This window comes from Sphaeramia orbicularis, chromosome 21 (genome assembly GCF_902148855.1).
Source record: "Sphaeramia orbicularis chromosome 21, fSphaOr1.1, whole genome shotgun sequence".
Taxonomy (NCBI): Eukaryota; Metazoa; Chordata; class Actinopteri; order Kurtiformes; family Apogonidae; genus Sphaeramia; species Sphaeramia orbicularis.
In genome coordinates this window covers 55,472,418-55,616,596 of record NC_043977.1, presented here as the reverse complement: position 1 = coordinate 55,616,596, position 144,179 = coordinate 55,472,418, and the positions used below count along the sequence as shown (strand labels likewise).

Genomic DNA, 144,179 nt, shown 5'->3' with positions numbered 1-144,179 from the left:
CAGGGTCCCACTGGCACCAGTGGTGGCTGCTCGTCTTTCAGACAAGGGAAGCACATTGTCGGCTTACATCAAAAAAAAAAAAAAAAAAAATTGTCAAGTTATTTAAACATAAATTCGGCCCTCCGTTCCTTTTTAAGTAAACGCTCAGTGACCTTATCGTACCAGTAGGCGTCTTTTCCAGGACTGGACCAGTGTCCTCTGAATGTCCAGCAGAGCTGGGCTGCTCAGACGGCCTTGGCCCAGTGTGTTGTGGGTGTCAGACTTCAGCCTTTTTAAACTACAGATGCTCCTTTCACTGCGACTTAAACGACAGTATGATTGATTTAACTACCTACAAAACAATATTAAACTTGAACAAGAAATGATTAAATTATGGAACTGAAACAAGAAAACGCTGAAATTATGTTAAATTGAAACAAGGAAGTACAATGAGTGTGTTTTATTTACAGTGCAAGAAATGAACGAGTAATTTCGAAGTGGTTTCTCTCTCCATTTCACAGCAGGATGCGCGGCGGTATTAAACTGAACTGTGTCAGTGAAGGAGTAGATCTGAAAACAGCTGTCAATCAAACGGGGTTCAGCCTTTCCACTGATCCTCCAATCAGCACGTGATATTCTGGCGTCCAGCCCGGCCGAGCTCCGCCCACAGCTCCATTCACCCCCAGAGACGCCCGGCGTCAGGGGGCGGGACAATATCGTGGCATTTATCCAATTACTGTCCAGTTTTGGAGCAATGAAAAAACCTGTTCCACTCAGTCCCATTGAAGCCCAGAGACGCCCGCAGTCTACGGACAAATGCACTGAGCAGAGATGGAGGAGAAAACAGACACGGGAATGGAGGAGAAGTGAACAACATCCAGTCTGATTTGTGATAAAGCTGATTTGAACGAACTCGTCTATGAGATGAACGTGTTCTAACACATTTGGAGTCAATGAAATGTCAACACAACCGAACAGATTTAACCATTTAATTTTCGTAATTTTAGGGGAAGCTGAGCTTCCACTGCAGTCTATGAGAAACCACCACTGGTTGGCACAGGCATTAAAGGTCCCGTATTTTGCTATTTTTCAGTCACGTCATATAGGTCTCAGAAGCCCAAAAACATAGTATTTAAGTTTGTTCGCCCCAAAATCATCCTTTTTTCGGAGTTTCAGCGGTCGAAAAAGTCCCTCTCACTGCCCTCCTCAGAACAGTCTGTTTCTGGGCCTGCTTCCGGGTATGCAAATGAACGCATCTGTCCACGCCCACTCCCCCTCCCCTCTCTGGGAGAGGACGCGGCTTACGCTAGTGGTACTACGCGCTAATGTTGACGGTGAAGCCATCATACACATGTCTCAGACAGAACGTCTTTCCAAACACTGGCTTTCTTTGCCTTGAGGCGTGACTGAGCCCCGACGGAAAACGGCGGTGTTGTGTCGGGTTCGTGGACCTGACACGGAAAGACGCCTGCCGCCACTAATGCAGGCAGCTACTAACAAGCTTGATGCTAACTATACTGATGCTAACCACAAAAGGCCCGTGTTCACAGTAGTTCTGTTGAATGTCTCTTCATATTATCAGCTCTTGCATGTTAACGGGGACGCAAACGTTAGCAGCAGTAACCGAGCTATGTTAGCTGCCATGCTAACGTTAGACGTACACATCAACAACCACCAGCTTATACGTAATGTAGGGTTATGCAGTAAAGATACAAAAACATGATAAGAACTTCCATCTCCCACACTTGTACTTGGGTCACGAAGTGTTGGTACTACGTCCTTCTTGATTCGGAGTCTTTGTGCTAAGCCGGAGCTGTATGGGCCCATGTTCGAAAAACACTCGTCCGTGAAATGCCGGGCACACACATACAAGCGTTTGGGAATGTTGTTTGGTCCATGAGCATCACAGACAGAATCCAGACACTTTTTACGGAGAGGCTCGGAAGTGGGGAGCAAAAATAAACTATGGTGTTGGTGTGTGCAGCCAACAACACCACAACCTGCGTGTCTCGCCTTCGCCATGTTTGTTGTCCAAGAGGTACTTCACCAGGGCGGGGCTCGCTTTGCCAGGGTGGGGCTTACCTTTTCATGCAGGGTGGGGGCACAGTCAGGGGGAGGAGTTAAATCCGCTTATGTCGTCACAAGCGGACCCAACTCAAACTCGGCCGTTTGAGCATTTTCACAAACTGTGGTGTAGCAAGGCAGGGAGGAAACAGACAGTTTTCACATTCCAACCTCATAATGTGGCTACTGCAACACACACTACTGTAAGAAAACTGTCACAAAGTGAGATTTACATAATACGGGACCTTTAAATATGGGAACTGGGTGGTTCTGCAAATCTGCCATGAGGTCGCATTATCAGTGTCCACACTGAAAACCACGGACATGAACCCACAGCACACACTATACACAAGAGACACAAGCACCCACGCACGCACACACACACACAGACACACACACACACACACACACACACACACACACACACACACACACAGGGGAAGAAAATGGCCAGGAAAACATTTGCCTGTGAGTATTTTTACATTCAGTTGTTGTAGGAATGAATACTAAAATATCTCTGATGTAATCCTTGTTATTGGATAAAGGGACATTGTAAATCTTAAATTAATTTGTAAATGCTAATCATTAGCATGTCTATGGAATTTTCCATTCAAGTTAGCCTCGAGCTAGCCATTTAATTTCTATTCTTTTATAATGCTATGTAAATGTACTAAGGCAACATAACTGAGACATGTTCTGTATGTTTTTTTTTTTTTTTTTTTTGCAGTTTTACAGTGAGACTTAACCTCCTAAGACCCAGGAAATTTCAGCAAAGTACAAGCTTTTTTTTTTTTTTTTTTTTTTTTTAAATAAGTGCCTATACTGGAAACACCATGATGCAACAGTTTTTTCAGATGCAGTTTTTAAATTTTTTATGGAATGTCCTTTGTGGTGGACAGTTTTCTTTTTTTTGTATAAAGTTGTGAAACCCTTGTCCACAAATGTGGACAGAAAACCCAGAGCTGGATCTGAGGAGGTCATGTAAAGCTTTGGAGAGAAGTTTGATGTCCAGTTTTTCTTGGGAAATCTGTTATTGATCTGCCAAGCTAGCTGCACACACACACACACACACACTTTGATTTTTAATCAAAATCATAATCAGCCACAACACTTCAATTACATCTAGTTTGTTCATCATATCATCATATATATATATATATATATATATATATATATATATATATATATATATATGTATATATATGTAGGAAAATACCTGATTTTCACTGAATAAATGCAATATACAAAGAATAATATTATAATGAATACGTGATGAATCAGTTAGAAAGGTTAAAATAAATAAATAAATTTAAAAAATCACTTTGGAGCAGCCACAAAAGTAGCACTGGGGCTTTATGGGTTCATTCTTTCAAAGTCTTACTACATACCGTATAGTTTATTATGAGAATAAACCATAGACAAGTCCTCAACTGGCTCCATGATTCTTGTTTTCCTCAGCCCCTCCCCAGACTTTGACCTGTTCCCTTGCCCCCCTGTTGCTGCAGGGTGAACATGACCAATTTGATGCCAAAGGCCTGTGTTCCAACCAAGGTTATTATCATTAACGAAAACTAACGAAATGACAAAAACTAGAATTGTAAAAACATTTTTGTTAACTGAAATAAATAAATAAAAACTATAATTAAAAGAAAAAAACAATAACTAACTGAAACTGTATTGTGTGTTTACAAAACTAACTAAAACGTATAAAAATTATGGATAAAATTCCCTTTATTTTCGTCTTTGTCAATGTCGGATTGATACGAAAGCGATTTATTTCGCTCTAGCAATTTTAGCTAGCAGCACCAAATGACACTTCACAGTCCGTCACTTGTGTTCACTTGTGGTTTCCAGTCGTCTTCTGGTCCCCACTCTACCTGGAAACATGGAGACTAAAGTTGGGAGAAAGCAGCAGAGTCCTGTCTGGGATTTATTTGAATACGACAGAGAAGAAGAGAAAAAGATATAAATAAAAACTAAAACTAAACTAAAACTAAGCATTTACAAAAAAAAAGAAAACTAATAAAAACTAGCAAACCTGCTCTAATAACTAATTAAAACGAACTAAATTCGAGAAAAAAAGTCAAAACTAAATAAAACTAAACTATAATGAAAAATCCCAAACTATTATAACCTTGGTTCCAACATCCTGTCTGTTTTAATGGAGTCCATTTCAGAGGTGGAGTCAGTGTTTGTGTCCGTGGTCTGAACTCATACCTCTCATGCCTGTGTCAGTGGGCGCCCTACGCTCCTCAGCGTCTGTCATCATTCTCTCTGAACTATTCTGTGCTTGTTTTAGTTGTGGAAATATTCTGCAGCTACCACTGTTTTCCTTGGACCACACCTACCACTGATACTTTCATGATGGTTGTGTATTTATGTGTCGTCTCCGCTCTCAGGCTGTGAACACAAACTGCTGTGTTTGTCTCTCTCTCTATGGCTCCCCTGGTCAAAAAACATAGGAACATTCTGAAATGAACTGAAAGAGTCATTACTTTTTAACATTGTTGTAGGCCTAAAACTATTCTAACCTTGTCTATCTGCAAAATGTGCAGGCTATACACAGAATTAAATATTTATTTGACAACATATAAACCAAAATGTATTATTCTCTTACCAAATTCAATACAAGATGTTCAGTTTGCATTTGTTCGCAGTTTGTAAGTAAGCCACTATACATGAAAGTTGAGCTTTTTCCCCCATTACACAACGTAATTATGTTTTGGGAATAGTGTCCATCATTAAATTGGACAAAGCTACAGGGAACCACTTGAAAAGGGCCAGAGCCAAATTTACTTTGTTTGTGTGTTTATTTGTCAGTTGAGCTGAAATGATTTGAGATTAGCTTCTACATTTCTGAGCTAATAACTGTCTCTGCTGCCAATACCCAAAATAACAGACTCCAAACTGATCTCATATGTGGTCGACCTTAGTTTTTTTTTTTTCCACTCACTCCCAAGTCCAATGCTTCTGTTCCTCTAACAGTGCACAACACTATTTCCCATTAGCCTAGAACAGGGGTCGACAACCTTTACAGCCTAAAGAGCCATTTTTGTCTCGCAAAAAAGAAAGAAATCTGACCAGAGCCATGAAAAAAAAAGGACATTTTACCATGAGGTGGCTGCTCTGCTGTAGCCTACTTTGGATTAGTTTGCTTTTTAACTTCATATTTCCAATGCAATAATGCAATGTCTGGTACATTTCTGAAATTATACAACCACAAGAAAGAAAACATTCAAGATTTGTACCATTTTTTAAATGATGGACACTATTTCTAAAACAATTATGTTGTGCAATGGAGAAAAAGCACAACTTTCATGTATAGTGGCTTACTTACTAACTACAAACAAATGCAAATTCAGCATCTTGTATTGAATTTGGGAAGAAAATAATCCATTTTGTTTTTTATGCTGTGAAAAAAGGATTTTATTCCATGTAAAGCTGATGCATTTCTGCAGATGGACAAAGTTAGAATAGATTTAGACCAATAACAATGTTAAAAAGTAATGGCTCATTCAGTTCATTTCAAAATGTTCCTTATGTTTTTTGACCAAAGGAGCCATAGACAGATGCTGAAGAGCCATATGTGGCCCTGGAGCCACAGGCTGCAGACCCCTGGCCTAGAAATACCATGAGTTAACATGACAAATGTCCAGCTCCACAGCATCACACAGAAAAAAAAACGTGACGCAAGAAATGTTCAATCACACAAATGCTTAAAAAATACACATATGTCCATGTATTGTGATTACAATCACCAGAGTTCTCCTCTAACGTGTATATTGAACATATGTATGTTGAAAATCTAAGCGTCTCATAGAAATTCTGTGGTTTTACAAGTGGGTTCTCAAGTACCCACTGTCATCAGCCATATTCCAAAACCCTCTTGACATTTTACCACAAAGCATGAACACTTCATCTCTCCACCATTTACAATTCCACTGCTCCAACTGAAAAAAAAAAACCCCAACACAAATATATTGCTTTTTTTCAATTTTTTTTCCTAACACACTGACATTTTCTCAGTTTATCCCAGAGTGTTGCTCAAATCCTTGTCTTCTAGAAAATGCCACAATGGCTGTAACACGTTCGCCTTTGTTAACTCTCTTTCTGCTTAAACTTTAGGTGTTTAAGTGAAGTTCAGCCTGGTATATTATTTTAGAACACTAGTGAGAATGTATGTCCTACCAGCTGTCTTTGGTTTCAGTTTTCTTGTAAAAATACATGATTTAAACACACCACTCATGTAAAAAAAAAAAAAAAAATTGTTATTTCATCCCACCTAAAATTAAAAGTAAACAAATGAACACTCAACAGCCATGTTGGAGACTTTGCAATCACATGGATCCAGATCACACACATATGTTTTTGGAAATGCTCAAATATCCAGCCCTTCTGGGGGAAGGTTCACTCAGCTCTCTGCGATGTGTTGGGATATGCAATCCCAAATTCTTGTACCTCGGACATTTAGAAGAATCAGTGCATAAAGAAGACAGATATCTTGTCAAGATCCTCCTGGTGGCCGGGAAGAAGGCCATAACAAAGAACTGGCTGAAGACTGATGCTCCGTCTTATAAACAATGGCTTTCAATCATAGATGATAAACTTGTCACGGAACATCTTACATATAAACTGAAGTTAAAAGAAAATCTCTTTATGAAAAACTGGGGAAAATGGCTGACATTCAGAGACAAATGTGTCTATTAAGGGACCTTAAATGTTCTGACACCAACACCATCTGTTCTTTTCACTTGTTTGTTTTTCTGTTCTTCTGTTATTTTCCTGCTCCTCAGCCTGAGGAGATTGTATTGTACTATTAAAAACTGAGAAATAAAATTTGATTAAAAAAAAAAAACATGATTTGTTTTTCCTGCCTTTTGACCAGTTTTCTTACCTGACGAGTAGAACTATGGGGACTTTCAAAGAGCCCAACTGTATAACCATGCCTGTGGGCTCTGTTCCACACCAGTTAAATTTAAGACGGATTATTATTGTAATAATTAAGTAAGGATTAAATAATATTCATTCACAGACTTCCTTGAACTGAAACAGTCAAGTTTCCAAGAATGAGATGAGACAGAAGGAAGTGTGGTGGCAACTGTACAAGTTAGAAGATTTTATTAAATATTTAATGCTAAATATGTAAACTAATAATATCTTAACCCTTAAAGACCCACAACTATTTCTGTCACAACTTCCAAATGATTTATTTGTCTTACCCAAGTGATTTATCACCATTTATTATAAAAGTCTCCTCTGAATTTGGCATTATTCATTGATAATCAGGTATTTTCCTGTATTTAATTCATAGATCATGTAGATGTTCATTGAAGCTCAGAGTAAATTCAAAGGGTATTTGATCAAATCAGAAAAAAAATAAAGAAAACGTGACTGTTTTAACAAAATAGATAATTAAAGGAACATAAAAACAAGTGTTTAGAATCAACTCTATGGGTTTTACTGGTGAATCCATGTTGTAGATGATGGCAGTGTTTCCATGGTAGCTATGGAGCCTCTGAACGTCCAAATAGGTCATATCGGATGACCATGAAAAGACGACAAACTGCATTTTACACCAATTATTTATATGGATTGATAGCATTAGTGGATCAACAGGTATTACACATTTTAGATCAGTAGATGGTTTTAGTTGACAGTGGATGTTTGGGTCTTTATGGGTTAAAAAGGACAGTTTGACTGAAGTGTATTTGTGAATTTAGGTGGAATAACTTCACAGTGATTTATTAGGGGTTAGTCAGTGACCTGGTAGCGTGGAGATCTGTCCAAAAAAATAATACAACGGTCTTTTGAGGTAAAATCACAATCCCTGAATCACAATTTTCTCACCTCTGATTTTTTAAAATCTAACCTTTATTTAACTAGGTAAGTTAGTTGATTCTCATAAAGTGTAGTTAAGCGATAACAACCAATCTATAACAAGTATGTCAGTTGTTTTCTCTGCTTTCTGAAAGCTGAGGCTGTGGGCAGTGGCTTTTTGTTGTGACCACAATCTCTGCACTTTTGCATCATTTGAATCAACAGAATCACAATGTTTTGTCAACTAGGTGACACCTTCACATTTGCACATTTATTATAAGGCCCTGTTGTCTGTACTGGAGTACACAGCTTTTAATCATCATACCAAGTGACTAGGGCCGGGTAAAAAAAAAAATAAAAAAAAATAAATCAATTTAGTCGATTTTGGATCGATTTGTTTTTAATTTTACAAAATCAATTAATGGTGGATGAGATTGATTTCTCAGAGCAGAACCGTGAGTAAAACCGCCGATGCGGAAGCACGGCCGGCTCTGTCTTGCGAGCTCCTCATGGACGGTTCTGGCGCAGGAGGAATGCAGAGGAAGGGTGGGGAAAACCCCTCCACCGGAGGTCCTCCTGGCCTCAAACTTGAACCTGCAGTGCAGAGGAACTGGGCAGCAGAGGCAGGTCGTGGAAGCCAGTCGTTCTAGAACTATTAACTTGGATCACCTGTGGCTGAGGGCGGAGTTAGAGGAATAGTAAAGTGGAAATCATGAAGCTCCGCCCACCCTCCCCCTCCAGTGAGTTTCTTGTACCAAGGGCCCAACATGATTCTGTTTCAGAGGGGGCAAACTGGTGTCAGTGCCCCAGGGTGATAGTAATGTGCCTTAAGGCTGGAAGCACCAAGTATAAAACAGAATAAAGATGAAACAGCAGTCTGTTCTGATCCACTGTAGAAACATGGACATGTTTGTGTCCTGTTCATTATTTCAGAACAGATTATTCTATTTACTGCTGAAATGTCACTTATTTCTTATTGGAACGATTAGAGGGCTAAACAGAGCAAGGAGGATTGTGAGGGATCTGTCACATCCAGGGAACAGACATTTCAATCTCCTGCCCTCTGGAAGGAGATACAGATCCCTACGGAGCCAGACAAACAGACTGAAGAACACCTTTTATCCATGGGCTGTCCGGCTCCTAAATGCATAATCTCCCCTCCTCCTGGGCATGTGCAATAACAATAGCAGTTTTAATTGTGTAATAATAGTTTTTATATATTTATTCTTCTTATTCTTCTTTTAACTGTATTTATTGTCTTTTATGCCTTTGAAATTCTTATATGTTTACACTTTATTTTTGCACTGTGGGTGGGAAGTACCACTCCAATTTCATTGTTTGCTTTTTGCACAATGACAATAAAGGCTATTCTATTCTATTCTATTCTATTCTATTCTATTCTATTCTATTCTATTCTATTCTATTCCTTTCTAATATCAGTATTGATTCTGTGTTGCATGGCTGCAGAAGTCAAATACTCAAGTTACAGCTCAAAATTGTACTTTGGTATCACTAAATGAATCTGAATCAATCAATGAATCCTGAATCTAATCGAATCGCAATTAATCGATTCAGAGCCTTACGAATCGAAATCGAATTGATTAAGGAAATTGGCCATGATACTCCAGCCCTACATGTCACTGAGCGTCAGCCGTCTCCTGCTGTGGATGGAGCACACAAAAACCAGGCACCACACACACATACAGGCGCGCACACACACTCACGTCAAACATTCTCTCCCCATCCATGTCTGTATTCATTCATTAGTTTTCGCCACTCACTCTCTTCCCCTTCCTAGCATTAGCGCACCCGAGGGTGCACACTTGGGAGCTTTTTCAGGTAATTTCATATATATTTACACCAGTTTTCAATCTCTTACCTGTGTCAGTACTGAAGCGGCATTCTGCCATGTACCGCCCTCGACATTTGAGTTAAAAGAACGGAGGGCCACTTCCAGGTTAGTAATATAGAGAAAATCTTGCGGGATTTTGCATCATGTGATGTACAATAATGTATTGTTTTTGGTTTTCTCTGCTTTTATCCCAAGTAATAATGTATTTGGGTTTGGTAATTGATAAGAAAATCAGCTGAAATATTAAGTGTTGAATGGTTATTCCTGGAGTGAATAACTGTAAAAAAGCACTGTTAAAAATAAGTTTTTATAAAAAAAGTCTTTAATTAATGAGCCCAGTAGGAGGGGCTTAGTGTTTAAAAGAAGGCTGCTGAAGCCCTGGAGGTCAGTGTTGGCTGGGTTTCATAGCTGGCAACTGTGCCCTTCGATTGTTCAACTTCTGCCAAGTGAATTATTGAAGAACTCTGCGCTAATGTGTTTTTTCCTGTTTTGTAAATAGTGGGGGTTTTTTTGTTTTGTTTTCCCATTTTTTTTTACTACACTTTGTATATATATTGCACTGCACTTGTGGGAGGCCGACGGCAGATAAATCACCACCTTTTTTTTGCACCTTCAACTATGCTTGTGGGTGTTATTTTTGAGCAGTTTGGAAAAGAACCCCATGACATACCAGGTCACAAGACAAGCTGGTTGTAACCACTCCTCACGCTGACACTGAACTGGGGAGGAGGGGTTTCTGGTATTTACACCGTATGACTGGAATTACTTGACACTATTATTCAGCTAAGACATTTTAAAGCTCTACTGACCTCTACTTTTATTTAAAACAACACCTGCAACTGTTTTAAACAGATTTTGCTAAATCTCTGTGTATGCATGCATTATTGCTGCTCTGTTTAACTGAGCAATTTTGGAATGTGTCTGTAAATATACAGTCAGGTCCATTAGTATTGGGACAGTAACGCAAACTTTGTAAGTTTACTTCTGTACACAACCGCAGTAAAGGTTTGAAATGAGCCAAGAGTTAAGTTGTGATTGACGTGTGGACTTTCAGCTTCAGTTTAAGGGGTTTAACAAAAATGTTGCATTAAATGCAGCCTCAAGGGGTGGCACAAGCCAGTGTAATCACTGAGCTGGTCAAGCCCAGATAAATGCAGAGGGTTGTGTCAGGAAGGCCATCCAACGTAAAACTTTTGCCAAAACAACCATGCGAATCACAACAAAGAACCTCACACCGGATCAGCTGAGGCCAGGGTTTAACAACGGCCGCCATCGGTGCTGTTGACCTACAGGGTACTGGTGGAAATTGGACGACTGTTGGTCAAAGAAGGAGAGGAGGAAGGAGAAAAGGAAGGAAAGACAGAAGGCGTGTCAGTAGAAAGAGAAGAGGCAAAGCCAGACACCAGAACTGAGAGTAGGGACTTTGAATGTTGGCACTATGACAGGAAAAACTAGAGGTGGTTCACATGACGCAGAGGAGGAAGGTAGATGTACTAAAATCTGCATAAGCATGCAAGATTTCAAAAAATATTCCAAGGCACGAAGATGGTGAAGCTTCGTTTGTCATTTTCTCACTTGTGCACAATAAAAGAAGGCCTGGTTGACAACCAATCCATTCTCCACGAATTTCTTTGTCGTTTACGCCTCCACGACAGGACAACAGATGCAGTACTTGTATTGAGGACACTGATGGAGAAGTACAGAAGGTCAGAAGGAGTTGCACTGTATCTAGATCTTGAGAAAGCATATGACAGGGTCAAGGTTATTATCGTTTAAGAAAACTAACGAAATGACGAAAACTAGAACTGTAAAAACATTTTTGTTAACTGAAATAAAAACTATATTTAAAAGGAAAAAACGATGATTAACTGAAACTGTATTGTGTGCTTATAAAACTAACTAAAATGTATAAAAATTATGGATAAAATTCCCTTTGTTTTCGTCTTTGTCAATGTCGGATTGATAGGAAACCGATTTATTTCCCTCGAGCAATTTTAGCTGCTGGCACCATATGATATTTAACAGTCCATCACTTGTGTTCACTTGTGGTTTCCAGTCGTCTTCTGGTCCCCACTCTACCTGGAAACATGGAGACTAAAGTTGGGAGAAAGCAGCAGAGTCCTGTCTGGGATTTATTTGAATACAACGGAGAAGAAGAGAAAAGATATGACAAAACTAAAACTAAACTAAAACTAAGCATTTAGAAAATAACAAAAACTAATAAAAACTACCAAACCTGCTCTAAAAACGAATTAAAACTAACTGAATTAGAGAAAAAAAAGTCAAAACTAAATAAAACTAAACTATAATGAAAAATTCAAAACTATTATACAGGATGCCCAGAGAGGAGCTGTGGTTTTGTATGAGGAAGTCTGGACTGGCAGAGAAGTATGTTAGAGTAGTACAGGACATGTAAGAGAGCTGTAAGACAGTGGTGAAGGAGACTGTAGGTGTGACAGAGGAGTTCAAGGTGGAGGTGGGAGTGCATCAGGGGTCAGCTCTGAGCCTCTTCTTGTTTGCTATGGTGATGGACAGACTGACAGATGAGGTTAGACAGGATTCTCCATGGACTATGATGTTTTCAGATGACACTGTGATCTGTGGCAAGAGCAGGTGGAGGAAAACCTAGAGATGGAGGTTTGGTCTGGAAAGGAGAGGGATGAAAATCAGCCGCAGCAAGACAGAATACATGTGCATATACAAAAGGGACCAAAGTGGAACAGTGAAATTACAGCCCAGCCAGCATGTCCATGTGGGCCCCAGAGGGGTTACAATTGGGCTGCATATAAAGATCCCATGTGGGTTTGTACGTAGTTTCCATGGTGACCCCACATGTGTTTGACCATATCAGAATCAGAATCAGAATCTCTTTATTGTCATTGTACCAAGTACAATGAAACTGAGGTAAAGCTCTCCAGTTCAGTGCAAGAGTTTACAGACAGACAATAAATATCAGTAAAACAACAACAAATATCAGTAAAAGGCACACTTATTTACATTAAACAATAAAAAGTATTGCAAACTAAGATATTTGTAAACCATAGAATTTAAGTAGTTCAAATAACATGAGAAGTAGTGCAAGTGACATGAAAGATAAATATCGTGGGATGAAATAGTGTGAAGAATAAATAATATGAGAATCAGGTCTCTGATTCTGATTCTGATAAGGGCAAACACATGTGGGGTCACCATGGAAACTGCTGACGAACCCACATGGAACCTTTCTGGAGCCCACATGGACATGCTGGCTGGGAGGGAGTAGAGATAAAGAAGGTGGAAGATTTGAGGTAACTAGGGTCAACAGTCCAGAGCAAGGGTTAGTTTGGAAAAGAGGTGAAGAAGCATGTGTGAGCAGGTTGGAATGGGCGGAGGAAAGTGTCAGGTGTGTTGTGTGATAAAAGAGTGTCAGCAAGAATCAAAAGAAAGGTGGACAAGACAGTGGTGTTAGAGACAGTGGCACTGTCAGTGGCGTGCAGTGAAAGTGAAACTAAAGACGCTTTACTAATTCCTCTATTGTCACATTTCCACTACGTGGAACCGGTTCGACTCGGCCCGTCTCCCGTTGTTGTGCACCTCATTTCCTTTCCCCTACCTTCGGAAACTTGTATTTGAGGGGGTACGACATTTGCTCCCTGCACCAGAACCAGAACTGGGCCCAGATGACGGCCTGGTGTTCACTCTGCCGCTACATTCACAAGCGCCGCTAAGTAGCGTATCAAATACGTGACATTCCTGTAAATGAATCCCATGCTGTGGACAAATGTTTGAGCAGATTGGAGGGATTTCACCCTTTAGAAGACATGGAAGCTTTGACAGTGTTCCAGCGGACCTGGTGTCGTCTGTTTAGACCGTTTCTGCTTCAACGCCATGTTGGCTACGTTCTGACCAAAACAATGCAGCGTACGTGTGACATCATCACGCATGCGCAACGAAGGCAGAATCGATAAGCGGAATCGTTAAGCAGGCAGACAAATGATACCAAGGAATCGGGCTACTGGGATCCGGTTCTCAAAAAGAACCGGTTCTCGATTCCCATCTCTATGTACAGAGGAGGGACAGTGGATATATTGGTAGAAGGATGCTGCCTGGGCAGGAGGTCTAGAGGAAGACCCAAAACCAGATTTATGGATGTAGTGACAGAGGACATGAAGGTAGTTGGTTTGAGAGAAGAGGATGCAGAGGACTGGATTAAATGGAAGATGATGATTTGCTGTGGCGACCCCTGAAGGGAACAGCCAAATGGAAAAGAAGAGCAAAAATTTTTGCATAAGCCATTTGGAGGCTCAAAAGTAACTGGACAAACTAAGATGGTTAGAAATATGACGTAGCTACAAACCCACAAGTTTGTGCAACACTGTAAATAACTGTAGTTATACAGATAAACAGGTCATTTAAAGGGAATATTAAACAAATAGTATAAAAGTTCTGACAGTGCTGTTATTTATTTTATGACATGATCTTTACAGTCTTTGTGAAAAGTAGATTATATGACAAATTAAAATGAGTCACAATCCAAGATCATTGTTTTCCCCCATCTAAACTATAAAAGTGTAAGCCTTTGCCTGCACCTGTCACTTTAAGACAGTGTTAAATATCTAATAGGAAGTGAGGGTTGACTTTGATTCTAGATTCGATGAGGAGATTGCTGATATATGCCTGCCTAATAGTTGCATTAGACCTGTAATATCTACCCCAAATAACACACACAACAACAGAATGTCAATTTTAAAGGATTGTATATTGAAACTAGTAAAGATCCTTCATGTGGCAGTATCTCAAAAAGGTAAGTAAATTAAAATGAATACTGCGTTAACAGACTACAGTACCTATACTATTAATTCACAGTTGGATTCACAATATTCAGGTTTTTTTAAGTACCTTTGTTGAACCACAATTGGATAATTTTAATCAAAAAGAAAACTGAGATCTAAGGTATGAAAAAGGAAAAGTTCAAATGAATAGGAAAAAATGAAAATAAAAGCAAGAAAAAATAAAATAAAATGAAGAGAGTGGACTCAGAAAGTCCTACCATCCTCATCCACAGTGAATGTCCAAGGTGAGTATGGCGATGGGGGAGAATATGGAGATGCAGGCGTGGAATGGCTCCTTTCCTGAAGATGAGTAGCAACCAGGATGAAGATGCAGATGGATGACAGCAGAACATGGTAGAGGAACCGAGGACTGAGGACCCAGTCAAAGGACTCCAAACAAAAAAACCAGCCTACACAGCCATGCAAATAATTATTCATTTAGTCCATAATAACGGTGCATTTTGATTTAAATGTGATTTAAATAAAGTTACTACTTTCCAGTGTCCATTTAAACATGAATTCTCAATAAACATCCTACTCACAGTTAAGGGTAAAATGATTCCTCGAGTTATTCAAGTACCTCGATTACAAAAAATGATGGAGGAATTTTCTCTGCCTCGAGGAATCGCTTAGTACCGCATTTCGCATGGACTAATGTGACAATGCGCTTATGTTATTCACACAAAGGAAGATGACGGAGGATGCGGAAGTGTTCAGATGAAGCAGTGGGAAGATGGAGGTGGCGAGTGAGTACAGCAATGATGATGAAAGACAAAAAAAACAATAAAAAGAGAAAATGTCGAAAGTGTGGAAGCATTTCAGACTGAACAGTAAGGTGAACATTGTGTCATGTATCCATTGTAACACGGCCTTTCCATAAAACAACAGCACATCTGTGATGTAACATCTCCTTATAGACCCCCAGAATGGAGCGGAGGACCCCAGACAAAAATAAAATTAACGTAGCGCGAATCCATGAGATTAACGTCAGTGTACCTTACTAACATAATGTTAGCCCTGCGGAGGGCTAGGTTTCGTTAATTATGGAACTGTCGAATGTGTGGATAGTTTATTATGATTGTGACAAGCACAGATTTAGGCAGTGAGCCTTGCACCCAGGATTTGCACGGTTCATTTCCCAAAAGCACGGCCAAAACGGTGCACGGGTTGGTGAAAGCTTTCTCTTACCTTGTCACGGCCGAATTTTTGTAAAATCCATCAACTTTTAGCAAAAATGGAGCGAATCATCAATTAACTAGACGTGTGTTTGTGTGTGGGGTTATAGGTTATGAGACAGACAGATAAGGTAGTGATGGTGGGGGGGGCGTTCCCTTGATTCTCCTGAATATAGCAGAAATGTGTAAAACTGTTCATGCATGGACTCATCCCAAGTTCCTGTTCAAAAGTTCTCGTTTCTTATATGCCACAACACATTCCTGTTCTGTCTAAACTGTAAATTCTGAAACTTAGAACTGCCAAACTTCAGTTGCACATCAAAAAGGTAATATTCATGCCTTTTTTAAAATTTATTTATTAATGTGTTATATTTTTGATACTTACTTGAAATACTGAGTTGAAAGTAATTACCTTTTTGTTTATTTTTATTTGTATTTGCAATTGCCTCTGGAAATGTTTCTAGTCAAGAAAATACATTTTGTTGCGTATACACAATATGAATGTTACAAATAAAACTGTTAATTATCAAAAAAAAAAAAAAAGGAAACCAATTGGTCCTTCATTATTAAGTGAAAAAACCCATGGCGAGGCAGCTTTTCAGCAGTATGCTCCTCACCTTTGGAACAGCCTGAAGGGAACCTCAGGGCCGCAGAGAATGTAGAAATTTTTAAAACCAGGCTCAAGACCCATCTTTTTAATTTGGCTTTTAACTAATGCCTCTGTTTTATCCACTCAAAGGTTTTATAGTTATATTAAATATATATATCTTAAGATTCTTTTAACCAGTGCTTCTGTTTTATCATTTTAATGTTTAATATTTGTATTATTTTCATATATGTCTTAAATTTAGCTTCTTTTAATCAATTCTTTTATATCTTTTTAATGTTTCTTATTCTCTGGTGTTTCATCAGAGGGAGCCCTCCATGCCGGGGGGCAGCTGCGGACTCCGGGGGCTGTGGCGCCTTCTCTCACTGGGTCCGCTCCTTTCTGGTGGGTGGGGGTCCCAGTTGGCCCTCTCCCACTGGTTGGGATGCGGCGCTGTGTTGCTGGTGCCTGGTCGCCGGGGTCGGCGGCTGCATCCTGGTGCGGATGGCTCCCTGAGACAGCGCCTCCTCTTTTACTTTTACATTTTTGTTCTGGTCTACCCATGCTCAGTCAGTCTTTTTACGTATGTGTGAGCTTGTGGGTTTGCATATATGTGTGTGTGTGTGCGGGTGAGTGGGTGGGTGTGGGTGGGGGGCGGTACTGATTTTTAAACTGATATGTAAAGCACTTTGTGCTACAGTTTTTAATGTATGAAAAGTGCTATATAAATAAAGATTATTATTATTATTATTATTAAAAAATGGGGAAGAGCTGTTGTGCAATTGATTGTATTTTCAGGTTCTTACAGCAGTGGGAGCTATCGTTTTACAGACACCCAAAGACAAAGAAAAGAGAAGGAGATGGATCCACAAATCCAGGAAACCAAACCTAGATCTGTGGATCCTGTTTGGTGTCAGCTAACATTCATTTATGCTGAATTTTTGGGTCCAATCAGACCTGAAACGACCTGTTGTTTTGGTTAATGTTCCTTCTTAGTGCAGCTCTTGGTTTCATGATCAGATCTTTCCTGGTTTTTGTCTTCATTTTGTGATTGTGAACCTTGTGCTCCTACATGATTAGTAAACTAACTGAAACTGAGGCCAACCTAGTTTTACAAATACGGGGAACTGGAGAATAAAGCTACGACGGAGTATTAGGACCACAGAAGAAAAGAAAAACACTTGTCACTACGAGAAAAAAGTCAGAAAATATCGATATAAAACCCATAATTTTATGAGAATAAAGTTGAATACAAAAAGAATCACAATGTTATGAGAATGAAGTCGTAGTTATAAAGAAACTCATAATTTAACAAAAATGTCGTTCGTTTATGAGATTAAAGTCGTCATATTCTGACAATAAAGCCATAATATTACAAAAATAATGTCGTAATTTAAAAACAGGTGGGAAAAATCTGCTAATTTCCCAGAATCCACTTGTGTCCTGCTGGTCCACAGCAGTAGTATCTGTGTTGGATAAAGGACTGGATCTGAACTAGACTCAGTAAATCTGCTCAGTCCCAGTAGATCATGCATATATTCACTGGGGTCAGTCCACGGTCTACTGGAAATGACCTTTGGATCAGCTGGTTCTGGACCCTAGTTTTGGAGCCTTTGGATCAGCTGGTTCTGGGCCCTAGTTTTGGACTCTTTGGATCAGCTGGTTCTGGGCCCTAGTTTTGGACCCTTTGGATCAGCTGGTTCTGGACCCTAGTTTTGGAGCCTTTGGATCAGCTGGTTCTGGTCCTAGTTTTGGAGCCTTTGGATCAGCTGGTTCTGGTCCTAGTTTTGGAGCCTTTGGATCAGCTGGTTCTGGGCTCTAGTTTTGGACCCTTTGGATCAGCTGGTTCTGGTCCTAGTTTTGGAGCCTTTGGATCAGCTGGTTCTGGTCCTAGTTTTGGAGCCTTTGGATCAGCTGGTTCTGGGCCCTAGTTTTGGAGCCTTTGGATCAGCTGGTTCTGGGCCCTAGTTTTGGACCCTTTGGATCAGCTGGTTCTGGACCCTAGTTTTGGAGCCTTTGGATCAGCTGGTTCTGGTCCTAGTTTTGGAGCCTTTGGATCAGCTGGTTCTGGTCCTAGTTTTGGAGCCTTTGGATCAGCTGGTTCTGGGCTCTAGTTTTGGACCCTTTGGATCAGCTGGTTCTGGTCCTAGTTTTGGAGCCTTTGGATCAGCTGGTTCTGGTCCTAGTTTTGGAGCCTTTGGATCAGCTGGTTCTGGGCCCTAGTTTTGGAGCCTTTGGATCAGCTGGTTCTGGGCCCTAGTTTTGGACCCTTTGGATCAGCTGGTTCTGGTCCTAGTTTTGGACCCTGGTTGTCAGTCCTGATGAAACCATGTATATTAGTTTCAGGTCCAAATAGCGCAGATCCCCTCCCCCCTGGATCAGGTCTGGATCCTCCATTTGTGTCCACATGTCAGTGTTCATGGACCACTTGTTCTTTGGTAGCTCGTACAGATCCATGTCCAGTCCAACTGTCCTTCATTTAATTTCAGATTGCACATGTTCCCTTTTCTCTGGCTGTGTTTACTGCTATACTCCGTCATGTTGAGCAGGTTGGTTTAAGACACTCAGTCTGACTTAGAGGGGCGTGGCCTGGGTGGGGGCGGGGAGTGACGTATGTGCATACCCTCTATTAGAGGGACAGTAACACATATACAGTTTGTGATTTCACTTAAGTTTAGGAGAAGATGTTTTTACTTCTTCCTTTTCATAAAAAACAGTTATAAATTTAAATTGAAAAAAAAACAAACAAACAAAACATTTAGAAAACAAACACATAATACACAGCTACATTTTCAGAGCAGATTAGAAATAACCTGGGGTTTAACTAACCCTGGTTACAAAGGCTTACTTTTTTTATGTAGTATGGTATACACTGCACAAGAACACCTGTTATGGTCCAACACCATGAGCAAAGACATAACAATTATATATGATTCAGCAATTATTGTGGGTCCTAGCAGTTGGCTTTAAAGTGAGATAATTCCAAAGTCTTCTATAAATATCTGCTAATTGTGGGGTCTTGTTTCAAGTCAAACTTCACAGCTGAGTCTTTTCCTTCACCACTCCTCGATCTGTTTCCAAAGCAGCGAAGTATCAAAGCCTTACAAACTCGATAAAAGCAAAAAAAACTCACTTCAATGTGTTTTAATGTGTTCAGTGTGGTTCAACACATTAAAGTCAACTTAGGAGACTCACAGTTGCGAAGCACTGTTTTGGAGCTACCTTTAAAAAGTCATTAGCAGATAAAATGTGTGTAACAAGGCACAGCAGGCAGCCACCATCAGCGTCAGCTGATATATTTGTTAACGCAAGTGCAATCTATGGCACGCTCCATTTTATTTGGCATTTTATTCTCCAGCGCTGCTCCCCCCTGCAACCACATCTTTTATTCATGAAGTCACATTTTCATCCCCATTATAATAAATGTCAGCAATCTATGGAGCGACATGTTTTTCAGTGATTGTTATTACTCAACGTTTCCTGATGTTGTGTTGAAAATTGCCGTCTCACTCAGCCTCTCCTCATGTTGTCTTCTGTTTTTTTGTTGCAGTAACACTTCCATAGGACACACGGTGCTGCTGCCACTCCACTCACTACCTGGACACTATTCTGGGCATGAATGCCAATGTTCACCAGCAAAGGCCAAACTGAGACACTGCTCCTGTGTGACTGCATCTTGGTTACAATAACAAATGCAACTGGACTGGACGTACACCAAGGATTATTAATTCTGTGTGTTTGTTTGGAGTTGGGTGCTAGTGCTTGTAATCAAAGCCTCCTGATCTGAGGCCAAGTCTGTGGGGTATCAAGACTAAGCTTTTCAAATAGTTACAGAAGAATATGACTGATGTGGTAGAACATGACAAAACATTGAAATAATAATTTCTTGTGTAGTTTCCTTTGAGGGAATTAATAGTTAAACTAGTAGAGATGTGTCCAACATCCTTTGTGTTACTGAGCTACAGAAATGGTGCTAGGCTTAGCCTGGGCTAAACATACAGTATACGAGGGGTGACTGAAAAGTTTTGAGCCTAACATGGAAAGGATTAAGATATGAAGACCAAATTTGGTCCATGAAATCTTTCACATATCTTAATCCTATCCACTAAATTTCTTTGTCATTTAGGAGTTTTTAGGAGTTATAATAGACATTAAATTGTCATGGAAAGCCCATGTCAGACACATAAAAACAAAAATCTCCAAAAGCCTTTCAATCATAAATAAAGTGAAAACATACCTTGATGAAATTGCACTCCATACTTTCTACTGCTCCTTGGTCCTCCTGTACTCCACATATTGTGTTGAAGCATGGGGAAACAGTTACCAATGCACCATTAATCCATTAGTCATATTACAGAAACCAGCAGTACGGATCATACATAAGGTTGGATTTGTAGAACACACTCATAATCTGTTTATTCAGTCAAAACTATTAAAAATCCATGATCTTGTAAAATATTATACAGCAATAATCTTATTTAAAGCATTCAACAAATTACTACCAAGTAATATACAAAAAAAACCTTCACAATTCGGGAGAGTACTCATAATTTGAGAGGTTTGGGAGATTTCGTATTACCCAAATTTGGAACCACTCGTAAACGCTTTTGTGTGTCTGTATGTGGAGTGAAACTTTAGAACAGTCTGGACATCCAAACACAAGCAACGCCAAAATACCCACCGATTTAAACTGTTCTATAAACATATGGTCTGGTCCCAGTGTAAAGATGGAGGGTCTGAATACTGATGTTCCATAAATACTCTGTCTTAAATGTTAATGTGTGTTTGTTGTTCCTCATCTAGTTGGTCTGTGTTGTCTGTTACCATCTGCTGTTGTTCTGACCATCGCTGGGATGTGCTGCCCTTTACCATTAGTGCTGTTGTAGTTTTTTGTTTTTTTTCTGACCATTGTTGGTCTGTAATTATTGCTGTTCTTTACCACTTGTGGTATTGTAGTTTTTTGTTTTTACCATTGTTGGTATGTAATTATTATCATGTAAGTTGACGGTTAACTGTTACCATGGTAACACCACCAGGAATGTACTTTGTTTCTAATTTTTTTTTCACACACATTTTAGTTATGCAATGTACATTCTGTCAAATGAGTTCATTCTAATTTGGTTTAGGCCTATTTTGTTCTATTTTGTTCATTATTCTGGCTCAAAGTCAAAGGACAGGAGTGAGGATTTAAAAGTTATTATGTTCAGTTATTTGAAGATGAGAATGTGGGTGGGATTAAATAAATTTTTCTTCTTCCCACTCCTTTTCAAGGATAAATGAATGATTTTTTTTTTCTTTAATTCTGAATTTACATGTATTCCGTGAATGCTTGAAATAAACAAACAAATCACAGTCATACCAAACTTTTCCCCCGTTTTCCAGGTCCCTGAACTTTCTGTATCAAGTGTTTCCTGAAAAATGGACAAACTTGACTATCAGGCTGTCATCAAGTACATGTACGACCTTTACCTTCTTTGGGGTTGCTGACATGGGATGTTTCCACGGTGTAGACTGCTCCTTGGTCTCAGGCTGATAGTGATGGACCCCAGTCTCATCCATAGTCACAAATCAGCCCCATACTCAAGTCTGTCCATTTTTCAGGAAACACTTGAGACAGAAAGTTCAGGGACCTGGAAAACAGGGAAAAAGATTGGTATGACCAAGAAATTTAGTGGATAGGATTAGGATATGTGAAAGATTTCATGGACCAAATTTGGTCTTCAATACTTAATCTTTTCCATGTTAGGCTCAAAACTTTTCAGTCGCCCGTCGTGTCTGTTTGATCTGCAACTTGTAATTAACACTCATAATTTATTTATTATGAGGCCTATTTAGTATGTACAGCCACACATGCTGTAATATTTCGTTGGACGCATTTTCCTCTGATTACAACATGTGTTTGCTGTGACATTGTTTCAATAAGCTTTTTGCACAACATTGATTCCCCTTGTCTTTTGGACACATGGCGTCACTGAGCCTGGACCTGACCAGCTGAACCAACCTCAGATCATAACACTGGTCCCACAGGCTTGTACTGTAGGTACTAGGCATTATGGGAAATCCCTTCATTCACCTCTCGTCACCCTCACACACCCAGAGGCAGAGCCTGGAATGAAGCTCTACATGTAACTGATATGTCTTTGGGTGGGTTTTGGTACAGAGGCAGACTGATCATATTACTTAGTTTTATATTTACCTTTCTTGATGAGCAAATAAAAGTTTGACAGAGCCCCGCCCACGGCCACAGGTGTTTAATTTCAAAGTATTTAGTTTGTGGTTATGGATTTATTACAGTAGAACTGACTGATAACTCCATTAAAAAGATGTAGATCAGTTGTTCCAACCTTTTTTGGCTCGTGACCCCATTTTAACATCACAAACTTCTGGCGACCCCAGACATTCAAAACAGAGACTTTTTTTTTTTTTTTTGCTAAAATTAATTTGTTTTTGATTATGTAATAGTTTGCTATACTATGTTGCAAATAAACATTAATTTTAGACAACATTTAGTCTATATAATGTATATTATTATGGACGGAGGCAGTAAATCCAGGTGTAGATTACTGCACAAAGGGAGAATTGGATTTTACCCGGTCTGGATATGTACAGTCAGTCCAGCTGTGATTTACAAGACTGACAATTAATACTGAACAAACAAGAACTCAAACTATGAATTATGAAAGAGCTGCAGCATCTGAAACCGACCAAGATTATTATCATTAACGAAAACTAACGAAATGACGTAAACTAGAATTGAAAAACATTTTCGTTAACTGAAATAAATGAAAACTATAATTAAAAGAAAAAAAAAAACCTATAACTGAAACTGTATTGTGTCCTTATAAAACTAACTAAAACGTATAAAAAATTATGGATAAAATTACTTTCGTTTTCGTCTTTGTCAATGTTGGATAGATATGAAATCGATTTATTTCCCTCAAGCAATTTTATCTGCTGGCACCATATGATAATTAGCGGTCCGTCACTTCTCGTAACTTGTTGTTTAGAGTCAGCTTTTCGTCCCCACTCTACCTGGAAACAGGGAGACTAAAGTTGGAAGAAAGCAGCAGAGTCCTGTCTGGGATTTATTTGAATACGACAGAGAAGAAGAGAAAACATATAAAGAAAGAAACTAAACTAAAACAAAGCATTTAGAAAATAACGGAAACTCCTAAAAACTGGCAAACCTGTTCTAAAAACGAATTAAAACTAACTGAATTGGAGGGAAAAAAAAGTCAAAACTAAATAAAACTCAACTATAATGAAAAATCCAAAACTATTTTAACCTTGAAACCGACCACAATGAACATGTGACAGATAAACAGAACCCCAGTGCTGCAGTTTCAGACTCACAGTTTGTCATGTCTTTTATGGATTGGGATTGTCTCTGTCAACTCACCCTATATTTTTATTAGTACTTTTAAAAAATGTATTTATTTTTTATCAATTACTAGAAATTTCGAATGAACCCATTTGAATTCCAGGCGACCCCATGTGGGGTCCCAACCCCAAGGCTGAAAAACACTGATGTAGATCCTTGAAAAATCTCATTTTATTTTAGAAATCAGGGTTTTGGTTGTGTAACCCTTGTGCTTATTTTTAATCTGCGTTGTGTAGTTTCTCTGTTGTGTCCCACAGGATGGAAGAAGGAGGCGGTGCAGGTCTCACTTATGGTGGATTTATTCTGAACATACAGAAATACAGTTTGTGATGGGTCAGTCACAGCTGGTAGCGCTGCTCGGACTCCGCTATAAAAGAGTTAGCATAATTAGCTTTAGCTTAGCACATTACAAACGTTGCTGAAATGTATAATCCAGAAATATCAACTACAATAAATTTACTTCAAAGTGATCACTATACCATATTATATATACCAGGGGTGTCAAACATGCAGCTCAGGGGCCAAATGCGGCCCACCAAAGGGTCCAATCCGGCCCATGGGATGAATCAGCAAAAATTACACTTAAAATATAAATAATAAATGATGTCATCGTCGTTTTTGTTCGGGTTCCACATACAGACCAATGTGATCTCAACTAAAATAATAGCATAATAACCTACAAATAACTTTTCTTAGTTTAAGGTGAAAAACATAATATTACATTACATCTATAAATAAGTAATGACAACTCCAAATTTTTCTCTTTTTTTTTTAGCGTAAAAAATTACATTGAATGATGAAAAGATTAACATTTACAAACTATCCTTTAACAATAAAATGTGAAAAACCTGAAATTTTGAAAGTGAAATTTTAATCATTAATTATTCTTCCTGTTATTAAATAATTTGTGCCTTTGTAGATCCAATCTGTAATATGCATGTATAAATGGTAAGTTGAGGTGTAATATTGTTAAAATTGCACTTATTTTTCTCAAGAAATTTTAGTTTTTTTTTTCAGGTTGTTCACATCATTTTTGTTTGGATAGTTTGCAAATGTACATATTTTTATAATTTAATTTTGACTGCACTAAAACAAAGAGAAAAATTTGGAGTCGTCATTATTTACAGGTTATTATGTTATTGTTTTACTGGTCTGGCCCACTGGAGATCAAACTGGGCTGAATGTGGCCCCTGAACTAAAATGAGTTTGACACCCCTGATATATGTGGAAATAACTCTTCTCCAATTACAACTGGAACTTCTGATTGATAAACTTTGTTCACGTGGAGGACCGAGCATGTACACCTACCCTGAGCATCCCTCATCGGCTGACTAACTTCCGTTTCCGCCAGCCAGAAGGAGGAGCCCCTGAATGACCATCCATACAACTGATATGTGGAGGGCCTGTGGAAGCAGAGCTCTGTTACAGCTGCACTGGAAACAGAAGTTTTACATCAAATGTTCATTGGCGGTTGTGCTCTTGGACAGTACTACAGCACTAACAGATACTGTCAAACCATGTTAGCACATAAATATCCAAACCGTGCCTCTCATATTTATTTGTAATACTTGTGTAATTCTATAAAACACAGGGCCAAAATGTAGTAATAAGAACTGACCTGCAGGTTTATGACCATAAAGCTCTGCAGTATCAATAATACAGTGGAAGTCGACTCAGGCCTGGCACAAGCACAGATGAGCGAAAAGTTGGATGTGCACTCATTTCAGTGCTGGCAGCCCTGGGTCTATTCCCAAACCAATACACCCCCTCTTGGCCCACATCCCAGTTCAGCTGGAGTGGCACTTTGCCGTCAGCAGAGTTTCACATTTTACACTTCATGCATCCCACCCCCACCGAACAAAAGCATAACAGGGATATACGCATAGCATGCATACAAAGAAGTGTGTGCAGTACAACGCAAAGATACTGAGACGCAGACTCACACAAACACAGACGATCAATACCCTGCCCCCAGGTCTCCACTGGCTTTGGTAAGTATCCCTGCCAGCCTTAAATTTTTAATTGGCCTCCATTAAAATGTCCCATGCAACATTAATTAAGAGGGAAACAAATAAATAATGAATATTTTGGTTGTTTTTCAAGAGATCCTTAATGAACAAATAAGTCCTTCTTATTAGTTTGTCTGTCTTTGACACAGTGAGACTTCGGTGAAGTTGTGGGATCCAACATCCTTCCACTACATCTGACCGCTGAACCAGCTCCACTCCGTGTTCTGTGGACAACGTGATGTCAGGATTCACATAAATATACACGTCACTTTTAATTGACATGGGCACACTTTACAATTAGGGTCCCTTAATTAACATGAGTTAGTACTTTATTAAGCATTAATTAACTGTTTAATACTATATTAATCATTATTGTGTATTAGTTAGCATTAGGTAACAGTCTTAGTTAATGTATTATTAAAGCTCTACCGTATGATGTGGCATTTTTACACTTTTCTTTTGTCATCTTAAAATGCTCCTAATAAGCGTGTGTCGAACTGAAATGTAAAAGAAATCCACCAGGTACTGAAACTCAAAAATGTTTAATTCTCATATATTGCTCATATTTCTGCTAAAATTCTGACCAATCATTTTATTTGGTCCGAATGAAATAATTGCCCAAAACTACAGAAACTCCGTTTGGACAAAACCAATCTGTACACCTACCCTGTTTGCCCCTTATTTCTTCTGGTTATTGTCAGTTATACTTTTTATTCTGGTGGCTAACTTGGTTAGTGTATCTGTACACTCTTCTGTATATCGGTGCATGTGTACATTTCTCCCTATGTCATGCTCTTACAAAAGAATTTAAGTATAAAAATAAAGTATGTCTAAGTAAATTTAAATGTTGTTAATAAAGGTTTTGTTTTTAGCTTACCGGCCGACAGGCTGTAAGCTATTGTTGTCATGCGGCGTCTGTCGGCGTTGTCTGTCGTCCGTTACAAAAATTTCAATCGTCTTCTTCTCCGAAGCTACAATCCTGATTGACTTCAAACTTGGTCTACAGCTTCTGTATGATGATGTCAGCAAAAGTTAGTGAAATTATTTGGATCTGGATCTGATTCTGGATTTGGTGCCACTTTGAAAAATGTCCCCATTATCAGAGATAGGAAGTGGATGGATGCAATAACTCAGTAAATATAAATGATATCCAGTGTAAATGTCTCCAGTCCAGCCCTGATGGGGAGATGACCCAAACATAATGTCCACATGCTGATCAGGATCTTCTTCTGGATCCGGGAACTTACGGAAAATTTCACATGGGCTCTTATGGAGAAAACATTTCAATCATCTTCTTCTCCCAAACTCCAGTTCTGATTGACTTCAGACTTGGTATACAGCTTCTGTATGATGATGTCAACACAAGGGATTCAAATTATTTCGATCCGGATCTGATTCTGGATTTGGTGCAACTTTGAAAAATTTTCCCATTATAACAGATAGGAAGTGGATTGATCCAATAAATCAGTATCAATGATATGAAGTTGGAATTTGAATTTTTTTTACAGTTCTGATTGGAATATGACCAAAACATGGGCTATTTCTGTAATAGAATAAATACACAGAACTGGGGGAGAATTAAATGGCATCTGGATACATTTCCCAAAGCTTTAATTTGGCCGGTAAGATACAGGACCGATGGTCCAATTTTTTCTTATCTCACTTAGTTTCAGCTATCTAATGATTGTATTTGGTCACATCACTGATTTGTATTTTTTATTATTTTTTTCCTTTTTTTTTTTTTTCTTCTGTTCTTTTATTTTTCTTTCAGAAGTCCACATCACAACAGTCACACCACATACACATCTTACACACTCCACCACACACAGAACATTTACACAACCAGGATAGGACATGGATTTTTTGACTGACTGACATGTGTTTTTTTTGTATATTACATGCCCTATATCTTAACCCCACCTCCCCCCACATTATGATGATGTAATGTAAATACTGTATAATACTGTACTTAAATCTTTTTGTCACTTGGTGTCGCTTCAGTAAAGGTTAAAAAATTAAAAAAAAAAAAAAAAAAAAAAAAAAAAAAAAGAAAGAAAACTAATTCTCCAAGAAGTAGACTTTTTTCTTAGAGTTATTCAAGTGGAAGCACTAACATTAGGTGGCGGTCCAATCATAGACTGTATGTAAATGAGATTCTCATGCACTTTTTCCAGTAGGAGGTCTGAAGTCTGAGTTCCCATCCCAGAAACCCATCAGAGAATTCTGTTCCATGAGGTTTACTAGTACTCTGACCTGTTCATATAATGTAACTACATTAAACAGCGTTTGCATTAATTTGATATTTGATTAAATGATCTAACAGCTCACCTGATAATTAGGCTAGATAACATAAAATAGTTTGCTTATATATTGAAGTTGATAATGCTGTTATTGAACAGTGCTAGCTAGCATTGCAGTCTGTGTGAGTTAACTGGCTACAGTAGGGGTGTCAGACATACGACCGTCCTGCCAAAGGCTCCAGTCCAACCAGTGGTGATTTCTCTCAGACTGCAGTGGAAGCTCAGCTTCCCCTAAAATTACAAAAATTAAATGGTTAAATATGTACGGTTGTGTTGACATTTCATTGACTCCAAATGTGTTAGAACACGTTCATCTCACAGACGAGTTCGTTCAGAATCAGCTTTATCACAAATCAACGGACGCGATGTTGTTCACTTCTCCTCCATTCCCGTGTCTGTGTTTTCTCCTCCATCTCTGCTCAGTGCATTTGTCCGTAGACTGTGTCCGTCTCTGGGCTTCAATGGGACTGAGTGGAACAGGTTTTTTCATTGCTTCAAAACTGGATGGTAATTGGATAAATGCCACGATGTTGTCCTGCCCCCTGACGCCGGGCGTCTCTGGGGGTGAATGGAGCTGTGGGCGGAGCTCGGCCGGGCTGGACGCCAGAATCCCACGTGCTGATTGGAGGATCAGTGGAAAGGCTGAATCCCGTTTGATTGACAGCTGTTTTCAGATCTCCTCCTTCACTGACACAGTTCAGGTTAATACCGTCGCACATTCTGCTGTGAAATGGAGAGAAAAACCACTACCAAATTACTGGTTCATTTCTTGCACTGTAAATAAAACACACTCATTGTACTTCCTTGTTTCAATTTAACATAATTTCAGCGTTTTCTTGTTTCAGTTACATAATTTAATCATTTCTTGTTCGAGTTTAATATTGTTTTGTAGATAGTTAAATCAATCAGACTGTCGGCTAGGTCGGAGTGAAAGGAGCATCTGTAGTTTAAAAAGGCTGAAGTCTGACACCCACAACACACTGGGCCAAGGCCGTCTGAGCAGCCCAGCTCTGCTGGACATTCAGAGGACACTGGTCCAGTCCTGGAAAAGACGCCTACTGGTACGATAAGGTCACTGAGCGTTTACTTAAAAAGGAACGGAGGGCCGAATTTATGTTTAAATAACTTGACAAATTCTTTTTTTTCTAATTTCATCATATCAGACTTTATTTATATGTATAGAAGTTTACATTTAAGAGATTACAAAAACCTTTATATATGCGCATCTGAATGAAGCAAATTTCTACAGCATAAGAAGTCAATATCCCACTTTGACTTAAACAAAATGCTGACACTTCAGTAAATACAGTAGAATCAAAAGTCACTATTTACATCAAAGTGTAAATGAATGTTATTAACAGCAGTGGCAGATTCAAACAATATTATACTGGAAGAAGCATTAGCATTTGTCCTCTTGTTTACTGCACTTCAGCAGCTCTTCTTTTAGTCTTTTCTCTTCCTCCAACATCAGTTTGAGTTGTTGTTGAAGTGCAGTGGAGTTGGCACAACCTTTGCGGCTGGTTGGTGGTTGTTTCAAACTCCTCGCTCTGATAACAGGATCACACGATGCTGTGGGCTTAGCAGCACTGGCTGGCACTGCAGCATCATTTCTTTGAGGTTTAGCAGCTGAAGGTTTTTGTCCGGTTAGAGGTTTTATTATGTTTTAGGTTTTACTGGAGGATGTTGAAGCCTCAGCTTTACTGGACGGCACAGAGGCATCAGTTTTCTTCTTCTTTGCTGCTGGTAAAATTTCACTTTTGGTTAAGGGATGTGTCTTTGGTTGCAAAATCTTCACCACAGGATAAGGAGCCTCAGGTCCATGAGGTTCGTCAGCATTTGAAAACACTGGTGCTTCTTCATACATATTTGTAATCAACTTTTCTTCTGCATGGAGCCCTCTGCCTGAGGCTGGAGACAACATTTTTTTTAATGTATGCCGACAATGAGCTTCCCCTGTCTGAAAGACCAGCAGCCACCACTGAATCCAGCACACGGGCTGAATTTATGAAATACAAAATTTACACTGAAGACATTAACAAGCTAAGATGTTAAAATCATTTCGGTTCAGGTTCCACATTCAGCCCATTTTGATCTCAAGTGGATCAGACCAGTAAAATAACAGAAAAATAACCTGTAAATAATGACAATTACACATTTTTCTCTTTTGTTTTAGTGTGAAAATTTTTAAATACATAACAAAAATGTGAATAACCTGAACAACCACGTACAACCTGAAAAATAAGAGCAATTTCAACCATATTCTGCCTCAGTTTATGATTTACACATGTGCATTACAACTTACAGATCACAGTGGATCTACAAACACACAAAACATTTAGTAAAATGCAGAATATTATTAAAATTGCACTTATTTTTCTTTCAGGTTGTTCATGGTATTCACATTTTTTAAGGATATTATGTAGATGTAAACATTTTCATAATGTAATTTCACTTTTCTCAGTCTAAAACCTGAGACACATTTGGAGTCAGTATTATTTATAAGACATTTATGGACATTTTGATGTATTAGTTCATTGACTTCACCCTTCACTCCACAAATTGTACAAAGCGACCAAATTTCCTTCCAAATCCTGTGACGTTACGTGAATCTTTGCTCATGTCTTGAACAAATGAGGTTTGTAGTACGGAACGGGCGGTGACACTTTTCCACATTCTCATCCCTTTGATTTAATATGTTTAACCTGCATCTGTTTGGAGTGGACCAGCCTATTTCAAACAAACAGAGCATTTCTTACCACTTCCTGTTAAAATTAGAGCTCAATGGAGTCTGGCATTAATTTAAATAAACTTCATTCACCAAGATTAATAATCGCTTCAGTCATGTGTGGACTTTATTAGCATCTAATATGCTTTCATCAGTCTCAATAACCGATAAACAGTGAGACGCTGTAAATGGAATCAAGCAGCTATTTGTCATCACCGCTATATCCCCAGTCCCATTAGCCAATGATTATTCATTACTGCTGGAGAGTGACTGAGCATCAAATAGGTAAATATCGCATGTTGGAATGGAGGAAAAACCACAGTCACAGATAAGAGGGAATAATTATGTGCATGAATAATTAGTACAGTTGCAGACAGCCTCAAAGGAATGACAAGAAATAATGTATAATTAGGTTAGCGAGATAAGATATGGATCTAAAAGTAGTACTCTGGTATATATAAATACAGACCTGATCAAAATCTTAAGACCAGTTGAAAAATAGCTAGAATTTACCTTTTGCACATTTGGATCTTATTGAGGTTTTAAGTAGAGCTACAATATACAAAAGCAAGAAGGGGGAGTGAGACAAAAAGCACTTTGAAAAAGTAATTTATTGAAAACAACAAGTAAACTGAAATAGGCTGTTTATCAGCTGATCAAAAGTTTAAGACCATCGCTCAAAAAATTACAAAAAACTCTCCAAACCAGAACAAAAAATGTTCTCAGTAGGACTCAGTAATGAGTAGCTCCACCGTTCTTGTTAATCACTTCAAAAATTCGTTTGGGCATGCTTGATGTGAGTGTTTCCAGGAGGCTGGTGGGAACGTTGCTCCAAGTGGTGAAGATGGCTTCACCAAGGGCATCAGCTGTCTGGAACTGATGGCCATTTTTATAAACTTCCCTTGCCATCCATCCCCAAATGTTCTCTATGGGATTTAAATCAGGGGAACATGCGGGATGGTCCAAAAGAGTGATGTTATTCTCCCTGAAGAAGTCCTTGGTCAAGCGAGCATTGTGAACTGCAGTGTTGTCCTGTTTTTAAACCCAGCTGTTCCCACACAGACCAGGGCCCTCAGTCATGAGGGATGCCCGTTGCAACATCTGCACGTAACCAGCCGCCGTTTGACGACCCTGCACCACCTGAAGCTCCAGTGTTCCACTGAATGAAAAAGCACCCCAGATCATGATGGACCCCCCTCCACTGTGCCGGGTAGAAAAAATCTCAGGTGGGATCTCCTTGTCATGCCAGTAACGTTGGAAGCCATCTGGACCGTCAAGGTTCCATTTTTTCTCATCAGAGAATAAAACTTTTTTCCACCTTTCAGTGTCCCATGTTTGATGCTCCTGGCAAAGTCTAAACGGGCAGTTTTGTGGCGTTGTAGGAGACGAGGTCTTTGAATTCGTTTTTTGTTTTTGAAACCCTTTTCCCGCAGATGCCGTCTGATGGTTACTGCGCTGCAGTCGGCACCAGTAAGGGCCTTCAGTTGGGTGGAGGACCGCCCTGTGTCTTGACGGACAGTCAATGGGATCCTCCGGCTCAGCGCAGGTGTAATTTTTTTGGGTCTACCACTTGACTTTTTTGTTCCATAATGCTCAGGATCTGTCCAAAAATGCAGAATGACTGTCTTACTGCGTCCAACCTCAGCAGCAATGGCACGCTGCCAGAGGCCTCGCTTATGCAGCTGGACGATCCGACCACGTTCAAGAAGAGAAAGCTTCTGAGCTTTAGCCATCAGGAGGGCATGACCGTGTGAATGCCCGACAGAAAATGAGAATTTTGAGCAGATTTTGGCTTTTATAGCCTGTGGTCTTAAACTTTTGATCAGCTGATAAACAGCCTATTTCAGTTTACTTGTTGTTTTCAATAAATTACTTTTTCAAAGTGTTTTTTGTCTCACTCCCCCTTCTTGCTTTTGTATATTGTAGCTCTACTTAAAACCTCATTAAGATCCAAATGTGCAAAAGGTAAATTCTAGCTATTTTTCAACTGGTCTTAAGATTTTGATCAAGTCTGTGTGTGTATATATATATATACACATATATATATATACACACACACACACACACACACATATATATATATATATATATATATATATATATATATATATATATATATATATATATATATATATATATATATATATATATATACACACACACACACTACCAGGCAAAAGTTTGGACTCACCTTCTTATTTAAATGACATGAGATGGACCACAGATGGCCAACAAGCGCTCAGCATCTTTTGGAACTCCTTCCAGACTTTTGGAAAACATTTCAGGTGATTACCTCACGAAGCTCATCGAGAGAATGCCAAGAATGCACAAAGCAGTAATAAAAGCAAAATGTGGCTATTTTGAAGAATCTAAAATATAAAACATGCTTTGAGTTTTGTCACACCTTTTTAAACTACATAATTCCATATGTGTTCATTCATAGTTTTGATGCCTTCAGTGAGAATCTACAATGGAAATAGCCATAAAAATAAAGAAAACCAGGTGAGTCCAAACTTTTGCCTGGTAGTGTGTGTGTGTATATATATATGGACATAAAGTAGTTCAAACAAGCTTCACCACCAGCAAGTGGTGTGCAAGTTACTTCCAAACTGTAATCCATTACAGATTACTTGTTGTTATTTAAAAGTTATTCTTTGCCTTACAATATTACTCTCGGAATTGTAATGTGTTACATGACTCCTGCATTACTTTTGAGTTACATACAGACTTTTGTCATAAATGGTGCATGTGAAGTCTATCCCAACCCCCCCCCCACAATACAAGATAGGAGATGTTTGAATCCCAGCAGGAACACTTGCATTTTTTTCAACATTTTCCATGTTCAAACTGGGGGTGTGGTGCAGAGGACACCTGTAGATAAATCCACGATTGATAAAGAATTCTAACTAGTCCTAGAAAGGTTATCTTACCTTGTCATTGCTGATCACAGGGATCATGCTAATTCACTTCTGTAAAGCAGGGTTAGGGTTAGTAATGAGCATACGTCCATGTGGATAAAGGCGGCCTTACACTGTGCGAGTTTAGAGACGATTTCTCACTCGTCCAACTATTTCTGGGATGGGGCCTGATGTACCTCTAATCATGTGTCGTGCTTCGTGCAGTGTATATGGGGTAAAGAGAAGCGATTAGCACCTCACGACCAGCAATCGTGTGTTCGCAAGGAAAACGGAGCTGTTTGAAATCCTGCTCGCTCCTCATGAGTGTATCGTACTGTCAAAGCAGTGCCACGAACCGATGGGCCTCAAATTCTCACACTGTGCATGCGCGAACACAGACGCGCACAGTAGCGTACAAGCTAACAGTAGCTGGCTGTTGTCCTAGTGCAGTTTATCTGTTGCAGCTTACCTCTAGTTCCTGCTGCAGGATGACAGCCCATACTGTCCACGTCTGGCCAACCAATTCCTGCACCAAACACATCGTTGTCTTTTCTTCTTCTTTGATTCCTCACAGATAATGGCACATATTACCAAAGCAGCTCGTTGTTTTTTGTTTAGCACTACCATTTCGTGACTCACGCCAATACACAATTGTCTATGCACTTTTACGGATTCCTTGGTATTTGAACGTTGTATTTCCGGATACAACACTCAAACGTGTCGTGCGTCCTGTGGTGTATGGTCCTACAGTGTGAGCAGTTAGGTCACATACGAGCGTCGGTCCGTGCAGTGTGAGAACAGGAATCGTGAGCCTGACTGTACGACTGATTCGCACAGTTTGGGATGGAGCTGCGTGCAACGATCGAAATAATCGCACAATGTACGGCCGCCTTAATGGACTGTCTACTGCTGTCTGCACCCATTGGCTGAACACCCACAGGAAACAGAACTGTACACCGCCCCCCGCCCCCCACCAAAATTCAATCATTTCTTCCTTGTGCCAGTATCAACATTTCCTGAAAATTTCATGAAAACCCGTCTATAACTTTTTGAGTTATCTTGCTAACAAACGAACAAACAAACACGCACACAAAGCAAAGCGATCACAACACCTCCTGGTGGAGGTATTGACAAAATAAGGTGTAATATTGTTAACATTGCACTTATTTTTCTTAAGAATTTACAGGTTGTTCATATTTGTTCATGCTATGTTCGAGTACAATTCGTAGATGTAAACATTTTCATTATGGAATTGGACTTTTTTCACTCAAAAGCTCTGATCCTATTATTTCTATTATTTTACTGGTCCGGCCCGCTTTCTATCGTGTTAGTCTGAATGTGGCCCCTGAACTAAACTGACTTTGACACCCCTGTTCCCCTTTGCCTCAGTCGACACACACACTGCCGGCGTCTCTAGCAGCTCCATATATCTGTGCAGTATTGTTGTTGTGCTCATGCTCTGACTGTAGCTGCTGGGAAAGCGCCTCGTCGCTGCCTCCGAGTTGAAGTCTCCCGGCAGCTTCCTCAAGATGTCAGCTTCCACATCAAAGACCGTGTCATCGGAGGATTTGGCGAACGCGCCTGAAGCCTGGGACGGATCGCAGCCACAGAGGATAGATAAGAAGGGGAGGCAGGCTTTATGGCTCCGATAGCTGTTGACAGATGATCACATGTTGAATTTTTTATTTTTTTTGGTGCTTTTTGATCCATCACATTAGTCATTCCCTTTTCAGGACATGTTTCCATTGGTGCTTTGACATAACAGACTCTGATATAAAGCTTATATTTTACCATCTTTGTGTCACTCGACCACTTATCACTGTAGCCTGTGAATTCATCAACTCAATCACTGTATTTTCACCGTATTTTACTTTTCTGAAACTTTATACTGTCGTCCTCTTTACTCCACGACATTTGTCTGGCAGCTTTAGTTCACTTTAAGATGAAGAATTTATGTAGTGTCACAACCAAGGTTATTATCGTAAACGAAAACTAACAAAATGATGAAAACTAGAATTGAAAAAACATTTTCGTTAACTGAAATAAATAAAAACTATAATTAAAAGAAAAAAAAAACAATAACTAACTGAAACGGTATTGTGTGCTTACAAAACTACAACGTATAAAAATTACGGATGAAATTCTATTCTATTCTAATCTATTCTGTTCTTTTCTATTCTATTCTGTTTTCTATTCTATTCTATTCTATTCGCCAACCTTTAAAGAATGACTTCAGCTCAACTTGCATCAAACGTTCCCACAGACAGTCTGATAACGGAGCAGAAATCGCTGCTGAACATAATAAACATGGTGTTTTCAGTGAGGTAGCGGTAACCCTCTCCACCCTTGTGTCCAAATACGATCACTACAGCCACACTTTTATACTTGAGCATTTCAAACAGCAGTTCACAGACAAATGGACGCTGTCACTGAGGCTAATCCACTTCTCTGTACAGTCTGTGCTTTTGGTTCTGGCCTCAGTCCTGGACCACTTCTCAGTGAATTTTATTGTTAGGATGTTTACCGCGCTGTAATTACACCCAAATCCTTTGTTGTAGATAAACAGTAGGACCATCTGATGAATTATCATTGATTTTCCTTTTTTTTTTTTCCATTTGTCTGCAGTGAAAGCAATATTTCACGAGCGGAGGCACACCTCCACTCAATGATTACAGAGGAAACTGTGGTAATACATTCTTAGAAATCAAATACTGTATGGATTCAACACAACTCTCCAAACACTGTACGCACTGATGTAACAAAATCATTCCCTATTAGTAAAACAAAGAAAGTATAATTGGACTGCGATTATGAAAGTCCGAGAAAATGTCTGCTAATGCACTAAATTGACTTTCTTTTGAAAATATACTGTTACACGCACTGCTGTGTTTTGTGACTCATAAGCGGCTCCTAATTAAAGTGGCTTTTCATAGCATTTCAGTCATTGTTTTGTTTATAATTGGCACCGAGAGGCATGTTTAAAGAAGTGAGAAAGTATTCTTAACTATAATCAGACCACATTACACTTTGAAGCGACAACTTTTTAGTGCGTAGAGTACTGAGTAAAACACCAAAGCAAACATCCTCAGACTGTGTGAATGTGTGCAGCTGTACGTTGTTGATACTAACATGCCCGAACACTCATATTCATCTGTATATCATTTAATAAACGAACTCTTAGCATTTCCATCTCTTTTGATACGCTCCATCCTGAGGGGATTAAAGCAAAGAGGATGAAGAGTCAGGAAGGGGAAGAAGCCAATCATTTCTCTTTGTGGTGCAACAAAATTACTACAAACAGTTAACCTTTTCATACGTACTGGTCACTACAGTGGACAGTTATTTTCCATCTGTTGTCGTGTTTATTCATGGCTTTTGTTGTATTAGTTCAATATCAGCCAACACAGTGGACGCTTATACACCATCCCATCTACTGCAATTCATACCATCACTATAACTTTGCTTTTCTAGATAAAACCTGATCTGCAGTAACGTGTTTTAGAGTAAATCAATTGTTAATTGTTATTAGGCTGTAATTAACAGTTTTCTTAATCAAAAAGTTTAATTTTTTTGCATATCTCCATGAATTGAGTAACAACTAGTATGAGAGTATGTTAAAATGTGAGAAAACATCAGATTAGCTGCATTAAAAATGCTTTTATTTCATAGTTTTCACACAGTATATCACTTTCTGATGATGGGTTTTAAATACGTGTTTCTTTGCTTCAAAAATTTAATGCATGGTGTCCAGCTCAGTAGACATTTTTGTAACTCCATGAAAAAAAGGGTCATAAAAAAATTCAGTTGCATTGTTTTTTTCATGCCTAAAGAGGGAAAAATATCACTCAAGAAAAAAAATATTGACTAAGGTTCTCCTAATTCATGCATGAAAGGGTTAAAGTGATCAATAAAATGAAGGAAAAAAATCAATAATTATCCAACAAAATAATACATTAATAGGGATGTAACCATATGAAAATTTCACATCTCGGTTATTGTGACCAAAATTATCACGTTTCTTCTTATTATTGCGGTATTGTTGAAATTGTGCTCAAAATGTTCAAAAAGTATGAATACACACACTGAAATAATTTAATCAAGTTGTATTTAAAAAATAATAATAATAAAGTAATTGGCACTATTGGTACTATACCCATGTTTGGGATCTGTTTTTTCAGCACAACTTCATTTTATATCTGTCTATTATTTTTTCACTTTAACCTACTATATCAACATAAAAGGCCAGAAAACACAAAAAAATATGTAAAATCCGAATATTAAAATCTGAATATTTGTGTAATTTTGGACTGATGTTACTATAGTACTAACCTAATAGCTAGAAGAAACCTAGAAAAAAATGTGCTCACTAATGCGCTGGTAATGCTCCTGTTAGTACATGATGTTCCATAATATGTCAAGTAAATTTTAAGCAAACTTTTAAAAATGTTGCCCAAACAAAGGAACTTTTCATTAACATGCATAAATGTATATACTTTATTGCATAAATAACACACAGATGCTTAGCGAACCTTTTCAAAGACTTTAAAAGTGAATATTGGTTCCAAATATGAGGTATATACAATTAAAATTGTAATAAATTAAAACTATACTCAAATATTTGACATAAAAGCAGATCCTTACATAGGTGTTTTCTCCGGAAAAGTGCGGTAATCAAACACGGTTATCATGATAATTAGAATTTAAACGGTAATACTAACGGTTGCCAATTTTATCGTGGTTTATCATTATACCGGTAATCGTTACATCCCTACTACATAACCTGATAAAAATAAGCCACAAATAGAAAAAAAAAAAAAAATTAAGAAAAAAAAAAAAGAAATATGCAACAAAATGAACAAAAACAGTCAAAGTAATCAATAAAATGAATTTAGAAAAATAACAAAAATGATAAACAATAACAACAAAATAAGCCACAAACTGAATGAAATTGAATAAAAAATACTAAACCCATGCAGTTTGATAAAAGACAGTGGATGAAGACAATTGCTTTCTGTTCAGTTAATGATTTATTTTGTTGAAAAAGTCACTTTGTCTTCTTTTCTTTCTCTGATTTGATCAACGTCCTCAGTCTGTGTGAATGTGTGCAGCTGTACGTTGTTGATGCTAACACGCCTGAACACTCATATTCATCTGTATATCATTTAATAAATAAACTCTTAGCATTTCCATCTCTTTTGATACGCTCCAGCCTGAGGGGATTAAAGCAAAGAGGATGAAGAGTCAGGAAGGGGAAGAAGCCAATCATGTCTCTCAGTGGTCTCAAAGGGCCCCCTCCAGAGCGATAAGGGTTTCCATTATGTGTCCGTCTTCTCACCTCTATCTCTATCTACACAGAGGGTTTCTGAAGTGACAAGCTCTGATTCCTCCCATATTCCAAAGTGCTTTCAAGAGGGCATAAACAACTCCACATTTTCAGCTAATCAAGATGTTTATTCATGTCTGCGGGTGAGCTCAAGCACTTAGCATGGTGTCTGTTTGGTCATTTACATGCACAAATTGTGATTGCACGTTTAAAAACCACATTCGATATTCTTTGTATGAATTTGTGCTGGTGATAACCACAGTCCGAGGTGTTCGTTTCAGCTTTTCAGGATGTCCGATTCACGAACTGCTGTAACCCACAAACACCCAAACATCCACTGTCGACCTAAACCAGGGCTCTCAAACTCATTTTCTTTCAGGTTCCACATTCAGCCCAATTTGATCTCCAGTGGGCCGGACCAGTAAAATAATAACAGAATAACCTATAAATAATGACAACTCCAAATTTTTGTCTTTGTGTTAGTGCAAAAACCCATTAAACTATGAGAATACTTACTTTTATAAACTATCCAAATAAAAAAGATGTGAATAACCTGAAAACACAAAAAATAGAAAGAAAAATAAGTGCAATTTTAATAATATTCTGCCTCAACTTATCATTTCTACATGTACATTATGGATCAGATCTACAAAGACTCTAAACACTGAGGAACAGGCAGAAAATTCTTGTTGTTGTTATTGTGCTTAATTTTCTTCAGACATTTCAGGTTGTTCATAATTTGTTCAGGTTGTTCACATTTTATTGTTACAGGATAGTTTGTAAATGTAAATATTTTCATAATTTAATGTTATTTTATGCACAAAAACAAAGATAAAAAATTAAAGTTATCATTATTTAAAGGCAAAATGTAATATTGTTTTTTTCCACATCAAACTGAGAAAAAAATATGGAGTCATTATTTTTTGTAGGTTATCCTACTGTTATTATTTGACTGTAGATCATATTGGTCTGTATGTGGAACCGCAACTAAAATGAGTTCCACAGCCTTGACTTTGGAATTTTTACACTTTGCAAATTCATCCCACAGGCCGGATTGGAACCTTTGGTGGGACGCATTTGGCCCCTGGGCCACATGTTTGAGACCTCTGTGCTAAAGCATCCGCTGATCTGAAATGTTTAATAGCTGCTGATCCACTAATCCAGTGTTTTCCAACCTTGGGGTCGGGAACCCACATGGGGTTGCCTGGAATTCAAATGGGGTTGCCTGAAATTTCTAGTAATAATAATTTTAGTACTTGATAATTTTTTTTTCCAAATTACTTATAAAAAAACAAAAAAAAAAAAAAAAAAACTTACTAATAAAAAATATATGGTGAGTTGACAGAGACAATCCCCATCCATAACAGACATGACAAACTGTGAGTGTGAAACTGCAGCACTGTGGTTCTGTTTATCTGTCAAATGTTCATTGTGGTCAGTTTCAGATGCTGCAGCTCTTTCATAATTCATAGTTTGAGTTCTTGTTTGTTCAGTATTAACTGTCCTCCTTGTAAATCACAGCTGGACTGACTGTACAGATCCTGACCAAGGAAAATCCAATTCCCCCTTTGTGCAGTAATCTACACCTGGATTTACTGCCTCTGTCCACAATAATATACATTATATAGACTACATGTCCTCTAAAATTGACGTTTATTTGCAACATAGTATAGCAAACTATTACATGATCAAAAACAAATTAATTTTAGCAAAAATAATGTCTCTATTTTGAATGTCTGGGGTCGCCAGAAATTTGTGATGTTAAAATGGGGTCACGAGCCAAAAAAGGATGGGAACCACTGCTGTATAAACTTAAAACAAATATATTGTGTGTAAATGGCCTCACTAGTTGCTGAACCTGCTATCCAAACAGCTAAACATGAATCCAGAAACGTCACAGACTCCGGGAGATGATCACTAAGTTTAGTGAATAATTCTTTTTTCTGTGAAACTGTAACATAACGGAAAAATAGAAATATCCATATCAGCATTCATGTCAAATAATAATCACAGGTTACCACCAGTACATCCACATATGTACAACAATGAGTTCAGACCGCTAGCATCGGAGTTAGCATCGCGGTTAGCATAACGATTAGCATAGCGATTTTATTGGTCATTGAGAATGTTCCGACCCTCAAATGCGCAACCAATCACCAATGTATAAAGTGTGCAATCATTTTTACCATATAATACTTACAGACGATGCTTTAACAAACACCAAAATAAAAGACAGTCAGGAAAGTAGAGCTACCACATACTGGGGTGAGAATGTTTTTAACGACTTCCGGTCTGATTCTTCTTCTACTATTCTAAATAAAGTGAACTGACAGTGGCCACTAGATGGTGTATTTTGATCAGCTATGAACAACATGATCTACAGTGAACATAACATTGTGCTTAAAATAAGAATTTTAGTATTCTATAATCCTTAGATAATATTTTCTTATTTTAAGACATCTTGATAAGTGCAAGTTTATTTCTGTACTGGCAGATAACTGTACTTAAAATAAGATATTTTAGCCAATAATGAGTTGAATTTTCTTATTTTTGTACAGGCCTTTTTTGCAGTGTACTGCTGTGGGTCTGTGACTGTAGTTTATTATTTTATAGAGCAGGGAGCAGGGCTGTCAAACTCATTTTAGTTCAGGAGCCACATTAAGCCAATTTTGATCTGAAGTGGGACGGACCAGTAAAATAATAATAATAATAATAATAATAATAATAATAATAATAATAATAATAATAATAATAAACTTTATTGCAGACACAGGTCCATAAACCATAAGCACACAACATACAGGATAAATAAAATTGAAAAATAAATAAATAAATAAATAAATAAATAAATAAATAAATAAAATAAAGTTAAACACATTATAAAACATACAAGCTATTGCACCAATGCCGTCTCAGTTTAGAGGTAAAACGATAGCAGCTTTTCATGGGGCTAACTAGAGCTTCTATAATGTGGTTCTCTGATTTATCCAGGCGACACATAAAACTAAACATCAACTGTCTTAATAGTGCCTCACAAGTTGGCACTCCTGTGGTCACAAACAGTTGACTGGCACTATGCCACCGAGGGACATGAAGCAGCAACCTCAGTGCATCATTATAGGCTACATTGAACCTCTGCAAACTTATTTTCTTATAGTTTGACCACAGTTGAGCAGTGTATAGTGGTGTGATGTAGGTTCTGAACAGAGAACCCTTCACTGAATCAGAGCACATAGAAAACTTCCTTATCAGCATGTTAGCTTGAGAATAAATCTTACAGCGCTGTCGATGGATGTCTTTGTCATCTGTCCAGTCACTGGATATTACATGACCGAGGTACTTAATTTCTTCGCAAACATCAAGAGGACTGTCAGACAAATAAAAGGTTGGAAAAGTTGATTTCCTGTCCCCTGCACTTCTAACTATCATTATTTGGCTTTTCTTAGCGTTATACTTGATGTCATAGTCTATGCCATACTGAGAGCACACCTTCAACATCTGCTGCAGCCCAGCACTATGTGGACTGAGCAGGACCAAATCATCTGCATACATCAGATGGTTGACAGTTGTGTTTCCTACAAGACATCCAGTGTTTGCCCTGTTTAACTGATTTGACATTTCATCCAGGTACAAATTAAATAAATAAAATAGGAGATAAGATTCCTCCTTGCCGGACTCCATTGCCAACATGAAATGGATAACATAATAACATAATAATATATAAATAAAGTCAACTCCAAACTTTCCTCTATGTTTTAGAGTGAAAAAAGTAAAATTATGCAATGAAAATGTTTACATCTACCAACTATCGTTTAAAAACAATGTGAATAACATGAACAAACTGAAATTTCTTAAGAAAACTAAGAGCAATTTTAACAATATTGTGTCTCAGTTTATCATTTATACGTGTAAATTACAACTTACAGATCACAGTAGATCAACAAATACACAAGAGATTTAATAAAAGGCAGAATATTGTTAAAAGTGCACTTAAGACATTTTAAAATGTTTATATTTGTTGAGGTTATTTGTGTTTTTGTGAAATGATAGTTTGTTTTAGTGTAAAAACAATAAAATGACACGAAAAGGTTAAGATTTACAAGGACAAAAATTTGGAGTTGTTATCATTTATGTGTTACTATGATAGTATTTTACTGATCTGACCCACTGGAGATTAAATTGGTCTGTATGTGGAACCTGAACTAAAATTATTAAGGTCTTCAGTGTAAATTTTGCATTTCACAAATTCATTCCAGGGGCCGGATTGGGACCCTAGGCCGCATGTTTGACACCTGTGCTATAGAGGGTCTGCATGTGACGTCATCGCTAGTGGAAGTCACCGCGGTTCCGCCCACTGAGTGTAAGAAAGAGGGAAATGAGTGACAGCGTTGGCTTCAATCCTGTCTAAACTGAAGAACAATATTGAATAAAAAATGGGGCAGAGCTGTTGTGAGACTGATTGTATTTTCAGGTTCTTACAGCAGTGGGAGCTATCGTTTTACAGACACCGAAAGACAAAGAAAAGAGAAGGAGATGGATCCACAAATCCAGGAAACCAAACCTAGATCTGTGGATCCTGTTTGGTGTCACTAACATTCATTTATGCTGAATTTTTGGGTCCAATCAGACCTGAAATGACCTATTGTTTTGGCAAACGTTCCTTCTTAGTGCAGCTCTTGGTTTCATGATCAGATCTTTCCTGGTTTTTGTCTTCATTTTGTGATTGTGAACCTTGTGCTCCTACATGATTAGTAAACTAACTGAAACTGAGGCCAACCTAGTTTTACAAATACGGGGAAACTGGAGAATAAAGCTACGACGGAGTATTAGGACCACAGAAGAAAAGAAAAACACTGATCACTACGAAAATAAAGTCATAAAATATTGATAAAAGACCTGTAATTTTATGAGAATAAAGTCGAATCCAAAAAAAAATCACAATGTTATGAGAATATAGTTGTAGTTATAAAAAACTCATAATTTAACAAAAATGTCATTCATTTATGAGATTAAAGTCGTCATATTCCGACAATAAAGCCATAATATTACAAGAATAATGTCGTAATTTAAAAACAAGTGGGAAAAATCTGCTAATTTCCCAGAATCCAGTGGTGCCCTGCTGGTCCACAGCAGTAGTATCTGTGTTGGATAAAGGACTGGATCTGAACTAGACTCAGTAAATCTGCTCAGTCCCAGTAGATCATGCATAGATTCACTGGGGTCAGTCCACGGTCTACTGGAAATGACCTTTGGATCAGCTGGTTCTGGACCCTAGTTTTGGACCCTTTGGATCAGCTGGTTCTGGGCCCTAGTTTTGGACTCTTTGGATCAGCTGGTTCTGGGCCCTAGTTTCGGACCCTTTGGATCAGCTGGTTCTGGACCCTAGTTTTGGAGCCTTTGGATCAGCTGGTTCTGGGCCCTAGTTTTGGACCCTTTGGATCAGCTGGTTCTGGGCCCTAGTTTTGGACCCTGGTTGTCAGTCTTGATGAAACCATGTATATTAGTTTCAGGTCCAAATAGCGCTGATCCCCTCCCCCCTGGATCAGGTCTGGATCCTCCATTTGTGTCCACATGTCAGTGTTCATGGACCACTTGTTCTTTGGTAGCTCGTACAGATCCATGTCCAGTCCAACTGTCCTTCATTTAATTCCATATTTCACATTTCCCCTTTGCTCTGGCTGTGTTTACTGCTATACTCCGTCATGTTGAGCAGGTTGGTTTAAGACACTCAGTCTGACTGAGAGGGGCGTGGCCTAAGGGGGAAGTGACGTATGTGCATACCCTCTATAATGAGTTGAATTTTCTTCTTTTCGTCCTGGCCTTTTTTACTGCTGTGGGTCTGTGACTGTAGTTTATTCTTCTATTATGTAACAGTGGGAGTGTTTGGCTCCTGGTCACGTCTGCAGAGCTGGTGGAGGTGGTCAACACCACACTGAACTACATTCTCCTCATACAGAAGACCAAACCAAATCCTCCCCTGGCCTCAAACCCCTGGGAGGTGACACCGACTACTTCCTGGAGCGACTCTGTGTCTTCCAGGAGCCTCTGATTTAAGGGCCAGTGGATGAAATATGAAGGAGCTGTTGTGTGAAACCAAAAGACAGTCTGCTTCAAAGGACTCAAAGAAAATCAAAGTAATGAAACATGAAGGTGTTTATAATTACTTTCTGCGTACTAAAAAGCAAAGTCCTTAATAACTTAATCAGTTTACAGTTCAGTCAGATCAGTATGTGCATTTCAACACGTTTTCCTCCTGGAACACAAACTGCCAACGGTCAAAAAAGGAACTGGAAAACACTGCTTATGTTATCGAACAGCACACACACACACACACACACACACACACACACACACACACTCAGGGTTTTTCTGATGTTATTTCACCAATTTAGAAGGAACTGTGTGTGTGTGTGTGTGTGTGTGTGTGTGTGTGTGTGTGTGTGTGTGTGTGTGTGTGTGTGCAGAACAAGGTGACAAATGAAAGGAAGTCCAACTAAAGGCAGTCATGTGTGCAACCACATGGTGTTTTTCTATCCAGACTCTTTTTACGCTCAGTTTTTCAGCAAAACAAAACTTGAGTGGACTGGAGAACATTTCACAAAGACCTTGAAACATCACTTGGTAAATGCAGAAAAGATAAATGTAAAGAAGTGCAAACAGATTCAGTGAATAATTCATCATGTGTACCATGTATGTGTTGAGCAAGGTTATTATCATTAACAAAAATTAATGAAATGATGAAAACTAGAATTATAAAAACATTTTCATTAACTGAAATAAATAAAAACGATAATTGAAAGAAAAAAAAGATAACTAACTGAAACTGTATTGTGTGTTTACAAAACTAACTAAAACGTATGAAAATTATGGATAAAATTCCCTTCGTTTTCATCTTTGTCAGTGTCAGATTGATACAAAAGTGATTTATTTCACTCAAGCAGTTTTATCTAGCGGCACCATATGACACTTGACGGTCCGTCACTTGTGGTTTCCAGTCGTCTTCTGGTCCCCACTCTACCTGGAAACATGCAGACTAAAGCAGCAGAGTCCTGTCTGGGATTTATTTGAATACGACGACAGAGAAGAAGAGTACGGAAGCGTATTGCATTCACAAAAAAAAAAAATTTCGGCTCTGTTTTTCTGAATTAATGAGATAATTATCTCATAATTACGAGAAAAATAAGTAAAAAAAAAAAAAAAATCGGCACTGTTTTTCTGAGTTTACGAGATACTGTTTTCCGAAAGAAAAAAAAAAAGCTCTGTTTTTCTGAGTTTATGAGATACTGTTTTCTGAAAAACATAAAATGTGGCTGTTTCTCTGTGTCAGTGGGACAGTGGTCCCTGGTCCAACAGGAGCTCCTTCTATCTGTGCTGCTGAAAGCCTCTCGGGGGAGCGTGAAGTTGTTTCCGTTCTCGTAACCGGTTCCGATTACGGATCATGGAACTAGTTTCGTTTACAGAAATCAGAACCAAGCTGTGCTCCGACCTCCAAGCCCCGCTTCGTGCACGGATCAAGCCCTTCAAGCACACCAGTGCTCGGAGCCTGTAGCCCTGCTTCCTGACAGGGCACGACCGCGGTGATGGGAGTTGGCATTAATGAAGTCAAATAAAATGACATTCACCAGCATTCAAGAAAATATACACAGCAGAAGAGTGCAAATGTGTGTTCATTTATTTGTCGGACCTGATGGAAAGCATTAGTCAGAACTAGATCCATGGAGGAGCGGCTTGGTGTACTGGTTTGTCCCCCCCCCCCTCCGCCAGATAACTTCCCATCAGGTCCAGGCGGACAGCTATCCGCTCCCCGGTGTGTAAGCCGGACTGGAGCGGGTGGACGGAGCAGCTCAACTTGACAGAACAGCCATAAACCAATAAAATACACCTCCTGGCTCCCCCACACATTTTCCTGCCTTGGTCCAGGTCGGAACCTTCTTAAGGGCTGTTGTTCCTGCAGGGACTCTTTTTGCTGACGGACCTGAACACAAGGACAGGGTGAGTACAAACACACTAAACACCGTTCACTAAACACTTTAAAATCCACTCACACAGACACTAACAAAACTAAACTTAAATACTGCACATTTCCATTGCACTCCATCTTTTTGGGATCTAATTTGTGTCTCCCTTTTCTCCAGGGCCAAGCAATCATCAATTAAAATACAAGTAACACTGTAAGTAAAAACTGAAAAGGAAAGACAATAAAATCAATAAACTACTTTAAAAACCAGTCATGTGCAGTTATTCTGTTTGTGTAAATATATTTGTTTAAAGTGCTGTGCTGTAAACTACATGTGCAAGTTAAAGTGCTAAAGTGAACAAAGGTGTCTGTATTCATACTTAAGTGACAAACGGCTGTTTGTCACACCTTACCAGAGAAAACCCTGCAATATTAGTATCACATTAGTGTTACCTCTGTCGTCTCCATGTTTGTTATTACTGACTTTCTTCTTCTCATTAAACTTTACTTTTCTTCGGGGTATTTGGAGGATTCTGTTGGGTTTCTGTAAATTGGCGTAGAGTCTGGTTTTGACCAACCCTATAAAGTGTCATGAGATAACTCTTTTGTTGCGATCTGGTGCTATATAAATAAAATTTGATTGATCGAGTGATTTAATTGGTTTTCCCCTGTAAGTCGCTTTAGAAAAAAGCATCTGCCAAATGGATCAACATAAAACACAAACATAAACATTTGTCCAGTATGGTTAATTCAGAGCGGCGCCCCCTGGTGGATTAATTGACAAACGCTCATTCCAACACATTAAATGTCAGTAGCAGCACTTTGTTCCAGTCAGACTAATGACAACGACAATAAAGCACATTTACAAAAGGAACGAACAACTGGAATGGGACTATTAAGGACTCGTATCGGTACTCGGTATTAGTAAGTACTCAAATGTAAGTACTGGTACTTGTACTCGGTCTGGAAAACAGTGGTATCGGTGCATCCTTAGTTAAAATATACAACTACTACTAACTGCTTCTACTGCTGCACTCACAGACCAGTTGTGGATGAGAATATCCATAAATGATCGTTTTCTCATGTTTTTTCTGTGGATTCCAGCCGAACGTGGGCCTGTCCAGCCTCTACGTTCCTATTGGCTCAGCTCAGCTCAAAGGCCTGCGTCATGTGGAAGGTGGAAATCCAGACTGTGTGTGTGTACTGAACCTGCTGTAAGCTGTGTCACACCTCACCGTGGCTGAAGGTTCAAACACGAAGGAGTTGGAGGGTTTGAATCTTTGACCAGCGGCTGGAGATGGTAATGCACACGAGCACATGATCCGTCATGTGAGTGTACGACGTGAACAGCAGCTGCTCTGTGGACTCCCATGGACAGTTCCATCATGACTCAGAAGACGGAAAACCACTTCCCTTATTCAGTCAAAGTGATAACACACACTGCCAATAAATCCATCACTACAGCGCAAATCTACTGCTACACCAGGGCGTCAAACTCATGTTAGTTCAGTTCCACATTCAGCTAAATTTGATCTGAGGGGGCCGAACCAGTAAAATAAGAACATACTAATATATAAATAATGTCAACTCCAAACTGTTTTAAAGCATAAAAAGTAAATGTACATTATGAAAGATTTACATCTACAAACTATCCTTTCAAAAGATGTGAATAACATGAACAAACTGACAAAATAAGTGTAATTTTAACAACATTCTGCCTCAGTTTATCATTTCCACATGTACATTATAACTTACAGATCACAGTGGATCTACAAACACACAACATTTAATAACAGACGGAATCTTGTTAAAATTACACTTACTTCTCTTAAGACATTTCAGCTTGTTCATATTTGTTCAGGTTATTCAGATTTTTTTGCAAAATTAATCTTTGTTTTAGTGTAAATGCATGAAAATATTTGCATTTACAAAGAGAAAAATTTGGAGTTGTCATTATTTCTATGTTATTATGATAGTATTTTAATGGTCCTGCCCACTTGAGACTGAATTGGTCTGAATGTGGAACCTGAACTAAAAGGATTGTTCATATATTAGTGTAATTTTCACCTGGTCTTTTGATCCTGATACAGTATTTTTATTTTTCATTGGACTGTCTTCTCTCTGTAGCACTTTGAGATTCTGCTGAATGAAAAGTGCTTTACAAATGCAATTTATTATCATTATTATTATTATTATTAATAATAATAATAATAATAATAATAATAATAATAATAATGATACTTTTTGCATTTCACAAATTCATCCCAGGGGCCGGACTGGACCCTTTGGCGGGCCAGATTTGGCCCCCAGGCCGGATGTTTGACATCTGTGGTCTACACCTTTCATTAACCCATAAAGACCCAGGGCCATTTTTGGAGCAGTTCCCAAATTAATTTTTCTCTCTAAACTTTCTCAAGCGATTTATCACTATTTAGTTCAAAATTATCCTCTGTATTTTGCAATTTTTTTTTACTGTAAATTACGTATTTTCCTATATTTAATTTCCTATATTTGACTCAGATGTTCATGAAAACTCAGGGTAAATTCAAAGCTTATTATATCGAAACAGAGAAAACTGAAGAAAATGTGACTTTTCAGCAAAAATTCCAATAACTGAACATAAAACAAGCATCTAAATCCACTGTCATTGATCCAACTCAAGCCCGGATTAACCATATGGGCAACTGGGCAATTGCCCAGGGGCCCGCGACCTCTGAAGGGCCCTGGGTAGCTCGGGCATAACGAAAATATCTGGTTATCTTTTGCTTATAAATGAAACTGTCCGCTGCCCGGAGCCATTGCACTGCACAGAAACCCTGCTCCTGCTGTCTGTGACCGTGAGCTGAGACCCTCTCCTCATTGGTCAGTCCAAAAAGCCAATCAGCGGTGACGCAAATCAACGTGCGTGCACTGAGCGGGATGTGAGACGTCAAGAACTACGCGACATACGCGACGTACGCGAATCAAACATTGCAAACATGGAGAAGCAGCTAAGTGGGAAGGTTAGTATTGGTCAGATAAGTATTTCTTTGAGAGAAATCGACGGTTTTCCAGATGTTTATAGCAGTGGCGATTTCTCATAGACTGCAGTGGAAGCCAGGCTTCCCCTAAAATTACAAAAATTAAATGGTTAAATATGTTCGGTTGTGTTGACATTTTATTGACTACAAATGTGTTAGAACACGTTCATCTCAAAGATGAGTTCGTTCAAATCAGCTTTATCACAAACCAACGGACTGGCTGTTGTTCACTTCTCCTCCATTCCCGTGTCTGTGTTTTCTCCTCCATCTCTGCTCAGTGCATGTGTCCGTAGACTGTGTCCGTCTGTGGGCTTCAATGGGACTGAATGGAACAGTTTTTTTCATTGCGTCAAAACTGGACGGTAATTGGATAAATGCCACGATGTTGTCCCGCCCCCGGACGCCGGGTGTCTCTGCGGGTGAATGGAGCTGTGGGCGGAGCTCGAACGGGCTATGCCAGAATCCCACGTGCTGATTGGAGGATCGGTCGAAAGGCTGAATCCTGTTTGACTGACAGCTGTTTTCAGATCTACTCCTTCACTGACACAGTTCAGTTTAATACCGTCACACATTCTGCTGGGAAATTAAGAGAGAAAGTACTACGAAATTACTCGTTCATTTCTTGCACTGTAAATAAAACACACTCATTGGACTTCCTTGTTTCAATTTAACATAGTTTCAGCGTTTTCTTGTTTCAGTTCCATAATTTAATCATTTCTTGTTCAAGTTTAATATCGTTTTGTAGATAGTTAAATCAGTCAAACTGTCGGCTAGGTCGCAGTGAAAGGAGCATCTGTAGTTTAAAAAGGCTGAAGTCTGACACCCACAACACACTGGGCCAAGGCAATCTAAGCAGCCTAGGTCTGATGGATATTGAGAGGACACTGGTCCAGTCCCTGAAAAAGACGCCTACTTGGTACGATAAGGTCACTGAGCATTTTCTTAATTCTTTTTTTTTTTTTTTTTTTTTTTTTTTTATGTAAGCCGACAGTGAGCTTCCCCTGTCTAAAAGACGAGCAGCCGGCACTGGTTTATAGTATTTAGTATATGTAGTATTTAGTATTAAAATGTTTAACCCTTGCCTTGACATGCCTTGAACTGTGATGTGTTTTCTGTTTAAAACTTAAACTGGGACCAAAATGTTTATTTTATCAGATTATACTACATTATATTTATTTTTTCCTTGTGGTGGCTCCATGAAAATGTTGAGATATGTTTATTGTTGAGAGAAAGCAGATTTCAAGATGTTTACATTGCACTTACTTTAACTCTCTTGTTGAATTCTGAGGTGACAAGGGGATTTCTGTTTAAAATTCATATGTGATTCTATCAGATTATGTTTGTGTTTTGTCTGTGGGCTTTTTCTGACGATTCAATACATTTGTGTTGGCAAAAAGTGTTCTTAAATAAATACTGGATACTTTGGAAATGGTTTATTTATTTTTTGTGAAAATGGAGGACACTTCCCTCTCTTTCTAAAGTAGTGGATCAATTTTAGATTATACTGATGATGAGGATGTGTTTTGTTTTCATATCATCATGTGCAAGTGAGTGGCCTTGACAAGAGGCTGTAGTGGTGCACTTATAGTTCTACGAGCATTTACACATTTGTACATCAAAATGCAATTGATAATAGTTAGATATTGGAGTATGGGGTATGTTTACATATATTCCTGGAACTTATTCTGTATTTTGCCAGATTATAGGGATCCTGGGGTTGTGATGATGGGGCCCTTGAATATTGTTGCCCAGGGTACAATGAAGTGTTAATCTGGCCCTGATCCAACTCCATGGGTTTTACTGGTGAATCCATGTTGTAGAAGATGACAGTGTTTCTACGTTCACTACGGAGCCTCTGAACGTCCTAATGGGTCATATCTGATGACCATGAAAAGATGACAAACTGTATTTTACACCAATTATTGACATGTATTGATAGAATTAATGAATCCACATGTATTAAACAGTTTAGATCAGTGGATGGTTTTGGTCGACACAGACGTTTGGGCCTTTGTGGGTTAAAAATCATAATGTTCAATGTGCATTAACTGGTCCTTTACTGTCTGTTCTATGTCATAGGTGTCAAACATGCGGCCCGGGGGCCAAATCCGGCCCACCAAAGAGTCCAGTCCGGCCCTTAGGATGAATTTGTGAAATGTAAACATTACGCCGAGATGTTAACAATCCTTTTAGTTCAGGTTCCACATTCAGACCAATGCAGTCTCAAACGAGCAGGATTCAGTCAAATACTATCATAATAATGTAAAAATAATGACAACTCCAAAGTTTTCTCTTTGTAAATGTAAATATTTTCATGTATTTACACTATAACAAAGTTTAATTTGGCAAAAAAATGTGAATGACCTGAACAAATATGAACAAGCTGAAATGTCTTAAGAGAAGTAAGTACAGTTTCAACAATATTCTGTCTGTTATTAAATGTTTTGTGTATCTGTAAGTTATAATGTACATGTGGAAATGATAAACTGAGGTATAATATTGTTAAAATTACACTTATTTTTTTAACTTTGTTCATGTTATTCACACAAATTTACTTTTTTCGCTCTAAAACATAGAGAAAAGTTTGGAGTTGACATTATTTCTATATTATTATGTTCTTAGTTTACTGGTTCGGCCCACTGCAGATCAAATTTAGCTGAATGTGAAACTGAACTAACATGAGTTTGACAGCCTGTTGAGCCGCATTATGAAATAGAAGTTCAAAATGTAATAAGAATGTCATGTCATCTTGTAATAAAGCCACATTATGTAATAAACTGACACATTTTGTAATAAACTACCTCAATGCATTATGTAGTACATTTTTTCGCATTATGTAGTAAGTTATTATAATTTGAGAAATTTATTACAAAATGCACTTGACACATTTTTATTTAAAAAATGTAATAACATGGTTCATGATGTAATAACAATCCAAATTAATATAATTTCAGAGTAATTTAGAAGAAATTAGTCACAGGAGCTACAGGTAATGGAATCAGAACTTTAACCACAGTTTACAGATTAATTTAGCACATTACATTTTCCTGAAAATAAAAATGTGTCAAGTGCATTTTGTAATAAATTTCTCAAATTGTAATAACTTACTACATAATGCAAAAAAATTTGCTACATAATGCATTGAGGTAGTTTATTACAAAATGCGTCAGTTTATTACATTATGCGGCTTTATTACAAGATGACGTGACATTCTTATTACATTTTGAACTTTTATTACATAATGGGAATTTATTACATAATGTGGTTCAACAGGCCCCTGTTCTATGTGGTGCTTTTGTTTTTACTGCTCCATTGTCGTGTATTTCGTAGTTTTCAGAGTCTCTGGCGTGGTTCAGAACTGGTCTGATGAGGACACGCCTTCACTGCCAGTCAGCTGCAAAACCTCCACATTTTACATGTCGTTCTTCTTGTGATGTGATTGAAATCTTGCTTCATACTTTACAACTGAAGCCTCTCCTCTGCCTTTCACTTCTGCTGATGTAAGTATTTGAACTTCACAGAATGTTTCCTTCTGTTTTTATTCAGAAAATTAATTCACGTATCACATTGGTTTGGTCCATTTTATTCTCTGCAACACAATTTGGGTTCTGACCCTGATGTGGAAACAGAATTCATTAAATAACTCTTATCGCTCTGGGAACTTCACCACTAGATACACTATATTGACAAAAGTATTGGGACACCTCTCCAACTCATTGGATGAAGGTGTTGTGATCACTCCACATGCACACGCTTCTACAAACATTAATGACACAATGGATCGACTCTCAGTTGCTCAGTGAAGTCCAACAGCGTGCCTAGGGATGGGAATAGTAGTGGTAGCAGTAGCTCGATTCCTCAGAATCGTTTGCCTGCCTGCTTAACGATTCTGCTTATCGATTCCGCCTTCGTTGCACATGCACGATGACTTCACGCGTACGCTGCATTGTTTTGGTCAGAGGCCGATAGATTCACAAGCGCCGCTAAGTCTGCAGCTAAACTCTGGAACAGCCTTCCTGACACAGACCAGTACTCTGACAGGGTTTCAGTCCAGGCTGAAAACAGCTGTTCAACTGTGCACAGAACAACTGGAAGGGTTCTATCTGCACTCTGACCTTTTACTTTGTTTTAACTGATTATTATTTATGTTTTATTGATTATGTTTTAATTATAATTGTGTGTTTTTATTCTGTCTCATTTCCATTTTTGTAAAGCACTGTGAACTGCCCTGTGTATGAATTGTGCTGTACTAATAAACCTGCCTCGCCTACGTAGTGAATCGAATACGTGACATTCCTGTAAATCAATCCCATGCTGTGGACAAATGTCTGAACAGACTGGAGGGATTCCAGCCTTTAGAAGAAGTGGAAGCTCTGACAGTGTTCCAGGGGACCTGGTGTGGTCTGTTTAGACCGTTTCTGCCTCGACGCCATGTTGGCTACGATCTGACCAAAACAATGCAGCGTACGCGTGATGTCATCACACATGTGCAACGAAGGCAGAATCGATAAGCAGAATGGTTAAGCAGGCAAACGATTCCAAGGAATCAAGCTACTGGGATCCGGTTCTCAAAAAGAACCAGTTCTCAATTCCCACCCCTAGTCGGCCCCATAGGACACTTCACGGACCGTCACCTCTTGTGGTTTACAGTGGTCTTCTCATCCCCACTCTACCTGGAAACATATGTACGACAGCGAGCAAGATGAAAGATGAAAGAGAAAAAACTAAAACGAAACTAAAACTAAGAATTTAGAAAAAAACAAAAACTGATAAAAACTAGCAAACCTGCTCTAAAAACGAATTAAAACTAACTGAATAAGAGAAAAAAAAGTCAAAACTAAATAAAATAAACTATAATTAAAAAGCCAAAACTATTCTAACCATGGGAGGGGGGACACCTGTGTCTGATTGTCCTCAGTCCTTATGGTTTATACAGTGGGTGGTTCCGTAGTGTCAGTGTTGGGAATAACGATGGTAAAACCAGCGGCGTTTCTAACGCTGTTATTGTTTTCCAGTTACAGGTAATCTAATGAATTACTATTTGAAACGTTAGAACGCCGTCACTGTTACCGGCAGTGAAATGTGGTGCGTTACTATGCACTGATCTAACAGCTGTTATCTGTCCTGACTCACTCAGCCAGGCACCAGAGGTGTGGCGTTCGCAGACGAGTCGAGTCTTTTGAACGGCTCTTTTCAGTGAACCATAAGAACCGATTCGTTGCGAGTCGTTCTTCTATTCAAATCCCCCATAATGCCTTCATACTTCACCTGTGTGTCCATGAGTCTGAGCTGTCCACTCCGCCTTCACCTAAACCACTGATGACATCTACCAGTTTGAGTTGTCCCAGCACAACACAGGCACTTGAACGCAGCTACGTGTGCAGCTAATTTAGGGGAGGAGTTATCAGCTAATTTAGGGGAGGAGTTATCAGTGACTCTGACTGACTGGACTGAAGACATTTACCGCTGGATCAGAGAGGAGCCACTGAAAAAAGGAGATGTGGGATTAACTGGAGGAGCATCTGCTTCTATAAATGCAGATATGCACTTATGTGGTGGAAAAGCCGGGCCCTGGTGGACCCCAGCCTGGCCCTGGTGGACCCCAGCCGGGCCCTGGTGGACCCCAGCCGGGCCCTGGTGGACCCCAGCCTGGCCCTGGTGGACCCCAGCCGGGCCCTGGTGGACCCCAGCCTGGCCCTGGTGGACCCCAGCCGGGCCCTGGTGGACCCCAGCCAGGCCCTGGTGGACCCCAGCCTGGCCCTGGTGGACCCCAGCCTGGCCCTGGTGGACCCCAGCCTGGGCCTGGTGGACCCCAGCCTGGCCCTGGTGGACCCCAGCCGGGCCCTGGTGGACCCCAGCCGGGCCCTGGTGGACCCCAGCCTGGCCCTGGTGGACCCCAGCCGGGCCCTGGTGGACCCCAGCCTGGCCCTGGTGGACCCCAGCCTGGCCCTGGTGGACCCCAGCCGGGCCCTGGTGGACCCCAGCCTGGCCCTGGTGGACCCCAGCCGGGCCCTGGTGGACCCCAGCCTGGCCCTGGTGGACCCCAGCCGGGCCCTGGTGGACCCCAGCCTGGCCCTGGTGGACCCCAGCCTCCCCACAGTCCTGGTCTGCAGTACCTGTCTGCTGTTCTACTCTATAACTGCCTGTGAAACACGCTCAAAAATCTGTTTCCTTTTACATATTTGAAGGTTTATCTAAAAAGTAATGCAATAATTACTTTCCCTGGTAACTAATTACATTCATGAAGGAGTAATTCCATTACTAATTCAATTACTTTTTTGGGAAAGTAACTAGTAACTATAATTACTTTTTTAAAAGTAATTCGCCCAACACTGCGTAGTGTTGTACGAGCAGCCACACAAACATCTCACCCACTTCGTTATTTTCTTCCTTTTCTTTTCTTTTCTTTTCTTCTTTTCTGTTCTTTTCTTTTCTGTTCTTTTCTTTTCTGTTCTTTTCTACTATTCGCTCATCTTCATATTCTCTGGTAATGAATAATGCACAACACCAACTCTTTTAATATTCAGACATTTCAGGGCAAGTTATGAACAGAATCAGTTTTTTTGACAAAAGCGGAACTTAATTAAAAATGTGTTTATTATTTGTGGGGAAAAAACACAACAGAGGCCTCTGCGGTTCACTTTGAAATGCAAATGTTCTGCAAGGACCAAACATGAGTTCTGGCTCCGACACAACAAACTGTTTTTATTGTGTTTTTTTGGAGCGGATGTTTTATTGAGTGGCCCAGTTTATCCTCTTTGCATAACCAAGACTTCTTAATAGCCCAAGGGGAACTCCTCCTCCTCCTTAATGCTATTGTTTTATAACTTTATGTCCCCAAAGTTTCCATTTATAACTCCATGTTCAGATGTTAAACAGTGATCGTGGTTTGTCTGTTGGTGAAATTTATGCTCTGACATTTAAACTGTGGATCTTTCTCGCACAGCCATTAAAATATAAATGTTAGGCAGTGACGACCGCTCATCAGAACATTCATACTATATTTCACCTTTTAACGTCCGTGCTTTACACAGAAGACTGATCCTAAGGGCCTGGAAACGTGGTCTAAAACATCAACTCACTTTATTATCGAGGAAAATTCGACAGCATTTCCTTCCGTTTGGTTTGGTTTTTTACTTTACGGTCCACTTAGGAGACGACAACAAGTCACAGTAAAACATGAACCTTTTTAATCGTAACATTTTCGATTTTCAGTCTACATTAACAATCTGAATGGACCAAAAAGAGACAATACAGAAAACTGTCAGTGGGACTGATTTATATTCAGTGATTTGTTTTAGACAAACAGCGATATGTGTTTTCACATCAGTCTCCAAAAGTCTGCAATTACACCAGAAAGAGGGGATGGATTTGTCACCAGTCACATTTTTGGATAGAGTCTCTAGAGCAGAGGGGATGTCTCAGACTGCAGTGGAAGCTCAGCTTCCACGAAAGTTATGAAAATTAAATGGTTAAATCTGTACGGCTGTGTTGACATTTCATTGACTCCAAATGTGTTAGAACACGTTCATCTCACAGATGAGTTCGTTCAGAATCAGCTTTATCACAAATCATCAGACTGGATGTTGTTCCCGTGTCTGTGTTTTCTCCTCCATCTCTGCTCAGTGCATTTGTCTGTAGACGCTCAGCGTCCATGCACTTCAGTGGGACTGAGTGGAACTGCTTTTTTCATCGCCTCAAAACTGAACAGTAATTGGATAAATGCCACCATGTTGTCCCGCCCCCGGACACTCAGCGTCTCTGGGGGTGAATGGGAGCGTTCTGTCCGTCCTCTGCGTACATTCCATCTGTTTTCCAGCTGATGGAGGATGAGTGCCCAGACGGAGAATACCAGCGGAACCGTGGAGGTAGAGGATCTGTTCAAAGAGCCACTGTGGGAGTTAGAGAAAAACTACTGACACATTTAGGACAACTACCCAGGGCTGGGCCGCTTTACATCCTACTGATAATACTATGGAGGTACGGAGCGGTGCGGACCACCACCAGTGGAAGAGAAAACCAAACTTGTGTCTCATTTGTCTTTTCTCTTCCTGCTGAAGCTAAACTTTTAAACCTTACCAGAGAAAACGCTGCGGCACTAGTATCACATTAGTGTTTCCTCTGTCGTCTCCATGTTTATTATTACTGACTTTCCTCTTCTTCGTGGTATTTGTCCAGTATGGTTAATTCAGAGTGGTGCCCCCTGGTGGATTAATTGAGACACGCTCATTCCAACACATTAAATGTCAGTAGCAGCGCTTTGTTCCACCTAACCTATGAGTGACATGCTTTGAGCCTGCGTGTAACTCACATACACTTATCTCCAGTGCATATTAATGTATGTAGATGTATTTGACGTGTTCTGGATGACCTCTTTTCACCTCTTCCAGACACGCGGCAAAGTGTTTCAGCACCTCCTCTCTGGACAGCGACCAGATAAACAGGAAACATGTGACTTGACTGTTCATTAAACAACTAAAAACCATTTTTAAACTCCACTTGTATGCAGATTATACACAGCGCTCATGGGCTGTATCTTGTAGTTTGTTTATTTAAATTTTCATGTTTTTGTGGAATTATTTTATGTGATTCCTATTGTCTTCTTCTTCATGTGAGATGGGGGGTGTGGTGCCATAGCGCCAAGGTTTTAATAGTTTTGGATTTTTCATTCTAGTTTAGTTTTATTTAGTTTTGACTTTTTTTTTCTCTAATTCAGTCAGTTTGAATTAGTTTTTAGAGCAGGTTTGCTAGTTTTTATTAGTTTTCATTTTTTTCTAAATGCTTAGTTTTAGTTTAGTTGTAGTTTAGTCGTCTCTTTTCTCTTCTTCTCTGTGGTCATATTCAAATAAATCCCAGACAGGACTCTGCTGCTTTCTCCCAACTTTAGTCTCCATGTTTCCAGGTAGAGTGGGGACCAGAAGACGACTGGAAACCACAAGTGAACACAAGTGACAGACCGTTAAATATCATATGGTGCCAACAGCTAAAATTGCTTGAGCAAAATAAATCAATTTCAGATCAATCCAACATTGAAAAAGATGAAAATGAAGGGAATTTTATCCATAATTTTTATGTTTTAGTTAGTTTTGTAAACACACAATACAGTTTCAGTTAGTTATCGTTTTTTTCTTTTAATTACAGTTTTTATTTATTTCAGTTAACAAAAATGTTTTTACAATTCTAGTTTTCATCATTTCATTAGTTTTCATTAACGATTATAACCTTGCATAGCGCCCTCTATTGATGAGCTGCCACTGCATCATCCCAACAGATCCCTGTAGTTGTAAATGATTAATAAAGTACCTTAATGGGAGTGTTATGAGTACTGTTCTGGTAAAGTGAGCAGAGGAACTTCCACATGGTTGTTAGTGTTAGTTGTTCATAAAGTGTGACAGTCCAGCTCTTTCCAGAGTTTATTTTCTGTTCAAAATGGACAGAATGCACAGACAGCCAAACAGCAAAGATGACACATTTGCATTTTACATCCAGGCTACTAAACATACACACAATAAAAAAAAAAAAAAAAACATTCATGGACCTTCATTTTACAGGTGCTTTTTGGCTGATACAGGTGGACTCTTTGGGGCCCAGACAGAGGCGGATCAAAGTCCAGTTTAAAAGAAAAAAAAAAAAAAAAAAAACAAGTCAAAGACTCTGATTGTTATTGGACATAAACTGAATCACTGTTGATTATACATCGACAACAAATTGTAAACTTTATTGGTAACAATAATTTGCATTTTCACATTAAACGTCAGCATGAGTTGAATGAATAAAACCCTGAAAACACAGATTGAGTTCATTTTTGAACAAAAACAAGGCTCATCCAACATGGTCCACTCGGCCCCAAAGAACACACCCTGATCTTTATGTACAGTTCAATGAAAAAGTAACAGTTTGTCAACAGTTTCACCTGGAGGGACAGACAATGAAAAACAATTTACTCTCGACAAGACGTCCGTACCATTTCACTCATGCTTCATGCATGATTCAGTCCCATCAATTAGTTCAAGACGACTGAAAATGATTTTACACCCAGTCAACACAGACAAATGATGTCACACAGTGACAGGATAATGATGACACACAGACGCCATCTGTGTGGGAGCATGAGAGCCGTGACAGCCAGTGGAATGTAAGGGTGGGTGGGTGGGTGGGTGGGGGGGCACCGGCCGCTGACCGTCCTCTAAATGCACATCCCCACAACACGGGAATGTTCAACACAGCTGAAACCACAACAGAGCAGCTCATCACAGGTTGGGTTCAGTGTCACAGAAAGAAGGAAAAATGTCCAAAAAAATACCTCCATGACTTTTAGGTCTTTGAATATCTGTATTTTCAGAGTCTGTTAATTCAACAGTTTTAACAAAACTGCAACTAAAAAAATGTAAAAGGATGTTTTAACTTGACAAACACATAAATCAGGGCTGTCAAACTCATTTTAGTTCAGGGGCCACATTAAGCCTCATATGATCTGAAGTGGGCCGGACCAGTAAAATAATAGCATAATAACCTGTAAATAATGACGACTCCAAATTTTTCTCTCTGTTTCAGTGCAATCAAAATTAAATTATAAAAATATGTACATTTACAAAATGATGGGAATAACCTGAAAAAACTGAAATGTCTTGAGAAAAATAAGTGCGATTTTAACAATATTACACCTCAACTTACCATTTATACCTGCATATTACGGAGCAGATCTACAAAGGCACAAAATATTTAATAACGGGAAGAATAACGTTAAAATTTCACTTCCAAAATTTCAGGTTTTTTGCATTTTATTGTTAAAGGATAGTTTGTAAATGTTAATATTTTCATAATTTAATGTAAGTTTTTACATTAAAACAAAGAGAAATTTGGAGTTGTCATTACTTATTTACAGATGTCATATAATATTATGTTTTTCGCATTAAACTAAGAAAATTTGGAGTCAATATTTCTAGGTTATTACGCTGTTATTTTAGTTGAGATTCCATTGGTCTGTATGTGGAACCTGAACAAAAACGACTTCGACATCCTTGATTGTTCACATCTTAAGTGTAATTTTTGCACTTTGCAGATTCATCCCAGGGGCCGGATTGGAACCTTTGGCGGGCTGCATTTGAGCCCCCGGGCCACATGTTTGACACCCCTGATGTAAAGAATGGCATGTTTGTCTCTCACCACCGACTACGATAAAGTTTTACACAAAGTCAGTCCCATGCAGCTCAACTGGAAGGACTGGACTTCACCTCACTATGGTCAAAATACTTGAATGAGTGTAAAAACTCAAATCCTCCTGAGGGCTGAACACCAGAACAAACCGGGACTGGAGGGTGGAAAAACAGATGCTACGGTTTAGAACTTGTCAGAGCACTAAAGCCTCAGCGTCGACTGGACATTCCTATGTGTGACATTATTATGTAATTTAAAGTTTGTATTGGAATGTGTAAAAAGACTTTTTTTTTTTTTTTTTTTAATGTAAAACTGGTGTTGAAAGAATGTTTGAGCAGGGGGTGTGACTTTTGACTGATTAAAGGTGTGGGAGACTTTCGTGACCAACTTTTCATCAGATCTGTCCAACCTCAGTCATATCCTCAGTATCATGAGTCTGTCTGTCATCACTCACCTGAATCTCTTCCCTCAGTGAACAGTTTCTTAGTTCCATCCACCAGAAACAAACCATGTGTTTACAAACGGAGCCAGGAGAGAACTCGGGCATCTGAGGAATTTTGTTGTGACGTGCATTGTGGGAAAGGGAGGTTCATGCAGTCACCTGACAGCAGCAGTGCAACCATATGATATTATATGAATGAGACAAACACAACGCAGAAATGCGGAAACAGCTGAAGGAATATGAACAGAGCAGGGCTGTCAAACTCAGTTTGGTTCAGTTCCATGTTTAGCCCAATTTGATCTCAAGCGGGCCAGACCAGTAAAAGAATGACTTAATAACCTGTAAATAATAACAAATTCAAGTTTTTCTTTTTGTTTTAGTACAAAAAACCCAATTAAATTATGAAATTATTTACATTTTACAAAAACAATGTGAATAACCTGAAAAAACAGAAATTTCATTTGAAAAATTTGTACAATTTTAACAATATTATGCCTCGACTTATTATTTATACATGTACATTTACACACAATGTTCCATAAACATTTGGTAACAGGCAGAATATTGTTAAAATTTTGGAGTTTGGAACTAAAATTTGAACAATTTCTACAATATTCCATCTGTTATTATTGTTTGTAAACACATGGTTTGTTTCTGGTGGATGGAACTAAGAAACTGTTCACTGAGAGGGAAGAGACTCAGGTGAGTGATGACAGACAGACGAACAGATTCATGACACTGAGGATATGACTGAGGTTTGACAGATTAGTTAAAAAACTGGTCATGAAAGTCTCCTGCAGCTTTAAAGCAGATCAGCACAGGCCTGTGTATTTACAGTCTGTCACCACAGATGGACATTCTGTCCACAGCAGGACGTCCACCTGGACGCAGCACCTTAGACCACCGCAAGAGGCACCAAAACACATCTGGTAAACCCAGCACCTAAGTGTTTCACATTTTTTTCTGATTATTTCAAAGAAAGACACAACATAAAGGCCTAACAACTATACATCTGATTTGGCTACTTACTGATTGTGTTAAAAAAAAAGGTCAAATACAACAGGCGACACCTAGTCTCTAAAGTAAAACACTGATTAGTAGTAAAGGCTCATTGGAAAAGCGCTGGCAGCAGAGTTAGATACCACCAATAACCGTGATCCCAAAGATCACATCCGACAATTAGACAACACTCTGTCATGGACTCAGCAGCAACAAAAAAACAAACACTGAGCTGTTTCAGGACACACCGTTCAGCTTTGACACTGGAGGTTGAATTCAATTCAACAGCATTTAAAGGAGAGGAAACCTCCCAGTAGGTTTAAGATTCAACATGAAAAAGGAGTGGTTATTGATCCGACCAGTCCCACATAGCAGCTCATTTATTCTCAACGGTTCGATGGTTATTGGTTTTATTTGATTTTCTGACTTCACTGTGTTTGTTTTTTTTCACTTTTTTATGCTTTATTCTATTTCTTGTAATTTTGTATTTGTCATTTTTAAATATTTCTTCTGACTCTTATGGTTTATGCCGTCATATTATCAGTTAAGTGATCCATCCAAAGCATGCACAGCTATGAAATATTGTTAATTTTATTTAATGATTGTGCTTTTTTTTAGATGCCTTTTTTAGTTTGAACTTTGTTTGGCCTGATCACTTACATCAAATTAAAGAATGTTTAATATTTTATTAACATGTAAACTCATGAGCACCATTTTAACCTCAGGAGTTTTTTTCTTGTAAATGTAGGACTGTCTTAGTTTTATTACGTTAAAGTCCAACTGTATAAATGAAAAAAAAAAAAAACCTTTAATTTCTTTCTTGTACTGTTACTGCCACAATCTATTTTTTGTTTTCCAGATCACTTCACCTTTGCAGAGTCATGTATTTACACTAGTCACATGTTTAGCTTCTGTGTCTGTTTGTCCATGGATGTAAATGTTCACTTTTGTATTTTAAGACCAAATAACCACTCGTTTTTTTTTTTTTTTTGGGGGGGGGGGTTTGTGTTTCTGTAAACCAGGGCTGTCACACTCATTTTGGTTCAGGGGCCATATTTATTTCAGTTTGATCTCAAGTGGGCCAGACCAGTAAAATAATGACTTAATAACCTATAAACAATGACAAATCCAAGTTTTTCTTTTTGTTTTAGTATAAAAAAAAACAACCCAATTGTGAAGATATTTACATTTTACAAAAAAGATGTGAATAACCTGAAAAAACTGAAATTTCATTTGATAAATTAGTGCAATTTTAACAATATTATGCCTCGACTTATTATTTATACATGTACATTACACACAATGTTATATAACATTTGGTAACAGGCAGAATATTGTTAAAATTTTGGAGTTTGGTCTAAAATTTGAACAACTTCTACAATATTCCATCTGTTATTACTATTAACTCAACTCCAGATCCCAGTGGATCCATAAATGCACAAAACATTTAGTAACAGGCAGAATATTGTTCAAATTACACATTTCGGGTTGTCCATCTTTGTTTTAATTTATGTATTTATTCGCGTTTTATTGTGAAAGAATTGTTTTGTAAATGTAAATATTTTCACAGTGTAATGTTATTTTTTTTTCACTTAAATTTTTTCCACATAATTTTTCACAAAGAAAATTTGTGGTTGTCATTGTTTAAGGGTTATTGTGTTTTCATTTTTGCTGTAGACCACGTTGGTCTGTATGTGGAACCTGAACCAAAAGGATTTGTTCAACCTGGACTGTTCAGGTTCATTTTTGCGCTTCCATCCTGCAGGGCCGGAACGGAACCTTTGGCGGGGGGTCCAGATTTGGCCCCCGGGCCTCATGTTTGACACCTGTGCTGTAAAGGAAAGCCAGTGACCAGAACAGACGTCGGCTGAGCTGCAGAGGCTCCGATGGTTGAACGCCACCGTCGCTCGTCTGTGCGAGGACATGTTGTGTCTCTGGTGGGCGGGGCTCGGCGCAGACACATGTGACACACAGCAGGAGGAGGATGATGATGATGATGATGATGATGGATGGAGACACAGCACAGAGGGAAGACCGGACGACAACACATCAACAGCAGGCGATGATGGATGGGCGGGCGCAGTGGCGGGCAGGTGCGTCTTCTGCGGCCGCCCCGCTCGCTCGTATGTTCAAGTCCAGTTTGTGTGTTCTGGTGCGTGGTTGTGCTTCACAGACACATGATGGATGAGCAGCGCGTAAACATCACATGACATAAGCGTGTTTGGAATGGAGGCTCGGGCTGCATGCAGGACCGGCCCGTTACACCACAAACAAAGCATGTTAAGGCCAAGAGCGACATTAATAATGATACATCCAACCCCCCCACCCCAAACCCAGCCCCCCACCTCCACTAAAAGCCAAAGTCGAAAACGATTTGGTCTTCAAAGATGGCTATGAGCAGCATGATGCCGAACCCGGTCAGCAAGCCCAGGTTCTGCAGGATAAAGTGTCCCAGCTGGCACCGCTTGTGGTCCTCGCTGTCCCCGTGAAGCATCTCTGGCAACTGTCGAAGAGACGAACACACACACACACACACACACACACACACACCATTAGGGATTAGGGATGTAACAATTACCGGTATAACAATAAACCGCGGTAAAATTGCAGACGGTTAGTATTACCGTTTAAATTCTGATTATCATGATAACAGTGTTTGATTACCGCACTTCTAGGGGAAAAAACACCTATGTAAACATCTGCTTTTATGTCAAATATTTGAGTATAGTTCAATTTATTACAATTTTAATTGTATATACCTAACATTTGGAACCAATATTCACTTTTAAAGTCTTTGAAATGGTTCGTTAAGCATCTGTGTGTGATTTATGCAATAAATTATGTATATTTATACATGTTAATGAAAAGTTCCTTTTTTTTGGGCAACATTTTTAAAAGTTTGCTTAAAATTTACTTGACATATTATGGAAAATCATGTACAAACCGGAGCATTACCAGCACATCAATGAGCCCTTTTTTTTCTAGGTTTCTTCTAGCTATTAGGTTAGTACTGTAATAACATCAGTCCAAAATTACACAAATATTCAGATTTTTTTTGGTCATATAATAGGGATATAACGATTACCGGTATAATGATAAACCACAGTAAAATTGCCAATGGTTAGTATTACCGTTTAAATTCTAATTATCATGATAACAGTGTTTGATTTCTGCACTTCTAGGGGAAAAAACACCTATGTAAGGATCTGCTTTTATGTCAAATATTTGAGTATAGTTTGAATTTATTACAATTTTAATTGTATATACCTAATATTTGGAACCAATATTCACTTTTAAAGTCTTTGAAAAGGTTCGTTAAGCATCTGTGTGTTATTTATGCAATAAAGTATATACATTTATGCATGTTAATGAAAAGTTCCTTTTCTTGGAGCAACATTTTTAAAAGTTTGCTTCAAATTCACTTGACATACGGAACATCATGTACTAACAGGAACATTACCAGCGCATCAATGAGCACATTTTTTTCTAGGTTTCTTCTAGCTATTAGGTTAGTACTGTAATAACATCAGTCCAAAATTATGCAAATATTCAGATTTTTGTTTAGTTATATAATAGGGATGAAATGATTACTGGTATAACGATAAACTGCAGTAAAATTGCAGACGGTTAGTATTACCATTTAAATTCTAATTATCATGATAACTGTGTTTGATTTCTGCACTTCTAGGGGAAAAAACCCGATGTAAAGATCTGCTTTTATGTCAAATATTTGAGTATAGTTTGAATTTATTACAATTTAAATTTTCTATACCTAATATTTGGAACCAATATTCACTTTTAAAGTCTTTGAAAAGGTTCGTTAAGCATCTGTGTGTTAATTTATGCAATAACGTATATACATTTTTCAAATCGGATTTTATATTTCTTTGTGTTTTTTATATTTTTATAGCAGGTTAAAGTGAAAAAATAATAGATGAGATAAATGAAGTCGTGCTGAAAAAAAGATCCCAAACATGGGTATAGTAAACATTTGTTTATATAGTATATAAAGACAAAATCAAAAGGACAGAAAAACGGCCAAAATAGGCTCAGACCACTAAGGGTTAATATTTGAATGTTTCTGCAACAGAAGGTACATTGTGCCAATTATTTTGATTGTTTTTTTTTTTTTTTCAAAATACAATTTGGTTAAATTATTTCAGTGTGTGTATTAGTACTGTTTGAACATTTTGAGCACGATTTCAACAATACCGTGATAATAATGATAACCGTGATAATTTTGGTCTCAGTAACTGTGATATGAAATTTTCATATGGTTCCATCCCTATTAGGGATCAGAACCAGATTTGGCCCAATTAAACAATGCAGATCAGGGTGCACAAAGAAAAGGCCGAGTCAAAGTTAAGCTGCTGTTTTTCTGCTGCGGGGGTTTGTCAGGTGCAGGACTCCAGCTCACCATGTCCACCAGAGCCACGTAGAGGAACATGCCAGCTGTGATGGCGAAGATCCAGCTGGTGACGTTGTGGGTGTACTGGCCCACAGCGGTGCCGATCAGCATGCCCACGTAGGCCATGAGGGCCGACAGCAGATTGTACACAATGGCCTGCTTCACCGTCATCCCAGCTTTGAGCAACACAGCAAAGTCACCTGACGACCCAAAAACACATTAACACACACAAACACAATTTAATCCATTTTCCAGCTCTCCACAAACACACATACACCAGCATGGTCGATTCAGGAGACATGATTGTGTCTGGAATGAGAGATTCAGTAACTCTGACAGCGCTGAGTCCAACTGTTATTAAGATCTTTAGACGATGATGATGTTGCGATCGAGGTTATAATAATTTTGGATTTTTCATTATACTTTAATTCTATTTAGTTTTGACTTTGTTTCTCTAATTCAGTTAGTTTTAATTCGTTTTTAGACGAGGTTTGCTAGTTTTTATTAGTTTTCATTTTTTTCTAAATGCTTAGTTTTAGTTTAGTTTTCGTGTTAGTTTTAGTTTTGTCATATTTTTTCTCTTCTTTGTCGTCGTATTCAAATAAATCCCAGACAGGACTCTGCTGCTTTCTCCCAACTTTAGTCTGCATGTTTCCAGGTAGAGTGGGGACCAGAAGACGACTGGAAACCACAAGTGAACACAAGTGATGGACTGTGAAGTGCCGTATGGTGCCGCTAGCTAAAATTGCTAGAGCGAAATAAATCAATTTTGTATCAATCCGACGTTGACAAAGACGAAAACGAAGGGAATTTTATCCATAATTTTTATCCGTTTTAGTTAGTTTTATAAGCACACAATAAAGTTTCAGTTAGTTATCGTTTTTTATTTTAATTATAGTTTTTATTTATTTCAGTTAACGAAAATGTTTTTTCAATTCTAGTTTTCGTCATTTTATCAGTTTTCGTTAACGATAGTAACTTTGGTAATTGGTAATCGTTTTTTGCAGAATGAATGTCACACAGATTAGGACAGCAGGCCCAATAAACCCTCTATCACCAAAAAAGACATGTTTATGTAACTGTGCAGATAGGAAAATGGTCCCAAAGTCATAGAAAGGGCAACATTTCAGTGAGTTGCATTAAAAAGTGTCGACTCTAATGTGCTTTAACCTGTAGATTTGGACTGGCACACACAATACACAGCCCTCCTGGCATTAACAACGGCCGATCGCTCAGAACACACCAACCAGACTCACGTCACCGACCTCACCAGACTGCCCGACGAAGTCCCGCCGCCGAAAATCAGGTTGGTGTGTCTTCGCCTTAACGTGGGCGTCTACGGGGACTGACTCACTTTTGGAGGCAGTCTCAAGTGGACATTGAAGGAACTGGAGCTTTTGGCACTTGAGTGTTGGCTTCAGTTTCCAGGCCTGGAGAATGCATCTCCATCCAGTCTGAGTGTGCAGCTGCACTTGGCCTTTTATATAACGCATGTGTGAAGAGGCTGCTGTATCATGCTGTATTTGGTGACAGTGCCTGAGGTGATGAGGTGAACTTCTCCAAACTAAACTCTACACATCTGCCGCCACAGCGTGGAGGTGCAGAACACAACAGTAGAGCTGTGGCTGCTGCTGCTCTGTATAAGAGCAGAGTCTTTATGTCTCCTCTGACGCACATATGATTACATATGCATGCCCGAGCCTCTCCAACCTCTTCAATCATCGCTGGGCCAAATGCGGGAAGAGGCCCAAGTCTCAGCGGAAACACCCTGGATTTGGAAAGAGAGATGAATACTGAGGAGGGTGGCCTACATTTCCTCAGCGGTGGAACTAGCGGCCTCTTTTCTTTGCTAATTACCACGATGAATATATTACCACTCTGCTCTCATCCATCAATCAAAGGCAGAGAAGGAAAAAAAGGACAGAAGTTAAAGGGGGGGGGCAGTGTGCAGTGTGCAGACACCTCATTCCACTAACCACCCCCCACCCGGGTTCAGCTTAACTCTTGGCACTTCTTGCCTCAGCGGCTTCATTCCGTCAGACACTCAGACACGCCTGCCACCGCCTCATCTACTGCAATTAACACACCCATCAGTGCCAATTAGCTTCACTCCGGGCGGTTAAAGAGCCCTCGTAATCACCGTCTTTGCCACCCAGCTGCCGGTTGGGGACGGCGTTTGTGTTCGGGATGAGTTGAGAGGTGCACTCGTCAAAATGTCTGACAGGCGTCAACATCAGATCAACAGGAAAAGACGCTGATCGGGGCTCAGCGGGGACCGACACGTGTCACCCAGAAGGCAAAGTTATTATCGTTAACGAAAACTAATGAAATGACGAAAACTAGAATTGAAAAAACATTTTTGTTAACTGAAATAAATAAAAAGTATAATTAAAAGAAAAAAAGATAACTAACTGAAACTGTATTGTGTGTTTACAAAACTAACTAAAACGGATAAAAATTATGGATAAAATTCCCTTCGTTTTCGTCTTTGTCAATGTCGGATTGATATGAAATCAATTTATTTCCCTCAAGCAATTTTAGCTGCTGGCACCATATGATATTTAACAGTCTGTCACTTCTTGTCACTTGTGGTTTCCAGTCGTCTTCTGGTCCCCACTCTACTTGGAAACATGGAGACTAAAGCAGCAGAGTCCTGTCTGGGATTTATTTGAATACGACGGAGAAGAAGAGAAAGGACATGAAGAAACTAAAACTAAACTTAAACTAAGCATTAAAAAAATAACGAAAACTAATAGAAACTAACAAACCCGCTCTAAAAACGAATTAAAACTAACTGAATTAGAGAAAAACAAGTCAAAACTAAACAGAACTAAACTATAATGAAAAATCCAAAACTATTAGAACCTTGCCAGACGGGACTGTTAATGCACTTAACCGTACACAAACTTAAACACATCTGAGCCCAGACAACGAAGACCGCAGATGGTTTACAGTTAAATGCTCATGACACACTTTGAAGCCGTTTCTCTCTTTCTTCCTCACAGAGCCACTTCTTCCCAAGATACACAACAATTGACTCTTAAGGAACCCGATTAACTCGACCTAAGTTTCCAATAAAGCTGCTGCGGCGCCGGAGTGTAACTTTTATTTAATAACCACGACGCCGTCTGACAAAATCAACATTAATGTGCGCTGACAGCAGCTGACGTGTTGCGATGGTGGCTGTGTTTATGTTTAAAATGATCGATCGCAAAGAAAGGAAGAGTTGACGCACAGTCCTTAACTCTGTCACACAGTCCCTGCAGCAGAAAACAAACGCCAATCAAAACCTACTGTCAGAGGCAGGTTAAAGCACATTAGAGTCGACACTTTTTAATGCAACTCACTGAAATGTTGCACTTTCTATGACTTTGGGACCATTTTCTTATCTGTGCAGTTACATAAACATGACTTTTTTGGTGATAGAGGATTTATTGGGCCCGCTGTCCTAATCTGTGTGACATTCATTCTGCAAAAAACGATTACCAATTACCAAAGTTACTATCGTTAACGAAAACTGATAAAATGACGAAAACTAGAATTGAAAAAACATTTTCGTTAACTGAAGTAAATAAAAACTATAATTAAAAGCAAAAACAAAAAGAGAACTAACTGAAACTTTATTGTGTGCTTGTAAAACTAACTAAAACGGATAAAAATTATGGATAAAATTCCCTTCGTTTTCGTCTTTGTCAACGTCGGATTGATACAAAATCGATTTATTTTGCTCTAGCAATTTTAGCTAGCGGCACCATACGGCACTTCACAGTCCATCACTTGTGTTCACTTGTGGTTTCCAGTCGTCTTCTGGTCCCCACTCTACCTGGAAACATGGGAGACTAAAGTTGGGAGAAAGCAGCAGAGTCCTGTCTGGGATTTATTTGAATACTACGACGAAGAAGAGGAAAGATACGACAAAACTAAAACTAACACGAAAACTAAACTAAAACTAAGCATTTAGAAAAAAATGAAAACTAATAAAAACTAGCAAACCTCGTCTAAAAACTAATTAAAACGAACTGAATTAGAGAAAAAAAGTCAAAACTAAATAAAACTAAACTATAATGAAAAATCCAAAACGATTAAAACCTTGCCAATTACTTTGACGTGATAACTATAATGTAGATTTCATGAACTTTTGAACACATTCAACCCCTACAATGGGATTCTTTTGGGAGAAGAATCCGAATCCTTGTAGTTTCTAGTGGGCCTTCACATCAGCCCCTTCTTTTGGACAGCTGAGCACACTTTAGATTTTCTTGTTTTATTTATTTAGTTCCCCTTTTGCAAACACTCTATATAGCAAACCTGCTCTAAAAACAAATTAAAACTAACTGAATTAGAGTAAAAAAGTCAAAACTAAATACAATTAAAGTATAATGAAAAATTTTAGCTAGCGGCACCATACGACACTTCACGGTCCATCACTTCTCGTCACTTGTCGTTTATAGTCGGTTTATCAGTAATGATTACTGGTATATTGATAAACCCGCTGTAAATTTTCCGATGGTTAGTATTACCGTTTAAATTCTAATTATCATGATAACCGTGTTCGATTCCCGCACTTTGAAAATCTCGGCGATACTGCTCATTTCCTGGAGAAGCTGATCAGCCTAACATGTTTTAAATCCTCATTCTTTCAGCATATTTACATGTGTTCATTAAACAGTTCAGGAAAATAGGATTGTGTTTCACTTTCTGTTTGTGTGTGTATGATAGTGTATATGTGTGACACTAGGAATGATTTGATCTGGAAAATGGTCAAACCAGCTCCACTCTGACCTGTGCAACTACTTTTTTTTCCCACTCAAAAAAACACTCAGGAATCAATAGGAGAACTGATAAGGAATTGGATTAGTGAGCAGAATGGACAATGGCATTGATACTGATCAAATCCTATGAATTCCCACCACTAGAGCAGATATCTCCTCTGTCCATAAGGTGCCATCTTTAATGCACATTTGTATGTTTGATATTTACATGTTAATATTTGAATGTTTCTGCAACAGAAAGTAGATTGTGCATGTTATTTCATTTGTTTTTTTCAAAACATAACTTGGTTACAATTTTTCAGTGTGTGTTTTAGTACTTTTTGAACATTTTGAGCACATTTCAACAATACCGCAATAATAATGATAACCAGGATAATTTTGGTCACAATAACCATGATATGAAATTTTCATATCGTTACATCACTAGTCTTCACCTTAAGATGATGGACAGGACTTTGTTAGCCTATAAAGGTGGGTCATCCAGGTGCACCCCCTCTGCATCATCTGTACTGATGAGACGTTTCAGTGCTGTCAGACAGAAGACGTTCATCTGGAGAAAGCCTCATTTATAGAGAGCACACTAAGGTGACGATCATTGACACCTGTGGGTTTGAGCAGCTTAAAAAGTTTCAGTCCAAGAAGAAGAACTGTTTCTGTGACACTGTGGATCATTGTTCCAAGCACCTGAAGACCTGCAGCTCTTTAAAAACAAAATAACAGTGGCCGTTTCCACCGCTCGTATCTGCGATCTGTATATTTTTCACTACTCACAGCTTGTGACCATAGATGAGGGCAGGAACGTAGATAGAGCTTTGCCTTTTGGCTCAGCTCCATCTTCAGCCCAACGGACCGCTACAGCGTTCGCATCACTGCCGACGCCGCCTCCATCCGCCTGTCCGTCTCACCCTCCATCCTTCTGTCACTCATGAACAAGACCCCGAGATCCCTAAACTCCTCCAAAGGGCGTCTCAAAAATCACTTTTCTCTTCAGATCACGGTGTTATTCAAACCAGTTAATCTCCAACACGATAACAGCCCCCAAAAAATTTTCAGCAAAATTCGTCAACGTTTGATCCCCCCACCACCACAAAGTATGAAGGGCCCGTCAAAAAACACCAAAAACGCTCATTTTAACCCAGAAAATCACATATAATAAGGTCTTAAGTGTCCACAAATTGCTTTTTCTGGTATTTTACAGCATCCCTGTAATATCAGCTTCATAGGTTATGTAAGTGAAAATAAGGAGATTTTAAGATAAAATAACTCAATTATAGGCTAAAAACTTGAAACAGAAAGAAGTTCAGAACAGTAAATCTAGTTGAACACAATTTCTATTTTCTTAACCCCGTTTTAAACAAAATACAGGTTTTAGTTAAAGACAAACAGAGCTGAGCACTTCGATACTGAGGCTAAATACAAGATTTATGGTTGCATAAATCAAAGACTTTAATGATGACATGGTTCTGATAATCTGGACATACTGTTATTCATGTGCATTTCACAATTTATTCAGATATTACTCGCTCTGTAGTTTCTCTTCCATTTCATTCTTGAGAAGTTGTCCAACTCTTGTTGGAGATTAACTGGTGTAAATAACACCGTGATCTGAAGAGAAAAGTGATTTTTAAGACGCTCTACTCCTCCCCCACCCAGAGGGCGCACACCACCCATTTCCAGCTGAGAACTAAACTGAACGTTGTGCAGACCTTGGCTCTGCTGATTACAAGTGTTCTTGGACGTGGACTCTCCACTCACCCAGCTCATGAGGTAACTCGTGGCAGAACACTGCCACAGACGTACTGATGCCTCCGGTCAGGTTCGCACTGAATGCAGCTCCTGTAACACACACGTACGCATGCACGCGCACACACACAAACACACACAAACACACAACGAGACTGTGAACATTTTCAGACTCCCAGTGCATTACCCCTCCATGTCAAAATATTTTTCATACAATTTTTATATTAATATCTTTATTTATTTGTTTATTATTTATTTATTTTATTTTTATTTATTTATTTATTTTTTTTTACATTTTTTTTTGTATTTCAGCAACTTGAGACGTAAACAAAAATACCAAATACTCAGTAACTGTCATATTTATAACCCTTTAAATGACATGTTTGTAATGTAAACAAACCATAGTTCTTAAATGAAATTCAACATATGACTTCTTATCAGTGCTCAATAGTAACTATATTGATATCTCTAACCATTTCCACGTTATAAACCATCAAAATATGGACCATTATAAGCAGAGGCAAATGTTTATTTCAAAAATGTGTCAAAAATTTTTAAAATCCAAATTTCTCAAAACTGTGAACAACTTTGTAGACATTGTCCCCAGGAAGCTACATATGAACTTTGAAATTAATCTGACCAGTAGTTTCATTGGAGAAGATGTTTGAAGAAATTGCTACTGATGATGACATCAGACAAAGCACGATGTTAAAGGGTTTAGATCTCACCTATGGCCAGACCATCACTGAAGTTATGCATGCCATCGCCCATGATGACCATCCAGGCGATGCTGGCGATCCCGGCATCCTTCATCTCCTGGTCCGAGTGGCAGTTTCCACCGTGGGAGTGCCCGTGTCCGTGCCCGTGGCGGTGTCCGTGGCTGTGCTTGGCCTTATGTCCGTTCTCCTTGGTGGGCGAACGCTGCTGGTCTTTTAGCGGTGCCAGCGGAGTCTTGTTAGTGGGGGAGTCGGGTGTGTTGAGGTCCGGGAGCTGCGTGTCGTTGTGACTGCTGTCACAGGAGACGACTGTGCTGTCAGGGTCTGAAACGGAGACGAAAGGTTGGCTGACGGCCTCAGAGACAGAGGGGCTGATGGGAAAAAAAACACTGTAAACACTCCTCACCTTCACTGAGCGGCCTGAGGTGCAGCCACTCTGCATCTGAGCGCCGGTTTAACTTGTGATCTGACAGTTTCCTGCCAATCTTCCCCTCCTCGCTCACTTTCTTCATGCCCTGTGAACAGACACAGTTTAACCCTTCAATCTACTGTTGACCCTAACGCTTTATGCATGAAATGAGGACAGCTAAAAGGGCATTTTTACCTCCACCAGGAGGTATTGTGATCACTTTGCTTTGTGTTTGTTTGCGTGTTTGTTTGTTTGTTTGTTAGCAACTTTACGGGAAAACTATTCCAACCATCTTTCCCAAATCTTCCCCACAGATAGGCCTAGGCCCTGGGACCAACCCATTCAATTTTGGTCCCAGTAGGCCAAAGTTCAAGGTCACAGCAAGGTCACAAAATTTACAATTTTCCATCTGTCATCATTGAGCAATTTTCCAAAATTCATAAAAAATTCAAAACGACTCCGATTAGCCTCCAATTTGATCCATCCGTAGCTTAGAACAATATCTTGTATCTGGAACTAAATTGTCCACATCCACTGTGGAATGTGGACTCTGTGGACATTTACATTTAATATTGAAAATCCCATTTACCACACATTTTTCATTATAACTCCACAAATATTGATTGGAATTTAATATAATTTGACAGACACATGACTGGTACCAAGCTTCAACTTTTTCTGCTGTATGGAACAACCTGGAAACTGTTGAATTTAAAAAGAAATAGTCGATCCACACATGCACACCGTTCGGGTGCTTGGCAGAGGTTTGCGTTCTCTGAACACTTGTTTATGATGTTTAAACTAATGCCTCTGCACTTAAAAGTTTTTTTTACACCTTCATCATACTGAACATTGCAGTTTATTTTTGCAGCTTAGTTTTATTATCCTATTTTTTTATTTTTTTTTTTATCTAGGTCTGTTTTCATTCATCTAATTTATTATGTATAGTGTGTTTGCTCTTGTGTTCTATTTTTGTACTTATGTTCTATTTTTGATGTCTCATGCTGCTGGTGCACTGTAATTTCCTGGTTTGAGAGCAAAAATGTCCGTCCCTCCTTTCGTCTGTCCCTCCATCCATCCATCCATCCATCCATCCATCCATCCATCGCATGCTTTACACATGGTAAGAACAAGTTGTATTTCATGTAGTTTAAATCTATTCGTGACTAATTACAAAAACAGTTATAGAAGTTGCGGTAATGAGCTGGAGCAAAGTTGCTAAAAAAGTACATCAAAGAAGTGGGCGAAAATTTATACCAGGGCTCTCAAACTCATTTTCTTTCAGGGGCCACATTCAGCTTGATTTGATCTCTACTCTGCCGGACCAGTAAAATAATAGCGTAATAACCTATAAATAATCACAACTCCAACTTTTTATCTTTGTTGTAGTGCAAAAAACACCATTAAATTATGAAAATACTTACTTTTATAAACTATCCAAACAAAAAAAGATGTGAATAACCTGAAAAAACTGAAATTTACTAAGAAAAATAAGTGCAATTTTAACAATATTTTTGCCTCAATTGATCATTTATACATGTGCATTATGATCGAATCTACAAAGACACAACACTTTTCTTTAGACATTTCAGGTTGTTTATATTTGCTCATGTTATTCACATTTTATTGTTACAGGACAGTTTGTAAATGTTAATATTTTCATAATTTAATGTTATTTTTTGCACTAAAAGGCAAAAATTTGAAGTTGTCATTATTTATAGACATAACGTAATATTTTTTTTCACATCAAACCGAGAAGAAAACATGGAGTCATTCTTTTTGTAGGTTATTCTACTGTTATTATTTGACTGTAGATCAGATTGGTCTGTATGTGGAACCTGAACTAAAATGAATTCCACAGCCTTGACTGTGGAATTCTTGCACTTTGCAAATTCATCCCATGGGCCGAATTGGAGCCTTTGGTGGGACGCATTTGGCCCCCGGGACGCATGTTTAAGACCCTTGAATTATACTTTATAAAGTCCTAAAGAAACACATGAGTTAGGTTGACCCAAGACATCAGATGTGACACATAAAACATCTGTATTTCAGTGAAAGTAATGATCTTATCATTTCCCACAACATGGAAACATTCCTGTATTAACATGAATGGATTTGTACAGTTACCAAAAAACATGCAGGGCAGGACAACAGAAAGGTCCACGTTGTATTTACTTAACTTTCTTAAATATGCAGAATTCCTCATTTCACACACACCCAAAAATGTCAAGAAGAAACACATTCACAAATATACTCAGAAAACCCAGAGGAATGTGTGCACCAGTCCAGAGCGGTGCTGTGCTGGTCTTACCCTCTGGTCTTTGTAGTGCTTAAACATTCCGATACAGTGCTCAATAATGAAGAGGAGGTAGATGCCGGCCAGCGCCGTCAGACCCTTCCACACTCCATCGAAAGCAGTCACCAGATCTGTGCCGGGGCTGGTCGCGTCATGGCTGTGGTCATGGCCACCTTGAGACTGAAAATAAACACAAAAGTCTAAATGGAAAAGATCGACGTGAACATGCTCCAAATGACAGTCTGAAAACCAAATGTTTAAAACCAAACATTTAGAACCACTGTCATGATGTTACTGGTACGTTTTGTCCATTGATAGCAAATTAACAGTGTATCACATGTAGTGTGGTGCAGTTGTGGTTCAGTTATCCTTGGAGGTAGACGTCGCTTTGGCCTTCTGGAGTGTTCAGTCAGCCCACCAGACTAACACAGGAATTTTTTTTATGATTTATATATAATTACATACAATTCATATGTAGATATAATTACATATTATGCATCGGTAGCCTACTCTGTAATTTAAATATGGAAAAAAATGCTACTTGTGGTTAGTGTGTTGAAGCACACTGTTATTTTTATTTATTTATTTATTTATTTATTGTATTATGTCTTATCAATATCAACCAGCTATAAGCAATTCAAATTATTCAACAGGGATTGCAGATATATCCTGAACTAGCAGTATGACTATATTTGACATAAAAACAACACTATGAACATTTTTGTATTGGGGTGTGTAAATACCCCAGGGGACTACTCATGTTTGGAATCCCCAGCAGACTAACGCAGGGTTAATACTACAGTTGTGTGACGTGTGTTGTGGTCTGGATGTCCGTGTCGCTCACATGAGGCAGCAGGTGAAGCAGAGCGTCTCCGCTGAGAGTTCCCACAGCCAGAGCCACCAGGAAGGTGAGCAGGAACTTGAAACAGGATTGGTTGAGGATAGGCACGAGCACCACGCCGAGCAGGGACAGAAGGCTGATGATGGTGATGGACACGAAACCCCAGAGCCACACCCACACTGGACACACACACACAAACACAAGAACAAGGAGGAGACATGAGTGGGATTAAGTTTGCAGCAGGGGTCAAAGACAAACACTCAATACCACTGAATAGGGGTGTTAGAAAATATTGGTTCTGCAATATGTGATATTTCATTTCATGATACTGTATCGATATTAAAAAGTACTGTATCAATATTTTTAGGTATTTATTTGAGTGCAGATATTGTGGAGGTTCATTTTTGTTTTTTGTTTTTCTTCATTGTTTATATTTTATTTATTATTATTTAACACTCTTTTATGAAATAATGTTTGTTCCTTTGTTGGGATTGCACAAAAACAATGTTCTGATGTTAGTTCTGATCTAATAGAATATGAACATTTGAACAGGATCTTAAACTGTGATGTCTGTAAAACATAATTTCAGTTTGAACAAAGGAACATTTAGTGATATAACATTAGATTCTGTTCTGATCAAATAAAAATGTGTTTCGCATTTGTTCATATTTCTGGTGTAATTCAATTCTTCAAGGAAATAAACATTTAAAAAAAGAAAAAACAAAAAATTGCCTTTTTAACAGTATCATGATATATCGTGAGATATCCTATTGTGATCCTAGTATTGTGATTTGTATCGTATCGCCAGATTCTTGCCAATACACAGTCCTAGACATGAGGGGGATTAAGTCTGCAGCAGGGGTCAAAGACAAACACTCATGAATAGGGGTGTAAGAAAATATTGGTTCCACAATATATCGCGATATTTCATTTCATGACACTGTATCGATATTAAAAAGTACTATATCGATATTTTAGGTATATATTTAAATGGGTATTTTGCTCTGTTGTTTGTATACTAAAAATGTAGTATTGTGATATTGCATGTCATGCATGTAGTTTTTTTTTTTTTATGGATAACACTGTTTTGTTAAATAATGGTTATTTCAGTCATCCTAAAAGCACTTTTTACTGTCTGAAAGAGGCAGATGTTAGTTCCTTTGTTGGAATCGCACAAAGATAATGTTATGACGTTGGATGATTCAGTGACTGAACACAATACATTCATTTCACAACTAATAGAATATGAACATTTGAGCAGGATCTGAAACTGTAATGTCTGTAAACATTATTTTATGTATTTATTTATTACTATTATTTATAACAAAATTTTGTTTTTACAGAGGGAAGTTTTGAGATATAATATTATATCCTGCTCTGATCAAATAAAAATGTGTTTAGTATTTGTGCATATTTCTGGCATTAATACATTTTTCCAGGAAATATCTTAGAAGAAGAAACAAAAGAAACAAAAAATATTGCCATGTTAAGAGTATCGTGATATATTGCGATATATCATATCATGATCCTAGTATTGTGATTTGTATCGTATTGCCAGATTCTTGCCAATACACAGCCCTTCTCATGAATCATCTGATATGAGAATTTCTGGCAGCCTATTCTCATTTTACCAATCGAGTAGTAGCCCCAGTATTAGTTCTGTATAGAGCTGCAACCGATTAATCGACTCAAAGTGATAAAAAAAAAATCATTCAACCACAATCTTCCTGAATCAAAGCTTTGTTTCCTTCATTTCTCTGCTGTTAAACATTGGTTCCACTGTTGTGTTTCACACGGACGCTTATTGTGACGCACAAAGAAGCTTCAGTTCAGGAAAACTGCAGTAGAATATTTCCCTTCAATCAATTCGAGTTGATTAATCGAATTGTGAATTTTTGCATTCGCTTCAGGCACCTAATCGATTAATTGGTTGCAGCTCTAGCTCTGTATAAAGTATCCTCTAGCTTTGGCTGAGGTATTTTTCTAGTTCAGTTCACATGTAAGGGAGGCTATCCTCCTGTGGATTTCAATCCATGTGTCCTTGTGATGACACATGACGCCTAAAGCCAGAAACGTGAAGTGACATTTCAGCAGAATTCTGCTCGCCTCATTTTTCATTGAAGGCTGCAGACGGGGGACATGAAGCAGAAGTGCACTATCATTTCAGCTGTCAGTCCACACGTCAAGTCTGCGACACAGTTCAAAACCCACTGAGACCGAGGGAGAAAAAAAGTTTATGATTCTTTGGTCGCACAGGACAAAGTGTTTAATATGCTGTGAAATTCAATGTCACACTGAAGCTGCTGCTGTGTTTGCTTAACCGATGCAAGGTCCTTCACTGCTGACACTCAGTCCTGCCGAAGACACAGTGTGCATCTAATGCACGTCTTACACACAATTGACTTCAATGAGCCATTTCAAGAGCACATCTAAGTACGGCACTGCAAAGTCACTGACAGCGGAACTAAGTACTGAAACTGGAACTCACTTGGAGGTTAAATCTGCTGTTGTATTTACTTTACAAGCAACTGTACAATGGAAGCTAGCTTTAAATAAAGTCACAAATAATGTTCTTTTAAATCCTGATCTCAACTTTTGGAGTAACTCAACACAAAACTTTGTTGTTGTTTCATTGTTTGTACATTGTTTACATACTTTAACACTGCTGATGTTATTTCTATATAGATTTTTTTTTTTAAATATCCTTTTACTTTTCACCGTTTTGTGGTTGTGTTTCAGCTGGTTCTGGAATAAGGGACAAGTTGTCTGTCATTTTCAGACATGTTCATTTCACATTTTTACTTTTTTCCCCCCGCCTACTCAAATAATTATGTAATCGAATTGAAGAAAATAACTGATAGATTAACTGATTACAAAAATAACTGACAGCTGCAGCTCTATAATCAATAATACGTACTAATAAATACAAAAAAGTGTTTAAGGCCTTCTCTAAGGGTTAGTATGTGATATTTGGTGACATCTAGTGGTGGAATTGTGGCTTGTAGTGCCACCCTCACCTTTATCTACAGAGGCTGCATAACACACAAATAGCCCTCATCACAGTCTGCATTTTCATTCCTAGGCTTATCAAAGGGGATATTAACATTTTTAGTGTGTCTTCTCATGCATCATTGGTGCATTGGTCATAATCACCATTGCATTTAAAGTCCACTATCCTGGCAATGGTTTAACAGAATTTCTTAAAAAGATGAGACAGACATCTGTTCTGATCCACTGTAGAAACATGGACATGTTTCTGACCTGTTCATTATTTAAGAGCAGATTCAGCTATCTACTGCTGAAATGTCATATTTACTTCCTTTCTAATGTCAATTTTGATTCTGTGTTGCACGGCTGCAGTAGTCAAATAATCAAGTTACAACTCAAAATTGTACTTTGGTATCACTAAATGAATCTGAATCAATCAATTAATACTGAATCAAATCGAATTAAAATTAATCGATTCAGAACCTTATGAATCGAAATTGAATCGATTAAGGAAATTGGCCATGATACCCAGCCCTGATGTATGTACGTATGAATATATATGTCTGACATGCTTTCCCACTCAACTATGTACCAATTTTTGTTTCTTTTTTCTCCTTTTGTGCACTATCATGTACTGTCATGTACTAGTAAATAAATGAATGTTCTTTTCTCATTTCAGTGTATACTGGCTGTTTCTGAGGACAAATCGTCAGACAGCCGTGTGTTGGGCGCATTTCTTGAGACTACAGACAGAGAGAGGTGGCTACATCAGTTTTAGTTTATCAGACATCAGATTGAAAAGAATTGTTAGACTGTGAATACCGGCTCTGATAATTGGTCAGTCTATTCCAACTCTTAATATGAATAAGTGGCTGTCCAATGGGACCACTGGCCAGTAGCAGTAAACTCAGAGGAGCTCACAGATCCTCGTGGTCTAATCGGCCCCAGGTGGTGGCTTTAGTGAAGGGATGATGTGAAACATGTCTCAGGCCCGACAAAGTAGTCTTAGGAGAGACCCAATCAAGCTGTTAGTGTCCCATTACCCAGCTGTAGGATCCAGAAACATTACAGAAATGTCTGGTCCCCGGTGGCTGTCTCCACTCCGACAGCAGCAGGAGATCATCCTGAGGGGGAGATTCCAACAGAAGGTAGCAGCGCTGAAGCTGAGGTGTTGATTACACCACCGCTTGTCATCAGTTTACTGTAGCCAGTTATTAGCAAATAAGAGACTTTTGTAGGACACGCTGACAGAACAAAGCTGTCACCACTTTTTGAGCTGCTGTGGTCCAGCAGATGGTGGTAGCACGACAAACAAACATGCGGAGGGATTGTCAGTTACTCACACATTTATAACTGTGCAAATTAAATGATGACGTCATTTAGCAACTTCTAGCGACTTTTAGGACAAACAATAGATACTTTCTTCACTGAGGAGTTGGAAACACTGGTATAGCAGTGACACGCATCACCTGTCAAATGAAAGGAAAAAATAAAAAAGTCATGATAAAAATAAAATAAATGTTGATATTTGTGTATGCTGGTGGGTACTATAAACTTGTTTTCCATGTAATTCCAATAATGTTGATCACTAGGGATGGCAATTGAGAACCGATTGTTTTTGAGAACCGGATCCCAGTAGCTCGATTCCTTGGAATCGTTCGCCTGCCTGCTTAACAATTCTGCTCATTGATTCCGCCTTCGTTGCGCATTTGCGATGACGTCACGCGTACACTGCATTGTTTTGGTCAGAACGTAGCCAACGTAGCCGTAGTTGAGGCAGAAACGGTCTAAAAAGATGACACCAGGCCGTCATCCAGGCCCAGTTCCGGTTCTGGTGCAAGCAACAAACGTCGCACCCCCTCAAAGACAAGTTTCCGAAGCTAGGGGAAAGAAAATGAGGTGCACAACAATGGGAGACGGGCAGAGTCGAACTGATTGAGTTGAATGTGGCAATAGAGGAATTAGTAAAGCATCTTTAGTTTCACTTTGTACTGTACAACCCCCCCCACCCCCCCCCACCCCCCAAACCAGGCCCAGCATCATCTGTTATTATTATTTGTACATACTGTATATGTTATATTTTCTGTGCAGATGGAAATATAAAAGACAGTTAATCCAAACACACCCGTTTGTACTCATTTATTCCTTCACCCAATGAGAATCAATAAGAGAATCGATAAGGAATCGGATAGATAAGCAAAATTGATAATGGAATCGGAATCGTCAAATTCTTATTGATTCCCATTCCTATTGATTACTGTACTTTCTGGACTACTGAGCGCACCTGAACATAAGCCACACGCCGCCGTCTCCATCGTCTCACCATCGATTCATTGATGCCAAGCTTACATACAGCAGCTCTATTTCCTTCTTTGACTGCCAGGTCGCCTCATATGCATTTCTTCATGTGTTTTTCATAATGACCGTGTATGCATGATGTGCAAAATGACTGATCTGAAGAATTTTGTGTGAGTGTGTTTGATTTACAGTGGATTAGCCATAATTGTTTAAGCCGCAGGGTTCAAAACATGTGAAAAAAGTAGTGGCTTATAGTCCGGAAATTACAGTATTTTTCAATTAAAATTTGCTAACTTTCTGCATTTCCTATTCAATAAAAGGGGAGTGATGTGCAGTGTGGCGGCAGCGAACTGAGCCTCACCTTGGATCATGTAATCCTTCACAAACGGTGCTTCATCCCATGCAGTTAGAGTGTGTTTGTGTCTCTGTATATTGCCATTAAAATGGTTTCAAACACACTGATTATACACCCTGACTTTCCATAGTTTGGGTAATGTATGAAATGTATGTGGAACTTGTTCTGTCTAGCAGATCAATCAAAAGGCAGTTGGAGAGGCAGCCACTACTCCTGCCTCATGGCAGAGGGCGCTCCTGAGCCCACAGGTTTCAGATTTATTAATTGATTCAGATTAACTGTCATTCAATAAGAACATCCCAGATGCTGTTACAGAACGAAATAGCAAAATGCAAAGCACGAAATAAAAACACAGAAAAAAAAAAAATCTTAAAAACACCAACTGAAAACAACCCATACATATGACAAAATATTAAAAACTGCACTACAACAAATAAATAAATAAGTTAGTAAAGGTAAAAAAGAAATATTGCACGATGGAGGGGTCACTATTGCACCTATTATTGCACATTCTGTATTTCACTTCACCCCCTCAACTTTTGTTAAGCAGTCTTATGGCTGTTGGATAAAAACTATTTAAAAATCGGGTTCTTCTTGCCATAAGTCAACTGCAGCGATTTGTTTATTTTTTCTTCTCGCCTTTATCTCAAAATGGAAGATTACATTTCCAACATAATTTCATTGAATATTAAATTTTGACATTAAATGAAAAATGCGTCACACATGTATGCGTAAAGAATGCTGATATGAGATGTGACGCATGACCTTTCAACTGTTGCCAATCAAATGGAGAATAAGATTCTGTTACATCCAGCTTTATTTTCAAAGCTTCCTGTTGAGGTTCCTGTCAGTCCACCTGTGCTAGCTTGACGGCAGGGACTACACAAGCAGGTCCTTTGTTTCATTTACGCTCTCTCTCTCTGTTCGGTTCAGCAGCACACTTATGCCGCGTTTCCACTATGTGGTACCAGCTCGACTCGACTCGACCTTTTTGTGTTTCCATTATGAAAAAGGACCTGGAATCTGGTACCCGGTACTAGTTTTTTGGTATCACCTCTGCCAAGGTTCCAAGACTGGGGACCAGATACTAAAACATGACATGTAAACACTGCAGACCACTGATTGGTCAGAGAGTTGTCTCTGTGACCCGCCCTTTTGCAAAAAACTGATGCGGAAGTTGACAGTAAATATAGCGGTAGGTTAATCCACACAATGACAGCCCGCAAAACTACACCATGGTTGGAGGAGATTCAGTCTTTGGTGGCTGACGTAAAAATTCAGCATGAGTTTGAGGAGACAACACATAACGAATGAGTTTATCAGCGACTCTCTTAGCAGATGACATGGAAGTAACGCGCCGCATCGCTATGACGTTCAGGTACTGTAAAGTCAGTAGTATCCTGTAACGGAAATGGTCTCCAGGAATAGGACCTGGTACCAGAGTCGAGTCGAGCTGGTTCCACGTAGTGGAAACGCGGCATTAAGTGCTTGTATTGAGACGTTTGGTCTTTGTTTTCAGTTGATTAAATTTTCTACTGTTTCAATAAACCTCAGTTTATCAGTTAATCGTGGTCCTGTGTCCATCATTATGTTCAGCTCACAAGCCAGCCATAACACGACTCTTTTGGGTTCATATACTTGCAGATCTGACTCTGAAAAAGCCAGCGCCTCACCAGCCATGAACCTCACCACACATCACTGTGGTATAAGTGTCACAGCTGACTGCTTTATTATTTGTCACGTCAGGAGAAACACTGCATAATCCTGACAGGGGACTGTACGTCAACCAGACAGTCTGTCCACAGGTCATTCACACCCTCTATCTCATTACCGTTATACACTTGTGGTGCGGTGTGTGTAGATGTGGAGGTGTGCTGGAGGTTGTGTGTGTGTGTGTGTGTGGCGGGGGGATGGGGGGGTGCAGAAGGGCAATGGAAGATGGTGATAAGGGAGCAGAATAGATGAGAAGGCCTATTTCTTCTCTCCAATTTGGTATCTCCGGTGAGCTGTGGCTCACAGAAATGGCCCAGGGTGGCGTTTAGACTCTCCTAATTGGCTCAGCACAAAAGCAGAGAGGAGTGGGGTCCAGCAAGAAACCAACTGCATTTTCTCAGCTCCCTGTGGATGCTGGTGGGAGGTAAATGAGAGGTAGCTCCACGGCGTGTGACGGTGGAGCCTGCGGTTGAGTTTTATTGCAACATTGCTGAGGACCAGCGTTTCTAGTTTTTCTACTAATGAGGAGCCATTTGTGCCCCTTTGACTTCTTCGTGCCTTCTTCCTCGTCATTACCATTTTTATGACTGTTTTCGCGGTGGTATGCTGCTGCTGGAGGCACGTGTGATAGAGGTGTGTTTAATAATTAAAGAATTAAGAGCGCGGACAGCCTAGGAACACCTCCAGTTTCAAGGTTGTAGATCAGTACTTGGTGCTTTTTCAATACATATCCACTAGGGATGTAACAATTACCAGTATAATGATAAACCACGGTAAAATTGCCAACGGTTAATATTACCGTTTAAATTGTAATTATCATGAAAACCGTGTTTGATTACCGCACTTTTCCGGAGAAAACGCCTATGTAAAGATATGCTTTTATGTCAAATATTTGAATATAGTTTTAGTTTATTACAATTTTAATTTTATATACCTAATATTTGGAACCAATATTCACTTTTAAAGTCTTTGAAAAGGTTCGTTAAGCCTCTGTGTGTAATTTATGCAATAAATTACACTGGTCAACAACAAATTTATTGTTTAAGTTTTTTGAGCTGATTTAGGATAATTTTGGTGTGCTGAATCCAAAAATCACATTAATTTTGCTCAATCAGGTCAGCTTTCTGAACTATGCTACATATTGGCTTTTTAACATTTTTGCTTACATTTATGGGCATTTTCACATCATATGATACAAAATTCTTTCATATTTCTCACAATAAACAACTTCTGAAGATTTTATTTTTGCCAATTTATGATTAATGGTTTTTTTAATATTACAGGTGAATGAAATGGCTTCGACCAGAAGATCTTGCAAAAATAAGCCTGACGTATTCTGCTACATCTGCGGTGAATACACCATTGTACCTAACAGGAATCCTGTTAGAAAATGATTTTTTTTCCCTTAAAACCTGTTTTGGGTGAGAACTACATAAAAAAATCAACTGATAAAGTCACAAAAATGTAATCAATTTTGTGAGAAGATCAAATTTTTCAAAATCAAATTAGCCAAAAAACCTGACCTGATTGAGAAAAACAGATGTCATTTTTGGATTTAGCGGTGCAAAATGGTCCTAATTCAGTTGAAAAAACCTAGACAACTTGCAAAAAACATTTTTTTGGAACCCAGTGTTATATACATTTTTCAAATTTTGGATTTTATATATTTTTTGTGTTTTTTGTCCTTTTAGGTTGCTATAGTAGGTTAAAGTGAAAAAATAATAGGCAGACGATATAGATGAAGGCATGCTGAAAAAAAAGATACCAAACATGGGTATAGTAAACATTTGTTTATATAGTATGTAAAGGCAAAATCAAAAGTACTAAAAAATGGACAAAATCAGCTCAGACCAGTAAGGGTTAATATTTGAATGTTTCTGCAACAGAAAGTACATTGTGCCAATTACTTTATTTGGTTTTTTTTTTTTTTTTTCAAAATACAGCTTGGTTAAATTATTTCAGTGTGTGTAGAAGTAGTTTTTGAATATTTTGAGCACAATTTCAACAATAGCATGATAATTTTGGTCACAATAACCGTGATATGAAATTTTCATATCGTTACATCCCTAGATCAGAGTGTGACTGTGAATGACTGAGTTTTGTAGAGGAACAGAGGAGACATAGTAAAAAAACACTCAGGAGTAGGTCCCGGGATTATTACCGACAAAGCAACCTGGATTCTCTACATAAAAATCTGTGTCCATGCTGTTATTATAGATGTAGGCAACCAAGAGAGTCAGATACAAATTTGACAGCAGTAACATATGCTGCTCGGTTCAGTTTTTAACACTGTCATAAACACTTCAAACGTTATAACAGATGTATTAAGTCGTGAAAAAGAAACCAGCCTCAGCTTCATCAAGGCGTACATGTTGTGTGTTAAAGTGATATGATGATTACAATTACTGTATTAGTGTGCGAGTGGAATTTATTTCAATCTAAATAATCAATAGAGGGTGCATAGTGCAAAAACCAACACTCCTGCTAGTCTGATCTAACATCAACTATAGATGCATGACTTCTCTGAAAACTTCATGATACCAACTCAAACATCACGTTGGACTAAGGGCAGACTGACTACAAAGTGGTAGGAGACAGGATGGAGTGGTGCAAACTGGTTACCATGGTAACTGATCTAGATATTACACTGACCTCTTATTTGCAGTGTCAAAACTGATTTTTTTTTTTTTTTTTTATAATAATCATTTTATTTTGGAATGTTTTAAAGGAGCAATATTACAAATGACACCCTCACAGATGTAAATCCTACTGTGTGTTTGAAACATTTAATACTAGTCCCACTTTAGTTTGTGCTGAGCCTTTATGTCTTTATGAGGTTCACTTCATGACCTGTAACTCATTAACTTTGAAACCTTTTGATTTTATAAGATGGATTCTCATAAACCAAGAAATACTACAAGGTCCCAGAGCAGCGTTTAATGCTGACCTTTATTCTTTATAGCTAACATTTTTCTTTTATTTTTCTTGTAATTTTTGTTCAATTATGGAGGCGTTCAGAACAAAATCTAAGAAAAGCTCTAGACAGAGGCTTTCTTCACTGTATAACTGACAATTTCAAAAGCAACAACTGTTTGGTGCCACGAAAACGGAAATGATTTAATGGATACACACTGGCATGGACAAAACCTAAAAAGAGCGTGAATGCTGCGGTTATGTGAGCAGCTGATCCTGATTTCTACATGACTGTATTCTATTAAGCAGGGCTGAATGCAGCACGGCGCATTGGCTGCCTATTCATTCAAACGTAACATGCTCACCCAGGAAATAGGCCAAATAAAAATTCCAGTCTTTCTGGGAGGCTCTGTGCAGCCAACAACACATGCACATCAGACATCAGAGGGGTGGTGTTCAGCTCTTATATTATCCACCTATTCATTCCCTCTAGCCATCATCTCCTGCAGAAATGATTATGATAAATGCTTTCTGAATTCGCAATTTCAACTAAAAATAACACTTCATTTCTCATAATGAGCCCAGACCCTCTTCTTAATGTTTAGTGGGTTAACAGGGCATTTAAAAATCTCTTTGAGTTGTTGGATTTTGACCCTGGGCAAGGTATGGCACTGCAATACAATTTTTTCCACGTCAGTTCATTAGAAAACTACATTTTACTTTTCAACACCAGGGTGCATCTCTCTTTCCTCTGATGGTAACAGGTTGATAACCTCAACAACTTACTACACAACAGAATACCTAAAGCAGTGTTATAGAGCAAGGTTATAATAGTTTTGGATTTTTCATTGTAGTTTAGTTTTATTTAGTTTTGACTTTTTTTCTCTAATTCAGTTAGTTTTCATTTGTTTTTAGAGCAGGTTTGCTAGTTTTTATTAGTTTTCTTTTTTTTTTTTTTCAAATGTTTAGTTTTAGTTTAGTTTTAGTATTAATTTTAGTTTTGTCATATCTTTTATCTTCTTTGCCATTGTATTCACATAAATCCCAGACAGGACTCTGCTTTCTCCCAACTTTAGTCTCCATGTTTCCAGGTAGAGTGGGGACCAGAAGACGACTGGAAACCACAAGTGACGAGAAGTGACGGACTGTGAAGTGTCGTATGGTGCACCTAGCAAAAATTACTAGAGCAAAATTGATTTCGTATCAATCCGACGTTGACAAAGACGAAAACGAAGGGAATTTTATCTATAATTTTCATACGTTTTAGTTTTATAAGCACACAATACAGTTTCAGTTAGTTATCATTATTTTATTTTAATTATAGTTTTTATTTATTTCAGTTAACGAAAATGTTTTTACAATTCTAGTTTTTGTCATTTCGTTAGTTTTCATTAACAATAATAACCTTTGTACAGAGCGGGGTCTCTGCAAGTAAATACATTGTCGTGATTGAGAAGGATTAGCGGAGGTTATGTTTTCATCAGGGATTGTCCGTCTATCTGTCTGTTAGCAAGATAACTCAAAAAGCTAGGGACGAATTTGGATGAAATTTTCAGGAAATGTTGATACTGGCACAAGGAACAAATTATTAAATTTTGGTGGTGATCGGGGGGGGGGGGGCTGATCTGCCTTGGCGGAGGTCTGCACTCTCTGAGTGCTTTTCTAGTTGTTGTATAAGTTTCTATACGTGGTTTTTCGAGGAACATTACATGTTACATATTTGCCGTTGTCTATTAAGATGGTAGGCTTCAGATAATGTCATGTAATGAATGAGAGTTTTAGGTATCCAGATAAAAAGTCCTCAATTTGGAGGTCCTATTTGAGGATAGAAGAAAAACAGTCTGCTGGCAACTGTTACCTCCGCCAAGGAGGTTATGTTTTTGCCAGGGTTTGTTTGTTTATTGGATAGTTAGCAAGATAACTCAAAAAGTTATGGACGAATTTTCACAAAATTTTCAGGAAATGTTTATACTGGCACAAGGAACAAATTATTGAATTTTGATGGTGATGGGTGGGGGGGCAGATCTGCCTTGGTGGAGATCTGTGCTCTCCGAGTGCTTTTCTAGTTGAGTCATGTAATAAAACAAGCCTTTCCTTTACAAAAATTCTCTCAAGTGTAACATATTATTGAATTTAGGAGAGGGCGCTATTTGTTTTCTTTACTGATTTTACTGCCAATTGTATGTTGATGTTATTATTATTCCTGGTCATAATCTTTTGGGAGCTCTATTGGACTGTGGTTTCTAGAAAAAATTAAATAAAAAAAGACTGGGTTCTTGGCAGGTTCTTGATACTTCCTGTTTGTTGCTTGTTGAATTAGAAGCCATTTCTGCATCACAAATGGGTTCGAACAATAACACACTTGGCTCTTACCAGAACTGATGTGTTCCAGAGCTTCCTGCTCCACATCCATCTGGTGGTAATGGCGAATGCACAGTCGGCTGTCTATCTGGTAGAGCAGAGCTGGACACAGATATGTGAACTGGATCGGGGAGATGAGCGATTCTGAACTCAGGCCATAGTGGGTGAGCAGCTGGGTCAGGTTCAAACACTGTGGAATGAAAAACCATAGTATGAAAGATAAGAAAAAGAAACAAAATTGTGACTACAATACAAAAAAAAAAAAAATCAAACCTTTGAATTCACTCTGAGCTTTTATGAACATCTACATAATCACTGAATTAAATATAGGAAAATACATGATTTACATGGAAAAACATAAAACACTGAAGATAACAATATAATCATTTGTGCTAAAACACTTAAAAAAGGTTAGATAGAGCAAAAAATTCATTTGGGAACCACAACAAAAGTAAGTAGTAATAAGGAAAGGTAAGGAAAGGAAAGGAAAGGAAAGGAAAGGAAAGGAAAGGAAAGGAAAGGAAAGGAAAGGAAAGGAAAGGAAAGGGAAGGGAAGACTTAATTGACTTAATTTCCACCGTGGGGAAATTAAAGTGTTTACAGCGGCAAAACCCCCCAAAATGAGTGCAGAAATACAGGTAGAAACATTCAAGAGTGTAACTAAAAATTATTATTATTATTATTATTATTATTATAACCTTTATTTAACCAGGAAAAAGCTCACTGAGATTAAAAATCTCTATTTCAAGTATAAAAAATAAAACATTCTTTTACTTGTCCTGTACATATATATATTAAGTACATATTTGCACAGTGGTACATGACGTTCATGTTGATATGCTATGATATCAATATTCTATTTATTTTTTACATGGGAACATACTGTGCTTTTTTTGTTTGACATGTGGTAAAAACATAACCTCAACTACATCAGTTTAAGACTAATGACGTTCATTTTGTCTTCTGTTTTTGTAATTATACTTTTTTTTTTTTCTTTTGTTTAGACAAGGTAACATCTAAAAACTATACCTTGTCTGAACAAAAGAACAAAAAAAAAAAAAAGAAAGAAAAATACATCAGTTTAAATATGGCTCAAACGTATCACTAACCCTTGAATTCTTGACTCTGTGTTTAGTGTAAGATACTTCCTGTAGTTTGGAAGAGGAAACAGGTCCTACCTCCTCATGCTGATGGGACAGGCCGCCTGGATGTCCAGGAAGGACAGGGACTGGCAGGGTGGGAGTGGCCAGACCCCCTGGTGCTTCTCTTTTGCGTTTATGAGTGTGGCTGTGACCATGGCTGTGATCGTGGTCGTGGTCATGGTCGTGGTCATCAGCTGGAACTGTATCTGGAGCGGGGCTTTTGTTTCGCCCTCGTCCTCTGACCCTTGCTACCTTTTTGGACTTCTTAGGCCGGCTTTCTGTGGGTGCAGGAGACGAGTGCAGCTCCTGAGGGACGTGGGACGGCTTGGGTTGGGCAGAGGGGGGCAGGCCCTCATAGGTGGAAGGACTGTCTGTGCCATTCTGCATTGGATGGACAGGACTGTGGTCGTGGTCGTGGTCGTGGTCATGGTCATGGTCATGGTCATGACTGTAGTCATGGTTGTGCTCAGTGTGAGGTTGAGAAGACAAGTCCTTGTGGTTTGAGTGGACCACGACCTTCTCATCTTTGTGCTCTTTGTGATCCAGGTGATTGTCATGATCATGTCCATTCAAATGTTTATGGCTGCCATCTTTTACCTTGGCATCATCGTGATTCTGTTCTACATGTCCATGATCGTGTTCGTGTTCGTGATCATGATCATGTTCATGTTCATGTTCATGTTTGTGATCATGGTCATGGTTATGGTCATGTTTGTGGTCGTGTTCCTTCGGTGAACCAGCAGCAGGACTGGCAGCAGTGGTCCGCTGGCCACAGGTGGTCTGGGTTCCCTCCGAGTGTGGACGATGGTCGTGTTTGTGCTGTGTATGATCATGTCCGTGTCCGTGTCCATGACCATGACCATCACTGGATGATGAATGAGAATGAAGCCCTTCCTGCACGTCCAGTAGGTCGAGGTGGGCTACATGATCATGACCCAGTTCGTCATGATCCACACCCACCACCTTCACTTCCCCCAGACCCAGGCTGAAGAGCAGACTCTGAAAGCTGTGGAAGTCCAGCCGGTCCTTCTGGCCGTAGCGCCTAAACAACTGCTGAATGTAGAAACGCTGCTCCTCCTCCAAAATGTCCCCCTGAGGATCCTGGGAGTCAGGGGGAGGAGTACCTTCTCTTGTGTACGAGGCCTCGGAAATCTGCAGGTCACTGTGGGCATGGGCGTGGTTGCCGTGGTGATGTCCACTATGCTGGTGCTGCTCGTCTCCATGGCAGTGGCTGCACTGATGGAACAGGAAGGTGAGCACACACAGGAAACAGAACTTTGTGTGAACGTGGACTTGCATTGTCCCCTCACTTTTGGTCCCCTGCAAAGACACACAAGCACATATTTACAACAAAACTGGGAATGACAGGAGTTTTATCAGCGAGTATTTACTAGGTTTAAGCTGGCATCAAGCACAGTTGACCGATGGATGAAAATATTAAAGGACAAATGTGTGGAGTGAAATATGCCACAAATTATTTCATTAGTGATGTATTATTAGGGGTGTGTATTGGCAAGAATCTGGCAATACGATACAAATCACAATACTAGGATCACGACACAATATATCATGATATATCATGATACAGTGTAAAAAAAAATTGTTTCTTTTTCTAAAATGATTATTTCCTGGAAGAATTGAATTACACCAGAAATATGCACAAATACTAAACACATTTTTATTTGATCACAACAGGATCTAATGCTATATCACAAAATGTTCCTGTGTTAAAACTGAAATTATGTTTTACAGACGTTACAGTTTCAGATCCTGTTCAAATGTTCATATTCTATTAGTTCAGAACTAACATCAGAACATTATTTTTGTGCGATACCAACAAAGGAACTAACATCTGCCTCTCAGACAGTAAAAAGTGCTTTTAGGATGCGTCAAATAACCATTATTTAATAAAATAATGTTGAATAATAATGAAAAAGATATAAACAATAAAGAAAAACAAAAAACAAAAATGAACCTCCGCCATATCTGCATTTGAATAAATACCTAAAATATCGATACAGTACTTTTTAATATCAATATTGTGAAATGAAATATTGCGATATATTGCAGAACCAATATTTTCTAACACCCCTATATATTATATGACCTTTGACTTTTGACATGAAATATGTTGCATGACACGTTAAGTATAAATGAAAAGACAAGACAGTTTATCTGCTTCAAAGCTGTTAATGAAAAGTTCCTTTTTTTTTGGGCAACAATTTTAAAAGTTTGCTTCAAATTCACTTGACATATTATGGAACATCATGTACTAACAGGAGCATTACCAGTGCATCAATGAGCACATTTTTTTTTTCTAGGTTTCTTCTAGCTATTAGGTTAGTACTGTAATATCATCAGTCCAAAATTACACAAATATTTAGATTTTTTTTAGTCATATAATAGGGAGGAAACGATTACCGGTATAATGATAAACCACGGTGATTAGGTATTGAAAACGCAGGATGATTTGCAGTGTTGACATCAAACTCCTAAAATGACCACGGCAAGAGGTAAACTGTACATCTGCTTCTCCTGTGGAAGTTTTATGTAAGCATGCTAACGGAGAGAAAGCCTCTCATCTGAGCTGACTCTGATGTCGTTACTTCACTGATCAATAACAGCTCTGATTGAGCCGATCAGTACGACATGATTAACTCATGTCTGTTACAGTAAAACAGGGTCAGCACTAGTTCACAGATGATTACATCAACACAGAGAAAGACATAAGATAATAAGCCCACACCACATATGTAAATACAGCACGAAAAAGGCACATTCAGCCACTTTTCAAGCTGCCCTAGCAACTGTTTGTTCCAAAACCACTTAGCAATAAATCTTGTTACTTTTAACCTCCTAAAACCCAGGAAATGTCAGCAAAGTACAAGCTTTTTTTTTTTTTTTTTTATTAAATAAGTGCCTATATTGGAACATGATGATGCAACAGTTTTTTCAGATGCAGTTTTTAAATTTTTTATGGAATGTCCTTTGTGGTGGACAGTTTTCTTTTCTTTTTTTTGTATAAAGTTGTGAAACTCTTGTCCACAAATGTGGACAGAAAACCCATAGCTGGGTCTGAGGAGGATAAAATTTGGTTGAAAACTTTAATCACCTTTTGAAAAGTGACTCAAATGCTAAAACACATCTTTTTTTCTCTAAATGACACAATGACTTTCTCTGTCCCAGTCATATAAACCATCAGTCTGTCTGTAGCTGTAAAAGTCAGTGTTTCTACCTAAGACACTTTGTTAGCATATTTAGTGATTTTTCAGACCCCTCTAGAGGCTCTTTATCGAAAAAGCCACTAGTGACAAATCTATCCCCTTTTTCTGGTGTTATTGGAGACTTTTGGAGACTCTGATGTGAGAACACATATGGTTCTTTGTCTAAAACAAATCACTGAATATAAATCAGTCCCACTGACACTGACAGTTTTCTCTATTGTCTCTTTTTGGTTCATTTAGGTCAGGGGTCAGCAACCTGAAACACTCAAAGGGCCACTTGGACCCGTTTCCTACAGAAAAGTAAACACCGGGAGCCACAAAACCGTTTTGACAACTAAAATGAACATAAGGCTGCATGTATCGTTTTTTTACCTTAATGCTATGTATATAAAAAACATAACGTGCACACTTGAAAACCCTCGGCCTCACTTATCAGGTGCCCTGCTGCCCCCGGTGGCCTGACTTAGTCATGCATGGCAAAGTTTTTGGACAGATGGACGACCAACTGATGACAATACCTAAATAATAATAATTAAAAAAAAAAAAATTAAATATCTCTATGAGGTTCAGCACTCAACAGCACTACGGTTTCCTGTTCCTTTTGAACAGGCTCAGCACTGGACAGTGCAAAGACAGCTCTGGTCAGTTCAGTAGACACAATGCAGTAGAGCAAATATGTGCAGCCTGAAAAGAAAAAAAATAGAGAAGAAAGTGGCTCTGGGCCCCAGGTAGGACCGGCTCCTATCATTCACTTGACAGAGCCGGCTCTAACAGCTGCTACGTTCATGACAAACACATCACTAATCAGAATACAAGTTTTATCCTTGTCCACCAACAAATGGAACTGACACTTTAAGCCTTTTGCCATTATTTTATTGAGCGACAAAAAAACTAAACATGTTTTACTTTAACGTTTAAAGATCGCCAAAATCTTCAAATTTAGAATTACATTAAAAAAACTAATGAAATAAAATAAAATAAAATAAAATCTAATTATTCATGTTCCCAAAGCCACAGAGAGTCACAGCAGAGGGATGAAAGAGCCACATGTGGCTCTGGAGCCGTGGGTTGCTGACCCCTGATTTAGATTGTTAATGTAGACTGAAAATTTAAAATGTTATGGTTAAAAATGTTTGTGGACCATACGGTTAAAACACCAAACCAAACTAAAGAAACAAACAAACAAACAAATAAATAAATAACCTAAGTAACTCCTTCAGAGTGTCAATTTTAGGTCACTTTTGCCGGTCCCTAAACACAGATTAAGGACAACGGTTGGAATTGGGACATTAAAAAAAACACAAATTGACGGAGTATAGTTTATAGTAAACTATAGTAGTTGTAAACTTTTTTTGGTTGTTTTTATACTCACTTTTGTCTCTAACACAATGCTACTCCTCAATCCTTCATTACAATTACATGCACATTTACAATTATGTAGGTGCAACTTCTGGCAACTTGTGAAACAAACAATCCATGCTTTTACTTTCTGAGGAGTTGGAAATGGTGCATAAGATGATCTTCTGCTTAGAATAACAGATGTAAGAAGTGAATCAGGAGCCTTCTGGGGCACAGTGAAGAACTGTGTAACAAATCAGTTGTCTTTCCCTCCCCAACTTTAAAAGCCTGAAGCAACAAAATTGTTTCAGTCAAATGATCCTCATAAGTTCTCCTGGGAAAGCAGAGGGTAATGCAAGGGCCAAGGGGCTGAGGGGCCGGAGGCGGACTACAAAGAGATCACATGAGGAAAGCTGCTGATAGTAATAATAATGGCACTGAGTACAAAGGAAGTGCACCAACACAGCCCAGTGATACCAGGACTGGTAGCAAAGGGATTCATATGCAAACCGTAGATGCTGAACTTAAACTAGAAAAGCACTCGGAGAGGGCAGACCTCCGTCAAGGCAGATCAGTGCCCCCCCGATCACCACCAAAATATAATCATTTGTTCCTTGTGCCAGTATCAACATTTCCTGAAATTTTCATCCAAATTCATCCATAACGTTTTGAGTTATCTTGCACACAGACAAACAGACAGACAGACAGACAGACAGACAGACAGACAGACAGACCAACGCCAGCAAAATCATAACCTCCTTGGCTGAGGTAAAAACACAGGGACAGATCCCTACTTACAACTATCAAAGCTTATTCCAACTCCTAAGAGTTTGTGTACTTCTGAAATTAGACCTAGTGATATTTTTTTCTTTATTGTTGAGGTTTGTTTACATGTCTGCTTAAACTATATGAAGATAGATGTCATGAGTAGGGCTGTGTATTGGCAAGAATCTGGCGAGATGATACAAATCACAATATTAGGACCACGATACGATATATTGCTAGAGTTAGAGGAATAGTAAAGCAGAAATCACGAAGCTCCGCCCAACCTTCCCCTCCAGTGAGTTTCTTGTACCAAGGGCCCAACATGATTCTGTTTCAGGGGGGCCAAACTGGTGTCAGTGCCCCAAGGTGATAGTAATGTGCCTTAAGGCTGGAAGCACCAGGTATAAAACTGAATAAAGATGAGACAGACATCTGTTCTGATCCACTGTAGAAACATGGACATGTTTGTGTCCTGTTCATTATTTCAGGACAGATTCAGCTACATAGGCTGACATGTCAGATTTATTGCCTTTCTAATATTATGTAGATTCTGTGTTGCATGGCTGCAGTAGTCAAATAATCAAGTTACAACTCAAAATTGTATTTTGGTATCACTAAATGAATCTGAATCAATCAGTTAATACTGAATCGAATCAAATCGCAATTAATCGAGTCAGAACCTTATGAATCGAAATCGAATCGATTAAGGAAACTGGCCATGACACCCAGCCCTATACGATATCACAAAACTTTCCTCAGTAAAAACGAAATTTTAAAAATAAATAATAATAATAAATAAAACATAAAATGATGTTTACAGACATTACAGTTTCAGATCCTCCTCAAATGTTCATATTCTATTACCTGTGAAATGAATGAATAGTGTTCAGTCACTGAATCATCCAACATCATAACATTATTTTTGTGCGATCCCAACAAAGGAACTAACATCTGCCTCTTTCAGACAGTAAGAAGTGCTTTTAGGATGATTGAAATAACCATTATTTAACAAAACAGTGTTATCCATTAAAAAAAAACAAAAAAACAAAAAAAAACCTACATGCATGACATGCAATATCACAATGCTACCTTTTTAGTACAAACAACAGAGCAAAATACCCATTTAAACAAATACCTAAAAATATCGATATAGTACTTTTTAATATCGATACAGTATCATGAAATGAAATATCACAATATATTGTGGGAACCGATATTTTCTTACACCCCTAGTCATGAGATAACTTTCGTTATGATGTGGTGCTATATAAATAAAATTTGACTGAAAGATCGATTGATGAATATATTGTCATGATTTAAATGCTGATATCCATCATATTGTGCTGATAATGCGGCTCAAATCATCGTTTCTTCCTGGTTCAAAGGCTGTTTTATGGTCATGAGGGAAGAAATCAGATGTTTATTCGTGGTTTTAAACTCTTCATTATGGTCAGAATGTGACAAAGTTAACAATATTAAGTCTGTATTAAAAAGCAGCAAGATAATTTCACTGGACAAGATTTCTTGTATTAAGATTGTTAAATCTAGAAATAAGCATGTTTACAGATGTATGTACACTTAAAACAAGAAATGAACACTTAAAACAAGATAAATTATCTAGGCTAAAGGCTGGTTTATGCTACTGTGTCAGCGAGCTCCACGCGGCTTCACGCGGCCAATTGATGTCATTTTCACAGCCCCGCCCCTTCGCGCAGCTCATCTCAAGCGGAAACTTTCCGTGTCGCGCACCTCAGAAAATTTTTACGAGACGTGTGGACAACATGGCCGACATTCAGGACCTCCTGGTGGTAGAAGTACAGAAGTACAGGCACTGCTATGATTGGTCACACCTGGACCACGCCACAGCTGTGTGGTGAACAATTCATGGAGGGAAACTGCAGCGACAGTCAGCAAAGAGGAGGAATGGGCAAAGAAAAACTGGAAAAACATTCGGGACAGATATGTAAAGGCAAAAAAGACCGCCAAAGGGAGATGGAGACCCAGGGGGGAGCCCAAACGTCCCGCAGATTCTGAGAGAGTTGAGCTGGTTCTGGAATTTTATTAAACACAGGGAAACAGACACAAATTTCCCTCCGGAGGAGGTAAGTTTGTTGATAACTATGTGAAAACGGAAAACGAACTGATGAATTTTCTTCTTCTCTAGTTTTCTACTGTGATAGACGTGCATTTGTGGCACACTGCCCCCAGCAGTTTGGGAATAAATGCCACCCAGAGCTGCCCGGAGTATAAAAGGACCATGCGTACTGTCGTGGTGACTCCCCGCATCTATTTTCCACACGTCACGTTCGTGCGGCAAGCATAAACCAGCCTTAACACTTCTAAAACTAAATTTTTTTTATCTTGGTATCTTTGGTACAATTACCAAATAATTTGTAGTGTTGTGCCTAACAAAGTTTGCAACTCTTGAGTATTTAGTTTTTTTATTTAACAATTAGCAATAAAATAGCCGACTAATTTTGCCATCAAGTACTGGTCAACTAGTCTACTAGTTGTTGGAGCCCTACTCTATTGTGTGAATATAGTATACAGTACATAGTGTGTATATAGTTCATAAAAGTTAATGAAACACTGAAATGGAATATGTGCAAGAAACCAGTTCTGAACGAAGGAGTTCTTAAAGATCTATATGCATCTAAGGCTGAAACTTTATGGCTTTTTTTTTGTATCTTTAGTGATGAGTGTTGTGTCTCTGTCAGAACATTAAGTTAACATCAGTGTTGCAGTGACTATCTTGGATTATAGGTCAAAAAAGGGATTTGTCTGGTCCTTGTCTGGTCTTGTTAGTCAAAGGGACATGACTCAGATATAGAAGGTGACAGTAATATGCCCTAACACTGGAAGTCAACTCCTATGAGATGGAAAAAAGAAGAGAAAGTGTGTTCTAAGTTTCCGTACAAATATGATTCTACAACATGACCTTCTGCAAATTTAAACAAGAAAAGCACTCGGAGAGCGCAGACCTCCGCCAAGAGAGCTCTGCCCCCCCCCAATCACCACCAAAATTTAATCATTTGTTCCTTGTGCCAGTATCAACATTTCCTGAAAATTTCATCCAAATCCACCCATAACTTTTTGAGTTATCTTGCTAACAAACAAACTAACAAAAAAACAAACAAACATGCACACACGACCGCACACAGAACAGCTCATGTTCATATTTCATTGAACTCATTGCCCCAGTGTCCTAGAAGAACACAGTGAGCTGCCTGAATGACTACTGCCCAGTTGTCCTAAGGGCAAAGACACACCAACCCGACTGCCAGTCGTCGCCAGAAAAGGTAGCCCGCATGATCAGTCAGCTCTTGTCTCCCCAGCACAGTCAAAAAAGTGTGAAGAACACACCAAATCAACTACTGACTTCAGCGTGAGAAATAAAACCGGAAAAAGATGGAACATCTCTCTAGACCAGTGTTTTTCAACCTTGGGGTCGGGACCCCATGTGGGGTCACCTGGAATTCAAATGGGGTCGCCTGAAAGTTCTAGCTGAAAAAAACTAAACAAAAAAAAAATAAAAACAAAAACAAAAACTTACTAATAACTATATGGTGAGTTGAGAGAGATAACCCCAATCAATAAAGCCATCAATTGTTGATTCAGCCGGTATTCAATACATGATATCACAACGTTAATACGCCATAATATTCTTAAATGTAACCAAACTCTTATGAATATCTGCCAATGGTATAAACTACAGCAAACAACACAAACCATAAAGGGGGTTAAAAGGTGAAGTTTTAAGCAAATTGTGCTCATTAGGAGTAATGAAACCACAGACCTAAACAAAATATTTCACTGTTAGTTGGAGGTGGTGACTGGTTAAACCTTGATCGACATTAAATGGACATTCTTATGAAAAAGTCAGACTTGTTTAACCTCCTCCTCCTCTACTGAAAACATGTATTACAAAATAATTTTCCTTCTTAAAAAAAAAATCAAAAACATTCAGTTCCCAGGAATAGGGTGGTTTTTTTTGGTTTTTTTTTCTCTCTTGAGATTCCTTTTTGCAGTGCATATAATTGGTTTAATTTCCACTGTGTTGTTTTTACTTCAGCTGCAGTCTACATGTTTTTTTCCCAAAGCACATTAAAAATTTACACAGTGACTAAATATTATACGTGGCTAAAGTGGGCTGTTATCACTAAGTACATTTTTCACTTTACAGTGAAAAGAGTTAAAAAATTAAACAAAGCTGTGTGAGTGTGTATCCAGAAAATAATTACAGGTTATTTTACAAATGGAATACTGTGTCAGTCCTCTGGTTTAAACAAAAACCTTGTTTATCCTCCGAAAGCATCAATTACCAAGAAGGCAACATCAACAGCTATTAGTTTGGATGAAATTTCTTTCTGAAATTTTTGTTAAAAACACAAAATGATAAAATGATCTCTAAATTACAGGGGGGAGGACAAAAAACACCCAGCTTGTTCACTTTTACAATCAGGTAAAAACAGGTCACAAACAGGTGATAAAGGACGTAGTGCAATTCAGTGCCTTCAAAGGCCGTAGAGAGCAGTGAACATTTCCAAACCACACAAATAAAACAGCAGATTTGAAGCCGGTATTAAAGTGATTTGCAGAGGGTGAAATGGCAGCTCCTTACCTCTGTGCTCCTTTGAATGACTGGTATGTGAAATAAAACTGCAAGTGTGTGTGATGTCTGCACCAGCTGAGTTACAAACCACCTTCACGGCTGTTCACGACACAATGTTTATAAACATGAGGAGGAAGTGACCTCTGAACCCGACGGCAGATAGGATAAGGAAGGAGCAGGACCTACTTTTAAGAACACACCCTCCAAGCAACTACACAGCTGATTACATTCTTTGTTGTGCTTTGGCCTCTATGGAAAACAGAGTCTCTATTTAGTATGAGCCAGTGTGTGTTACACAATCAAATCAAAGAAAGGAGCTATTCTACTTTAACTTTTTATTTCAATTGAGAACCTCTGTTACACATTTAATCATTTCAGCATTCATTTACAATGTTGTGCAACTGTACATATTTTATTTTATTACCTCCACCAAGGAGGTTATGTTTTAGCCAGGGTTTATTTGTTTATTTGTTTGTTGATTAGTTAGCAACATAACTGAAAAAGTTATAGATGGATTTTGATGAAATTTTCAGGAAATGTTCAAAATGGGACGAGGAACAAATGATTAGATTTTGGGAATGATCCGAATCACTGTCTGGATCTAGGAATTTTTAAAAGGATTCTTTATCATTAGGAGATAGGGATATTTTCAACATATGTATGTGTAACTCCACAATGAATGGTCAGAGTGCTTGGTAAAAAAAAAAAAAAAATAGAAAATTAGTTCCCAACAGGTTCTACAAGATATTGAAGATTGATTTGGATCCCCACAAAATTCTGGATACCATGATCCAGAACAGGAAAAAAATAGGGGACTTTTGGAATTTTCATCCTAGCAAGGAAACAAATAATGGTATTGACATGCAACAAACACCAAAATATATCCATGACAGTGTGAAATCTGAAGTGTGCCAACTGATTTGTTTTCAACAACTATGGAGGTAGATCCAGGAGAAAAGCGCCATTTCCGAGAAAGTGATTTTCGTTAATAAATTCTGAACTAATCATGACATCAAAGTGAATCCAATTGCTAAAGGTATGTTTTCTTGGTTAAGGAATCTAATTATGCAGATTAAATGAATGGCAAACTATTATATTTGGAGTAAATCAAAGCTTTGGAAGATGTTACCTGTATGTCATTTATGTGCTCTTCTACTAAACGCATATATATATATATATATATATATATATATATATATATATATATATATATATATAGTTAATAATTTGCATAAATTCTATAGTTCAACTAATATATTTGTTCTTTTTATATCTTGGCAAAACACATGAAATAGAGGAAAACACAATAAAAAAGACGATAATATCAAGGCTAAGGGTCTAAGTCCAAAGTCCAGGTAATATCTTTAGTAGATCACAGCATGGAAGACTGAGCTGCCCTGGCGCAGGTCTGCGCTCTCTGAGTGCTTTTCTAGTTTTTTAAACAGATGGTGATAGTACAGTCGCTCATCTGACTTAATCTACAGACTTGTTTCAGATCTTAATCCCATCATTACACTGTGGGCCTATTCACACCTGGCATTAACATTGTTCCTGGTGATAGTAAATGGACCTGTCTAATGCAAGGAGTGAACACACTCAGAATGAAATCAGATCCAACCACTCAGGCCTTATTCAGACCCAACATTAGGATCTGTCCTGACAAATCCAGCGATATGCAACCAACTCCAAAGCAAAACCACACCTAGGGTGGTGTCAAATCCCACCACTTTCAGACTGGATCTTGTCTGCCCACATTCTTTTCTGAGCAGGAATTCATCCTGGCACATCCTGAAAGGACTGAGTACTCAGCTGATGTCCTTCTTGATAATAAGGCTTAGATACTTTACAATAGAGCTGAACTGATCAATCAATTAATCAACTATTTGACTGGAATTGTTTAAAAAAAAAAAAAAAAAAAAAAATCAATGACAATGTTCAAGAAGCTTCGATTCAGAAAAAATTGTGATTGAATTTTTTTTGTTTTTTTGTTTCCTTAATTTCACTGCTGCTAAACACTGATCTGCTGTTGTGTTTCACACTGACACACAAACCACATGGTGCGCAGCTCAGAAGAGACAAGGACAAAAAGGCAGAAAATGACTATATGTTGACTTGTCTACATTGTACACTTTTCCACTTTTCACACAAACATTACAAATCTTTGTCTTGATTTTTTCAGTTGTATGTTAGTTTCATGTTCAGTTGGTGGGGGGGGGGGGGGGTACTGATCTGCCTTGGCGGAGGTCTGCGCTCTCCGAGGGCTTTTCTAGTTTTACTTTTTTTTTTGCCTGTTCAAATAATTCTTAATCGAATCAAAGAAAACGATTGATAGATTAATTGATTACAAAAATAATTGATAGCTGCAGCTCTTGTATTTACCAGGTTTCGTATGAAAACATACAAAACAAGAAAAGCACTCGGAAAGCGCAGACCTCTGCCAAGACAAATCTGCCCCCCCCCCCCCCCCCCCCCCCCCCCCCAATCACCACCAAAATTTGATCATTTGTTCCTTGTGCCAGTATCAACATTTCCTGAAAATTTTCATGAAAATCTGTCCATAACTTTTTGAGTTATCTTGCTAACAAACAAACAAACAAACAAACAAACAAGCACGCATGCAAACACACAAAGCAAAGTGATCGCAATACCTCCTGGCGGAGGTAATGACAAAGAGACAAGTAGAGGATAGCCTGTGGAGCTCCCACCAACCATCTAGACCACAGGTGTCAAACATGTGGCCCGGGGGCCAAAACCGGCCCGCCGAAGGGTCCAATCCGGCCCGTAAAATGAATTTGTAAAATGCAAAAATCACACTCAAGATATTAACACTCAATCCTTTTACTTTAGGGCCCATATAAAGCCCTACTTTAAGTCTCAAGTGGGTCAGATCAGTAAAATACTATCATAAAAACCTACAAATAATGACAATTCTGAATTTTACCTCCACCAGGAGGTATTGTGATCACTTTGCTTCGTGTTTTTGCGTGTTTGTTTGCATGTTTGTTTGTTTGTTAGCAAGATAACTCAAAAAGTTATGGACAGATTTTCATGAAATATTCAGGAAATGTTGATACTGGCACAAGGAAGAAATGATTACATTTTGTTGGTGATCGGGGGGGGGGGGGGGGGGGGGCAGATCTATCTCGGCGGAGGTCTGTGCTCTCTGAGTGCTTTTCTTGTTCCTCTTTGTTTTAGTGTAAAAAAAGGAAATTACATGATACTGTGTAAATTTACAAACTAGCCTTTCACAAAAAAATATGACAAACCAGAAATGTCCTAAGAGAAGTAAGTGCAATTTAACTAATATTCTGTCAGTTACTAAAGTATTTTGTGCATTTGCAGATCCACTGTGATCTGTAAGTTGTAATGCAGAGGCATAATATAGTTAAAATTCCACTTATTTTTCCTAATAAATTTCATTTTTTTCCTGGTTGTCAATGTTATTCACATTTTTAAAAGGACAGTTTATAGATGTAAACATTTCTAGAATGTAATTTTACTTTTTTCATTATAAAACACATTGAAATGTCTGGTATTGGCCTTATTTATATGACATTATGTTATTAATTTACTGGTCTGGCCCACTTCAGATCATATTGGGAGGATATGGCCCCTGAACTAAAATGAGTTTGACACCCCTGATCTAGACTATGAAGACAGTGAGAAGCTTCTGTGAAGTTAACATTGTGTGAATCTGATCCTGCTGGGACTGTGTGTCATCTAAGAGAGCCAATGAAACAAATGAAATACTAACGCTCAAAACTTTGCTCCACAAGCAGCTGTAACTCACCGTTATAACCGTAGTCCTGCTTGGCCCCCAGTCTGGATGAAACTGAATGAGGGCACTTTTCCAACTCTTCTGAATGTTGCACTGTAGAAAACCAAAGAGAGGACAAACAGGTTTACTTCCAGTAAAACAGAGACATATTTACCAAACACAGCAAAACCAATCCTGAGTGAGCGAGTCATCGTGTTATTGGGCTGAAAATTTATTTTTTAAAAAATCTTTAGAACAGAACTGAACAATATATACAGGTTGTCCCAAAAAAAGTATACACACTTTAAATAATTGTAAAGTAGGTGTTTATAAAAATCCATTTCATTTTCAAAATGTAATAGAATTTACAAACATCATTTTATTGTTTTGTCTGTTCCACCTGTTCTCAAACTGACATCTGTTCTGGTTCAGACTCTGCTGACAATGCCAAGCAATGGAATCGCACACATCACCAAACAGTTCCCTTGGTATTTACATGCATTCATGTTCAATGGCTGCTCTCAATTCAGCGACTGTAGCAGGTCTCAGCGTAGACTTTTTTGTTCTGGTATCCCCATAAAAAAAGTCTAGTGGTGTGAGGTCTGTTGAACGCAGAGGGTATTCAACCAAACCCCTCCGTCCAATCCACCTGTTTGTCCAGTTCACCGGACCTCACACCACTAGACTGTTTTTTATGGGCATACCTAAAAGACAAAGTCTACGCTATAAGACCTATGAGGCCACCAGGAACATACTGTAACCTTAGCTTAAGATAGCCTATGTGTTGTGATTACTTTAGTCCGCTAGCTATTTATTAGACAATGTTGTCATAATTAATATGTTTTCATCCATCTCCCTTTATCGGGCCACCAGACTAGCATTACCTATTGCTGACTGGAAGTAATACATACAACACTGGTTTGATAGCCTATAACAGTGTTTTTCAACCTTGGGGTTGGGACCCCACATGGGGTCACCTGGAATTCAAATGGGGTCACCTGAAATTTCTAGTAATTGATAAAAATAAAATTACTAATAAAAAATATATGGTGAGTTGATGGAGACAATCCCAATACAGAAAAGACATGACAAACAGTGAGTGTGAAACTGCAGCACTGTGGTTCTGTTTATCTGTCAAATGTTCATTGTGGTCAGTTTCAGATGCTGCAGATCTTTCATAATTCATAGTTTCAGTTCTTGTTTGTTCAGTATTAATTGTCAGCCTTGTAAATACAAGCTGGACTGACTGTACATATCCTGACCAAGGAAAATCAAATTCTCCATCTGTGCAGTAATCTACACCTGGATTTACTGCCTCCGTCCATAATAATATTCATTATATAGACTAAATGTCCTCTAAACTTAGCGTTTATTTGCAACATAGTATAGCAAACTATTACATGATCAAAAACAAATTAATTTTAGCAAAAAAAAAAATCTCTGTTTTGAATGTCTGGGGTCGCCAGAAATGCGTGAAGTTAAAATTGGGTCACGAGCCAAAAAAAGTTGGGAACCACTGCTATAACAGGAGCTGGTTGAAGACTATAGCTTGCTAGTCTCTAGCCATAACAAGTCTAGGTAGCGGGCTAGTGCTCACTAACTATACCTGAAGCTATTGCGAGGATGTAGTCATTAGTAATCACTGCAGCCTATATTGCTTATCCAATGAATCGATTAGTTATTAAAATAATCTACAGATTAATCAGTTACTAAAATTATCGTTTGTTGCAGCCCTATTGGTAAAGAAAATATAGATTTAAAGGGGTGTTCTAACTTTTTCACATGACTGTATGTGAGGCATGTGTACTGAAACCTTAACCTATATTATACTTAACATGTAGTTAATGAATTTTAGCAAAACATTTTTGGTCACACTAAGCACTACAGGCTTTGCCCTTTATTGAGGAGCTTCTGCAGGTTTCCATGACGACAAAAACCTGCTATTTCTCTCAAGGAGGGGGTAAAAAAGGGCTTAACTGCCCTTAAGCTGCTTCATATGATCCTCACACGACCATACACATCCGTATCATCTCCAGTGTTTGCAGTAAAAAACAAAGGAAAGCAGCAGAAAAATGTGCTCGTGATCATCTACTGCTGCTGAACTGTGGTGTTCAATTCTGCTGTAGTTTTTGTGGTGCAGCTATTTCTACTGTGGAACACTGAACCAAAGGCCTGTGATTTACACTATTTTCCCCATTAATTAAAACTTCTCAAACACTCACATTCACATAAAATCACTCTTTTATACATCAAACCCAATTTAACTATAAGCATCTTTATGCTTTTTTTTTTTTTAAGCACATAACATTGTAATAACATCAAACAACATGTGAACGGGAGAGGTAGAAGTCAAAAAGGCTTAGAAAACACCACATCCAACATAAACTACTGGATGAACTAAGAATAAAATAAAAATTATTTTACAGTCAACAAAACATAACAGCTTCAGGTATCTGAAATCATTTATCAGTTCACTTTGGGATGAGTGAGTCAAAGCAAATATTCTGCCATCGATTCATGTTTTAGTCTATTCATATATACTGCATATACATATATATATATATATATATATATATATATATATATATATATATATACATATACATATACATATATATATATATATATATATATATATATATATATATATATATATATACACATACATACATATATATTTATTAGGGATGCACCGATACCACTTTTTTCCAGATTGAGTACGAGTACAAGTCCTTACATTTGAGTACTTGCCGATACCGAGTACCGATACAAGTCCTTAATAATCCCACTCCAGTTGTTAGTTCCTTTTGTAAATGTGCTTTATTGTCGTTGTCATTAGTCTGACTGGAACAAAGTGCTGCTACTGACATTTAATGTGTTGGAATGAGCATTTCTCAATTAATCCACCAGGGGGCACCGCTCTTAATTAACCATACTGGACAAACACCACGAAGAAAAGTAAAGTTTTATGAGAAGAAGAAAGTCAGTAATAATAAACATGGAGACGACAGAGGACACACTAATGTGATACTAATATTGCAGCGTTTTCACTGGTAAGGTTTAAAAGCGAAGCTTCAGCAGGAAGAGAAATGAGCGATAAGTTTCATTTTCACTTCCGCTGGCGGCGGACCACACCGCTCCGTACCTCTCTCCGTTTAGGTACTCATCCGCCAGCACCTGGAAAACGGATGGAATGTACGCAGAGAACGGACAGAACGCTGCGTCTGTATCTGTCTGTGTCTTTAATGTTACTTGGAGTCAACGTTACTTTTATCACTGTCATTTATTTTGAAAAATCTCCACACTCTTCACACTCCACACACATTATTCCTCCTCCACGTACCTGCTGCACTGAACTGTGAATGTAAAGTAGTATCGGTGCAGTTGTATCGGATTACTTTTACGAGTACAAATATGAGTACACACACTGAGTATCGGTGCATCCCTAATATATATATATATATATATATATGTATATGTATATATGTGTGTGTCAGGGTAGAGACTGCGATCTGGTAGGATCGGCGATTCTACCAGTAGAGACTCCGATCGTAGTCTCTACTGGTAGAAACTCCAATCCGAACCCTAACCCTAACCCCTAACCCTAACCCTTCTACTGGCAGGATCGGAGTTTCTACCAGTAGAGACTCTGATCGGAGTTTCTACTGGTAGAATCGCTGATCCTACCAGATCGCAGTCTCTACCCTTACATATATATACATACTGATGTTGAGGTATCTAAAAAATGTAGATGAGTGTTCCATAATTTAGCACCATGAAATCTTGCACACTCTTTTGTTCTGATGTTACAACGTTACACATGAGGTTGGTTGTAAACACTTTTGGATAAATACTTCTGTAGAATGAATCAACTGACTGTCACTCTAGTTACAGGTTCAGCCATCAGTGGCAGCGTTGTCACCAAGATTTGTTGTTCGTATCATGCTAATGCTAATGCTGCATCCACTGCTACACTATATGGTCAAAAGTATTGGGACATGTTGAATCCCGGTGTTTCTTGAATATGGCGTGTTATTCATACTATGACATAATAATAAATCGGCTTGCTTACAGTATCACAATGTATTGTTTCACAAATCCAGTATGTGATACGTACCATTATCGCCTAATTCTTGCCAATATGCAGCCTAATGTGAACCACCTATAGCAGCCTGATGATTGTTCATCAGTTTATCAACCACATCACCATCAACCACAAATGAGCAAAATACAGAAGGAAAAAAAAATCACATGAGGAAGACTTCCTCGCAAAAGAATAATTAACATCAGTTGTGTGGAGTGATTTTAGCTATGTAATGGATGCTGTTGGATAAAAACCGGTCAAACACTGTGTTAAATGACTACATGAGAATTGTCGAGTGTTTGGTACTGAACCCAACTGCCTTACAATAAACTTCCACTAAGGAAGGTGGTAGGAGTAAAGCCATTTTCATTTCCTTCTCTTTTTGTTTTCTGTGTAAATGCACTCCTTTACAAAATGACCCTGATCAAGAACGATTGAGGTTTATTTTCCTTGATTAATTCTTTCTAGACTGAGCTGTTCAAGTCCTATGTTTGGTGTGTGCAACTCTGTTTTTTCTAAAGTTTAATGATATGCATCCATCCGCTGTTTGTTCAAGAAAAAGAGAAAGAGATAGCAATACAAATTTTCTGAAACCAATGAACCTTTTTCATTTAGTGCTAAATGGCTTTATTCAGCCCCACAACAACTACTGCAGACATAAAAAAGAAAAACCCTATATATAGGTGAAGAAAATTGTGTATGATGATTTTTTTCCAAGATTGTAAGAGAAAAACAAAATTTTAATATAACTGTATTAACAAAAGTGATGTATCCTCACAAAAGCACAGCAGTTTCTCAGAGAAGACTGACTGTTGTATTTGTGTAAGTGCAATGGAGTCGTGTTTTTGAGGTGCTGAACACATGAGAAATGTTCTATTACTGTGAGACGGCTCAGGTAGGAAGCTGTCCAACTAAAGGCTTGTACACATTTTCACTCTCAAATGAAAACAACATTTGTTTTGGAGTCACAAGACAAATCCAATATACAAACATGTCAGATTAGAGTTTGTTTTTTTTTAGTGTGGCCTGAGGTGCAGATATCAGCTAACACATACATGGGCTCACAAAGAATACAATCTGATGCATTAAATGATGCACTAAGGTAAGATTGGACAGAGACGGAAAGGAGCTATGTCCAAAAACTTTACTAGCCACTTAAGTAAATCTTTCATGGACCTGTACTTTGCTTAAGGCACGACAGGCAAAACATTGATTTTTCATGCAGTGGTCAATTTTGAGGTTTTGGGCAAGTGTAGTCCTTCAACATGTGCTCTTTCAAGCAGCTATAAAGAAAATGTTGAAAATATACATTAAGATGTTTATTTCATAACAGTTTGTTTACTTGCAGCAGGAAGTTTTGATGTTTTTTGCAAATTTACCAAGAAGTTAGCATTCCAAACCGACATCCTGAGTTTCATCTGTTTACTGAAGTCTGGCATGACCGGTATCATTGTAAAGCTTTGAGTCTCCTGCACAACGCTATGTAACCCAAAGAAGGGCATTTCATATCTAGCAGTAACCAATCGTTAATGTCTAAAGGGGGATTTAATGCTAATGATGAAATCTCATTGGGTACTGCTGGTATTGGCTAACGTGATTCGCTCAGACACATCACGTGGTGTATTCTGACACTTCCGCATTTAGTTTACCACAGGACCTCCGAAAACGTCTGTAACACCGCAACTTTCAGCAATTGCACCTTGCAAGATGTGAAAAGGGAAAGCAATCTACTGGATTTGCTGAAAAACCACCAGGAAGCAGCACATCTGACTGTAAACTGTCATAGGGAAACCGGGAGGGGTTTACTGACCGTGTCACAGCTGTGGCTGATAATGCATGTCGCACGTCTCAGTGAAGTGATACGTGATCTCTTGTAGTGATGTGATGTTCACGAACGAATCGAATCTTTTGAACGGCTCTTTGAAATGAACAATGGGAACCGAGTCTTTGTAAAGAGCTGTTCTTTTTTTTTTTTTAAGGAGGGAGTGTCCGATTGCCTGTCGATTTACCAACATACTGTTCTTGTTCTGAGAATTGCACTACAGTTCAGGTATTTAAGTAACTGCAGTGATTAATCACTGTTGTTTTTTGTGCAAATTTTTCCGTATGTTTACACACATTTATTGTTCTTGTTTTGTGTTCTTGTTTTGAGTAAAATGTTATTTCATAAGAAAATGTTTTATTTTCTTCTTTATTTTTATTCTACAGACTAGTCCACATAATGTACCGTGATGTTTTTGGTCAAATTCCATCATTTGCCTAATGTCACCTCTCATGCCATGGATTTAGCCCACACATTTGAACTAACTGTTCTTTTTCACAGTAAGATATTTACTGCCACGCCAATTAAACACCTTTAAAATGTAATGTCCATCATCACATGTAGCCTATTTAGTCATTAAAACATTGGTGTTTCAAAATAATGCAAAAAACATAAAAGAGCCAGTCTTTCGAACGGCTCTTTTCAGTGAACGACTCCTGATTGAACGGCTCCCTTCACAGACCCAACAGTCCCATCACTAATCTCTTGTGCCCTAATTGTGTCACATCAGGTCTATTTCTAAACACTGATCCTTTAGAATGACTTCAGAAAGCTGTGACATTTACTGTTGGTCTTGTTCTATGTCCATACAACTGTCTAGCGTGGATTTTGTCGGCAACTTTGTGCACAATACACCAATGTTAATTCATTGAGTTACTGCAGTTGTAGGCCTCATATGCCTGCCATGTTATTAAATCAGTGTTTTCAAACTTTGGGGTCGGGACCCCACATGGGGTCGCATGGTATTCATATGGGGTCACCTGAAATTTCCAGTAATTGATTTTTAAAAAAAAAAGTAAATACATTACGAATAAAAAATATTTTTTAATGATTCAATATATATTTCATTATAATTAAAACACCACACATTTTTCCAAATAAAAATCAAGTTCAAATAAAATGCAGGATATAACATCTGAGAGGGACTATCGTGATTAACCCGATCATGTGACCGCATGTGTTACTATGCTTCAACCTGCCCGGACACAGTCGAAACCGGACCGAACAGAGAATGGAAAGATTTCTTGATCAATGGCTCAAGATCAATGGCTGTGGCTCTAAAACAGCGTAATAAGATAAAATCATGAAAGACACAAAACGATGTAAAAAGACTAACACACCCGTAGTCTCTGATGTGATATTATGCTTATTTTGTTCATTTCGTCTGATATTCTTTATTCTAAGACAAAAATGACGTAAAAGGCCAACACCAATGGCCAATGCTGACTTTACTCTCCATTTCTTTGTTGTTATTTATGTTCCCCCAAGAAAGTCTTCTTTATTAATAGAAAAATAGTTACATTTGAAAGTCGTTCAACCCCTCATCGCATTATTTTTTAATTAACAGATTCAAACATACAAATATAGGGGAAAAAAACTTGTTACAATGTTAAACAATAGTTTAATGGTCTTCATATTTTATTATTATGATGTGAAGGTCGGTTCAAACAGCCACTAGAAATTCAAAGGCCAACTTTGGACTTTTCCAATTGGAGTTCATTCCAAAGTCTAGACTCTTTCACTTTTCCTGCAGTAAAGATGTTAAATCAGTACTTGTACATTTATCACAGTCTGTTTTTCACATGTACCTGTACTACTGGAATGACTAGTGATGATCAGGTACAAAACAGCTTAAGAAATAATAGCTTGTGAACACATTTCCAAGGCATTTTCACAGCAACGTGGTTAAATGTGGTGTAATACGAAATGTTCAGAGCTTAAAGCATCTGTCTAAATGTAGTACAGGTAAGTGTATGCCTCGTGTTTACATGCATATGGCTTTTTTCATAACACACACAACCACACATTACTGCTGCAAAACACTTCTAGAAAAAAATACTGCGATCAAGGTAGTCATTCTGACAGGTCAAAGCAGCAATTCTGAGATCAACAGTAGCTATTGTGCAGAATGTGTCATAGGCTGTGGTACGTCTGCTGTCATCTCATACTCACAGATGCAGAAAGCCTGAAACATCCAGCCTGTTAGCAGTCATTACAAGAGACACAGCACAGTTGGGAGGTGAAGGTACGTATGTTTCATTATGAACTAGGCTCAACACACTTGACATAGACTGATGTCACAGCTATATTTAATTTCCTGCTCAAATGGTTAGGATTGTGTGCTTAGAGTAACCAGAAAAGTCCAAGTACAAATAAAAGTTTTTTACCGAAATGAACGAAAAGGGACAGGATCTGGAATGTATTTAATTTCAAATGCAGTGTCATAAATAAAAAGTAGTCTTGTTTTACTACTACTACTACTACTTGTATCTTTAATTCATTTTGGAGTATATTCTACATTTTTACAAATGCATAACATCAGAATGACTTTATGGTTGCAAAAATAACAGCAAAATGTGTAAAGAATATGAGTTATTCATTTCCATACGTTTTTTTTTTTGACAAAGCCACAGGAAGGCACTTAAAAGGGGCTGAGAGGCCCAGGTTACCCACCCCCGTCTTAACCCTACCATTAAATGTAATGCTATGCATTGTGTTGTACAAAATGTTTTTTTTATTGCTTATTGCAACTCTTGAGTATTTCATTTTTCAAACTTTGTTGGGCATTCTAATTGCTGTTCACCAAATGTTCTTGTTAAAGGAAAGAAAATGTATTTTAATTGCTGCAATAAATATAAATAAGAGACTTTTTTTTTCACAGTTCATAATGTGACGAGACGACTACTCGTTACTGTAGTCGATGACAAGTCAACTTTTGAAATAGTCATTCATTTCAGCCCAATGCCATATGCCATGTAAACGCCAAAGAAGTAAAAGAATTAACACTAGCAAAAAACACACACTGGCGCTTACCTTTAAGCACAAATTAGATGAAAACCACAATAGAGAGAAGGGAAGCGTAACACCAAACATTCACAGCAGCACTGGACCGAATACAGGGAACAGGTTGAATGTTTTGAGGCTTTGGAGTCCAGTGACTTGGCTAAGTTGAACAAGGGGAGGGAGGGGGGTGGAGGGGTGTTGAGGCTCAACCACCTGACGGGCTACTTGTGTTGTTTTTGTGTGTGTGTGTGTCTGCGCGCGCACGCACGAGTCATTTTACCCTTTTTTTTTTTTTGCAGTGATATGCAGCTACTTAACATTCTGTCTGTCTCATTGTATTACTGCTACTTTCATGACCAGGCCTTCATGGTTGTGTAAAACAGGTGACTCACATCAATTTACAATCCCTCTTTAAACATTCAGTCAATCAATTTTCATCAGGACTCACTCTGTTCTCTTTCACTTTATTTGGACCCTTTAATAAGTGTTTTAATGGGCTTTTTGTAAATTACTGCTCCATTAATAAGATTGCAGGGCTAATAGAAGGCTTTGTTTGACATGTCACTGACAGCTCACTACCTGTCCAGTCAGACTTTCTGAGCGTCTGTTTATAAAATAACACCCTATTCACACAGGAGTAGTGTTACTTATGAACCTCAGATAATATGTAATAAGTGTGGGGGTCATCTGTGGTCTGAATGGACTCACCATGTCTGTAATTCGTACAGTAAAAATTGTAAAGCAAATTACCTATGCAATTTCAGCAAACACAGAGGTCCTGTGATATTATTATTATTATCTCTGCAATTTGGTGGGATTTGCAACATATCTTGTTTCCTTTGCCCGATTGTTGAGCCTGTTTTTTGGTGGACGATGTTCTACACTGTGCCAGTAATGACAAATGAAAAATAGAAAAGTGTTTTAGGTGTTAATTCAGGAGTTTTATGTTGCAAAGTAACATGGATTTTCACAGACAGAGCAAACTTGAATCATTCAAAGATGATGAGACAGATGACACAACAGCTACAGTAGTAACTAGGGCTGCACGATTTTGGAAAAAAAAAATCCCGATTTTTTCCTCTAAAAACTCGATTTTCGATTTTGATTTCGATTTTTGGGTAAAACTACAAAAGACAACAGGTCAGCATGCCATTTTCGTGAGCAGCCAACAATGCAAGGCACTGCTCTAACCTCAAATCTGTGATGGGATCACGTGATGAACCCACAGAAGTTTTATTCTTAATTAAATCTTTATTGAATGAAGTAGAGTATACAAACAATGTATACAACAAGAAAATAACAGAAGTTTGTCAGGGGGAATACACTATATAATACAATGTCCAAATCAGAGCAAATACTTATGTTTTTTATAGCCTTTTTGTTTCCACATTTATCTAACAGCTTTAAATAAAGTTCAACATCTTTCAAAAAATAAATAATATTTGGTTTAGTGTAACAGAACTTACATTTGTGAATGAAAAATTTAGCAAGTAAGAGGACTAGATTATAAATATGTATATATGTGTGTGTGTATATATATATATATATATATATATATATATATATATATATATATATATATATTTGTTTTTTTTGTTTTGTTTTTTTTCTGGGTATCTGGGCCCACAGAAGTGATACCAATGTAAGTCAGTGACAGGCATCAGTCGTGCGTGCGTGTGTGCGTTGACCACGTTAATATGAGTGATCCACATGCGGTTCTATTTAAACTGGGGGATCCGTGCGTGGAATAGACTGACCCAGGACACGCTGGAGGGATTCTATCTGTGGAGCTGGTGCATGTGTGTGGGCACAGGGCTGTGTGAGCTCCTCTGCTGAGGCTGATGACCCCGAGACTCGGACCCGGTTCGGAAGAAGACAGTACGGTACGGATCTGGGACAACGGAAGATGAGTGATCCACATGCAGTTCTATTTCAGTTGCGGGATCCGTGCGTGAAGCCACGGCTTACATTGCTATAAGTACTGCGGGCTCAATAACACATTTAAAGTCCAGTCATTACACAGACTTCTGTGACAGACCGCTGTCACTGATAAGAGGAGGAGCCTACGGGAGCCCGCAAGCGCGCGGCCCCCTGGCACGAGAGAGATGAAATCGATTTTACGATTTCCCTTTTTTAAAAATCGTACTAATTAAAAAATCCGATTTCAATTTAAAATCGATTAATCGTGCAGCCCTAGTAGTAACATTGTTCTATCATTCAACTGTTATCTGTACTGGGGGGGCTCAGAACCAGGACATCATGTCAGTAAAGTAAAAAAGAGACTTTGCTTATCCTGTGCAAATGCAGCACATGAAACACATTTGTGGGGGGTTGATTTCCAAATTGTCTGAGGTTCTTCCTGACAGCCTTAATTTGCATTAATAGAGCAGTGCAGTAATGTAAACAGTGCAAACAGGAGCAGATCAAACGAGGCTTCAATTAGAACTACTCCTAATATTCAACAGTTACAAATAAAAGCCTGACTCAAATACAATTGACAATTGTTGACAATATTTGTGGAAATACAGTATTCTTGTTAATTCACTAAGTTAGAGGTTCCCTTACACAAAACCATCATTGCCATTTTGAAAAAAAAAAAAAAAAAAACCCTACAAACTCACTATCATGGAGGGATTTTTGTTGGAAATGTCTGGCCCATTTCTTTATTACGCCTGCATGAAAATCACATTTTTCTGGAGTTCATTTTTCTGCTGGAGGGAGTGCGGTTCGCTCGAGGCAGATCAAGCACATATATGCTGCTCCTGTCCTGGTATTATTGGCTTTTGGGGAGAGATGATTAAATTGATGTATTCAGTTTTTGGTGTTCATTTTGATATGTCATTGGTTACTTTGTTTTTTAGCATTCCCCCAGAGGAATTATGTAAAAGTGACATATATCTATTTAGAATACTGCTTGCCGCAGACAAAAAAAAGCCATCACCAAATATTGGCTGAAAAAGGACCCTCCCTCAATCTCCTTGGTGATGAAAATTGTCAACCAAATCCATTTAATGGAAATGATGACATACAGTCTCCACCTACAACGGCACAAGGGTGTAAAGTCCTGGAAAAAAATGGGACTTTTTCATTCTATCTGTGGACAGTAAACGGTATGTAAATGTCTGAATGTATCTGTGACCATTTCTGTTTGTTTTGGGCCTTACATTAACACAATAAAAAATAAAGTACAAAAAAACCCCAAAAAAACACAAGAACAAAAGACTAAAGTATCCTCTTTATCTGATTCAGAAGATCTGAGGACTCCTGAGTCTTAAACAGTTAAAAGGTGTTAAAGGGTGTGGGTGATAACCTATCACAACAGACCACATGTGGTAGTTTTTCTGAACAGATTCTGCCTGGTTGTATTGGAACCACGTTCACTGAAGCTACGTCATGTTAAAAATCGATGACCTTCACCTGTTTGAAGGCTGTAGCCTCAGATACTTGTCCTGACGGCCTGTGTACTAGACGTTGATCAGCAGAGGTGTGGGAACACTGATACAGCCTTAAAACAAATAACCCAGACACAACCAATGTTTACTATATTCTTAACAGAAAACCACAGCTGGCATTAACAGTGACTTTTGCACAGACTCTGTGCAGCAGGTGTCAAGGTGTGGCGCACTCAATAAATTCAACGCCCTGAAGGACCGTTGTTAATTCCAGGCCTTGATCAGGTCTGGAGCAATGTTATAATAGTTTTGGATTTTTCATTGTAATTTAGTGGTATTTAGCTTTGACTTATTTTTCTCTAATTCAGTTCGTTTGAATTAGTTTTTAGAGCAGTTTTGCCGGTTTTTATTAGTTTTTGTTTTTTTCTAAATGCTTAGTTTTAGTTTTTCCATATCTTTTATCTTCTTCACTGTCGTATTCAAATAAATCCTGTACAGGACTCTGCTCCTTTCTCCCTACTTTAGTCTCCATGTTGTCAGGTAGAGTGGGGACCAGAAGACGACTGGAAATGACAAATGATGAAAAGTGATATACTGTGGAGTGTCGTATGGTGCCACCAACTAAAATTGCTCGAGCAAAATAAATCGATTTCATATCAATCCGATATTGACAAAAACGAAAACGAAGGGTATTTATCCATAATTTTCATGTTTTAGTTTTGTAAACACACAATACAGTTTCAGTTAGTTATCGTTTTTTCTTTAATTATAGCTTTTATTTATTTCAGTTAACGAAAATGTTTTTTTCAATTCTAGTTTTCCTCATTTCATTAGTTTTAGTTAATGATAATAACCTTGGTCTAAAGTCCATTCATTTGGATGCATATCAGCCAAACACTGACAGACACAATCAGTTCTCAACAAACATACCTGGGTAAATAAAGGTTAAATAAATAAACATCAGTAGGCGTCATCCTTTTTGACTTCCATCATCAAATACAATGGCATTTCACTGAGTGCAGTGGCCAATATTTGTTGTACAGAACAATTAGTTAATTTTCAGAATAAAGCTATCTCTGTTTCCTTGTCAGATATAAGTGGAACAAATAGGATCTAAAACATGTGTCAAGTATAAGCTAAAGGATCCCCAGACTTTGACAATCTGTGCATCTCAAAAACTGTCAAATGTCAAATTTATACACATATTCCTTATGTCCTTCATTTACTTACATAACTAATCCCCAGTCTTTCAATTTAGACATTTGTCATATTTTTCCAAAAATATACTAATGAAATGAACTTGATATATTGTCAATTAGGTGATTCAGATGTATCTATTTAGGTATGCATTACATTGTCTGAGATGTTTAGATCAACACGCAGTCAGTTTCTAGAAAAGATAATGTCAAACATGCAGAATATATTGTCACTGTCAACAACATTTGGGGGAGGGGTGTGAATGATATCAGATTCTGCTTCCTCCTGTTTCTTTTATCCGCCTTTAACAATCCATCCTTGAGTCAAGCTCTTAAATTACTGTGATCAGGCAATTATGTAAATATTGGAATAGGGCTAATAATACTAGATAAGCAATGAAAGCTATGTGCTTCTGTAATACACACCACAGAGCAATAAAAAATAAATAAATAAATAAAAATAAAAAAGTAGTGTGAGATACTCCATGGTAAAATGTCCAAATAAAAGAGGATACACAAGCAAAGGTGTTAGAAAAATGGGCAATGATGACTGGGAGTACAGTTGGTGTTGGCTGCTGCCTTATGGGTACAGACAGCTGCCTGTCAGCCAGCTGAGCCCATAAAAAAAAAAAAAAAACAAGAAAAAAAAAAACCCTAGGCAGTCAAACAAAATAAAAGAAGCTATAAGTAGGCCACATGAACAGAAATGGACTATAGATAATTACTGTGTGAAATTAAATAACATTTTGTCAACTATTTTTAATTTTCACTTACAATTCACAGAAAATCAATTAAGCTCGTGAACTATAAAGGACAGAATAATTCCAAAATTACACAAAAACAAATTTTGGGTCAAGTAAAGGCATCAAACTTGAGTAAACCCTTGACATCCAGCCCATTTGACATATATTCACTGTTCTTGTCTAAATCTGAAAGGTGTGCTCTACTGTTATGTGAGTTTTACTCAAAATTAAAAAAAACAAAAACAAAACAGCTTTAAATGAAAATAAAATACCAGCTTTAAAATGGGGATTTACAGTTAATTTCTTCATCTAGATCAGGGGTGTCAAACTCATTTTAGTTCAGGGGTCACATTCACCCCAGTATGATCTCCAGTGGGCCGGTCCAGTAAAATAATACCATTGAAAAAAGTAAAATTACATTATGATAGTGTGTATATCTGCATCGTTTCCTTAAAAACCTGAATAATGTGAACAACTTGAAATGTCTGAAGAAAAACAAGTGCAGTTTTAACAATTTTCTGCATCAGTTTATAATTTGCATATGTGCATTACAACTTACATTACAATTACAAATACAGATAATATTGAAAAAATTGCATTTACTTTTCTCAAGACATTTCACCTTGTTCATATTTCTTCAGGTTATTCACATTTTTTGTTGTTAATGTAAACATTTTCATGTAATTGTACTTTTTTTTTTTTACACTAAAACAAAGATAAAATCTTCAGTTGTCATTATTTATAGGTTATTATGACAGTATTTTTCTGGTCTGACCCAACTGAGATCAAATTGGTTTATGTGTGTATATATGGACCCTGAAATAAAATGATTTTGGCCCCCGGGCCGCATGTTTGACACCTCTGATCTAGATAAAGAGAAAAAAGCTTAGAACTGATTAATTTTACTGCTCCAAAAGTCATTTATTTGACTGAAATATTTTACCTTTACAACTCTGTGTAGAGTATTTGAGAATTATTATAACTTTTTTTTTTTTTTTATTTCATGTTCTCTTTATATAAAAGCGAAAATTTTACTGAGTGACACCCCTGTACTAATCTAACAGGTGATCAGTTTTGATCTAAAACTACAAAAGGTGTTTCCATCCCCAAAAATTTAATTCTGTCACTGTCCCAAAACTTTTGTTTCATTTATGACTTGTCCATTTTTCTACCTTTTTTTCATAACTCTGAACCCTTCTCAGTCTAGCCCTTAGCTGAACTAAAACAATACGTAAATCTAGGACTTCAGCTGCACAGCATCCAGCTGGAACTTCAACTCCAAGCAGATCAGTGACCAACACTGTTGTGCATAACCATCTGTTCAAATTCTTCTTTTTGAGGACCAAAGTTTCATTTTGTATTTTTTGTCTATATAACATAAGCCTGTTTGGGATTTTGAGCAAACATAGCGGATACAGAACTCCATTTGAACAACAGAAGTGGAGACTGTGGAGTGGGACGTAGACGGGGGGGGGGCGGGGCAGGGGCAGTGTACTCCACAGAGCAGATGGATTCTCCAGCCCCTGTTCACAGTGTCTGCTGATCCTGTGCTGGCTGCTCTTTCAGCTCTGCACTGAGTCTCGGTCACACAACTGCACTGCATCTTGGGATAGGAGTCTCTTAAGCTGTGGGGGCTGTATACTCCATTACAAATAAATATCCCCCAATGTACAACGCACATTTATTCATGTTAAAGTATAAACCATTTACATCACAAAGAGCCAATTGAAAGCTCAGCATTAGCTCCCTAAACTCTGCTCTGCAGCTGTAATCAGAAAGCAGCAATAGCATGGAACAGTTGGAACAGCTCTGGTAATGCAAATTAAAACTTAAAGGCCAATTCCACCAATATTATTTAACTGTCATGTACAGAGTCAGTATGTAATACCCAGTTTCAATACATATATTGTCGTGTCTTCTGTGGCCCTGGATTGGCCATGTGAGAACAAGAGGATATGCTATTGGCTAGGGCTGGAATATTTAGTCGACTAGTTGACAAATAACACACAACTAAATTATTCATTAACAGGTCATTAGTGATGTCATGGACTTTTGTTTCAGGAAAAATGCATATTTTATTGCTCATTGGAGCGCTTGGGTATTCAGTTGTTTAACAAACTTTGTTAGTTACTGTAATTGTTATGCACATTTGTTTACGGAAAGAATATTTTATTGTCGTTGCAATATTTGTAGAATAATTAAATGAATATTCATTTAACAAATTTTGTTATGCATTCTAATTGAAGACTCTAGTGCTAACAGTATTGAAGTCACAAAAAAAGTCTGTTAAAAATATTTATAGGGTGGACTTAGCTAAACAAATACAACATGTTTATATGTTCAACTTGAATTGTACAAAAATGTGACTTCAGTACTTTTTGCACCAGGGTCTTCAATTGTTGCGCACTAAATGTTCTTGTTAAAGGAAAGAAAATGTATTTTATTGCTGCACTGAATATAAATGAGAGCCAGTTTGTTTTCAGTTTTTTGCAGTTGACGATCTGACTAGTCAACTTGTTGTTACATTTGTCAATAAGTAGTCAACTATTGAAATAGTCATTAGCAGCCCTACTCAAGACATACAACACAGAAATAATACGTCAATATTTTAATTGGGATTAACGATAGCAGATGGCTAATACCATGTTACCAAGACCCACCCGTTAATGTAACACCAGCCCATAAGCAACAAAAGGACAATGTTCTCTCATGGCTTTTCTTTTTTCATTTTTTTTGATTTATGTTTGTTGACTGTCTCATAATTCACACTGTAAATGTGCTGCATTAATGTGTTTCCATCCACAACAGTTAAGCCCCACTAAACCACCAGCGCCTGAGAGAAGCAGAGTATTGTGGGTCAGGTGTTTCCTGATCACAATATCCTTTAGCTTCATTAAATGCTGACAAAACATGACCTTTCCAAAATCTTTTCTTTTTTGTAAAAACTTAACATGAACCAGCAGCACATGAGTTGGTGATTAATCAAACTTTGAAACCAACTCTTGTGACTGCTAATATGAGATAACAGCTTTCTTATTAACCCAGCTGAGTAATCCATTGTTCTCTCTACACTACACTGAGTCTGTGCTGTCTACGTTGTTTTACAGAAATTAAAATTCTATCACGTTTATAAAAGTTGTTCCAAACCAGTAGACAGTTAAACGGTACTCATTTGAGAACTGATTCAGTCATTTCTCTAACATGACATAAATTCTAGTTCACTTGTAAAGAGGAAAGTGACAAATAACATTTGAATTCATCGGTCTTGCTTGTCAAGTGGATTTCTATTGTGTAGCAGGAAGAGTACTATTTTATAAGGACATACTCTGGGCCAAAAAAAAAAAAAAAAATCGCCTTTGAAATAAGACTTTGAATTTTTTTCCTGTCTACAGACTCATTATGACACATGATTAAAGAACAGTTATGTCAATCTATACAATCTAAGCAAGATCAATAAACAAGAAACGCACTCGGAGAGCGCAGACCTCCGCCAAGGCAGATCAGTGGGCCCCTGTGACCGCCCCGTGCCCCTCCCCGATCGCCACCAAAATTTAATCAATTCTTCCTTGTGCCAGTATCAACATTTACTGAAAATTTCATGAGAATCCATCCATAACTTTTTGAGTTATCTTGGTAACAAACAAACAAACACGCACGCATGCACGCAAACACACAAAGCAAAGCGATCACAATACCTTCAGGCGGAGGTAATAACACTGGCAAAGGTGTGTATGTGAAACTCACAATAACGAGACAAAACAAAGTACCACTAGAATGTGAGTCTTCAAGTCACAAAAATTGTTTTAGAAATAAATTCTACCACTGAGTTCCTATCAGATTTCAGTTCCTCTTTCTGGAGAACTGGACAGTGTTGTAACACCATTTTCAGCTGATTTTCCAGAATCAAAGCTTCATTTCCTTAATTTCGCTGCTGCTAAACATTGGTTCTGCTGTTGTTTCACATGGACGCTTATTGACACCAAGATCAACACAAAGCTGTGCTAGTTCCATCTGAAGCTGTAAGATACATACACGTGTGGAAGACTGCAGTGCACATATTGTCTGTAGATTAGACTACATATTTTATTTCTGTAGATCTATATATTTTTATACACTGGGGTGGATTTTTTGTGTTTGTCTGTTAGCAAGATAATTCAAACAGTTATGGATGGATTTGGATGAAATTTTCAGGAAATGCTGATACTGGCACAAGGAACAACTGATTAACTTTTGGTGGTGATTGGGTCGGGGGTTGTTTGTATGTCTGTTAGCAAGATAACTCAAAAAGTTATGGACGGATTTGGATGAAATTTTCAGGAAATGTTGATACTGGCACAAGAAACAAATGATTACATTTTGCATTTTGGTGGTGATTGGGGACGGGGGGCTGATTTGCCTTGGCGGAGGTCTGCACTCTCCAAGTGCTTTTCTAGTTATATGTTCTTTTACTTTTACACTTTTTGTGGTTGTTTCAGCCAATTCTGAATAAAAAACAAATGTAATGTCATTTTCACGTGTTTTTTTTCTTTTCTTTTCATCTATTCAAAGAGAATAGTTGATAGATTGATAGAGAAGTAATTGGTAGTGGCAGCTCTAGTCTAAACTTTTTCAAGTTATGTACTGCACATTGACTTTTACTTTTCAGACTAACTACAATGTGCTACACATCTAAGGTTTGGAATGCAGTAATTTATAAATAAATAGAGAAATAAGAAAAAGAAATCCCCCATAGTTAACTTGTACACTGATGAAAATAAAGTGTTTGAATACATCTAAATTTGTAACTTAAATTTAATACGCTATGAACGCATCATAGACATTTTGCCACTGGTTTCATTTTTTTTTTTTTTTGCACACTTATTGTTATAAAACAAACCAAATTCGTAAAAAAAAAAAAAAAAAAAAAAATTACAAGTAACACAACGAGCTATAATAGTGCTGAAAAATTATTTACAGCATTTACATTTACGTGTATTTAAAATTAACAAATATGTATCAGGGCGTTATCATTGACTTTGAATAGGTAATGAAGTGGGTCAATAAACAGGATTCCACTTACACTAGACCACAGGTGTCAAACAAATACGTCCCGGGGGCCAAATCCAGCCCTCCAAAGGGTCCAGTCTGGCCCTTAGGATGAATTTGTGAAAAGCAAAAATTACACTAAGATATTAACAATCCTTTTAGTTCAGGTTCCACATTCAGCCCAATTCAATCTCAAATGAGCAGGACCAGTAAAATACTATCATGATAACATAAATAATGACAACTCCAAATTGTTCTCTTTGTAAATGTAAATATTTTCATGTGTTTACACTAAAACAAAGGATAATTTCACAAAAAAAATGTGAATAATCTGAACAAATATGAACAACCTGAAATGTCTTAAGAGAAGTAAATGCAATTTTAACAATATTCTGCCGGCAACTAAATGTTTTATGTATTTGTAGATCCACTGTGATCTTTAAGTTATAAAGTACATGTGTAAACGATGAACGTTGTCATTATTTGTTATCATGATAGTATTTTACTGGTCCTGCTTGTTTGAGATTGAATTGTTCTGAATGTGGAACTGAACTAAAAGGATTGTTGGTATTTTAGTTTAATTTTTGCATTTCACAAATTCATCCCAAGGACTGGACTGGACCCTCTGGAGGGCTGGATTTGGCCCCCGGGATGCATGTTTGACACCTGTGGTCTAGTGTAAGTGGAATCCTGTCTATTGTCCCACTTCATCACCTATTCCAAGTCAATGATAACGCCCTGATACATATTTGTTATTTTTAAATACATGTAAATGTAAATGCTGTAAATAATACTCTTTTAGCACTATTATAGCTCGTTATATTACTTGTAATTTTTCTAATTTATGAATTTGGTTTGTTTATTAACAGTAAGTGTGCAAAGAAATAAATGAAACCAGTGGCCAAATGTCTATGATGCGCTCATAGCGTAGAAAATTAAGTTATAAATTTAGACATATTTTAACACTTTGTTTTCATCAGTGTACAAGTTAACTACTGGGGATTTCTTTTTCTTATTTCTATATTTATTTATAAACTACTGCATTCCAAACCTTAGATGTGTAGCACATTGTAGTTAGTCTGAAAAGTAAAAGTCAATGTGCATTGCATAAAATGGAAAAGTTTAGACTAGAGCTGCAACTACCAATTACTTTTGTATCAATATATCAATGTGGAACCTGAACTAAAAGGATTGTTAATATTTTAGTGTAATTTTTGCATTCACAAATTTATCCCAAGGGCCGGACTGGACCTTTTGGAGGGCTGGATTTGGCCCCCGGGCCGCATGTTTGACACCTGTGGTCTAGTCTAAGTGGAATCCTGTCTATTGACCCACTTCATCACCTATTTGGAGTCAATGATAACACCCTGATACATATTCGTTATTTTTTAACACATGTAAATGTTGTAAATAATACTCTTAGCACTATTATAGCTCGTTATGTTACTTGTAATTTTTTTAAGTTATGAATTTGGTTTGTTTATTGACAGCAAGTGTGCAAAGAAATAAATGAAACCAGTGGCCAAATGTCTATAATGCGTTTGTAGCGTATAAATTTAAGTTACAAATTTAGACATATTTTAACACTTTATTTTCATCAGTGTACAAGTTAACTACTGAGGATTTCTTTTTATTTCTATAAATCAGTTTCATGATGACGTAGGACGTATGCTGCTCACGCACCTTGGAGGCAGAAAGCACACCGAGTTCGTAGCAAAACACTGACTGCAAGTGTGAATAATGCTGTCGTCTTGCTGTGCCATGGGTTGTCAGAACAGAAAGAACACACAGAAGGATTTAAACTTCCACAGAATTCCTGCTGCCAAACATCCCTTCCAGAAAAATCGGCAAAAGTTATGGTTGTAGGCAGTAAGACGTGAGAACTGGTCTGAGGAGGAACTTCGGAATGCTGGTCTGTGCAGTGTACACTTAAGATCTGGTAAGTACTTGAGATCTACCATACAGAGGTTGCGTTAACCGGAAATATTCCGCCATTGACAGATTTTTTTTTTCTAAATGACAGAAAATTCTGAAGGCCGTCCGTCATTTTGACAGATTAAAATACTAAGGGTAATTGTTGTTTTGCTGATTTTAGCCAAAATTAGATGCTACTTTGCTAGCGCAAACTGTGCAGACAGCTGAGTCTCCTTAGTTCTTTTAAAGCCCAGTAAATGTGATGGCACTGATAAACGTGGTGAAAAAAGAGGGACTGATGTGGTGAAGGATAACGGACAAGCAAGTTATATGCCAGTTCTGATGGCATTTGGTGTGCTATATGTACGCATTTTCTACCTTCCATGTGTTATGGCATGTCAATTTGTGCCCAGATCTCTGGTTCACAGAACCTGAACCCTAACCCTCAGTGCATGGGATTGACACTGCGTGAGCAAACACAAGGAAAGCTTATAATGTCTACAGATAACACACCAATTAAAAGTGGCGTATATAATTATGCGAGCAGTGATATCACGTTGGTTTATCAGCCAGCTGCAACTACAGCTGCTGCATCATTGAGATGTTTTTGAACATTAAATACTACTAAATATATCTCATTATCATCAAAAAATAATGTTATGATGGAATTTTTACGACCCTGTCCGTCAAAATGACGGTCAATAAAAATGTCTAGCGCAACCTCTGCTGCCCACCCGTCTGTGCGAGTCTGCTTTTCTACAACGGGACAGCCTTTCCGATATGGTCAATTCAAATTATGCGGCTGTGAAAGAGAAGATGGGATCAGCTTTTGGACAGAAACAGTTAATGGACAGTTTTAGAGCTAACATATTCGCTCATTCACGAGTTCCGGGGGAGAGCCCGGAGGTGTACACGGCTGATGTGAGCCGGCTGGAGCTGGAACTGGTGTTTTTGCCTCCGAGTTGCGCGCGCATCACTGTTGTTAGTAAACACTGAAACTCATCTATATTTATTTATAAACTACTGCATTCCAAACCTTAGATGTGTAGCCCATTGTAGTTAGTCTGAAAAGTAAAAGCCAATGTGCATTGCATAAAATGGAGAAGTTTAGACTAGAGCTGCATCTACCAATTACTTTTGTATCAATATATCAATGTGGAACCTGAACTAAAAGGACTGTTAATATTTTAGTGTAATTTCTGCATTTCACAAATTCATCCCAAGGGCCGGATTTGGCCCCCGGGCCGCATGTTTGACACCCGTGGTCTATATAATCTATATTGATCATACATGTAGAAAAAGCAACCCAGCAAATATCCATACATTAGCTTTTCTTCAGTATGCACCCCACTCACTAACACTCCTTGTTAGAAAGCCAAGCTGAGTAGTGCTCCCCCTGGTGTTAGGTTTCATTATTGTCATGCTACCGTGTGGCATTACCTCAGAGCAGAGAGCATGGCAGCACGAGAAGCAGCGCTTATGACCAATTAAGGACTGAATCCTATATTCCCAATTGTGTGTCCGTGCGTCAATGAACATTAAGTGTAACCTTTAGTTGTTCTGTAGGTGCAATTTGTGTTTATATATTTTGTGTTCTGATGCTAAATTGATATCAATGAACCTCCCTCATTTCCTGTTAGCCAATTAAGTCCATTTAAGTTACAAAACGTGTTTGGATTTGATATTTACTCCTAATCAGTCCTGTGTAGTGCCTTTTTTTTTTCCAATTAATGTATGTGTGGTGCATGTGATAACCTGATGCAATCTATGTAAGCGATATGTAAACTATTTGAGTCTAGGTACTCATTATTTTCTTTCATTGTTTCAGACCACACACACACAGGTCATCACACATTATATGTCACACTCTCAATGTCAACCTCCTCAATAAAGCTCCTTAAAGACACCTCCTCTGGACTCTGATTCTCTGACCGGAATCTTTCCATACTGTTACCGCCTCAACCAGTTAAATCATCCACAGTGGGCCATCCTTAGTGCCTCCACTTCACTGCCCCTGTTCACAGCACAGACTCCACACGTGGTGTCCGTAATGCCGCACTGAGCACACGGCTTCCCTAGTCACTGAAACGTCCAGGATAAAAACAGCAATTAAAACGATTCCACCATGAAACCACAAACACACAATCTCATCACCCTCTGATACAAGCCAAACCAAGCCCAGGACAACTCCGGTTAAAAGAAGCCCGAATGCCGACCAACTCTATTGTTTTGTTTCAGACATGCTAATGCTAGCTCAGGAATGATGGCAACAATTCAAGCAAGCTAACGTTAGCTAGCAGACGACACACAGGAAATTAGCTCACAGCCTCCAAAGAACAACGATAACACATTCTGTTGAAAAATTTGCTCATAAATGATCTCTGCAGTGGTTCACGGTGTCTATACGTTGTGGCAAACGCTTCCCGGGTCCATGTTGTGGGAGTGAATGATAACAAATGGGTTTTTTTTATGGAGTTACCTCACTCGAGTGCCGTGTGCATCTCCTCTCCGCTCGGTACCAAAAAAAAAAAAAAAAGAAAAAAGCCTCGCGACAGGTTTACGCCAACGCACTAGAAGGCGAGTCACTACTTCCTCTTGCGTAGTTTACGTAGGATGCCGATTGGGCGGATCACAGTCTGCGCTGTTTTCTTAGTGCAGTGAAGATACTACTGACGTTGGTTTCCGCCGCTTTGTGTCTGAGCTGTCATATGATCATATGACTAAGATGAGGAGATGAGGTTTACACAGAAATGAGGAACACACACAAATCCACAGTGGAAAAAATAGCCCCTGGCAAACATCAGTAAATACTCACCCCCTTTATTTAGACTTTAGAAGCATGTGTTGTGGTGATGATGGTGTGTATTTTAAGTATAGATGAGGTCATCTGCTTTGAAAACACACTTCATCTAAGGTGTTTGTGGAGCAGGTTTTTTTTTTTTTTTTTTTGCCTATACACGGTGTCATTGTCCTCTTGGATTTTTTAAATTTGTGTCATGCAAGGTTATAATAGTTTTGGATTTTTCATTATAGTTTAGTTTTATTTAGTTTTGACTTTATTTTCTCAAATTCAGTTAGTTTTAATTAGTTTTTAGAGCAGGTTTGTTCATTTTTATTAGTTTTCATTTTTTTTCTAAATGCTTAGTTTTATTTTTATTTTTAGTATTAATTTTAGTTTTGTCATATCTTTTCTCTTCTTCTCTGTCGTCATATTCAAATAAATCCCAGACAGGACTCTGCTGCTTTCTCCCAACTTTAGTCTCCATGTTTCCAGGTAGAGTGGGGACCAGAAGACGAGAAGTGGCAGATTGTGAAGTTCCGTACAGTGCCGCTAGCTAAAATTGCTTGAGCAAAATAAATCGCTTTCATATCAATCCGACATTGACAAAGACAAAAACTACGGGAATTTTATCCATAATGTTTATACGTTTTAGTTAGTTTTGTAAGCACACAATACAGTTTCAGTTAGTTATCGTTTTTTCTTTTAATTATAGTTTTTATTTATGTCAGTTAACGAAAATGTTTTTTCAGTTCTAGTTTTCATCATTTTGTTAGTTTTCGTTAATGATAATAACCTTGGTGTCATGTGAAAGTGACCCCAAAACTAAGGTTACATAGCTTTAGTCTATTGCATTCAGGTGTTTATTATTATTATTATTATTATTATTATTATTATTATTATTATTATTATTATTATTATTATTATTCTGTTCCTCTAAGTCAAGGGTGTCAAACATATGGCCCACAGCCCAAAAGAGGTCCACTAAAGGGTCAGTATTAATTGTCAGCCTTGTAAATCCAAGCTGGACTGACTGTACATATCCTGACCAAGGAAAATCAAATTCTCCCTTTGTGCAGTAATCTACACCTGGCTTTACTGCCTCCATCCATAATAATATACATTATATAGACTAAATGTCCTCTAAAATTAACATTTATTTGCAATATAGTATAGCAAACTATTACATGGTCAAAAATAAATTAATTTTAGCAAAAAAAAAAAAAAAAAAGTCTCTGTTTTGAATGTCTGGGGTCGCCAGAAATTTGTGGAGTCAGGAGCCAAAAAAGTTTGGGAACCACTGGTTTATCTGTTTTATCTATTTATCTGATTTTTGTTTTTTTTGTTTTTTTGTTTGTTTATTTTTCTCATGCCTATACTTTTTATTGCTTCTGCTGTAATGCTTTTAATGTTTTACATAGAGCACTTTGAATTGTCTTGTACATGAAATGTTCTATATAAATAAACCCGCCTTGCCTTGCCTTACCTGAAGTGAATCGAAGAAAATAAGAGATAGATTGATCAATTACAGAAATAATCAGTAGCTGCAGCTCCAGTTGTAACCCGTTTTTTAAATTTTTATTATTTGGTCAGGTCTGTTGTTTGAGTTAACGCTTGTTATTACACTTATACTGCGTTTCCACTACATGGCATCGGCTCGACTTGACTCAGCCTTTTTGTGTTTCCATTACAAAAAAGGACCTGGAATCTGGTACCTGGTACTAGTTTTTTGGTATCACCCCCGCCGAGGTTCCAGGACTGGGGACCAGATACTAAAACATGAGGTGTAAACACTGCAGACCACTGATTGGTCAGAGAGTTGTCTGTGTTTTACAAAAAAACAGATGCGGAAACATGATGCGGAGACAACACGCAACGAGCGAGTTTATCAGCAACTCTGAGCAGATGACACGGAAGTAACGCACCGCATCGCTATGACGACCGGGTACTGTAAAGTGGGTAGTATCCTGTAATGGAAATGGTCTCCAGGAATAGGACCTGGTGCCCAAGTCGAGCCGAGCCGATACCACATAGTGGAAACGCGGCATTAGTTGACCTCTTTTAAGGGCCTTGTATTGTCAGTCGTTTAATGCTTTAAATATATTTTTGTCTTGGTTTCAGTTGGATCATGGTGTTCTGTGCCTGCATGTACCTGCATGGTCCCAGACAGTCCACAAAAGGCCAGCCATCTGCGTCTGTGTGTATTTGACTGTGTGTGTGTGTGTGTGTGTGTGTGTGCGTGTGTGAGACACTGTTCATTTCAGGTAGCGATGCACCAGCTGGCTCCACTCCCCAGCTCCTCCACGGCTCACGTTATCCCCATCATGTCTGCCGTCTCCCCTGATCACGGAAAGATTAATACAGAATGATTGGCAGCAGCGTTCTCACTTAGCACCGCAGTCACAGCGCCTCAGGGTCTGTGCCAGTCGTAAAGCAATAGTCCAAGTGCCATTGTGGCTTTCACTGTCATTTAACCAGTGCACTGCCCCGGCAGACAGTGGAGGAAAAGTGCCAACGACCACATTGAATTATGAGCTCGACTCAGCCCAGCCGTATATACAGCCAAGCACGGGGAGCTATTTCCTGCTGAAATGCCTCTTGCTACAGATTACTGAGGTAATATTTCCTGCACTGCAACTGGAGTGGTTATGGTCTGAGGGCAATCTACCTGACGCAGCTTTCACCCATGGAGCTATGAATAGCATGAAAGACCAGATATTGACTCATGGCTGAATTGGCCTTTTTTATCACACGGTGCTTAAAATGGTGAGGTGATTTTCAATGAGGACAACAAGACTGAGGCCATATGGGCTGGAACAGCTACCATGTGCATAATTATACACACAAGTGAAAGACTTCCTTCAAGTTCAAATAATTCATTCAAATAATGTATAAAGCAAAGAATAACTTATTGCCACATGGGAATGTAATCATATGAAAATTTCTTATCACTGTTATTGTGACCAAAATTATCACAGTTTTCATTATTATCGTGGTATTGTTGAAATTGTGCTCAAAATGTTCAAAAAGTACTAATACACACACTGAAATAATTTAACCAAGTTGTATTTTGAAAAAAAAACAAAAAAAAAACCCAAAAACAAATAAAGTAAGTGGCACAATGTACCTTTTCTTGGCAGAAACGTTCACATATTAACCCTTAGTGGTCTGAGCCTATTTTGGCTGTTTTTCCACTTCTTTTAATTTTGCCTTTATATACTATATAAACAAATGTTTACTATACCCATGTCTGGTATCTTTTTTTTCAGCACAATTTGATTTATATCATCTGCCTATTATTTTTTCACTTTAACCTACTATATCAACATAAAAGTCCAGAAAACACACACAATATATATATATATATATATATATATATATATATATATATGTATATATATATATATATATATGTATATATTATCCGATTTGAAAAATGTATGTACATTATTGTATAAATAACACACAGATGCTTAACGAACCTTTTCAAAGATTTTAAAAGTAAATATTGGTTCCAAATATTAGGTATATACAATTAAAATTGTAATAAATTAAAACTAAACTCAAATATTAAACATAAAAGCATATCTTTACATAGGCGTTTTCTCCGGAAAAGTGCTGTAATCAAACATGGTTATCACGATAATTAGAATTTAAACGGTAACACTAACCATTGGCAATTTTACTGCAGTTTATTGTTATACCGGTAATAGTTACATCCCTACATGTGCATAATTATAGACACAAGTGAAAGAATTCCTTTAAGTTCAAATAATTTATTCAAATAATGTATAAAGCAAAGAATAACTTACTGCCAGGCAATATTCAAGAAATGTTTTGTGAAAGAGAGGGAGGCTATGATTTATGGGGGAAATTTAATTTAAAGTTTTGTAAAGTACGCACTACGTTAAAAAGTTTCTGTATCACCACCTGTGGAGTAAAACTGTGTAACAAACTGTGTGTGGAGATAAAACAAATATCAAACATAATTCAGTTAAAAAATAGATATAAAGAATTGATTCTTGAGAGGTCCAGTATTTAATAATGACAATGAGGCCTGTTTGTTTATGGATGATGTTGTACTGATAAATCTGCTGGAATTACTGAAGAAAATGGTTGAATTGTTGAGTCTGACTGTACTGACATGAACATATTGTTGTGTATAATTCAGTTACTGCATTATGTATTTGTTGTGGTTTGATGCTAAAATTAGGAAAATTGTGTTGTTTGATTCTTGTATTAAGTTAGTGATAAAGGTGTAAAAGCACTGAGAGGTTGGATTAAATAAATTTAGACTTCTTCCTACTCCTTTTGCAGATTACTTCGTTATGTTTTTATTTTGTTTCTTTGCATATTCTAAATCAATCAATCAATCAATCAATCATTATTTATTCTGGGATTGTCCAAGAATTAGACCTTACTGGATTGAAACGATGAAAATGATTACCACAATAATGGGGTTTGAGATTAAACATGATTTCTGCACACTTTATCTTGGAAATCTACCACCCACAGTCAATTCTGCAGACAAATACCTGATTAATATAATGATGGAAGCCTGTAAAAAAGCCATAACAACAAAATGGCTGAGCGGAGAACCCCCAACAAAGAAGGAATGGATTGGAATTATTAAAGAAATATATAATATGGAAAAACTAACTTTCTCCTTGAACCATAATTTGGACAAATTGACTAATTATTGGCTTAAATGGACATCTGTCCCAGAAGATGTGATGCCCCAATAAGGACAACACCTTGTTTTTCTCATGATAAATACACATATATGTCAACATCTGTGTGTTTTAGTATCAACAACAGTGTAAATATGCATTCCAAGAAAATGTGCACAAATGTTGATGAAAATGATGGATGTAATTCTGTCAGCAGGTGTACGGGACATGATCTGATGCAACATGAGAATATATGTGAATCATCTGAACTGGACTGAAACAGGATAATACCCAAACTAACTCACCCCTCTGATTATGATGGGAGAACACTGTGACTCATTGGCTCATTCTTTATTGTAGTATTTTAACCCTTTCATGCATAATGGTTACTCCAGTGGACAGTTATTCTACAGCTGTTCTCTTGTATACTTTATTTTATGTATATTTTATATGTATATTATATTTTTATATTTTCTTGTTTTAGTTTCATATCAGCCAACACTGTGGACGCTTATGCATCATCCCAAACACTGGCATTCATACCATTACTGTAACTTTGCTGTTCTTGATAAACCTGATCTGCACTAACATGTTTGAGTGTCAATCAATTAATTGTTAGACTGTAATTTACAGTTGTTGTTGTTTTTTTTTAAAGCTTTTTTTTTGCATATTATCTCCATGAAGTGAGTAATAACTAGTATTAGAATATGTTAAAATGTGAGAAAACATCAGATTAGCAGCATTAAACATGTCTATTTCATTATTTTCTGATATTGGGTTTTAAATACTTGTTTCTTTGCTTCAAGAATATAATGCATAGTGTTGCATGGACATTTTTGTAAATCCTTGAAAAAAAAAAAAAAAAACACAACTCAGTTGTATTGTTTTTTTTTCATGCCTAAGGAGGAATAAAAACACTCAAAAAAAAACCCAAAAAGTCAACTAAGGTTCTCATAATTCATGCATGAAAGGGTTAAGTTTTGATACTGCCCTATCTGTGCTTATTGACGTCTCTTGTTTTGTATGTCTTTACTTTTTTGTGTTACTGTCTGCTTGTTAAAAAATGTAAAACCTGTTAAAAAAAAAAAGTATAAAATAAATAAATAAATAAGTCATGATAAACTTATATAGTACATGAGTCAAATTAAGGTCGGGGATCTGGAATGAGTCGGTCCACTTTGATGGAAGGGTGGAATATGCAGGCTGGATTCTCTATGCATGTGTGTACTTTCCTGGCTGACAGTTTGCTGATACAGAGCAATATTGGCAACCCAGCAGCCCCGATGGTGGAGGGCAGCCAAAGACCGGAAAAAAACAGACAGAAAGAGGAAAAGAGAGAGCGAGAGACGGAGATAAGGCAAGTGAAGTTTTAAATATCAGTTCATTAGTGACTTGTAAACTCGTCTAATGAGCATTCATAGATTTTTCATTCTCTTTAATCGAGCAGAGGTTTAAGAAAGGCGAGCTCGCTTGTTTCCTCTCAGGTTTATGGTACATGCCAAATCTATAGCACACACACACACACACACACACACACACACACATACACATATTACTGACTACAAAACCCAGCCAGCACCCACACACTCTAATTCACACATCCATAATCAATGCAAGCCAAGGGGAGTGAACCAGCCTCATCAGTCTCCACATGAACATCCACTTACAAATTGGATCACGTACCTGACAGGTATTGATATGTGCCCCTCTACGGGACTATTACAAGCAACAAAAAATGACACTTACTGTGTCACATCTTTGGCATTTGCTCTTATTTATGTCCCAGTGAAATCAAAGTTCATTTGAAGTCTCTTGCACTACATGTCCCCTATACACAATACACACCTGATGAAAACAGTTTAAAAAGGCTGTTTATTGGCATTCTCATGAAAGTAACTTTTCATGAAAAACTGTATTATTTTCACAGGAAAAAATGTGAGTTTGAGTATCTGAAGTGAGTTTACGGACTGCTATCACTGATGTAGTCAACCAAAGCTGTTATTAGTTTAGAAACTAACACCAACAAATGTCTATGACCGCCAGCACAAACTTCCTGTAAACTCACAAGTATGTGCAACTTTTAATATATTTATATTTTTGCATCTGGACGTGTGAAGTCATGAACTAATACAAAATGCTAACTCACAAAGAAAAATGTCATCAAATATTTGCATTATTAACTACAGTTGAGCTGTCTGTTGAATGAACAACAAAAACAGTGGTTTTTCAGTATGTCTGTGATCAGAAACAATATGCAGTAGACACTCCATCATGCACTGAACATGTAAAACCAAGCAATAAGCTGACGTTTAGTTACCATTAGATTCCCCTGTTAGTCTAGGAAATCACATTTACTACAAGTTACAGGAAGCATTACCTTGATTTATGAACATGAAGTGTTTTGAATAAAGCTATTTTCTTTCAAGGCAAATCCCATCCTGTTTCTAAACACAGAAGAGTGCATTTGATTTCTGACAGTTATGACATGTTCTTGAATCCAACCACACCTCCTCCTGTCAATAGCAGCTGTGTTCAGCTCTGAGATATGACACAAAAAGAATCAAAGACACCTGCAGAGAAACAGGAAAAGGTGTTCAAACCTCATGTCTGCACACCAGGTTTCACCTGAAATATATTTCATTCATTTTAATTATATCATATACATAAGATAAGATAAGATAAGATAAGATAAGATAAGATAAGATAAGATAGCACAAAATAAGATTCCATGCAATGTCAAAATGATAGATTAAAAACAATACATACATACATACATACATACATACATACATACATACATACATGCATATGTCACAGTAGAGACTGAAATCCAGTAGGATTCCTAATCCTACTAGGACAGATAGTAATTTTAGTTTGTCCTAGGACAAACTGAAATCCTACAAGACATTAGGATCTGAAGATTGGAATTCCAATCTGTCCTAGGAGAATTTACAATCCTACTAGGACAGATTGTAATTCTATTTGGAAGTGGGATCTGAAGATTGGAATTTTGGAATTTCAGTCTGTCCTACGATTTCGCCATCACCATTCCAGCTGAATTATTTTCATATCTTAGATCCAGTATATGGCCCTTAGGTCAATACACATTGTAACCAGGATGCCAGCCGTCCTATCTGGTCCAACCTTATTCAATGGCCGTTTGTAACTGTCATTGGTATGTAAATGAGACACATTTGTATTCAGAAATCGGTAGAATTTGAAAAACGTACCTGTAAACAACCCGTTGCCATGGCAACATACAATTTTATTATTATCTAATTGTTGCCAAGCCATTCAGAAAATGTACGATGTTAAAGTTGGCATTGGCATTTTGCTGCCCCCTGGTCTAGATGGTAGGGTTAAAAGTAAAAGAAACAACAATATTCTTACAAACCATGATTTTATTCAGAATTTACACAGACTTTGAATCTAATATTCTATAGAATTCTTAAATTTTTTGCCGTAGGACAGACTGAAATTCCAATCTTCAGATCCCACTTCCAAATAGAATTACAATCTGTCCTAGGAGGATTGTAAATTCTCCTAGGACAGATTGGAATTCCAATCTTCAGATCCTAATGTCTTGTAGGATTTCAGTTTGTCCTAGGACAAACTAAAATTTCAATCTGTCCTAGTAGGATTAGGAATCCTACTGGATTTCAATCTCTACTGTGACACATACATACATACATACATGTATACATACATACATACATACATACATACATACATACATGTATACATACATACATACATACATACATACATACATACATACATACATACATGTATACATACATACATACATGTATACATACATACATACATACATACATACATACATACATGCGTGCATACATACATGCGTACATACATACTGTACATACATACATACATGCATGCATGCATACATGCATACATACATACATACATACATACATACATGCATACATACATGCGTACATACATACTGTACATACATACATACATACATACATACATACATGCATGCATACATACATGCGTACATACATACTGCACATACATACATATATACATACATGCATGCATACATACATATATACATACATACATACATACATACATACATGCATGCATACATACATGCGTACATACATACTGTACATACATACATACATACATACATACATGCATGCATACATACATGCGTACATACATACTGTACATACATACATACATACATACATACATGCATGCATACATACATACGTACATACATACTGTACATACATACATACGTACATACATACAGCTGTACATACGTGCGTGTGTGCGTGCATGCGTACTTACGTACATACATACATACATACATACATATACACATACATACATACATACATACAACACTCAACATAACACACAAAACACAGTTGATTTTAAGAGTTAGTCAGTTAAAACCTCTTAAAAAAAACCTTGTATATCTAAGTTAATCAGTTAAAATAAATGAATAAATATTATGGCCCCTGCTCTTTTGCTCCTTGTATCTAATATTGAATGTGAAATGTCATCTGAAAGTATAGCTGACACCTACTTGTCCTTCAAAGCTGCATAATTTTAAACTCTTTTATATCTTTCACATGTGAGTTATACATTTAAAAATATCATAAATAGCATATTCAAGAGGAAAATTTTAACATTGTAGTCATTTTAACCCTTAAAGATGTGCAATTATTTTGTCACAATTGCCAAATGATTTTTTTGGGGGGTGTCTTTCCTAAGTGATTTATCAAGATTTATTATTATATCATCTGCATTTTTTTTAAAAAGGCTTTTCCCTATATTTAATTTACTGATCTTGTAGATTTTCATAAAACCTCAGATGAAATTCAAGGGTTATTATTACATCAGAAACAGAGAAAACTGAGGAAAAAGTGACTTTTTCTGTGAAATATATCATTATCCACCTAAAAAACAATTGTTTCCATCCACTGTCATGTGTCAGACTATGGGTTTTACTGGTGAATCAGTGTTGTAGAACAGGCCTGTCAAACTCATGTTAGTTCAGTTCCACATTCAGCCCAATTTGATCTGCAGTGGGCCGGACCAGTAAAATAATAACAGTGAAAAAAGTAAAATTCTGTTATGATCAGGTCTACATCTACAAAGTTTCCTTAAAAATCTGAATAACATGAACAACTTGAATTGTCTTAAGAAGAACAAGTGCAATTTAAACAATATTATGCTTTAGTTTATCATTTACACATGTGCATTACAATCGCACAAAACATTTAGTAACAGGCAGAATATTGGTCAAATCGCATTTACTTTCCTTAAGACATTTCTGTTTGTTCATATTTGTTCAGGTTATTCACATTTTTTTTAAGAAAAGTATAGTTTGGTAATATAAACATTTTCATGTAATTTTACTTTTTAATAGCAATAAACAAAGAGAAAATTTGGGGTTGTCATTATTTATAGGTTATTATGATCATATTTTACTGGTTCTGACCCACTTAAGATCTAATTAGACTGTACGTGTCTGTATGTGGAACCTGAAATAAAATGATTTTGACACCACTAATTAATATCTTCAGTGTAATTTTTGCATTTCACAAATTCATCCTGCGTGCCAGATTGGAGCCTTTGGCGGGCCGGATTTGACCCCCGGGCCACATGTTTGACACCTGTGTTGTAGAAGATGATGGCGTTTCCATGGTCACTACGGAGCCTCTGAACCAAGGTTATGATAGTTTTGGATTTTTAATTATAGTTTAGTTTTAATTAGTTTTTACTTTTTTTCTCTAATTCAGTTAGTTTTAATTAGTTTTTACTTTTTTTCTCTAATTCAGTTAGTTTTAATTAGTTTTTTGAGCAAGTTTGCTAGTTTTTATTAGTTATCGTTGTTTTTTCTTGTTTTTGAATGCTTAGTTTTAGTTTAGTTTAATTTAGTTTAGTTTTAGTATTAGTTTTAGTTATTTCATATATTTTATCTTCCTCACCATCCTATTCAAAGAAAATATATAAACCACTTATAAACATATATAACCCAGTCCATCATCAGTAAACCACACCTTAGCAGATATCTCATATCTTAATCATCTCCAGTTCCATTATTAGCCAACTTTGCTTCATTTCAGTTCAGCTAGCTGTAGCTAGAAACATCAAATATTTTTTAACATTCTAACAGGTTCCATCCCTCTGTAATTGGATTAGTTTTCCTCCTCCTCTTTTCTCCTCTTCTAAACTGTGCAGTTCAGGGCTTGGAAGGCCTTTTCATGGGGATAAACTCTCCAGTCTTTACCTGGATGCTAGTTCAACACCTGTCTGACGCTGTCATTTAGCTCACACACACACACACACACACAGCGAGCGAAAAAAAACAAAACAAAAAACAGACCCATGCATCACTTAAGTAAATCCCGGACAGGACCGTGCTGCTTTGTCCCAGCTTTAGTCTGTATGTTCCAGGTAGAGTGGGGACCAGAAGACGACTGGAAACCACCAGTGACCAGACATGACAGACTGTGAAGTGTCCTATGGTGCCAACAGCTAAAACTGCTGGAGCAAAATAAATCAATTTTATATCAATCCGACATTGACAAAGACAAAAACTAAGGGATTTTTTATACATAATTTTTATACGTTTTAGTTAGTTTTGTAAGCACACAATACAGTTTCAGTTAGTTATCGTTTTTGTCTTTTACCGTAAATTCCGGACTATAAGCCGCTACTTTTTTCCCACACTTTAAACACTGGGGCTTATACTCCGACACGGCTTATACGACGATTTTACCGGTACCACGGCTCAGCGCTGCAGCTCGAGGTGCCAGTGCCACGGTGCACCTCGCAGCGCACCTCAGTGGTGCCGCGGCACACCTCGGGGCCAACGCTAGGTGCCATGGCACCACAGTACCATGGCTTGGTGCCGGGTGCCGTGGCACCGTGGTGGTGCCTCGGCTCGAGGTGCCGGTGGTGCCGCGGCACCAGTGGCACTCGGCTGTGGCACCGTGGTGCCACAGCACACAGCACCAAGCCGTGGTACTGGCACCGAGCCGTGGTACTGCGGTGCCACAGCTCGGTGCCAGGTGCCATGGCGCCGTGGGACCATGGCTCGGTACCACAGCTCAGCTCGGTGCCACGGCTCGGTACCGTGGCATCTCATCCCTACTCGTGCATAATGTTAAATGAAAATGAAATTACAACAGACGTAATTACTTGTTTTTAATTTTTATATTTTAAAAATAAATTAAAAGTCCTACTGTAACGAAAAACAAACATTTGTTCACTTTCAAGTGTCTTTCAAGTCATTTTAAGTCCGTGAATCCACAGCTGGCGCAAAAGCAAGTCAATCCCGTATCGGCACAAATCCAAAGGAAACCCGATAAGTCCACTGCCAAAAAAAAAAGAAAGAGAAAATGTGCTTTTATTACTATCCTTTTATTGCCTCGTTTTTTGTCTTTTGTTTTTTAATCATCATATCAACAACGAATCAACCTATAGATATGACAGCAGGCTCACACATATCAGACCCATTTACACACAGGGAAGAATTTCATTTGAACCCAAAGAAAACCTTTATCCAATTACCGTCCAGTTTTGACGCAATGAACAAAAAGGTTCCACTCGCTCCCATAGACTCCCATAGAAGCCAGGCTTCAACGGGGAAATGCACTGACCACAGATCGTATGAGGAAACAGCGCAACGGGAATGGATGAGAAGTGAACAACATGGAGTCTGATGATTTGTGATGAAGCTGATTCTGAACCAACTCGTCTGTGAGATGAACGTGTTTTAACACATGTGTAGTCAATGAAATGTCAACACAACCGAACAGATTTAACCATTTAATTTTGGTAATGATAGGGGAAGCCAGGCTTCTCTGTCAGTCTGTGAGAAATCACCACTGGTGGACACCTGCGGCTTATAAACCGGCGCGGCTTATACGTGTACAAAATGGATTTTCTTTCTAAAATTAGGGTCTGCGGCTTATATTCAGGTGCGGTCTATAGTCCGGAATTTACGGTAATTAGAGTTTTTATTTATTTCAGTTAACGAAGATATTTTTTCAATTTTAGTTTTCGTCATTTCGTTCGTTTTTGTTTACGATTAGAACCTTGCTCTGAACATCCAAATGGGTCATATCTGATGGCCATGAAAAGATGACAAACTGTATTTTACACCAGTTATTTACATGCATTGATAAGATTTGTGAATCAACAGGTATTTAACATTTTACATCAGTAGATGGTTTTGGTCGACGGTGGATGTTTGGGTTGTTATGGCTTAAACTCATACAGCAGAAAGGTGTGCAGGAATATCAGCCAGAGGAAGCTTAATATAAACTGTATAACACAAAACCCTTTCCATTCCAGATCCAAAAGCCACCATGCAGACTCCCTACTCTTCTCCATCTCTTGTCTCTGCCACTTCTTCCTGACACCAGCCTAGACCTGGTTTCTTTGGAGATCACACAGAAAAATTGATGAGACCTGTCACTCAGACAAAGGATCCTTTCAGGGTGTCGTCCTTTTTACTTTCCATCATTTGTTCTTTTCTTCTTCTTGGATTCAATCTTGCTGTCTTTTTTTTCCCTCTTCACTCTCTTCTTAGCCTCTTCATCTGCAGCAGACAGGACATGCACACACATTCATGGCATTCAATACACCAGACTTACACACAAAGGTCTCTTTAACACGTGATCAAGAATATTCGGTAACACTTTATAATAAGTACACACTATGAAGCATTAGTTTAGCATGAACAAATACTGAATTCATCATTTATAAAGCATATTTCTGACATGAATACTCATTAGTATGTGGTTTTTAAGCACAGTTATAAAGGTTTTACTCATCATTAATAAGCTCATCTACAATGTGCTTAATAACCCTCATTAACCCTTTCATGCATAAGTCACTCCAGTGGACAGTTCTTCTCCAGCTGTTCTCTTGTATATTCATGGGTTCAGTTGTTTTAGTTCCATATCCGCCAACACAGTGGACACTTACGCATCATCTCATATCCTGACATTCATACCATTACTGTAACTTTGCTGTTCTTGATAAACCTGATCTGCACTAACATGTTTGAGTGTAAATCAATTGTTATTTGTTAGACAAGAAGGGTTTTTTTGCATATTATCTCGATGAAGTGAGGAATTAATAGCATTAGAATATGTTAAAATGTGAGAAGACATCAGATTAGTGGCATTAAACATGTTTTTATTTCATTGTTTTCATATCCCTCTCTGATATTGGGTTTAAAACACACGTTTCTTTACTTCAAAAATTAAATGCATGGATAGTTTTGTAACTCCACAGGAAAAAAACAAAAACAAAAACTCTATCACATTGTTTTTTTCATGCCTAATAAATAAAAACACTGAAGAAAAAAATCTTGACTAAGGCTCTCACAATTAATGTATGAAAGGGTTAAAAAGAACATTACTTATGGATGAACAAATACTGAATTCATCATTTATAAAGCATATTTCTGACATGAATACTCATTAGTATATGGTTTATCAGCACAGTTATAATGGATTTACTCATCATTAATAAGCTCATCTACAATGTGCTTAATGATTGTATTTTCATACTTTATAAATTATGGATTCAGTGTTTAAAAATTTAGAATTGCATCACTTACAAACCAGTTATGATGTGCGTTTATGCTCATACATCCACTATTCAAACATGTACTAATGGTTAGTTAATATATTAGTGGGTATTTTATACAAACTCACACATTTATTTTCCAATAGATGTCCTATAAACAGTTATTAACACAGGAATTCATTATTTCAGGTAGTTATAAAGAACTTCCTACTCATTAATTAAGTCTATGTTGTGAACTCATCTAAAGTGTGAACTATCTATGCCAGGGGTGTCAAACATGCGGCCCGGGGGCCAAAACCGGCCCACCAAAGGGTCCAATCCAGCCCCCGGGATGAATTAGTGAAAAAAAAATTACACTGAAGATATGAACAATCAAGGATGTTAAAAATAATTTTAGGTCAATTCCATCTAAAGCGGGTCAGACCAGTAAACTACTATCAAAATAAACTATAAATTACAAAAACCACAAATTTTTCTCTTTGTTTTAGCGTAAAAAAAAGTTAAATTCGACAAAAATGTTAACATTTACAGACTAGCCTTTTACAAAAACTGTGAAAAACCTGAACAACTATGAACAACCTGAAATGTCTTAAGAGAATTAAGAGTAATTGTACCACAATTCTGTCTGTTATTAAATGTTTTGTGTATTTGTAGATCCACTGTGATCTGTTCGCCGTAATGAACATGTGAAAATGAGAAGCTGAGGCCAAATAATGGCATAAATTGTTAAAATTGCACTTTTTTTTTCCAAATAAATTTAATTTTGGTTATGGTTGTTCATGTTTCTCCACATTACTTTAAAGGAT

The 144,179-nt window shown here is 38.0% G+C and overlaps 1 protein-coding gene and 1 long non-coding RNA gene across 4 annotated transcripts; one reads left to right on the top strand and one right to left on the bottom strand.

The window, feature by feature from the left end:
• Nucleotides 1-61,039: 61,039 nt before the first annotated feature.
• On the top strand, nt 61,040-62,609 carry LOC115413022 (uncharacterized). Its single transcript, XR_003934416.1, has 2 exons — nt 61,040-61,417; nt 62,304-62,609. It is a non-coding gene; the product is annotated as an uncharacterized LOC115413022 (long non-coding RNA).
• A 1,716-nt stretch (nt 62,610-64,325) lies between these two features.
• On the bottom strand, nt 64,326-128,851 carry slc39a10 (solute carrier family 39 member 10). 3 transcript variants are annotated; one of them, XM_030125576.1, is made up of 12 exons: nt 114,085-114,177; nt 105,179-105,259; nt 92,280-92,769; nt 91,486-92,132; nt 90,320-90,497; nt 77,683-77,858; nt 76,854-77,018; nt 74,540-74,648; nt 74,146-74,457; nt 73,430-73,510; nt 66,912-67,102; nt 64,326-64,997 (listed from the first exon to the last, which is right to left on the bottom strand). In XM_030125576.1, exons 1-12 carry the CDS (start codon nt 114,142-114,144, stop codon nt 64,845-64,847), a joined length of 2,643 nt encoding a protein of 880 aa, XP_029981436.1. In that variant the 5' UTR covers nt 114,145-114,177; the 3' UTR covers nt 64,326-64,844. The 3 variants fall into 3 exon arrangements, with proteins under 3 accessions (XP_029981436.1, XP_029981437.1, XP_029981435.1); XM_030125577.1 differs by lacking the exon at nt 114,085-114,177 and adding an exon at nt 128,804-128,851 and having other exon boundaries at nt 91,486-92,769; XM_030125575.1 differs by having other exon boundaries at nt 91,486-92,769.
• Between the last annotated feature and the right edge of the window lie 15,328 nt (nt 128,852-144,179).

Bases quoted from the DNA above. Each gene is read 5' to 3' on its own strand.
- slc39a10 (XM_030125575.1), bottom strand. From the start codon at position 114,144: ATGTTTGGTGTTACGCTTCCCTTCTCTCTATTGTGGTTTTCATCTAAT. The intron at 90,498-91,485 runs GTAGGACCTGTT...TTCATTCCACAG, and splicing joins TGTCCCATCAGCATGAGGAG to TGTTTGAACCTGACCCAGCT. The intron at 64,998-66,911 runs GTGAGCTGGAGT...TCTCTTCGACAG, and splicing joins ACGTGGCTCTGGTGGACATG to TTGCCAGAGATGCTTCACGG.